This window comes from Rosa chinensis, chromosome 1 (assembly GCF_002994745.2).
Source record: "Rosa chinensis cultivar Old Blush chromosome 1, RchiOBHm-V2, whole genome shotgun sequence".
NCBI classification, from domain to species: Eukaryota; Viridiplantae; Streptophyta; class Magnoliopsida; order Rosales; family Rosaceae; genus Rosa; species Rosa chinensis.
This window is the reverse complement of record NC_037088.1, coordinates 63,960,644-64,067,268: the sequence shown is the minus strand read 5'-3', so window position 1 is coordinate 64,067,268 and position 106,625 is coordinate 63,960,644. Positions and strand designations below refer to the sequence as shown.

The 106,625-nt window shown below is 38.7% G+C and overlaps 11 protein-coding genes, 1 long non-coding RNA gene and 1 other non-coding gene across 18 annotated transcripts; 5 read left to right on the top strand and 8 right to left on the bottom strand.

The window, feature by feature from the left end:
- Nucleotides 1-24,719: 24,719 nt before the first annotated feature.
- On the top strand, nucleotides 24,720-26,835 carry LOC121051412. The gene is made up of 3 exons (XR_005805653.1): nucleotides 24,720-24,778; nucleotides 25,753-25,818; nucleotides 26,679-26,835. It is a non-coding gene; the product is annotated as an uncharacterized LOC121051412 (long non-coding RNA).
- Nucleotides 26,836-27,278: 443 nt separating this feature from the next.
- LOC112186636 (homeobox-leucine zipper protein HDG1) lies at nucleotides 27,279-32,799 on the bottom strand. 4 transcript variants are annotated; one of them, XM_024325123.2, is made up of 11 exons: nucleotides 32,612-32,799; nucleotides 32,401-32,494; nucleotides 31,409-31,566; nucleotides 31,095-31,324; nucleotides 30,868-30,985; nucleotides 30,097-30,786; nucleotides 29,896-29,997; nucleotides 29,620-29,820; nucleotides 28,563-28,737; nucleotides 28,117-28,484; nucleotides 27,279-28,031 (listed from the first exon to the last, which is right to left on the bottom strand). In XM_024325123.2, the coding sequence occupies exons 3-11, from the start codon at nucleotides 31,559-31,561 to the stop codon at nucleotides 27,642-27,644; spliced, it is 2,427 nt and encodes an 808-aa protein (XP_024180891.1). In that variant the 5' UTR covers nucleotides 31,562-31,566; nucleotides 32,401-32,494; nucleotides 32,612-32,799; the 3' UTR covers nucleotides 27,279-27,641. The 4 variants fall into 4 exon arrangements, with proteins under 4 accessions (XP_024180891.1, XP_024180903.1, XP_024180881.1 ...); XM_024325143.2 differs by having other exon boundaries at nucleotides 27,280-28,031; nucleotides 28,117-28,481; XM_024325135.2 differs by lacking the exons at nucleotides 32,401-32,494; nucleotides 32,612-32,799 and adding an exon at nucleotides 31,770-32,302.
- A 3,382-nt stretch (nucleotides 32,800-36,181) lies between these two features.
- LOC112187673 (60S ribosomal protein L24) lies at nucleotides 36,182-38,156 on the top strand. The gene is made up of 5 exons (XM_024326565.2): nucleotides 36,182-36,292; nucleotides 37,111-37,186; nucleotides 37,315-37,416; nucleotides 37,548-37,696; nucleotides 37,780-38,156. The coding sequence occupies exons 1-5, from the start codon at nucleotides 36,282-36,284 to the stop codon at nucleotides 37,940-37,942; spliced, it is 501 nt and encodes a 166-aa protein (XP_024182333.1). The 5' UTR covers nucleotides 36,182-36,281; the 3' UTR covers nucleotides 37,943-38,156.
- Nucleotides 38,157-38,890: 734 nt separating this feature from the next.
- LOC112181771 (RHOMBOID-like protein 2) lies at nucleotides 38,891-41,012 on the top strand. The gene is made up of 5 exons (XM_024320175.2): nucleotides 38,891-39,710; nucleotides 39,820-39,983; nucleotides 40,067-40,230; nucleotides 40,321-40,577; nucleotides 40,651-41,012. The coding sequence occupies exons 1-5, from the start codon at nucleotides 39,415-39,417 to the stop codon at nucleotides 40,763-40,765; spliced, it is 996 nt and encodes a 331-aa protein (XP_024175943.1). The 5' UTR covers nucleotides 38,891-39,414; the 3' UTR covers nucleotides 40,766-41,012.
- Nucleotides 40,959-41,032, bottom strand: TRNAV-AAC. Its single transcript has one exon. It is a non-coding gene; the product is annotated as a tRNA-Val (tRNA).
- Nucleotides 41,033-41,243: 211 nt separating this feature from the next.
- LOC112172012 (putative non-specific lipid-transfer protein 14) lies at nucleotides 41,244-42,063 on the top strand. The gene is made up of 2 exons (XM_024309171.2): nucleotides 41,244-41,588; nucleotides 41,699-42,063. The coding sequence occupies exons 1-2, from the start codon at nucleotides 41,254-41,256 to the stop codon at nucleotides 41,706-41,708; spliced, it is 345 nt and encodes a 114-aa protein (XP_024164939.2). The 5' UTR covers nucleotides 41,244-41,253; the 3' UTR covers nucleotides 41,709-42,063.
- A 456-nt stretch (nucleotides 42,064-42,519) lies between these two features.
- On the bottom strand, nucleotides 42,520-45,649 carry LOC112175285 (protein IQ-DOMAIN 14). The gene is made up of 4 exons (XM_024312990.2): nucleotides 45,318-45,649; nucleotides 43,946-44,146; nucleotides 43,695-43,772; nucleotides 42,520-43,481 (listed from the first exon to the last, which is right to left on the bottom strand). The coding sequence occupies exons 1-4, from the start codon at nucleotides 45,615-45,617 to the stop codon at nucleotides 42,735-42,737; spliced, it is 1,326 nt and encodes a 441-aa protein (XP_024168758.1). The 5' UTR covers nucleotides 45,618-45,649; the 3' UTR covers nucleotides 42,520-42,734.
- Nucleotides 45,650-45,976: 327 nt separating this feature from the next.
- LOC112175202 (protein FAR1-RELATED SEQUENCE 12) lies at nucleotides 45,977-50,030 on the bottom strand. The gene is made up of 6 exons (XM_024312888.2): nucleotides 49,801-50,030; nucleotides 49,571-49,716; nucleotides 46,917-49,264; nucleotides 46,699-46,827; nucleotides 46,552-46,602; nucleotides 45,977-46,113 (listed from the first exon to the last, which is right to left on the bottom strand). Exons 3-6 carry the CDS (start codon nucleotides 49,257-49,259, stop codon nucleotides 46,063-46,065), a joined length of 2,574 nt encoding a protein of 857 aa, XP_024168656.1. The 5' UTR covers nucleotides 49,260-49,264; nucleotides 49,571-49,716; nucleotides 49,801-50,030; the 3' UTR covers nucleotides 45,977-46,062.
- Nucleotides 50,031-51,041: 1,011 nt separating this feature from the next.
- On the bottom strand, nucleotides 51,042-51,681 carry LOC112172007 (protein 108). The gene is made up of 2 exons (XM_024309167.2): nucleotides 51,335-51,681; nucleotides 51,042-51,243 (listed from the first exon to the last, which is right to left on the bottom strand). Exons 1-2 carry the CDS (start codon nucleotides 51,624-51,626, stop codon nucleotides 51,233-51,235), a joined length of 303 nt encoding a protein of 100 aa, XP_024164935.2. The 5' UTR covers nucleotides 51,627-51,681; the 3' UTR covers nucleotides 51,042-51,232.
- Nucleotides 51,682-52,264: 583 nt separating this feature from the next.
- Nucleotides 52,265-56,014, bottom strand: LOC112174239 (probable methyltransferase PMT15). Its single transcript, XM_024311982.2, has 6 exons — nucleotides 55,182-56,014; nucleotides 54,300-54,510; nucleotides 53,505-53,802; nucleotides 53,027-53,419; nucleotides 52,856-52,933; nucleotides 52,265-52,735 (listed from the first exon to the last, which is right to left on the bottom strand). The coding sequence occupies exons 1-6, from the start codon at nucleotides 55,914-55,916 to the stop codon at nucleotides 52,513-52,515; spliced, it is 1,938 nt and encodes a 645-aa protein (XP_024167750.1). The 5' UTR covers nucleotides 55,917-56,014; the 3' UTR covers nucleotides 52,265-52,512.
- Nucleotides 56,015-68,164: 12,150 nt separating this feature from the next.
- LOC112174970 (F-box protein PP2-A13) lies at nucleotides 68,165-70,520 on the top strand. The gene is made up of 4 exons (XM_040512375.1): nucleotides 68,165-68,336; nucleotides 68,451-68,814; nucleotides 68,956-69,083; nucleotides 70,018-70,520. Exons 2-4 carry the CDS (start codon nucleotides 68,470-68,472, stop codon nucleotides 70,424-70,426), a joined length of 882 nt encoding a protein of 293 aa, XP_040368309.1. The 5' UTR covers nucleotides 68,165-68,336; nucleotides 68,451-68,469; the 3' UTR covers nucleotides 70,427-70,520.
- A 273-nt stretch (nucleotides 70,521-70,793) lies between these two features.
- LOC112174737 (probable transcriptional regulator SLK2) lies at nucleotides 70,794-77,181 on the bottom strand. Of its 3 annotated transcripts, none has more exons than XM_024312637.2 (10): nucleotides 77,004-77,181; nucleotides 75,142-76,158; nucleotides 74,848-74,979; nucleotides 74,552-74,600; nucleotides 73,746-73,960; nucleotides 73,597-73,665; nucleotides 72,976-73,076; nucleotides 72,789-72,882; nucleotides 72,597-72,666; nucleotides 70,794-72,028 (listed from the first exon to the last, which is right to left on the bottom strand). In XM_024312637.2, the coding sequence occupies exons 2-10, from the start codon at nucleotides 76,099-76,101 to the stop codon at nucleotides 71,118-71,120; spliced, it is 2,601 nt and encodes an 866-aa protein (XP_024168405.1). In that variant the 5' UTR covers nucleotides 76,102-76,158; nucleotides 77,004-77,181; the 3' UTR covers nucleotides 70,794-71,117. The 3 variants fall into 3 exon arrangements, with proteins under 3 accessions (XP_024168405.1, XP_040368308.1, XP_024168334.1); XM_040512374.1 differs by having other exon boundaries at nucleotides 75,142-76,154; nucleotides 77,004-77,118; XM_024312566.2 differs by having other exon boundaries at nucleotides 75,142-76,354; nucleotides 77,004-77,105.
- Nucleotides 77,182-100,352: 23,171 nt separating this feature from the next.
- Nucleotides 100,353-101,130, bottom strand: LOC121051203. The gene is made up of 2 exons (XM_040513312.1): nucleotides 101,031-101,130; nucleotides 100,353-100,888 (listed from the first exon to the last, which is right to left on the bottom strand). The coding sequence occupies exons 1-2, from the start codon at nucleotides 101,115-101,117 to the stop codon at nucleotides 100,667-100,669; spliced, it is 309 nt and encodes a 102-aa protein (XP_040369246.1). The 5' UTR covers nucleotides 101,118-101,130; the 3' UTR covers nucleotides 100,353-100,666.
- Between the last annotated feature and the right edge of the window lie 5,495 nt (nucleotides 101,131-106,625).

Genomic DNA, 106,625 nt, shown 5'->3' with positions numbered 1-106,625 from the left:
TTCCAGGAGGAGCTAATGAAGAAACAATGCCTTCTTGTTTGAGATAATCAATAAACTCATTGCTTAAGTATTCGCCTCCTCGATCAGATCTTAGAGCCTTAATACTTCTGTCGGTTTGTTTCTCAACTTCATTCTTAAATTCTTTGAACTTTTCAAAGGCTTCAGATTTGTTCTTCATAAGGTATAAATAACCAAACCGAGAATAATCATCGGTAAAGGTTATGAAGTATGAGAATCCACCTCTACTAATAGTGGACATGGGACCACATACATCGGTATGTATTAGGCCTAGGAGTTCTTTAACTCTTGTTCTTTGTCCACCATAATGTGACTTGGTCATTTTTCCTTTTAGACAAGACTCACAAGTAGGCATAGGATCAGATCCTAATGACTCTAAGTATCCATTTTTGGATAATTTGTGAATTCTATCTTGGCTAATATGACCAAGTTTAAGGTGCCACATCTTAATGGGGTTAACCGTTTCTCGAGATCTCTTAGATCCCAAAGCATTTTCCTTCATACAGTTAATACTACCATCTAAAGCTAGATAAAAGAGACCATCAATAATATTAGCATGACATATCATGCGTTCATTAATAGATACAAAACCACTTAGTTTATCAAAAACTACTCTATAACCATCCTTCAAAAGCATGGAGATGGAGATAAGGTTCTTTATACATATAGGAAGATAAAGACAATTATTTAACTCCAATGTATCTCCTGATGGTAACTTCAAAATATAAGTCCCCACGGCTTTGGCATCAACTCTTGTGCCATTTCCTACACGTAGGGAAATTTCTCCAGCTTTAAGCTTCCTTGCTCCCACTAGGTCCTGCAACGAAGTGCAAACATGGTGGGATGCACCTGAATCAATTATCCAAGTGGAAGTATTATTAACTGTAAATATTGATTCAATCACATTGATCATACCTTCCGTTGAAGACTTGTTCTTCAAGGATGCAAGATAAGCTTTGCAATTCCTCTTCCAGTGCCCATCTTTGTTGCAAAAGAAACAAATACCTTTTGGTTCCTTTTGTTCCTTCTTCTTCTTCTTTTGGACTGCTCCCTTAGGCTTTATCACTTGTTTCTTCTTCCCTTTGCCTTTGGACTTACTGGATGAAGAAGAAGCGATAATGGCCGCACTCCCACTCTCTTTCTTGATTTGTTTCTCAGCTGTTACCAGCATATTGAGAAGATCAGAAAGAGTATGATCCATTTGTTGCATATTATAGTTCATTATGAACTGAGAAAATGAATCATCTAGGGAGGAAAGAAGAAGATCTTGAGCTAGCTCCGCATCAAGTGCAAATCCAAGGTCTTGAATTTGCTCAATAAGGCCTATCATTTTTAGACCATGTTGATGAACAGGTGCACCCCTCACATGCTTTGTCTTAACAAGCTCATTGACTACTGTGAAGCGCACATTTCTATTTCTCTCACCAAACAATTCAGTGAGATGAAGTAACATAGAATTGGCGCTATCCATATTCTCATGTTGCTTCTGAAGTTGTGAGTTCATGGATGCAAGCATAACACATTTAGCTTGAGTGTCATCATCCTTATGCTTTTGATAAGCAACACGTTGCTCATCGGTTGCATCTTGAGCCAAAAGAGTGTGAGGGGGTGCATTTTGTAAGACATAAGCGATCTTATCGAATGTCAATACAATTTTCAAATTGCGGAGCCAGTCATTGAAGTTTGGGCCCTCAAGACGATTTTCATTGAGAATTTTGGTGATAGGGTGTCCTGACATATTGCAATCTACATAACATAAAATAAAATAAATCAGATTTATTTTTAAAACCAAGTGACTCGGGTCTTAAGAATCAAATGGCACCCTCTCACTATTTTATCAAATTCCAAATCCCTCAAAGGAATTCGAGAGTATAAATTAAAACTCTTAGTGAGTATGGAAGACTCATTTTCATTAAGCCAACCGCATCATAATAGAACTATAAGTCAACTTAATTTCCATGAGAGGATACTCTTATCCAATCACATCAAATGTGAATATCCATAACTTTGGCCTCTAAAGTAATTACGTCTCACCATAATAGGATATTGATAAATTACTCTAGTTAAGCTATACCCAACATCTCATGTAAGTATAGAGATCAAAAATTAAATCTCATCATAATAGAATATTGACCAAGATTTGTCCCTACCTTACAACATCAAATGTTGAATAACCTCTCTTTAATGCTCCTAGCAAGAAATACCTCCGTTCGGAATGATATTCACATGCAAGAACATCTACTAGGAGATTACAATGTTGGAAGGCCACAAAGAAGCATTCATAATGACTTCTTCGTTTTTCAACTTAATATCACTTTGAGGGAATTTTAAGGTCTCATCTTTAATAATCTTATTAATAACAATCACATTGCATTTGCTTTGATCCTATTGCAATCACACATTCATTATACTTGATCTATAATAAAATACTCCCACTAATTGTTTTCAGAAAAACAATTTGATTTCATCAAAAACATTTTTCAAATGGAATCATGGGAAATATAAAATTACTTGATCAAGTGCAATGGACATGCAATTATAATAGGTCACATAGGATGATTATGGACTTGTTGTTTGATCCAACATGAGCCAATATGTTGGATCAAGGTCATGTTTGGGTGGTTGATTTTAATTACGCGTAACGATTACGAAAATTAAATAACTAAGCTAAGCTATTACACTTTGCACTTGAACTTCTTTCAAGGCTAGATGACTTCAAACTTCTTCTTTGGATCATCCTCATGTGCATCCATCTTCGATTACAAGAGTGGATTAGGGGCATACAAGCTCCCATTTAAATTTAATCAAACTTGAATAAATTAAATAAGCTACTTAGTTACACAACCAAATGAATTAACTACTTTAATTACATAACCCAAATGAATTAACTACTTTAATTACATAACCACATTCATTCAAAATGAATAGTCGGCCAATCACATGCTCAATTATATTTGGCCATAGTCCATAATCATCCTTTAATTAACCAAGATTAATAAGGTTAATTAAACAAGCATAATTAACTCAATCAAAATAAGTTAACCACTAAATTACTTTAATTTAATGCAAGTAAATTAGTTGAGTGATTTAGGGGATGATGATGTCTTACATCATGCATCACTAACTTTTGGTGAGTAATTTAGGGGATGATGTCTCACATCACTTTTGATGAGTGATTTAGGGGATGATGTTTTACATCATGCATCACCAACTTTTGGTGAGTGATTTAGGGGATGATGTTTTACATCATGCATCACCAACTTTTGGTGAGTGATTTAGGGGATGATGTTTTACATCATGATTCACCAACCTTTGGTGAGTAATTTAGGGAGACATGTCTCTTATCTTATTCCAACTTTTGGTGGGTAATTTAGAGAAACTAATAGTAAAGATGACTAACTCTACCAACCTTTTGGTGAGGGAATCATGGAAATGATTTTATGTCATCACTAACTATTGGATAAATTTCAATTCATGAATTTATGGATCAAAAGTGAGAGCAAACACCATGAAAAATTAGCTAGTTCATAACTAGTTTAGACATGTTCCAAAGCTGGAAATAAAATTCCAGTTTTGTGTTCTTCCATTGAACATTTGTTTACTTCATCTTTGAAGCCAAAAATCATGCATACCCTAAGGCATATATAATCTAATATGTTTCTAAGATTAACACCTTAATTAAGAAACATATAGAATCCCTTAATACATATCTCATATGCATCAAAGTTTCATAAAACTTAAACCACTTCTTACATGTAATTTCCAGAAAACTTTTTCTAGCTATCATAAAATCTACCTTACATCACATGCTTCATAACTTTTATGATAAAGCAAATTTTATGATCTAAATTACATATTACTCTAAGCTTAAGAAAATCACATCAACCAAAATACTTAGCCATGTTTATAACATACCAAAATTAAGCCAATGGCTCTGATACCAATTGAAGGAATGGATGGATTTTAAAACTTTTTAATTAGTGCGGAATTAGTTTAACCATTAAACTACTAACTAAACATAAAATCCATTCCTTTAACCCATGATCTTGGCTTATTGTGATATGTATATAAACATAGCATGCATAGTAAGGAAGAACAAAGAGGGAGTTTATGTTCTACTCACCCTTGGAGCGTGATCTCAATCCGATCCAAGTGAACCACCAAAGTTCCTCTCCTTGATCTCTCCTTGTGTGTGTTTCCTCCACCTTGAAGCACCTTGAATTAAGAACTCCTTCTTGTACTCCTTCTTGTGCTTGTGATCTTCTCCTTGATGTAATAAGTAAAGCCACAAAAAGATATGGCCTCTAAGGATCTTCACCAAGTGAATCAAGAGATGAAGAAAGATGAAAGAAAAGAAGAAATTATGCAAGTGTTCTTCTTTCCTTTAATTTGGTAATGGACCAAGAGAGAACTCTTTCTCTCTCTCTCTCTCAAATCTGAAAATAATAGTGTGGAGACACACTTATTCTCTTTGTCCATGCTTTCACTTTTATATAATAGGAAATAACTCCAATTACTAAAAGAAAATATTGACTTTCATAAAGCCAATATTTTGGCTGGTCCATACATGTTATTGGGCACTAAAAATGTGTCTTGGGCTTTCATTTAAATCTCATTTAGTGAAGCCCAAGTCCACATCAAAAACCCGACAATCGTTTAGGCCCAATAGGTTCGGTTTTACCCGAAAATCCTAATTATGTCCAAATAATAAATCTAATTAATTATTTGGTCATAACCAACTCTTGTTTAATCTTCTTCATATACAATCTCAATGATCCACTTATATGGTGTGCGATCTCTTAGGTTCTAATTAACAAGGCAGTGAAGTTTATAGAAACCATTCTATTTTGTTTACGAATCAAAAACTCCATTTTTGATTCTCCCTTGTTATTAGGATTATAAATGTTTATTAATCCTCGGGGACTTCACAAGTCATGAGTGACGTCTTGCAACATATCATGACTACCCTAGTTAATGTAGAATGACAAAGAACCTATTCAATTGGAATTACAATACAATACGGTCCTTCTCTAACACTATGTTCTAAATCACATCATCGGGGTATGGAATTGATATGTCAATCCCCTAATGTGATTTTCATTCTTATGTGATTCTTAGAATGTGATTAGAAACTCCTTTTTAATCTCATTCAATGCTTTGGCCAAAGACTTATTGAATCACATCTTTGAACATACACCTTATTTACTTAAGGATAGAGATTCCTTATTGTACACTCACATGTCTCCATGACCGAATTGATTATACCAATGAATGCATCTATTATATCCATTAAGGGACACAATATTATTGCATCATCAAGAAATAATCAATTCACTCATAAGACAACTATGGTGTCTCAGGTCAAAGGACTAATTTGTATTATTGCAATTTAGAGTTCAAGTTTGACATGTAAGTAAGACTCCATACAAGAACTCTAATGATCGCGTTCAGTGTACTCTTTAAATTAAGAGCACCCACATACTTGTATTAGTGTCTCCACACAAATGACAAGAGACATATCATCCTCCATTTTGAGCATACATAGTATGTGCTAGTCTTTCCGGATTATCAATGTCCAAGTGATAATCCTATGACTAGGAACCTTTTAGGATAAGAGTGTGAAAGAGTAAAGGTCTCACACATCTAACTCTTTAGATTACTTTCTCTTTAACTCATATTCCTTGGACCTTGTTCAATCAAATATCAAATATAAGCAATGAACAATAAACTTGCCCTTTTGATTAATAATAATTACAATAATAATTACATCAAAATGATTGTTTTAGGACACAATTCCTTCACTAGGGAGCACAACAGTCTTTTGGTGAGCAAACCTATCTGCCAAACCTGTCCATAGCTCAAGTGGGTATTTGACAGTTAAGTACTCGTCCTTCAATCCCTGATGGAGATGGTGGCGCAGAAAAATCATAGCCTTAGCTTTATTCTGCGGGAACGTTGAGTTTCCTTCGTTGATTGTAGGCCCAAGGTTTTGGGCTTCGAGATGAATCTCTGCATCAAGGGCCCAAGACAGGTAGTTCTTGCCAGAGATGTCAAGGGCGACAAAATCCAATTTTTCCAAATTCGTCATCTTCCTGCCACAATGAAGATGAGGTATGTTAGGATCCATGTATAGTGTTAGAACTATAGGTTCTTAACAAATAAGTAATCAATATCGAAACTTCAGGTTCGAAAAAAAAAAATGAACATTGGATCGCAATTATATACACAAAGCTTCAGGTTCGTGGTCTTATGATTAGAACTTCAGGTTCTAAAATTCCGTATTTTTGAACTTCGGGTTCAAACGGATATGTACTCGAAACTTCTGGCTCGAGTAGCAGTAGTGAAACTTCAGGTTCACGTGTATTATGAATATTAAGTATGTTTAATTGATAAAACATATAAGATAAATTTAATTAAATAAATATCATATATGCGATAAGGAATGAAACAGCAAAGATATATCCATTATGTTAACAACATATACCTCATATATATATATATATATGTATATGTATACAGGAACGTGCGATTAGATAATCATATGAAACCATATATATATATATATATATATATATATATTAAACTATATATATATGTATATATTAAAGTGCGATTAGAGAATAGAGATCATAGTAAACTATATATATGCTTGCCAATAGTTAGCAACCAACTAAAGTGCGATTATGGTCCACAGTAAACTATATAAAGGAACGTGTTTGTGAAGCAAATAGACTATATTAAACAAAACAACCATATATTAAACTATAGACGATACTTGTACCCAGGATATATTAAACTATATATATATATATATATATATATATATATAGGATTGCAGAAGCACAAAAAAATAAAACATTCCATAAACCCTAATATGACACTGAAGCAACTGCAATAAGGCGCCGTATATCAAAAAATAAGTCAAAAAATAAAAAAAACATTGATATGATGCCATATAAACCCTAATATGCATAATTGATATAGATTATAAATAAACTCATAGATCATGAGTTATAGTTAAGAGCAACAACGTTGCACTATAAACTCGTAGATCATCACAGAGTTTTAAGAAAAATAGCAGAGCGTGCTGATAACGTGTTAAAAAGTATTGACTTACTTTGTAGAGAATAAGAAACGTATAAAGAGAGGAGAAGTATGTTATTCAGTCTTAGAGGCCGCTCTTATATAGAGGTAGGGTTTACATGATAAGTGTTTAAACTATTGATATATTACATGTAGGTCCCTAACTAATAATGTGGACAGCCACATAAGAAATAATATTTACAACATTTAGCAAATTAGTACTAGATTTTTTTTTTTAAAATCCATCATTAACTTTGAAACTCTAACTCTAAATTAGTACTAGATTCTAGATCTATGTGTTAATTAATTTATAGATCAAGTTTGAAAGCTATTTCCCTTGCCCTCTCTAGATCTATGTGTTAATTTGAATCTAACTTGATTCTAGATTCTAGATCTCTAACTCTAACTTTGAAAAATAGATGTTGGCTTTTATAGTTCATGCGTGTTGATGAGTTTATAACATAGCATGGTTTTTTATTTTTAACTTTTATTATGATTTATCTTGTAGGATGGGAAAGATTTATGCATGTGGTGATTGTGGAGATGAGTTTGACAAGAAATCGGTGTTCAAAAAGCATGAGCTTAAGCATGAGGATGACAAAAAGAGAAAGGAGTTGGAGCAAACCCTAGCAGCCCATCTCAACTTGAACAAGAATGGTGAGTTGAAGGAATTTGAGCGCTCCACATGCAAGTCAAGCTTTGTGCTTGAGAATGGTCTGAAAAACCATCTCAAGAGCACAAAGCATGCTGCATAGTGTCATGTCATGCAGATTCAGTTATGCCTAGCTTATATTTTGCTCGAGTCTTAGACTCTTAGTACTCTTGGCATCAAGGCCAATTATGCGCAACTTTTATCAAACCTTATATGATATTTGCTACTAATTAAGCAAGTACGATCCTACTTAAGGAAATGTTTAGTTAAACACTTAATCATAACAATACGAGCTTGTTGCCGTTATCAGGATTACCTCACAAGAGCTACAATTTCAGCGGATCCAATTTTATATTCAGATGATTGCATTGTTGTGATCGCATTTGAGGAGCGTTGCGAATTAGCTTCTATTAGACTCAGTAAAGATACAAGGTGGACTTACATTACTAGTGAAAGGTCTCTTAGAGTCTATCAACACTACTACACAGAACACTTTTAATGACATTTGAAAAAAGTCATGAAAAGGTTTTCATGACGTTTCTCAAACGTCATGCAGAACGTCGTCTCTACTGGTGCCGTCTTATGTGGCATGAATCGATGACAATCCGAAAACGTCATAGAAAAGTATGTCCATGACAGTTAGAAAACGTCATAGAAAGTTTTCCATGACGATTAGAAAACGTCATAGAAAGCTTTCCATGACGGTTAGAAAACGTCAGAGAAAGTATTTCAATGACGGTTAGAAAACGTCATAGAAAGTTTTGCATGACGGTTAGAAAACGTCATAGAAAGTTTTCCATGACTGTTAGAAAACGTCATAGAAAGTATTTCAATGACGGTTAGAAAACGTTAGAGAAAGTATTTGCATGACAGTTTGAAAACATCATAAAACATATTTCCATGACGGTTAGAAAATGTCATAGAAAGTATTTCCATGACGTTTTTTAGTTGCCATTGAAAAATGTTTTAATGACGTTTTATGAATGTCATGCACATATGTTCAATGACATTTACAAAGTGTCATAAGATAAATAAAATTTTGAAAAAAAAAAATTATTCAATTTATTTAATATTTAATTAAAAACAAATATTTAGCACCATATATAGCTTTACCTCATCACAATTCTTTGGCGATACTTCGATCGAAGAAAGGAAATAAAAATGTGTCTTCCCGATTCAAAAGAAAGTCGTTACATGTACTTTGATCTTTGGAAAGTTAACGTTGCACATACGACATAGTACTAGCTTGTATGTACGTATATATAATACCAAGAGAAACGATGAAATATTTAATAGTATATAGTACGTAAAAGAGATTGACCAAAGACCATCCGCCACTTGATCAAGAACTCCGATCCCCAGTCACAAGTGGAATGGTTTCCGATTGCAATGGGGAAAGTCTCAGTACTTTTAGTCCCAAGAGGAATGGTTTCAATTCCCAATTTATATTGGAGACAAGCCTTCTAATCTTTTTGAATCCCAGCTAGCCTTTAATGGAGTAGGATGAGTAGACTATCTCTATAAATAGAGGGATGGATTACTATTTGACAGCCAAAACTCCAAATCTTTCTAAAGTCCATCAGCCACTCCATACTAGAGACCCAGTTAAGGGGACGCTATGTTTCAGCTGTAAAAACCATATACATGTTCACAACATATGCATACAAGATTTGACAACAATCACAAAAGAACTAAAGCTTACCTTCAGCAATCATAGGCATGGATTCCATCTCTGCAGCTGCAAACACGATCACTGAATATGGTCTTCTGTTACTTACCAACTTGCTTCTCAATGGACATAACTTAGCAAATAACGTCGGTGGTAACATGGACCAATTCATCCATATATATATAGGTGACTTAACCCTCAAGGAGCTTCGCATTAAAGCATTCCTTATCGGATTAGGTTTCCTGGTTAGATTCTTAATGTATCACATCTTGTAGCCTTTCTAGTAGACTAAGCAATGGATTACTATCCTTAATGAATTGATACACTGCTTCATTAAGCTACTAGTATTGATTTATAGTTTGTGTCCATGTTGAACTAGTTTTGACATTAAGCTAATTATCAATTTACTATATGTTAATGTGTGACAAGTCCATGTTGATTCTAACATCAAATCGATTGCTAAAGTTTGCCAAAACATATACTATACACAGTTTAGAGATACCATTAGATTATTTGCGATTTAGTGTTGTTGTAAGTTGTCACATTGTGTAGCTGATAGGAGAATAAAATGTGACGTTTATAATGTTTAAACCCTATATTTTGCTAAGTTATTTCCTTTATCTTGATCAATTTAACTTAGTTAGTGTTTTTACAGGTAAAATGGAGATCTACTCATACTAGGAGACCTGTGGAAGACATGTGGAAGCATCTAAGAAGTCTGATGAAGATAATTACCGAATTGAACACAAATTGTGCTCTAAAAATCAAATCTATTACAGATTCGGAAAACTGCCACTGCAGATCAGTCAACTTCAACGGAGTGTCAAAAATCGGTCAAAGCTCAGAAAATTATGATCTTTATATGGTTGGAAATCTACGGATGTCTAGTTTCCAGAAATTTTTACAGCTCATCGATATCTATTTTCTAGAAGAAGTTATGACCGTTTTAGTGGACTGAGGTCAAGTCTGCCGGAAATCTGTTTTGTGTCAAAGGAGTTCAAACTCAATTTTGTTTCTTCATCATCTATCTAAGTTTGTTTTCAAACTTGAGTACCATTTGGACAGAACATTTAGACTGTTATAGTATAAATATATTATAGTATAAATATCTATATCTTGTAATAGGTACTTGAGTGTATAGATAAGTACTTGAGTGTGTAAATATAGGTATGAAGACTTGTGTGGCATAAAGGAGATGGGGAAGCAACAAGCATGGCAGCTCTCATAATTTCAGCAACCATGTGGAGCTGCAGCTATGATCATTGAAGCCACTATAATGGACTTCGTACCATTACATTCACACTACAATGTATTCCTATAAATACCCTCTTTTGTGAGAATAAAAAGGGACTTTCCTTCATCAATTTTCCATCTTCTTCCTCTCTCAATTTTCTTATCATAGCAGTTTTCATATCTTCAAGGAGCTTAGCTGTGCTATCCACCCTCCTAATTGTGATCACCACCTTGTACCGCCACCTTGGAGCTGCTTTGGATCTTTGGGACGTAATCAAGGGTTGTTCATTCCACCATTATCATCATATCTTCACGGTTTTGTGTAATTGTAGATAGAGAATTCTGTTTTTATTTTCTTTGTAAACTGAAATTATGAGTTCATAATCTTATTTTTGGAACAATTTTGATGCTCTTTTCAAAGTAATATTAGTTTATGTGTTCTTGATTTTTGTGTGTTTCATCTATATGAAAAGATAATCTGATTTTGTTTTAAAGAAAACGTTTACATGTTTTTGGTTCTTTGGTTCGAAACATAGAGTGATTGCATGTAATTGGAGCTAGCAATTAGGTTTATGCTTTGTAATCCTAATTCAAATGAGTAGTAAAGGCTTAGGACATAAGTCGAAATCAGATTGTTTATGCATTGAATTGACATGCTTTGTGTACATGGATTTGCATAATTATTAACCAAACTTTCACATGAGCTTAATGATTTGAAACTTGAGTTTGCATGATTGCTTTGATTGTGTGAAACCTGTTTTCAAAATATATTGGTTAGGTGCTTTGCTTGATCAATTGTGTAAAGGGAAGTAAAATAAGAGACATTGTTTGCTTTTAACTTTGTTTCTTGGTTGATAACTTTTCATGGTATTAGTAAAGGATTAAGGATGCATGTAACAAATTGATCTTGAATTGTAGTGGATGAATTGTTACCAAAAGTTTCTGTTCATGTTTCCATTCATCTTCAACTTTTTGTTTTATTTTTGTTTTCCAAAATTTTCATTCCAAAACTCCCCAAAACCTTTATTTGATTTCGTGATATGTGTTCTTGTATATAAATTTGTGTTTTTAGCTTTTCGTACTTGTAAATATTTCAAATATAATCTGAAAATACCTTAAAAGAACTCGTGAACTTTGTTTAAGTTTTTAGGATGTTAGTTTCAGTTCATGTGTGTTTTTCTAGTTAGTTTTGTGCATGTTAGAATTAGTTTTTATTTAGATTTTGTGTTTGTGCTATATTTATTTGTATTTACTTATATTCCTGTTCTTTGTTTTATTTTTGTAAATAATATTTCTTATTGTTTAATTTCTTTATTTGTTTACACAATTACAGGTGTACCCTCAATCCCCGGATAGAACGATCCCTATTTACCATATACTAACGATGACTTTTTAAAGGGTTAAATTGCGTGCTGCTTTGAGCGCGTCAATTTTTGGCGCCGTTGCCGGGGATTTGAAAAATCACTTGTTTTTGTTTATAATTGTTGTATATAAATTGTTTGAAACTTAGTTTGAATATTATTTATATTATTGAACACGAATTTTTATTGTAGGTTGTAAATTGAGAGGAATAGGTGAAGTCTCTTTTGTTAATATTGGTCTAAACCCCTTATTGGTACCTAGTTCAGGTCCCTTAAGGTTGAGGGTGGCCTTTATTAACACTTGTTGAACTGTCTTCACACTTATGAACTTTTTCATCTTAGTAAGTATAGCCTATGTGGAATGGTGTCTAGGAAGGGGACAACGTTCATGACGGGTTTTTGAATCCAGAAGTGCTTGCAAATGGGCCTAAACCACTATGTGGGAGTAGCTCATGCCAAAATGGATTTTCCTCTCGTGTTCGTCCTCCCCCACCTGGCCATTTCAGTAAGGTTGCCCAAACGATTTGAAAGGGAGTTTGTGTCTAGGCGACTATACTTGGGCCGCACGTCCACTTGATTTACCGCTTGGAATTTAATTCGATATCAATAATGTTTATAATAAAAGAAATACTTGTGAATACTCTATACGTGTAAATTATTTTGTTGTTTCACATTTTAAACTTGTAAAAATACTTTCACGTTTTTTTTTTTACTCACTTGAGTACTTAACTTGTGTCTTATGTACAATATACTTGTTAATACTTGTAGTTTGTAATTAATAGTTATACTTGTTTTTATTTTGTATTTCTTTGTTAATTATAGTTACTAACTTTATTTAATGTAGGTACCGTCTGGCTGCAAGACGTAAAATACAAGCGCTACTTGGGAGGCAACCCATGCAAATCAGATTTGCTTTCTCTTTCCCTATTTCTTTTTATTTTTCAATTTTTCTCTTTAGTTTTTATTTTAGGATTTGTTTTCGTAAATGTCTTCTATCTATGCTTACTTATTACATTGCATGCTTTTAATTGATTACATTGAGGATAATGCAATATTTAAGTGTGGGGGAAGAGATTTATATTTTTGTCTTTCATTTTGAGTCCTATATATATATTTGTCTTTTATTTTTGAGTCCTTTATATAAAAAAAAATATATAAAAAAAAAAATTTAAAAAAAAATATATATATATAATAATAATAATAATAATAATAATAATACTAAGCCATGTCTGCATCTCTGTAGGAGTTGAGACTGAGCTCAAGGGAAATGTGAGAGCCACCGCCATAACCGCCACCTCCCTCGGAAGTAGTCTTCATGTTGCCCAAGATGTCCTCACCATGCATGGGGAATAGTGGAAGGGTTTCAATCTCCTGGTGATATTCTCCTCGTTGTTCCATGATCGATCCATCAGCACCATAGCCGACACGTGACCCAAAGTTTAGATCAATGGATCTGTCAGTGGATCTGTCATTACTAATAGAACCAGTGGAACCAAAATTGAGATCGAGAGATCCACCAACCGGAACGTTCCGAAATTCCTTCAACTTCTGCCTCTCACGAGCCTTGAGGTTCTGGAACCAAAAGAAGACGTTTTTGTCCTCGATCTGCCCATACTGTTTCAGATGAAGGCAGATCTCTTGAATCTGCTCTGGAGTTGGGTACTTAAAACCCTTATCATAGTAAAGGCCCTTGAGGATTCTTAGTTGAGGCGGTGTGGGAGCCCACCGGTTACTACTCCCGGCTGCTTGGATGCTTCCTCCCTCCTCGGTTGGTTGCTGGGCTTGTAATTCCATTTGTTGCTGGGTTTGTAACTCCATTAGTTGCAGAGTTCGTGGTTCCATGTTGATGAAGAAAGGATTTGAGTTTCGAAAGAAAGGCTGAATGGTTGAGAGAGAAAGGTTGGAACTCGGAAGAATTTTCTTTTGGAGTGAACAGTCGCTCAGAATGCACCTATTTATAGAACGAGTGAGCAGATCTCCACCGTTGGATCGACGATCTCTGAGATTAAATCTACGCGTTGGATTAAAGTCACCAGAAAACACGGAAAAGCTGTTGGCTCGTGAAGGACACGTGGGGGAACCAAACTGATCTCAAGGAGCTGTGACAGACAAGCTACAGCCGAAAGCAGGTTTAATTGCCGTGAATCAAGGAAAAGAAAGGACGCGTGGGGGAATCAAACGAATCTCGAGGATCCGTGACAGACAAGCTATAGCCGAAAGCATGCCATAAATCCAGGAAAAGAAAGGAATATTTACACGTGGGGGAGTTTCTTGGGCCGTGAACTGTCATAACTCTTCTCCTTCCCGGAGAACTTTGTTAAAATCGTGTGCCTGTTGAGATTTCTACCCTATTTTGTGCTTTACATATACATCCTTTTTTGTCTCCTCCAGATTTTACTAAGGTTTGTCTAAGCGTGCAGTTTCAAATTCCATCTACTTCCTCATGGCTCGAACCAAGGTTACCCCTCGCAGGGGCGTCAATCAACGCCGTGTTCTCTCTTTGGAAGAAGAAGGTCGTCAAGCGGCCACTAGAGCTGGGCTTACTCGTCCATGGGACCATCGTCCTATCCGTGAGCGTACCCGCAGTCCCCCTCCTCTGCCTCGTCGCTCTCCCAGACTGCATCCCGGAGAGTCTTCTTCCTCACCAGCTACTCGTGCTCCTCGGCCTATGGCCACCCTGGAAAGCTTGTCGGATTCGATTGATGATTTGCGTTCCTCTCTCCGCGATGGTATTATGGTGACAGATTGGAGAGTCAATTGCATGATCGATTACATCTCTGAGATGAACTGCTCTTTGATCCGCTGTCACACTGCAATAAACAAGCTTGCTCAGGAAGTCAATAACTTGCAGGAATATCCTCCTGGGTTTCTTCGCAAGGACGCTACTGCATCACACCATGAGGACCCTCCTCCGGAGGCTGAAACCAGCAAGAGGGCTGCTACCCTCCCGCATACCGCTCCTCCAAAGGAGTAAATGGAGGTACAAGTCTAGGCTGAAAGACTTTAAACATTAAGCGCTGCATGGGAGGCAACCCATTTCAACTGTAGCTATGGAGGAGCCATCAAACGCAGATTTGCTTTCTTGAACTCTTCCTTCTATTTTATGAATTTTAAGTTATTTTAGGTTTCGTTGCTTTACCTTTCTCTTCTATGCTTGATTTATGCTTTGCATGCTTTATATTTGTTTATACATTGAGGACAATGCATGAATTAAGTATGGGGGAATGATTATTGCTTTATTGTGTTTTTAGTAGTTTTTGTAGTTAGAAAAAAAAATGTTTATAACAAAAGAAAATGTTGTGATACACTAAGGTATATTGGATTAAACATAGTCTTGAAAAGGGTAGCTGTTTCAGTCCCATTGCACATCGAGACTCCCTGTTCCCGTACCTAAGTGTTGAAATTAAATTAAATTGTAAAAAAAAAAAAAAATTGAAAAAAAAAAATGAAAAAAAAATTTTTTATTTTGTTTTTCTTTGAGTCTTAGGATGCCCTTTTAACTGTTTAGGATGAGCTTATATCTCTGAAATTAAGGCTAAAAGAGGATCACAAGATTGGGATAATATTTGATGATATTCTTTGGTTAATTATGATTTATGAAAAACATATGACTGTGTAGTAGATATGGTGCATGCGTAACTTTGGTACAGAATATGAACATGTGGATGATAAGTTATGATTCATAACAACCCTTGTGAGAATTTGAGCCATGTGCCCTTTCTTTGTTGAGTGATTAATGAAAAAAATGAATTATACTCTTATTTTCTTGGCGATGATTTTGTTGATCTCATTATTCTTTGATCTTGATTGATTACATGCCATAGATTAAGTTTGATGGACTAGAGAATGCTAGAATTCACTTTTATGCTTGTTGAAACTTTTATCAATACATGTCCCTGATTTCGGAAAGGATTAAAGGCACTTAGGATTTTTACCACCATAGCCAAATATAGTCTGTGTCCCTATTTGTGCCCGTCATGGGACTCCTCTAGTTTAACCATTTTGAGCCTACTTTGAGCCTTTTTATTTCATCACCCTCAAAAATCCCTTAACCCTTAACCTTAGTATAGTTATATCTTTACCCTTTGTTCTAAAGATTTAGTAGAGCATATTTTTGAGACTTTGCTTGGAGTTTTGGTGTCAAGGAAAACTTTTGAAGACATGAAGAAGTTCAAGTGTGGGGGTAGACTTGTCCATATGTAATGTTTGTATGTATTTGCCGAAAAGAAAAGAAAAATCGAAAGAAAGAAAAAAGAAAAGAATATTACGGCAAAATAAAAAAAAAAGTTGTGTTATTGTTTATGTTTATGGATTTTAGTCCCCTATACTTAGTGGATCTGGAGTTTGTTTTAAAGTGAAGGCCCATTGTTGAGAAATTTGGTCTTTGTCCAATTCACACTTGTTCAAGAGAATGTTAGAATGAAGCATAGGCCCAACATGATGTCACTTGGCCATTTTATAAAGCATTGGAGGATACATGACGTCATGTTTGCATGGTGGATTCGAAATTTAGTCTCTCTACATTAATAAGTGCTCTACTAGGTTTTTAGGATACTTTGTGATTTTCCTATCCCTTTATTTCTTTAAACCTTAAGCCTTGACCCCATTACAACCCTTCATAAAAACCTTTTTGATCCTTAAAATGGGACAGCCTTTGATATGTGGAGATGAGTTATAAGAGTTGAACCTATGGCTTGGGTTCATTCGTGCATGTAGTTGATATCTTTCATGAGATCTTGAAAAATTATTTTCACAAAGTGCTTTTCATTTCTTATATATGTGAGCTATTTGATTGCCTCAAAATATTTTCTCTCACATATAATTGAGTGATTATAAACTTATAAGCATGAGCCTTGAATCTGAGAGAAGAAAGAGTGATATATCCATGTGAGGTTTGAATCATGACTTGTTTGAAATATGTTAAGCTCCACCCACCACCATTGTTTACTCCCAAGTCTTACATGCTTATATGTGGATTATATTTTGTAATTAGCTCTTGAATATCTTGATGATGTGATTCTTGGTTAAGTGCTAATCTTGGTGACTTGAAAGTATGAGATTTCTGAGACAAATGTTAAAGGGCAATAGAGGTCTTTGTGATGTCAACATCTTGTTCTTTGTCTTTGAATTTAGTCTTTTATGTGTGATGTTTTTCTTCTTTCTGTTTTGTTTTGTGTTTTACGTTTTTGGTTTCTTTGATTCTTTGTGTTTTTTTTTTCGTTGGTTTCTTTGTTTTGTGTCTCAGTCTTTTTGGTTTGTTAGTTTTTGATTTTGCAAAGGGACTAGCAAAAGTTAAGTGTGGGGGAATTTGATAGGAGAATAAAATGTGACGTTTATAATGTTTAAACCCTATATTTTGCTAAGTTATTTCCTTTATCTTGATCAATTTAACTTAGTTAGTGTTTTTACAGGTAAAATGGAGATCTACTCATACTAGGAGACCTGTGGAAGACATGTGGAAGCATCTAAGAAGTCTGATGAAGATAATTACCGAATTGAACACAAATTGTGCTCTAAAAATCAAATCTATTACAGATTCGGAAAACTGCCACTGCAGATCAGTCAACTTCAACGGAGTGTCAAAAATCGGTCAAAGCTCAGAAAATTATGATCTTTATATGGTTGGAAATCTACGGATGTCTAGTTTCCAGAAATTTTTACAGCTCATCGATATCTATTTTCTAGAAGAAGTTATGACCGTTTTAGTGGACTGAGGTCAAGTCTGCCGGAAATCTGTTTTGTGTCAAAGGAGTTCAAACTCAATTTTGTTTCTTCATCATCTATCTAAGTTTGTTTTCAAACTTGAGTACCATTTGGACAGAACATTTAGACTGTTATAGTATAAATATATTATAGTATAAATATCTATATCTTGTAATAGGTACTTGAGTGTATAGATAAGTACTTGAGTGTGTAAATATAGGTATGAAGACTTGTGTGGCATAAAGGAGATGGGGAAGCAACAAGCATGGCAGCTCTCATAATTTCAGCAACCATGTGGAGCTGCAGCTATGATCATTGAAGCCACTATAATGGACTTCGTACCATTACATTCACACTACAATGTATTCCTATAAATACCCTCTTTTGTGAGAATAAAAAGGGACTTTCCTTCATCAATTTTCCATCTTCTTCCTCTCTCAATTTTCTTATCATAGCAGTTTTCATATCTTCAAGGAGCTTAGCTGTGCTATCCACCCTCCTAATTGTGATCACCACCTTGTACCGCCACCTTGGAGCTGCTTTGGATCTTTGGGACGTAATCAAGGGTTGTTCATTCCACCATTATCATCATATCTTCACGGTTTTGTGTAATTGTAGATAGAGAATTCTGTTTTTATTTTCTTTGTAAACTGAAATTATGAGTTCATAATCTTATTTTTGGAACAATTTTGATGCTCTTTTCAAAGTAATATTAGTTTATGTGTTCTTGATTTTTGTGTGTTTCATCTATATGAAAAGATAATCTGATTTTGTTTTAAAGAAAACGTTTACATGTTTTTGGTTCTTTGGTTCGAAACATAGAGTGATTGCATGTAATTGGAGCTAGCAATTAGGTTTATGCTTTGTAATCCTAATTCAAATGAGTAGTAAAGGCTTAGGACATAAGTCGAAATCAGATTGTTTATGCATTGAATTGACATGCTTTGTGTACATGGATTTGCATAATTATTAACCAAACTTTCACATGAGCTTAATGATTTGAAACTTGAGTTTGCATGATTGCTTTGATTGTGTGAAACCTGTTTTCAAAATATATTGGTTAGGTGCTTTGCTTGATCAATTGTGTAAAGGGAAGTAAAATAAGAGACATTGTTTGCTTTTAACTTTGTTTCTTGGTTGATAACTTTTCATGGTATTAGTAAAGGATTAAGGATGCATGTAACAAATTGATCTTGAATTGTAGTGGATGAATTGTTACCAAAAGTTTCTGTTCATGTTTCCATTCATCTTCAACTTTTTGTTTTATTTTTGTTTTCCAAAATTTTCATTCCAAAACTCCCCAAAACCTTTATTTGATTTCGTGATATGTGTTCTTGTATATAAATTTGTGTTTTTAGCTTTTCGTACTTGTAAATATTTCAAATATAATCTGAAAATACCTTAAAAGAACTCGTGAACTTTGTTTAAGTTTTTAGGATGTTAGTTTCAGTTCATGTGTGTTTTTCTAGTTAGTTTTGTGCATGTTAGAATTAGTTTTTATTTAGATTTTGTGTTTGTGCTATATTTATTTGTATTTACTTATATTCCTGTTCTTTGTTTTATTTTTGTAAATAATATTTCTTATTGTTTAATTTCTTTATTTGTTTACACAATTACAGGTGTACCCTCAATCCCCGGATAGAACCCTATTTACCATATACTAACGATGACTTTTTAAAGGGTTAAATTGCGTGCTGCTTTGAGCGCGTCAGTAGCCAACCATAATCAAAGCCAATGGGCTAAGATGATGTCAAGTTGTCATATGCCTCCAATGCTCTTGATTCCGACGATAGAGGAAGAGGATACATGGAACTTATATGACATAATGAAAAGGGCAAATTTCATTTTACCTCCCTGATCTTTACACCCTAAATCAATTTTGCCCATGCACTTTTAATTTCATCACGTGTGCCTCTGTACTTACCAATTTCAATCAATCTTGTATAACCCTTGGCTTTTTTACCAACTATTGTGTGATGTATTTTGAAATTATAGTCACATACGATATAATTTTGTATACTACATTTGTGAATCATCATCATACAAGTGAGTCTATTACAACCACATTTTCAATTTACAAAATCCTTGAGAAAAAAATGAATTATTGGACATGATTGATTAAATTGGAGAGAACATGGGTACATATGATGAAATTAAATGTGCAAGACCACAACTGATTTAACATGTAAATATTAGGGAGGTAAAATGAAATTAGCTCTAATGAAAAACAAAGTTCCTATTCCCGTTATGAAAATTGAAAAGTAAAAAATTCAAAAGTATTGTTCTGTCTCGTAGATTACGATGAACAATACCCAGATGAACAGTTTCAGGCAAAACCCTTATATGAATATCTCCATGATTGCAAAGAAAATAATTGATGTGGTTGTATTGGCATCTAAGGAGCCTATTCTCTTTTATGATGAGGTGGTTTGTATATATGAAGATGAATTGGCGGATAATGGTGCGTCACTTCTAACTGTAGAAGTGAGAGTCAGATACCCGTATGCACTGTGCTTTTGGAAATAATGTAAATCCCATTATTCTTTGAGAGAGATGCTGGAGCGAAGCTACATTTCAAATTTTCAAGCTTTGGCTGCAAAGGGATACCCCTTCTGAAGGTGCTACCTACAATGATCCAAGTATCATCAGCCAAAAGCTTCATGTGGTCATGAATAAGACCCAAAAGCTAAAGGTACCTAGCTATAGTAACGTGTAACACTAATGTAATCTATCTTAATGAAAGAGGATATATTTTAATATTTTCTCAGTTCCTATCTCATTTTTGGGTATTCCCCTAGGATCCACTCCTTTTACATACTTGGGGTCCCTATATTTCGTGGTAAGTCTCGCGCCTATCATTTTGAGTCTATTGTTGATAAGATCCGCCTTCGATTTTCTAGTTGAATGGGTTCTCTTCTTTCAATGGCGGGAAGGCTTCAGTTGATCATCTTAGTTATCTACAGCATGTTGGTATATAGTTTCCAAGTATATGAATGGCCTATTGCTTTACTCAAGAGGTTGGAGGTTTGGTGTAGGAATTTTTTATGGTCTGGCTCAATTGATAGTTGTGGAGTTCCATTGATAGCTTGGAGGAATTGTTGCTCCCCAATGGATGAGGGTGGTCTGGGACATGAGCAGTTGGTGGTTTTGAATCGCTCTCTGCTTCTTAAGAAGGCATGGGAAATTTTTTCTTCGACTATTGGGAGTTGTTCTTTTCTTCGGGCTCGCTTTTGGAGGAAGGCAATCCTACGTTGTTCTTTTGCTGTCTCTTCTATTTGGCCTGGAGTTAAGAACTATTGGCCTCAAATCATGGAACATGGCATGTGGTTAATTGGCAATAGCACAAAAATTTCATTTTGGAAGGATAATTTTATTGGCCGTCCATTGATTGATTTTTTTTGGGGTGAGTGGGGATTATTTGGAGGGTGACATTGCCGATTTCATTCTTGATGGGACATGGAATTTTCCTCAGCTACTTCTTCTTCACTTTCCTAGTCTCTGTGCTTTTATTCAAGAGCATGTTCCTCTGCCTATTAATTCATACGAGGAAGATAAGCTAATCTGGACACATTCTCTGTCTGGGCAGCTAACGGCTCGTGATGCATATAGTTTCTTGCGTCACAAATTTCCTACATTAAGTTGGGGAAAATTAATATGGTCTAAATTTATTCCTCCCCGCATGTCCCTCTTGGCTTGGAAAGTTTTAAAAGGACGTGTTCTTTCAACAGGATTTTCTTCAAAGATGTGGGGCTTCTCTTGCATCAAGATGTGTTCTTTGTCAACATCACGGTGAGTCCGTTGATCATTTTTTTTTGTCTTGTTCCTTCGCGATAACAATTTGGCCGCGTATGGCAGAGTTGTTTGATTTGGGTGGGCTTCATGGTTCTCTTGTGGACATATTGCATCATGGGTTGGCCGGTCGTAATCCTCAAATACGTGAACTTTGGCTTGCATCATTTGTGCTGGTGCTATGGTGTATCTGGCACTTCAGAAACAAGGTAAAATATGATGGAATTATTGTTGAGCTAGCCAAGGCATATCAATTGATTAATGGAAAAATCTTAGCTTCCAGTTAGCTTGGTTCAGGTACTATGTTTAATAATGTACAAGAGCAAATTGTTTTGAAAAGGTTTGGGGCTACATGTAGGCCATGTTGAGCTCCTTCTATCATTGAGGTTAATCGGATCCCTTCTATAATGGAAAGGTGAAAATTAATACAAATGGCTCTTGGAGGAGTGCCTCAGGTCAGGCTGGTTATGGTGGTGTGTTTCAGGATTTCAAAGGTACATTTCTTGGTGGCTTTTGTTCTAATCTTAACATTCCAAGTTCAGTGGCAGCTACGATAATGGCGGTTGTTAAAGCAATTGAGCTAGCTTGGATTCAAGATTGGAAACATGTGTGGTTGGAGGTTGACTCAACTCTAGTTCTTTATTTTCTTAAATCATCCAATTTGGTGCCTTGGCAAATTCGAATGGAATGGGGTAATTGCTCACACCGCATCTCTCAAATGCAATTCCAATGCTCTCATATATTTTGGGAAGGGAATCAAGTTGTAGATGCTCTTGCAAACTTTAGTCTCACTTCAGATACTATGGTTTGGTGGGACTAGCCCCCGGATTTTGTTGCTTCTTTTTGCAATAGGGATTTTATGGGGCTTCCTAATTTTCCCGTTAGGCAGTTTTTTGCTTATTTGTTTGGTCAGATGTCTTTCAACTTTTTTACTGGAGGGGTTAGGTTCATGTCCCCCCCCCCCAAATATATATATATATATATATAGTTAGTCTTTTTTTCTTTCTTCTCTTATTAAAAAATTTGAAGGGAATTTTCCTCTCTCATTCAAAAAAAAAAAAGTTTCTTTGAGCCTTTGTTTATATCCTTACTCTATTTTTCTTGCTTACAAAAAAAAAGTATTAACTTTTTATAACAACTTTTTTTCTTTTTTTAAAAGATAACTAATTTTTATTAAGAAACAGAAATCTGTAATGTGTTAGCAGAAGCACCGAATTTTTATCCCAATTTTGGGGGTGCAATGTGTTAAGGTATGAGCCCGCAGAAATTGCAAAAGGACTGAAGGAAGAAATTGCAAAAGGACCGAAGGAAAACGAAAGCAAAATAGATAGGGGCCAAGGGTTACAAAGAAGTTTATACTCAAACAGTCAAACAGATAATGACACGTGTCATCGTCCATGTAGAGGATATGATTAATAAAACCTTAATGGCTGGTAAGAGCATCTCCAACAGAACTAAAGATGTGAAATATAGCTATGGATTTAACAATGTTGCTCCAGCTGTAATAGCTATTTGTAAATAGGACTAAATATTGTTTAGTCCTTGAGCTTTTAACCATAAAACACTTCAGTCCCTGACCTTCTAATTTCACAGGTTTAGTCCCTGTACTTCAAAATTTCAGACCAATAGGTTCTTGCCGTCTAAAAGTCGCGGCAAAATATCTATTATGCCCTTAGTTTTTTTTTAATTAATTAATTTATTTTATTTTTTTAGAAAATGAAAATTTTTTTCCCTTTCTTTCTTTCTGTTTGAAAAAAAAAGGAATAAATAAAATAAAGAATAAAGAATAAAAACAAAAGAGAAAGGAATAAATTTATTATAAAAAAAAAGAAATAAAGACATAATAGACATTTCGCTTCGACTTTTAAACGGTTAGGACCTATTGGTCTGAAATTTTGAAATACAAAAACTAAACGTGTGAAATTAGAAGATCAAGGACTGAAGTGTTTTATGGTTAAAAGCTCAAGGACTAAACGATATTTAGTCATTTTTTTAATTACAACATTAGCATACAAATCAATTTTCTGAGCATTCTTGACTTTCCTCCTCCACTCTTGGACTAGAGCTCACCTGGAGTTAGCTTAGTTAACAGACAGTTTCTCCAATCAAACGAAAGGTTTAGTTCAACACTGCTAGCATTATGATAAGCTTCTGGCACCCCACCAAGATAATTAGCAACATATCTCTACTATTAGAAATGAAAGCGTGATTTTTGGTGTCAAAAGCTTCACCAAAAATTGCAATGCCAAAACTGCCCATGTCAGAAACAAAAGTTAATCAAATAAAATTTATCTAGAAGGGTTAGCATTGTAAAATACAAAAAAGAAAACAAAAAAAATATAAATAGAAAAAATAGGAACTTGGGACTCCAAACTAATACGCCGTAGAATACAATTTGGGTAGAAGCACACGATCTCTACAGGAACGAAAAACTGCTATAGCGCACGACCTAAAAGGGAATGATATTATGACGACGTGGGAGGTATCCGTTAGTGCAACAGGGAAGCGCAAGCCAGAGGCAAGAAGAACGAAATCAAACGACAAAAGATACAAAAGAAAAATATCGATTAGAATCAGTAGTTTGCTGATTTTCCCTAATAGGTGAACCTAGCAGGTAAATTTACATTGAGTTTCTTTTGTTTTTGTAAATATCTTTTAGGTGATTGGATTCTGTTGATATTATTTATTTAGGAGTCTATTGAGAAGTTTATGATCGTCGGATAGTTTTGGTTTCATAAATAAGGAACAAGAAGAAGAATAGAACCACAGAAGCAGGTATGTATGAGGCATTATTGTTATTCTCCTCGCTACTAATAATGAAGCAGGTATGTAATTTTTTGTAACCACTTCGGCTCATATAGGTAATCTGGGTTATCCCTTTATGCAGTCTCATGTGTTTCAATCGACCTCTCTCCCCATGCATTCAAAAATTTCAAATTTAACCAAAACGAGGCTGTAATTTCAGGTACTCAACCTCTCCTTCAAATCTATGACTAAAATGGCCATTACTGGCACGTTGTTTAGAAGTGAGATTATTGACTGTGCTATATTTTCTTTTTGTTTCTCTTACCACTAATTTTGTTGAATGCATTGATGGATTTTGACCCATTATCAATGAATTAGTAAAAGTCTGGAATAAGAGCTTTTTTTATTTTTTTTGTTTGTGAAAATTTTGCCAAATTTGATTGCAGTATATGGTGGCAGGATGGTTTTTCATTTCGTATTGTCCCGCTTCCATGAGTGGAGTTAAGGAAATACTGACAACTTGAGGTATTTTTGTTCACAAGATGATTTCTATATTTTTACCATTTTTACTTTCGATTAGGGATGGCAATGGGGAGGGTAGGGTAAGGGGATTAAATTACCATCCCCATACTCGACTTCATTTTCCATCCCCGTACCCTCCCCAATCCCCGTAATAAGATATTGGGGATTCCCCGTCCCCATCCCCATTGGGGATTAGGTCCCCGTACCCGCCCAAATCCCCGTTAACAATATTACTAATTTATTATATAAAAATTTATATAAATAATTATGGATTATAAAATATGAAGTTAAAATTAAACATCAAAATAAAATACATTTCTTATTTCAATTAAGGAAAATTAACATGTTGATAAAGATCTCTTATTAAAAGAATCTTCCTTTTTTTGAACATATTTATTAATAGAATTTAAATATTGACAAAAAGATAAAGTTAACATAAATATTTATTTATAAATAATATCAAAAATATATAATATATATATGTATTTCAAATAATTTTTATTGGGTGGGTATGGGGATGGGGATCAAAATACCATCCCCACCCCGTACCCGATTTCAGAATTCGAATATTGGGGATCCCCATCCCCGTTACCCGATTTCCCCCGAATTTCTCCCCGTTAGGGTCGAATACCCGATGAGGATTTTTGTCATCCCTACTTTCGATCAGGTTTCCTATTGTAACTGTTTCCTTTGAAAAACCATCCTGCCACTCATGTAACTGTTTCCCTTGAATGATAGTGATTTTATGAATGAGCGAAGGTGATTGTTTCGTCAGATACCAAAACCAATTGCACTAATTTTGCTCTAAACTCATCTGTAAATACCTGAATCCTAATATGGGAATTTCATGGTCTATTTTTGTATTAGTTTAAGAATTCTGACTTTATTTCCCCATAAATCTTTCTCTCTTAATGAATATTATGTATTTTGTATGGTTCTTTAATATGATCTGTGACTTCGGATGTGTTGTTTTGTAGATAGGGACACAATTCTTTAAACCAAATATCTCCTCATGCAATTTTGGAGACTGAATCCTTCATGAAGTAAGTTTATTCTCTTTGTTACTCCCATTAGGTGTGGCAAAGTCAAAGACCTAATTTCACCTTCAAATGAATATCGGCACCTAGGGGGATTATCATCTAGACCTTAGATAGGAAAACTAACATATGTTACTCGGTTCGTATCACCTTCAAATGAATTTTGTTTTGTATCTCCTCCAGTTTGATTCATTTGCTGTGATCAAACAACAATAATTTTACTTACTTGGATCACCTGGAATTTCTGAATGTGGGATTTTTGGGTTTAAATAGTTTGGAGTATCTCCACTTCTCCTGTAATTGTTTGTTCTCCAGGTTTAAATCGCATCGGTATCAAATTTGAATCTCTTTGAATCTGTGCTTTTAGTTTTCACTTCACCTATAAAATTTCAAATCTGTTTTGTTTTCTCTTAAATCTGCAATAATCCATTTCCTATTTTTTATATAGAAAATCTAAAAATTTCCAAGTCAGTGACCTCTGGTACTCAAGATGTTAAGTATTTGTTCCAATAATTTTGTATGCATATGCAGATGCTTCTGTTCTTTGTAATCCTATATGGTCACACTTGAAGGGATTCTCTTCAGATGCTTTTACTTCTATTTTTTCTCATTTGTCAGACAATTTGTGACTTTTTTTTTTTTTGTTTTTTTTTGTTTTTTGTCTTCCTTCTTTTCTTGCATGTGAGCTGTTGAACTCAGCAATCTTTGTGACCTAAATATAACTTGGCATTTCCTGTTTTTGGCTTCTTTTGCAATTAATCTACAATGAAGATATAGTTCGAGGTTTCATGTTTCATGGGTATACTCCCAAGTTTACTCTCTTTGGGTCTTTACTTTTCTTCATCCCTATTTTGTTTTGTATGCAGAAGTGCAGCCTGATTTGAACTTGACATTTGTTCTGAGAAAGAAATGGCAAATGTAGAGGATGAACTTTGTAGAGTTGGACTTTATAAATAATTGCTGGTCAGCACCTTCAATCACACATCAGAACATACGGTTCAATGCAATCTGCATAAGTTTTCTGTACATCTTTCATATGCAACTTTTTTTATTTCAACCATGAACATGCATGAATGTGTCATATAAATGCTCAAATTCTCAAATTTAAGGGTCTGTATCAAGATTTTGTTACTCGGGTAGTCTGGTGAGGAATCTACTTTGTGGTCTCTGAGTATAATTCTATGATTTAAATACCGCAATGTGTGCCCATTAATTATAAACAAATTAAATCTTAAAAGTAATCAATACACGGGTATTATCACAAAGGAATAGATGGTTATACTTGGTCTTAGCCACATGTCCGATTTGGTTTCTGCACACATGCAGAAGGTAATTTTAATATCGCAACAAACACCATTTTCTACACGTATGAGTGCGTCCTTCCTGCACGCGCAAGCACGCGCCTTGCGCGTGCAGGAAGGCTAGTCAAACTAATCCAAAGGCTTGACCAATGCACAAACCAAACTAGAGGCAGACGAAACCAAACAAAATTAGACAATAATTAACATTTCGCAAACAAAAGGTTGGTCGCTGCTTGATTTCCACAGTTCTGTATGGTATAACCAACAAACATAATAAACATATTGCAGGTCCACTGAGTCAATACCCGAACCATTGTTTTTTAGAAGCTTGAAGTCAGACCATTTATCCCTAATAAGCAATAGCACCAGTATCAGCTGAAAATGCGGTTCGTTCTTGACTCGAAACCCTTGAATGCAAAGGTTTTACATCCATCTCATTTTCTAATCTCCTGTATTTTCTTTCCCAAAACCCAAGGACAAAGACAAGGTAAACTAAACTAAACTAACCAGTCACGAACATCATGTATTTCAAGGGCCATCATTTATTTGAAGGGCACTTTTGATCTTCTGAATGGTGGAGGAGATAAGATCAATAACAGTCTTAACCGAGTGCATAGTGAGCTTGGATGTTGGTTGGCCACCATCACACACAATTTGGAATCCAACTGTCAGCAGACATCCCCCATCATCAGAGCCATTTCCTTCTCCTTTGACATGGTCAGAAGTAACACAAGGAAGGATTGCAAATCCTGATGGTAAGAGTTCTACATAAGTAGAATCTCCACCCTCGTACACAACATCCCTCATGATATCTGAACTTGTTGAAGTGATCGGTGCATACACAACTATTGACCCTGAAGCATCCGTCCTAGTCTCTTGGAACATCAGCATGTTATTATTGTTATTGGCATCAAGACCCTGAAATTTCAAGATGACAGACTCATGAACAAACAAATTTGAATGAAAATAGAACAAGATTAAAAGACACTAGTCTTATGTTCACCTTGGCATTAAAGAGAGAAACACTGTTGCCACCTCCGTGATCCTTGTCAACCTGAACCATGGCTTGCAGTGGACGACAGCTGACCAAAATGTCCCACTGCCCCCTTAATTGCCAGTCTCGCAAGAAATCAAACAGTCTTGACCTTGATACTGGCATCCAAACAGATGTTGCAGCACTCAACACGAAGCCAGATGGCTCACCGACCTCCAAACTCTGACGCACCATTACCCTCACGTTGTCACTAACATTATCAATACAGAGTTTGTCCCACTGGCGCACTGATGAGCCACAAACCCCAGAACAAAAGCTTTGCATCATCCGCTGTGCCAACCTTAGCATGCTTTTCTTTGAATTCATACTTAACCCTGCTGGAGAACATAGGTATATATTAATTATGAAATATGAGATATTACAAAGAAGCTAGCTATAGACAGTAGTGGAGTTACCTCTAGGAACTTCATTAGGATTGGTAGAGGACATGAGGAAAGTCAGGGACTCACATTCCCTCTGGAGAGTGGCAAGCCACCTCTGTGCACCAAAGCCAATACCAGAACGTAGTAATGGCTGTAACAATTGGTGAACACCACTCTCATTATATTCTAAATGTTCTATCCAAGTCACCTGCAATTTACAATCCATCAATATTCCTAGCCTTTAAAAATATATTCCAAACTCGTGTCCACTTCAAAAGGAAAAAAAGGAAGAATGGATAAATATCTAACTTTTTGGTGAACATTTACCACAGTGACCATTTCAGCTTTTCTTTTTTCAAAACCAAAAAATAATAAAAATCAACATTTTGTGAGAGAAGAGAGAGGAAGCATCAGAGAAAGACAATTAGAGTGGAGATAATAACACCTAGAGATGAGTTGACATCAGGATTAAAGGCTATTTTAAACTGAAAGTACACCAAACAAACCTGTGGAAAAGATAAAAGAGCGCAGGTCAAAATTCAGGACTATAGAGAAACAAAACACTGACTTAAATTCAAGTGTGCAGAAAATCACATTACATGGAATTCAATATACAACAGTATAAGACTGGATCCAGGTCACTTAGTCTCGTAGACAGTAAAGAACACATTAAGACAGACAGGAACGATAGGAATAGAAGCATCAAATACATAATTTATGTGTCAAAGATTGAAATTTCCAAGGTTTAATTTTACTTTCACCCGCATGTAAACATTATGTGTGTATTCTATTCAAGCCTAATATTAAACTATGAGTATCCTTGATTTCATCATCTCAAAAATGAGGAAGCATCTTCTTCAGTAAATAACAATAAAGAATACAGGTTTCTAGGCACACAATACATTACAATAGGACCAACACCACCAAAAAAAGTAAATTCTTGGCTGCACAAGTCAAGCTAGGCTAGATTTAGGAGATTTAACTGCCCATAATTTCATCTTGCAAACAAACTCATTATGCAGTTCAACAACCTCATTAAAAACATAGTATTGAAATTTACCAAGAACCTGGTTAGCCAATCAATGTGTACCTTGGAGTAACCATTGGGCATATCTTGCACAATGAAGCCAGAAGGAAGCCTCCGGCAGTTCACACTGGAAGCATCTTGCTGGATGTCAATGGAAACATCGACAACAGCCCACACACCCTCTGCATGCTGCTTGGAAAAACGGAGGAACTTGAGTGGACGGACTGGAACCAATGGCGAAAGCATTTGAAGCTCGGCATGCATCTACAAAATAAGATCCTCTTGAGTTTCGATTTAACAACTAAATACAGAAAAAGAGACACAAGAAAAGAGACGCACCATTTGAATAGTACCATTTCTGGTTCCGTTTGGGCCGCTGGAAATCATGCCAATGGTGGAGGCTCTAGCAACCAAAGTAGGGAACATATCTGTCCATCGATTCTACTCATACAAAAGAAAACAAACAACCAGAATCAAGCATTACTCTATTTTGGACACAAAAGCATGTTCAAATAGAAATAAAGAGCAGAGAAGCATTACCGCATCCATCATAGTCTCTACAAGAGCCAAGCTGTTTATGATCACCATACAAGAATCCCTTGAAGCATCAGTTACCAAGCCACTTTGCCTGGTACTGATACAAGAAAATGTCCTGTACAGCTCCACGTTCAATGTTTCGCTTCCACCATCTGAACTTTTCATCCACAAAGGGGTATCTGCTTGAACCATCCTAACCAATTCATCCATAGCTTCGCCTGCAAGCTCCAGGTAAACATGTCTATCAGTCATATGCTGCAAATCATTTGGCATTCCCATAACCGGTTTCATTAGAGGCATCACAGGTGAAGAGCTTCCAACACCATCTCCCAACTCGAACCCCATCGATAACTGATTGCTGGCTCCAGCATTCAAACAACCCATCCCATTTATTCCCATCGCCAGGTCTAGACCGGCAGTCGAGCTTGGAAGAGAGCGGGGAGCAGCCAAGTTTGAAATGGGCCTGCCCAAGAACTTTTGTGCCAAAGTACAAATTCGACTCAGTTCATCATTCAGTCGAGCATTCTCAATCCTCAGTTGGTGTTCATCAAATGAAATTTGGCCAGGAATGGCAGGGCCACCACAGTTGTGGCATATTGGATTTGACATAGCTTCCTTCATCACACCATTCTCAGCTCGGAGCTTGTCATTCTCTTGCCTAAGAATTATATTCTCATGGCGCTCCAGTTGAGTCTGATTCATTCAAAACCCCATTTACATATCAATTATTTAAAAATTTACCAAAACCAAATCTAACAAAAGAAAGAAATCAACCTTCATTTGAGTTCTTCTATTCTGGAACCAAAACTTGACTTGCTTAGTCTCCAAGCCAAGCCTCCTGCTGAGGTCCAACCTTTGCTTTTCATCAGGATGTGGGCATTCCTTAAAGAAACTACACCACAAGAACATCAAGAACAACACAACAGACCAAAAAAAAAAAAATCCAACACAAACACAAACACCAAAACAGCTCAAATACAATAGAGAGAAATCAATCATACGATTCCAGTTCTTGGATTTGGCTGGGGGTATGACGATGATACTTCTTCTTCCTCCGTGGCCGATCATCCTCGTCGACAGGGTCTTGATCATCACCGGATGCCCCATCAAAGTGGTCACTGCCTGACCGGCTCTGGTCAAACTCCTCTTCCCTCAACCTCCCAATAATCCCGGGGTCAAAACTCTCAGCAATCAGGTCAAGTTCATTGTGCCCATCCATGTTTTTCTGCACCTACAAAACACAAAACAACAGTCAAGCACAAGTACAACATGGAACACGAACACAAATTAATTAAGAGAATTAGATAAAGCATACTATTGAAAGGGAGAGGGCAGAGGAAGTCTGCATTGAATTGGGAATAAAGTGCGGTTGAGCAATGGCACCACCACTGCTGTGTGGATCAATCTCAGCCACAACTCTTGAACCCCCAACACCTCCACTATTACTGATCAAACCTCCAAAATTCATCAAAACTGGGGACAAACAGAAAACCAATAAACAAATAAAATATTAAATCTCTCTCTCTCTCTCTCTCTTTTGCTCTATCTGAATTGGCCTGGCTCTATTTGGCCCTTCTGTCTCCGCAGGTTCTGTTAGCAACAGTCACCGTCACTATCAAAAAGGTATATATAACCAGATTTTCTCTTAAAAGAAAAATATATATTCAGTCATTGACCTTGTACAGATTTTTTGCCAGATTGAGCTAAAGCGTTAAAAAGGTCGGATATTTCGATTCCGAAGTAGAAACAGAATAAAAAAGCTGCCTCCTTTGTCAACTCCCATGCATGACTGTATAGAATTTGTTTTCAGATGGAAGAGAGAAAAAGAGGAAGAAGACAAGAAAAGGCCTTTTCTTTTTTGTGATTCCCAGTTCAAAACTTCAAACACAACCAACCAAACCCCTTTCTTTGTAAAAACACAATCACATCATGGGTTTATCTATACTACGGCTGTAGGAAAAACCCTAAATTTCCTTCCTTTTCTGCTCCCCTTGACTAAAAGTTTGGCAGGAATGAAAAGGACCCAGAGGAAAAATTATAAAAAAAAAAACTTTAAAACCCAAAAGGGTCTCAAAAGGAAAACAGAAAAGGAAAAGGCCATGAGAGCTTTATCTCACTTTCACACTATTTCACAATGACTTTTCCAATACCAAATCCAAGTAGAGAAAAAGACCCAACTGGACCTCTTCCATTCTCTCTCCTTCTCCTTCTCCTTCTCCTTCTCCTCTCCCTCCTCTCTCCTCTATTATGTTACAGATAGATAGATGGATGGGCATGCAAGTAAAGCAAAACCAACCCCAGTTTTACCTTTAAATTTTGACAGTGAGAAATACTAAAGCCTCTGTCTTTGTCCAACAACAAAGAAGTTAATGGATTTTTCAGATCCTTCTCTGTCTGGGATCTGTGGAAGAGAAAGAGACAGATTAATAAAATATTTATATAAACTAATATATCAATGAAAAACATTAATAATAATAAAAACAAGGACTTGGGGAAAGGTTTTTTGGAGCTGACTTACATGGACCTCTGAAGAAGATGAAGAAGAAGAAGAAGAAGAGTCAATGAAGCTCTTCTTCTTAATACTATTTTTCTTTTTGGATTGAAAAGAATCAAATTTCAGAAACTCTGAAACCAAATTTTGCAAAATAGGTTCTTTGGTTTCTTAATCGTGCACACCAAATCTCACTAACCAAAGCCTTGAGAGAGACAGAGAGGTTCTAGAGCAATATGTTAATGCATAAATAGTGGGGAGGGGGGTATATAAAGGGCGGGGGGTAAGAGAGAGAGAGAGTGGGGCCCACAGAAATCGTGAAATCCGCCCGTCGCGTGTCGCGGCGCGTGTGAGAGATTTTTGGAGACTCTCAGAACCTTTTGTCTTGGCGGTGGAATGATCCGGTGCAGCGGAGCACATGGTTTTTGGGTGGAATTGGATTTACGTGCGGCCAATCAGGCTGTGAGTTTGGAGGACAGAATGGTAATTTTACCGGAATTTGAGGGAGTTGGTGGTGTTGATTCCTTAAATTATGCCCCCCACCTAGGCTGCAGGGTTTGGTACGTACATTACATCACTCCCCTTCCTCCTTATCTCATAAAATCAGCCGCAAAATTTTGCCAAATTGTAATACCCATTTTATCTTCAAATTTTATTTCTTACGATTTGACACAGATTTTGAACTGACAAAAAACCTGAATTTTTTTGTTTTAGACATTATAGTGTTTGTAGTAGTCAACCATGTCCGAATCGTAACAATCATAAACACTATTTTCTTGCACGTGAATCGCATGTAAAGACTAATTAAGAGTTGTCACGACATTAGACCGTTAGCTAAATATAAAATACAATTGCAGTTATTGTCTTTAATTTGTTTCTATTAGTGCGACCTCACACGCTTTTCTTACGAGTAGATAACATATTTCACCCTTATTCTTATCTGTCTTTGTGGTGTAATTTTATGGAATATATTACTTGAATGGAAAGTCACATTCGATGGAATGTAAATTTGTAACTGTGCATGCATAACTTTTATATGGTATGTAATATGTTGAATACCGACCAAAATTGAATTCACATTTTCCTTTTATGTTTATATTTGCACATACCCAAAACGAATAATGTTACCAGTTGACATTACTAAATTTTTCTCCATAAGACTAAAGGCAAAATTTTAAGTACACAGTACACTAGAGGCCTTTTTTTGTTTTTACATTTGGTTAGCATCATTAAATCCCTGTAAAAGGCTGTAATGGAGTTTGACATAACTTGCATGTTATTAAGCTCATGAACCATCCCTAATTCAAGAATACTCGTGAGAATATGATAATAGCCTTTAGACCTTCACTAAAATATATGCATATAAGGGAATTAAGGAATTAATATCCAACACATTTAAGCTTTAATCTATGTACCATGTAGTGTGGTTTTCAATTGATCAATTGAAAATTTGCAATCGTCTCAATCCCCTCATGCATTTGCATTCACTTAATTATATTATTTAAACTTGTTACATAACAAGTTTTGTACTCATTTTTTACCTGATATTGATTGCAACTTCACATACAATACACATTATGTTGTTGATTTTAATGTTATGAAATGGAACACAATGCATGCATAGTATGGTACTAACAACTTCATATTTATAAATTTTGTATTTTTACAATTACCCTGGTATAATCTTAAAATGCAGAATGGTCTGAATATATGACGTCATCATCGGTGATTATTTGGTAAGTTCTTCATATTTGGAAGTAAATCAAACAGAAAATCTCCATATAATATAGAGATTGCCATAATAGGACACTCAATTAATTAATTTGATTCTCCATTAGGATTCTTCTTTTCTTATTGACAACTGCTTATCCAGTGATATGCGTCTACAAATACATTTTGCTTATCCAGTGATATGCGTCTACAAAATACCTTCTTATCCTTAATCTTTGGTAAGCGGATTCGTTTCCTAACTTGACCAAAAAAAAAAGAAGGATTTTTTTCCTAGTATGATATACTACATTCAATATATAGGGATATTTGGTTTCGAAATTTTTCCTTTTCAAAATATGGTTTCAATGGGACAGATTTGTTGGTCGACAGAGGCCGTTTGAGCTTTATTTAAATTGAATTCAATATAACATTGATCGATGACTTATTTGTCGTTTGAGTTTCAAATAACTAAACAACAATGTTGCCAATGACCTATATGTCCGTAAAGCTCTTTTAAACTTTTATTTGAATTGAATTAGAAAAAAAAATAAAAAAACTTTTGCCAACAACCTATTTGTCGGTAAAGCTCATTTTCTATTTAACTATTTTATTTAAATTAAATTGAGAAACAACTTATTCCGACGATTACGTCGACAAAAAGCATTTCAACTTTTATTGAAACTAGCAACATAGCCCGCGCGATGCTGCGGGTATATCATCGACATTATTCAATTCGACAGTATTGGATTTACAAACATTAGGCACATTATATAAATGTGTTATACGTATACATTAGACATGGTTTATTAAAAAAAATACATTAGACATGGTTTTACATGATCCAAAATATGAAACTTTAGCCATAGTTCAAAATTGTATATACAACTACACATTATTTTACATGTTCTAAAGTCAGATTTCAAAATATGCTAACCAAGCAGGTGCATATATACATATTACATATGACAGTAAATTGACCCGCGCCATGCTGCGGGGTTTTTTTTTTTTTTTTTTTCAAGTTTCATATGTAATAGATGAATATCGCAATCTAAAAAACATCGGTGTCACTTAGAATATGTTTTGTTTTGTTGTTAATAATATATTAGCAACAAATGGGATACAACAAAAATTAAACTTTCCATGATTTTTAGAAATTTACAAATAAAAAACATAATTGTTCTCCCTTAAAAAAAAACATATAAAATTAAAAAGATATAGAGCCAACGAGGTTTGGCTCAGTTGGCATGGGCGGCCTCATGCTGGAACCCCCACCCGAGTTCGATCCCCGCTGCCAGTAGGCCTCGTTGGTTCGCGATCTGTAAGTCCCCTGCAGAAATCCATACCTGTGGGCTGTGAGACAGGTATGTGTCACACGTAAGCCCTTCAGGGTTGAGGTTGTAGGCTTGCCCTGGTGATGGTGGTATAGCGTAACCAAGCTCTCACCTAAACTTTTTGTAACCCAAAAAAAAAAAAAAGATATAGCAAAATTGTAATTTCAGTCAAAAAAATATATGGCAGAGTTGTGGCAGGATTCTAATTTCAGTTAAAATGGAGGCAAAACCGTCTTTTTATACTAAGCAGTGAAATGGCAAAACCGTAAATCATGAACAACAGAGAGCAAATCAGGAAAGCATTGTAGTACTGTTCATTGAACAGTGAAAATCTCATTTTACTTTAGAATATGTATAAAATCAAATTGCAAAACAAAATTTGCCCTATTCGTATTTTGTTCAATTCTCATATTCCAACGATATTCTTTTTACCTAGTCAATCCCTAGGCTTCAAACAATTAGATGGGCCTGTCTATTCGGATCTTGCCCACATTCAGTTGATAACTATTTGTGGTCAAAGTCCAACCCCCCTCCGCGATCATATGAAACGAAAATTTAAATAGCTCTGGACGTACCATCTTCTTCGTCACCAGAAGCTTTCAATTCTCACCATTTCTATAAAACCCTTTCTCTGAAGCAGAGACCAAGCTACCGCCATGGTTCTCAAGTACGCTCTCATTTTGTTCCTTTTTCCATTTTACCCTCATACCATTCTTTATTTTCTTTTGCATTTATATTCTTGATTGATTTCTAGGGTTTTATGATGAACGCGTATTTAGCTGATCGATCATAACGTGTGGATCATCATCATCTGAATTCATAATCATGATGGTGGATAGATGACAATGTTTGATGTTTATTGAGGAGTGCCCCTCCCTCTATAACTCGGTTTGGTTGCTGAGAGAGAAAATGAAATCTTTGAGCACCTTGAGTGTCATAGTTAATGGCTGTGTCTAATATTTTCTGGGTTGGTTGTGGATGGTCCTTCGGGTCACTTTTAATGGAAGAAATTAATTTGTACTATCTGTGGTTTCAGTGGGAGTAGGTCATCTGATCAAAATTTCCTTTACTTCTCGAGCTGGAGAATTCGGTTGAATGTGGGTTTTGATCGAATATGTGGACTTGTGGTTGATTTGGTTAGCTAGGTGTTACTTTGAAGTTTGAAAATAGTAATTTATTTGATCCACATACTGATCTGCTTCATCATCTCTGATCACGTTTCTCTGATTATAAAGAAATGAACATGAATTAGTATCAAAATTGATTAATGAGCATTTAGCACTGCTTGAGTACTCTTAAATTAACTTGTTTAGGTGTATGTCCGCATCAAGACACAGATCGACTTATAGTGCACTGAAATTTTCAACTTTCTTATGTTACCATTACTGTGGTAGCTGGGAAGCTAGCCAGCATTTGTGTCATTCGTGAATCACAATTGTGGTAAGGCCGGTATGTAATAATTTATTGTTCTAATTGGGATGTCAGGACTGAACTATGCCGCTTCAGTGGAGCTAAGATCTACCCAGGTAGAGGCATCCGATTTGTTCGTGCTGATTCTCAGGTAAAAGGGGCACAACTTAATAAGATATGCAGCATTACCATAGTTCTGTCTTTGACTGCTCTAGTATCAATTCATTTGCTGCCTCCCCATGTTTTCTGAAACTTCATTATCTTTTTGGATCAATTAAGGTGTTCCTGTTTGCAAACTCTAAGAACAAGAGGTACTTCCACAACAGACTGAAGCCAGCTAAACTTGCTTGGACAGCCATGTACAGAAAGCAACACAAGAAGGTAATACCTATATATATAAGCAGAAAGAAGAAAAACATTAATTGATTGAGAAGTGATAACTTGCGATCCAATCAATCTGTTTACAGTTAGTGTTACTTTGCTTGCTAGCTAATTTTGTGTATTACAATCAGGACATTTCTCAAGAAACTGTTAAGAAGAGGCGTCGCACCACAAAAAAACCTTACTCTCGATCCATAGTGGGTGCTACTTTGGAGGTCATACAGAAGAGAAGAAGTGAAAAACCTGAAGTTAGAGATGCTGCAAGAGAGGCTGCTCTTCGGTATATATATATTGTTATGCCTCCCATTTGCTTGTTGAATTTCACTTTTAAGAATCTTAAGCATACAAATGGTGTTTGTGCAGTGAAATTAAGGAGAGGATCAAGAAAACCAAGGATGAAAAGAGGGCGAAGAAGGCCGAAGTAATGGCCAGGTCAACAAAGAATCAAAGCAAGGGTAACTTGCCAAAGGGTGGTGCTGCAAATAAGGGCCCCAAGGGCGCTGGAGGAGCTAAGGGCAAGCGATAAACAAACTTACTCGAAGATCTCAGAGATTAGATCATGTTTTCTCAAATTAAGTACGTAGTACCAGGTTTTGCAATTCTTAATTTATTGGTAATTAATTCCATGAAATGTCGATCATTTGTGGTCTAGTATTGTGACTATTGTCTGCATAAATAATGGAGGGACATATTTTCTTGTCTGGATATCTAGTACTGATCTTCTTTCACCTTTACTTTTATTGGCTGCTTCACCTTCTATTCCTTTGATACCTCCTTTCGTTTCCACAAAGCTTGTCATCTACCTTCTATTCCTTTGATACCTCCTTTCGTTTCCACATAGCTTGTCTTCTATCTTCTTTCTTTTACAGTTTTACTATATTTGTATGTAAAGGAAGATGACTAAGGCCCCGTTTGGGATTGTTTCGCTTAAAAAAAAAAATCAGTTTTTGTTCAAAATTTTAGATTTTATAATGTTTGGTAAATAAATAAAAAACAGTTTTAATTGAAAGTTATAGGTTACGGACAACAGATTTTAGAAGCAGCCTAAAGATTGCTTTTAGAAGCTGTTGTGGATCAAAACACACTGTGCAGTTATTTTATGTATTGACATCACTTTTAACAATATTATTTACTAAACACGAAACTGTTTTAATTCACAGCTGATTATTCTCACAACACCGCAGAAACAGTTTTTTTTTTAAAGTCACAGCAATCCCAAACTAACCTTAAAGTTCAATCAGCTAATGGTGCAAGCAGAGGATATATTACAAAAGTGTAAGAAGATAGAAATATCAAATATCAAACGACACGTACGACTCGTAAGAATCACATTCGATTAGATCATAATCAGCATATAATATTGCATTAGTGCATTAGGTGAAAGGAAATGAAAACAAAGGTGATGGTGCTCTTTGTATAATGATCTAAATATTATCAACACAGTGGGTCAAACCCTCTAAATAATCTTGTTTTGTTATACATATATTTTCATTACAATAAAACTACAAATTTCGTTTCAAAAAAAAAAAAAACTACAATTCTACAATTGTCACCATTGTGGAGGGTCTGAAACTAAAACTTCTTAGCCATTTTTTCTTTATTTCACTTGAAAAAGAGTCTTTAATATTGAATTTTAGTCGTGAGTGTAGAGGGATACGAGTACTCTTTCAATATATATAAGTCCTAAGAGGTTACCATTGTGATTAGTTTCTTCATCCTTGGTGTTCTACCTTCTTCTTTGATGATTAGGCTTTAGGGTCCACCCCGGTTTGATTAATCTGATCTGGGTCCATTCCGGTTTAAACCGCGTTGAAGCAACTAAGACGTCCTTTTTTCAATAACAGCCAAAACGGTACTTCCTCAGTGAAAAGCTTAAAGCTTTGAGTCCCAGTTCCTTTCTTTGTGCCTTACATTAAACCCTTCCACCAACTCCATCTAAAAAATTCATACAAAAACCTCATCAACTCAGAAAGACAGCAAGCACCCACAAACACAAAAATGCCTGGTGAAGCTGAAGACTTGGAAAACAACAGAGGAGGAGTGAAGCACAGAGCAAACGGAGAGAGCTACTCATCGTCTACGTATGTTGCAGATGACGTAGAGACCCAATGGACTTCTTGGTTGGTGCCCATGTTAGTTGTGATTAACCTTTTTGTATTCCTTGTGGCCATGTTTATGAATGACTGCCCCAACCACAGTTCTGGGATCATAGGCAAGTGTGTGGCTGGGGTTCTTGGCAGGTTCTCGTTTCAACCGTTGAAGGAGAACCCCCTCTTAGGCCCTTCTTCTTCCACGTAATAATAATCTTTTCTTTCCTCAATTTGTGGTTTTTCGCTTTTTGAGGTTAAAGTTTTGCTATATATGGGAAATTGATTAATTTGGGGTTATTGTACGTGTTTGAAGATTGGAAAAGTTGGGAGCTTTGGAGTGGAGCAAAGTGGTGCACAAGCATCAGGGATGGAGACTTGTTACTTGTATTTGGTTACATGCTGGAGTAGTACATCTGGTTGTTAACATGCTCAGCTTGGTCTTCATCGGAATTCGTATAGAGCAGCAATTTGGGCTTGGTATATATCTCTCCATGATCTTGTTAGTTTATCTTGGTTTGCTATATCTTATTGTATCCTATTGACTATGGACATTTTGTCAGTGCGAGTTGGGATTATATACTTGTTGTCTGGATTTGGGGGTAGCATCATGTCGTCTCTTTTTATTCGAAAGAACATTTCTGTTGGTGCATCGGGTGCTCTTTTTGGTCTTCTTGGATCAATGCTTTCGGAACTAATTACGAATTGGACTATTTATACCAACAAGGTCAAGAAAATTGTGATGTTTGGTTTATATTCTTTGAGTACATTTTCATGTATGCTGATTTACTCTTTCTTTGCTCACATTATCACATAGGTTGCAGCTCTTGCTACTCTTCTGGTCATCATTCTCATTAACCTTGGCATTGGAATTTTGCCACGCGTTGATAATTTTGCCCACATTGGTGGATTTATCACCGGATTCCTCATTGGATTTGTGTTGATGCCCCGTCCTCAATACGGATGGCTGGAGCAGCTGAATCTTCCTGCTGGTGCTAATGCCAATGTCAAGTCCAAATTCAAGGCCTACCAATATGTGTTATGGCTTCTTTCGGTTACTCTGTTGATTGTTGGGTAAGTTACTTTCTTTTCACTTTGTCATCATGAGCTGATACAGTTAAACTAAAACTAAGATGCAATGAAACAGGTTTACAATTGCACTGGTGATGCTGTTTCGGGGAGAGAATGGAAATGAGCATTGCCATTGGTGTCACTACCTCAGTTGTGTTCCCACATCTAGATGGCAGTGTGAAGAAAATTAACACTCATACTAGAGAGAAGAGACTTCTATTAGCTAGATTTGGTTGATTCCTCTGTAAATGCCTAGTTAGTGTTACAAACTGGTTTGCCTGTGGACTAGATATTCAAATTTTTGCCCTATGGTATCTATTTCTATCTGAAATATTGGTCAGAGAAATCTAAAGTGAAGTTGAAAGGGGCAAAAAATAAAATGGATGGCTTCGCCCGGGTTCGAACCGGAGACCTTCAGTGTGTTAGACTGACGTGATAACCAACTACACCACGAAACCCTGATGGCAGTAGAGCACAAGACTGTAAATATATATAATGTACCTTTCTTTGAGGCGGAACCTACTATTGTGGGTCAGCCCACACTTAGTGGCTCATTCAACCTTCATGAACACCATGCATTCTTTACTTCACACCAAACCAAAGATAGCAACATTATAAATGAAGCTGTTAATGTACGAATACCATAGTGAAAGTTTACAAAATGGGGAGCCAAATATTGATGATAGGAGTATTGGTAATGTTGCTATTGAGTGTGACATTGGTGTCTAGCCTTACAGATATAGAGTGCTCCAGCGTGACGGCCCTTGTATCCGCTTGCTACACCTACATAACGTATGGCTCACCGGACCCTTCTCCGGGGTCTCCATGCTGTCATTCCATGGTAGGTCTCAAAATGGTTTCCGATCCCACTGTTGAAAATCGGAGATTTACTTGTAGATGCTTGATGAGCCTCATTTCCACTTACAACCCTAATGGCTATGCGCTTGCTACTTTGCCCGACCTTTGTGAAGTCTCTTTGGGTTTTAACATTGATCCTAACACTGATTGCAACTTGTAAGTTCTAACTCTAATGCTTTATTACTTTTAATGAGACGGTTTAGCAATCGAAAATCTTGTTAATGTTCTCTTTTAGTTATGCTTCTAAAGTTTAAATCACAATGCAGGATACCATGAGTTGGGAATTATGGGGGGAGGATTCAGTGCACCGATGTGCACTTGCACTGACATAAATGGATGGTTAAATTATATTAAATACACTCTTAGGTAGGTTATTAATAAAAATATTAATTATAAATATCAATAATTGAGATCATCTTATAAGTGTTTGGTCATTTGCACCGTGGGTACATAGAATAATTTCCAGAGATTCTAAAAGACTAAAGCCATGTTTAAGTTGGGAGATGGGAGTCCAGTTGTGTGAATGGCAATATAGGTAAGACAATCATTGTATCTGTAATATTTCTTTTTGTAAGGGTAATAATCTACCTTTTGTCGACAAAATTTAGTTTGTTAACCGTCACCTTTAAGAAAAAGTGGTTATGATTCAATGATTCATCTCAAATGAGTGCAAACTAACACAATCATGTAATAACTTTTGTTAAAACAAATCACATGTCAAGTTACCCAAAAAAGATATGAGAAAATACTTTTCCTTCACTTCCACAACGAAGTTCAATAATTAAGACATGCTTTATGCGACGTATAGTCGTTGGTAAAGCCTTTCGCTACAAATAAGATATTGGAGAAGATCTTCCACCTTTGTTAGTCCACCCAAATTGCGCGTGTGCTATCACACTCGTGGTTGGGATCCAATGAAAGCATTTGATCTGATTTGGTTGTATGAACCAGTGCATTCTCATCATTTTCTTGTAAAGCCGAAGGGAAAAAGGTAGTGATTCATAAAGTTTTAAGAGCTTATCTCCGTGAATCTACAGTCTAAATTGGAATGTGAAACGCCAGTTGGAAACTCAAGGATCCAAAGGTATAAAGGAAAGGAAATCTATATACGTTGTATACAAGCACAATCAATATTACATTAAACCGAGGTTTAATCCATGAAGGTTTAGTCACAGTTTTGGAAACTATGTCCACTCTGACACCCATGGCGCGAAAGCTTTAGTTGTACATCAAGATCAGCTAGCTAAGACTCAAACATTTGCCGCCATACACACAAATAGAAAAACATGCAAATATCAGCCATCACCGTAGTCTATTCGAGTGGGTAGAGCTCAAAAACGCTTTATTCCTGAAATCAGTATCTTGAGCTAAACCTGTTTCTGAACATGTGCCTGCTTCGCAAAAATCCTGGACGGATTTTTTTGTCAAACTATATTTATCAAATTCGAGCCTTTGTCTTGGGGCACTCTGTGACCGGACCTTAGCCCGGGATGATTCCGTGTTAGCCATGTAGCTAGGGTAACCGGCATAGCTGCTAAAGAAACCCCATGAGTACTCGCTCCTTGTCGGCGTGAAGTGGCCTCTTCTAGCACTACTACTTCCAGGTCTCGATGAGGCAGAAAATGCTTGTGGGCTGTTCTGTGCAGTTCTTAAAGCCGGTACTTCATCTTTTCCTATAGGATATTTCATTGAGCTCGATGAGAAGTAATCCATGGAAGATTGACTTGGAATCAAGTTTGGTTCTTTTGTTGTGCGTTTGGACGGGGAATCGAATGTCATAAACATTGGACTGTAATTATCCGAAGCCATAACACGCTGTGCGGTTTGAAAGGCTCTGGTATTTCGTTGGGAGCCCAAGTGAGGTTTCCAAGTATCTACTTCAAGGATTTTGTCAACCTTCTCATTATCTGCTTGCACATATCTCAGTGATGAAGCATCACGGCGGTTGTTCCACACACTTTCTTCCATCCACCGATCTAACCATCCTGAGGCCAGACGTCTTCTATCCAGACTGGTGGCATCCCTTGCGTTTGAATTTGAACCACACCTCTGGATAATGAAACAGAATAATCTGATTAAACTCCAAGTACCATACAACGTCTATGAAATGACATTAAGATTATTTTAAGCAAAATAAGCTCAACAAAAAAGTGCCTTCCAGAGGAGTTGCATTTAGCAGGAAGGTACTCAACAATTATATGTTAAACAACCGACACAGTGGGAGATAACAATCAAATTCTACGCAGGCATTGAAGTCAGTACCTTCAGCAATGAGGGCCCATCAAATTTGCTACTATAAACACGGTGCTGGTATCCAAGTTTGTCAGGACTTTCTGGGAGCTGCAAGCAGAAATTATAGAAAATGAATTACTGCCTAATCGTTATGTATAAAGATTTGCCTTGCCCCTGGCAATCAACCAAGGTTGTGAACTTGTCCAAAAGTGCATAAAGCATGCAGATAGAAAGCGAAAACCAACTAGCATGCATAATTTTAACAACAAAGGTCTGCTTACAGGATTGTAAGACAGGGAGGATTTGCTGCTAGAATGTACTGATTCTGACATGAGTGAGCGAGTTGCCCGTGCACGGGCCTGGAGTCGAACCAGTGTCTGCATGCGCCTGAGCATGTCCGCTGTTTGTTTCCTCACTATGTGGCCTCTCACCAATGCTTGAAGCTTCACCAGTGCTTTAAGTGCCCTTAAGGCCCTCCTTGCCTTTCACATTTTCCAAAAGTTTGTGAGAATCAGATCATCACTATCTCCCCCATACCAACCAATAAAATTCAGTACCCATAGAATAAAGAAACATGTAACTAATTTTTATCTTTAACTTAAACAATGCTTTCCAGTTACACCAGAAGCTAAATCATATGGAACAGACTGGCATACAACTTTTAGAAAGGGATCTACAGATGCTTGTGGATATAATCATGATCACCTCAAACATGCATAATTGCTAGAAAAAAAAAATCAAACTAATAAATTCTTAAGTCACAAAACATATTTTTTCTGAAACTTAACTTAGCAGCTACCCAATCCCCATTTCATCCAGTTGATTAATGTTACCATCTCTATTCAATTAATGGGCACAACAAACCCCATCTACAACCCTGTGTTTACCCCTATTGCTAAGCTAGACTACATTAAATACAAACCCAATCTGAGGCATTACAAGCTAGACAACAAAGTGGTAAAACAACTAGTCATTGCCCACAGTTTAAAATCGAGAAGTAGGGAACTAATAGTAGTAGTTTCTGCAATTAGAGGCCATCATATCACCCAAAAATAACTGGAGGTCCAACAAGCCAAGCTGGAAGCCTGGAGTAAATGGAGGTTGTGGTCAGAGGCAAAAGGTCAAACTTCAATGCAAATTGACATCTTTGTCCTTCCCTCTGCAATGTGGCATTGGAAGGTTGGAAATCCACGTCCAGAAAGTACCAAAGTAACCTTCTTGTTAGGAACACAGATTCAAGCAGAGAATTTCTTCTCCCAGACTCTGACACTGACACATCAAACAGTGTCGGCAGGGTTCCAAGTTTAATACTTTGTTTATTTATTTTTGTGAAAATCTATGTTCAACTGTTCAAGAAGCTTCAAACAAACAGTTTCTTTTTAACCCCATGTTTGATTCCCCAGAAAAAAAAAAAAAAAAAAACCTTTCGAATTTGTCTTGGGTTATATACTAATACTAATATTACCAAGACTGAAGCCATTTTCAACATTAAAATCCTGAATTTTCAGAGCTTCAATAGAAACCAAGTAAAAAAGCAAAGAGAGTCATGCAAAAAGTTACAAACTTTGTACTTCTAGGAGCACTCGCAACGTAAATTCGACTACGTTTCAGGGGCAATAGTGGAAAAATCAGGAAGAGAAAAAAAATACCAACCAGGTATCTCCGGAAAGCTGACTGTATCTTAACGGCGGCCAGGTGGCGGTGACGGCTGACTCTAACTGGCAAGCTAACGTTCCCCGAAGTCTCAACGCCGTTAGTGAGCCTGACGACCTCCGCCGCAGCATGAGCCGCCGCGAGAGCTGCCTCGGCCACGGCGGCAGTAGCTGCCGCCACCGCTATTGCGTGCTTGTTGGAGTCCAAGCCCCATTCTTGAGAAGCTGAAGTGGAGGCTTCGGCTTTGTTAGTCTTCTTTTTGGGCTTTTTGGGGCCGAAGAGTCGCCGGAAAAAGCCCATTTCTCATTGCTCGCCGGGACCGGACCGCTAAGCTAGGAAGAACATGACAAAAAGCTGAAGACTTTGGCGGTCGGATGAGGAGCAAGTGTGTAAGGAGTGATAGAGAAGATACTAAGATCATGTTTCACACTCTCTGTCCTTAAGTAGCGTTTGGTTTGGGGAATTTGGAATAGTGGGAAAAACTAACACCACGCGCGCTTGGTTGGGGTGTTGCAACACGCGCCTCCACCTTTTTGTCTAGTGGTCGTTAGCAGGTGGGGGCCCACACATTTAAACTGGTGAAATAGAGATATCTGTTTTGTTCTGTTGACTTGACCACATGGTACAGATTGAAGTAACTAGCTTGTTTTTATAGTTAGAGCTCGGGAGTTGAGAGTCATTACATTAGTTCATTTGACGGTTTTGACCCTTGTATTTCGATGACTTAGGTCAAAGAATGCGAGGGTCATAGCAAAAATGAAGGTGAATGTGGAGGGTGGAGATCGAGATCCATTGCCTACAGTGTAACCATGAAGTAAAATTATTAGTATGGATACTGGTTACTTTGAAGGGAGAATTTCACAAATAGTCACTTAACTATGACTCATTCGACACTTTGGTCACTCAACTATTACTCTGTCAATCACTTTAGTCACCCAAGAGGCATTTTATCTCACTTTAATCACTTCTGCCCATCATTTTAATACAGATTTATCAATTTTTCACAATTGGTTGAGTGAAAATATTATTAATATTATGGCAAATAATTATTTTTTAATGAAAAAAATTAACGAAGTGACTAAAGTGAATAATAGAGTTAAAATTGAGTGACCAAAGTGATATATTTAAAAAGTGAGCGACCAAAGTGTCGAATAGGTAAAAATTGAGTGATCATTTGTGATATTCTCCCTACTTTGAATAAGAACTTTACTATTTCACCTTTGCTTGTAATTACCTGCCTCAGTTCAGATATGGGTTCTTGGTATGTGCCATTGATAAGAGGTTCCTGTATGAGAATTAGTATACAAACAACTCAGATACTGTGGCCATAAAAGCTCAAATCAGGTGAATATGTAATTTTTTTCTGAAAAAAAAAAACTACCTGAAGCAATTGCAACTGGGAAGGTGAATCGTGTTGGTTAGGAAAGATGTTTGGAGGTCGAAATAAGATGGCATTATCTTGCGCGTACGTGCAATTGACTACAGGGTTCTCTTCAAAAGTGTACAAACCCTGTGCAGTAAAACATGAAAGGATCAAAACTTGCACACTTTCAGCAAACTAAACATTGACAATTGCCAAAAGTGCAATTCAAGACTCACCTGTGTAATGGGATTTCCGGTTAAGGGTTCCGAAGAAATGTAGGAATGATTACTTTGCGGGGATGCATCTGAAATCTGAATTCTGTTTGTGCTAGAGAAGTTTCCATTTACATTCATTAATTCACCTCTGTCGAGGACAGCACTCCCTTGTTCGTTTGCTCCTTCTACTCCATTCTCACCCTGATTCTCAAAAGCATTCTCATCAAGAAAAGTTTCTGCATGCTCATTATCAGAAGTAGTTGTACCTGTGCTGCTTGACGTGACAGCTTGAGCATCCTCAGGTTTTAATGTCAAAATTTTCTCAACCCCGTCCATCACTTGGTCGAGTTGTCTAACAGCGTATTGAAATGCTTCCCCAGATTCAGAAGCCCTGGTAGACAACATCAGAATTCTGTGGCTAAGATCTTTGTAACGGCTAGCCACAATAAGCTTAGGGTTATCATTGACGGTGGAGACATCACTCGGTCTTGCAATCCCTAACCTTGCATCTTTTGTCCATCTCTTCAAGACATAATTGGCGGGGAGTACCTTTATATTCCTGTGATCCAGCACTTTAAGGGCATGGCTACATAGAAACCCAACACTCTCAAATTTCTTACAACTGCATATAACTGTACCATCAGAGGAACAGAATATGACGCTGTGTTCTTGAGTTTTCCCAAATGTTTTAGCTCTGTACTCAAACAATGACCCATTCTCACTACATTGGTTGACAACAACATTTAAACACTTCTCATATCCTTGCTGAAATACTTCAAATGCCCTTGAGGTGTATACAGTACTTGCATGCTTTAACATAACCACATTCCCCATTAGCCTTGGCAAACAGCTATTCATTTCATCGCTAGCTTCTATTTCTTTGGACCGTTGCTCATCCACGACCCTTTCAAAATGCTTAAAGAATTGAACCACAGTAGTGTCAGAGTATAGGTAACTTCTCAGATCATTAAATAAACTTTCGACCAAATGTGTGCCTTTGTCAACAAAAATAGTATTCCTACCATTCACCACAGCCCATTTCTCTCGTGCTCTAAACATCCATTTTAACCAGTCATTCTGCTGAAGACCATATTTATCTAGCATATCCCCCCAAGCAGAAACAAAATCATCTTCATCTTTGTGGTCGTATATACATCTCTTGAAATCATTGGCAAAAGACCCGGTATCGTTTACCATGGGGCTAATGTGTTTGAGAGCATTTTCGTACATTTGCCATGTGCATATACAATGGTCTGTTTCTGGTAAGACTGAATCGATTGCCTCAACAATTGTTGCATCTTGATCAGTTAGAATGGTCCTTGGTTTCTTCCCTGACATTGCTTCCAAGAAGGTTTGAAATAGCCACTTATAAGATTCCATGGTGTCATCATACAAAAGTGCGGCAGCAAAGATCAGCACCTGTTTGTGATGGTTTACTCCTATAAACTGTACAAATGGGAGACAATTCTTGTCTGCTCTGCAAATTGTGTCGAGACAAACCAAATCCCCAAAATAATCATAATCTGATACCATCTTATCATCGGCCCAAAAGATGTTACAAACTTTATCATCAGTATCAACCTGTAATGCATAAAAAAAGGATGGGTTTTCAACATGTTGCCTTTGAAAGTAATGCAGCAAACGTCCAACTTCTCCCTTCTTCATATCTCTGGTCCTTTCAGATTGAAGATGATTGTTATAACCTATAGAAACATTATTGAGAGATTCCCTTACTCTAAACCGTCTATTCATCGATTCAGATGCCAATTTTGACAGTGTTCTGAAATCTTTGGTACCTTCTACCAGTTCAGCATCAGCAGCTTGGGAAATACTGGATTCCCTGTGCAGTGGTAACACTTGAGCCGTACTTGCGTTTACATTGTCATGATTGTGTTGTTCTTCAATATGTGAAACCCGATATTTACCATCAGGTTGACGAGTAATGACCATATGCGCCAGGCAACCAGTTCTAGTTTCCTTTCGATGTTTCTTTACAGTAACATCCCTTTTATCCCTCCGCCGATAACCCTCTTTAGAACAAGTGAACTTCCTAGACACGACCTGACCATGTACCTTACTCCTATTCACCCAATCTTTCCGAACATTGAAACCCACCAACTTAGCATACTTATTATAACACCTGTAAGCATGCTCATCAGACTCAAACTCTGTACCAACTTTCACAACTGCATCGACACTGTGGTCATTTGTAGATGATACATTGGACACAGTGCCATTGCCATGAACAATTTTCGGGTTGTGACAATCCTGCTCTACATTCAAGTCCAAACTGTTGTTTGTTTCAACTCCAAAATCTATGCTTTCCTCAACAATACTAATAAAATCGCCTTCCCCCCTTTCCATCGACCCTTCATAATAACACGAATAAAGCATCAACCATTGAAAGAAACAGAGAAAATCAGTCGCTAATTCTATGTCCAACAACAGCAAAGTCCAAAATCTTTCCTATACTGCACTACTGAATTTTGACACTGAAAAATTGAATTGCAACAGCTGCATTGTATAAAATTGGTTTAATTCATTTCCAACTTTATTGATTCTATTTCAAAAATTAGCCAATTTGGGTTTGCTCCAAGTCTTAAAATTCACTAGAAACAGGGGAAGCCATGAAAAGTAAAACTACATTTCTGCATTTGTGAGAATTGAACTCATACCTTACAAACCTCTATATACACAGACCCTTGTGCTGAAGTGACCACACCCAATTGGGCAAATTGCATTCAGCTCATTCCACAAACAGCAAGCTCAGGTTCTGGCATTGACCCTTTCAATGCCGAATCCAGGTGGCCAAATTTCACATCTGCAACAAATTAGGGTTTCAGAATTTCAAATTCCAAATTGCATGTAGTGTTTTAGCTGATTGAATAGGACCAAATTCAGTTACCTGAGTAAAGACCCCTCCTTTAAGAGTGAGGCAACTGCAAAGCCATTGCCTTTAACAGTCGAATTTGGATTCCGGTTTCCGATGCCTGTGACAATGCATTAGGGTGGACTACAGCTCAATTTGTAGTGGTGAAGCTACTGGTTGAGACTTGAGAGAAAGGAGCTTTGATTTTGCGTAAAGGTTTGAGCTTTTTTGGAGAAATAGAAAAGTGTAAAATCTGTAAAGATTGAGGGGTTCAAATATGGTTACTTGAACCACGTGGCGGTGATATATTCATCATATTGATCGAGATTACAAAAACGTGATATTTTTAAATTTTATAATAATTATTTTCACATTTCTAATAAATAATTAAATATTGATAGACACGTGATAGAGTTAAAGTAAACAATTAACGACTTTTGTTTATGGGGGGGGGCTCGTAGAAATTTGATTTTATTTGTAGAGTCAAATCACTTTTTACTTTTGTTGAGAAAAACAATAAAGGAATGATGGTTGAGCATGTTTTCCTCAATATATGAAAATTTTAGGCTCTACCCAAAGAGATGCTAAAAAACACTTTAATAGAGGTAAAAATGAGCTTGAAGTCTTTATGAAAAGTTTGATAGACTTTTTATATTTTTTTTTAACATTTGATGTTGATCATTACGTCAAAAGTTGAGTAACATATCACTTACTGCATATTCGATCGATAAAAAACAGTGTTTAAACAAAAATAATAATTTGATTTTAGATGATGATTAAGTATCCATAGTCATGTTAGACTATTTAGAGTCACTTGCAATTATAACTATCTAAATTCTAAGTTATACTGTTATATAATTGTTTACTTTGATCGAGACTTTATGTTTTACCTGAATAGGCCATGCCTCACTAATTTATCAATTTTATCTACTATATTTTTGTACTTCAAAGAGAAGTTTGAACTCATACAACTTGTTCACGTAACTCTTGAAAACAAAGAGAATAATGTAGTTAGAGTAAGAAACGAAAATGATGATGTTACATTTGATGATTTAATTAACTTGTAAACTTCTAATGATTGGCTTTCATTTTCTTATAGTTCTTTTTGTTACAAATAGCAAATGATATTAACACGGTTTGATTGTAATTGAATCGATATTGTTTTGATTCTAACGTAGAGCAATAAGCTAGCTCCACCAAAATTCATGTGCCACATGCATGCTCAGAGGCTCGATCTCATTGTCCGATGGCAATTTCAAAACCTCTTATTCTTAGGATGAAAAAACATTCATCTGTTTTATTTAATAATATTAAGTTTCGTATTTGATCGCCGTAACATGCAATCAGATGAAACATACATTTAAGGAAGCAAAAGGGAAAAAAGAAAAGAAGTAAACGAAAAAAAAAACAGTGAAACTTCAACATTATTCATTGGCATGCAGCGCGTGCGAGATCTTAATTTGTATGATCAGTTTGTACCTATAAGAGGAAATTAGAGGCTGTTAAGCTGGAGAGAAAAAAAAGATTAACAGTAAATATGAGGGAAATTATTAACCAGAAAAGTAATCACCACAAGAGAGGGGAGGGAGATTGCACTGAGAGGGAAGTTGAGCAGCCATCCTGAGAGTGTTGCAAATACAGCTCGTTTCCACAGCTTGGACCGCATTGCAGCAGTCGGAGCTTGGTTTGTCGTTACTCCCCGGAACCACAAAGGGTGCACACACATTCAGATTGGTCAGGACGGCCGCACACGAGCTTCCCTGAGCCTCGGCCATCTGGATATGCACCAGCGCGAGGCCCATCATAGCCACAAGCAGTAGTGCTGCAGCTTGGGAGCTGATCATAGACCTGAAGGCTGCCATGAGTAGTGTCTAAGCTGTGGAATTAGCTAAGAACTTATGTTGATCTGTGATTCTCTATGATAATGTCATAAGATATTAGGTCAATTTATAGCTGGTCATTGTAAACATGAGGTGATCACTCTTTGCATGAAGCACCTACTATAGTTTTGGGCTAGCTCATTACGTTAGAGGAGGAAATTTACGTGGGGAATCGAATATCACATAGATTTCATGGTCTACGAATTATTTGTTTTTTCCTTTCTTTTATCTAGATTTTATTGTTTGGTTTAGAGATAGTAACTTTCTTGAATGTAAATCACTCACTAACTCTTCTTGCAATCACTCACTAACTCTTCTTGCAACTCTTCCAGGCTTTGGTTCCTTACTTCCTTATATTACAAGGTGCATCGGGGTCATTACCGTTTGGCTCAATATGCAGTATACATTTATTTGAAACTTTGTATCAAACGGTTTGATGTTTTCATAACAAAATTTTAACAAGGCTACTATAAAAAAGTTGATTTTAGATGATAATCCTGACAGGCTCTAATATGTTCTAGTAAAAGAAATGACCTCGACTATAATCTCATAGACCTTTGAGTGCCAAGAGTAATTGATCAGATTAACTCTGTTGAATTGTAGTCATTACGTACATTTCAAAGAGGTTTAGATTGGGCTTCCACAACCAGGTTATCAGTTATCACTCAGCCCAATCTTTAAGCGTCGTCAATAAATTCTGATTAGGAGAAGATCCCTTCCTTAACATGAGAAGAACAGTTGCATTTAGCTGGAAGAGAGCGGAAGAGAGCATAACAGAGAAGAAACTATCACAAAAAAATCATGAATGTTATACAGACTTTCAACAAATAGCGAAACAAAATGCTAAATGCTAAGAATTGCATCCTTCTTATTCTGCCGGAGCGGGAGCAGTCCAGTACTTTTTAACCGCGAATAGTAGCTTTTCCCTCTCATGAGGTCCGTCTTCGTGATCAATAATTTGACTATCCCAATCCATGTGGTCGATAATGCTCTTGATCTTCACCAACAAATCTACGTCGTCTCGGATGATCACGCTTCCCTCTGGCCTTAGAATTCTATCCATCTCTAGCAAAATGTCTTCTACTTCGCACCTGCAGCTCAAATCGAACACAAATTAACGTTATTGATCATGTAAAACTATTGCTTCTAGCACTTTCATAAGCAGTGCCGGCCCAAATGGCTAGCCTCATATGTATAGGTAACGATCTTACCTGTCCTTGTAGAGACTAAACACTGTATCAGCATGAATGAGGTCATAAGTTCTTGGATATGTAGACATTGCTTCACACCTGAAAACAAAAAGTTCAAATCATTTATGTGAGTAACAGACTTATATATTAGCAGCAGTCACAGCCGACCTATTTAGTTTTGTTGGAACTTACCAGTTTTGATATGATCCGATCAATCCACGTTCATAGATAACTCCGAGTGTGTTAACCTTCACGTGGACGGGAACCATATTCATGACCCAAACAGGCAGATCAACTAGGGCAGCAGCAAATCCACCCAAGTAAGCATTCATATCCAGAAGGTTTCTATACCTTCCGGGCTGCGCAAGTTGATTATTCACTGTTTTATAATGAGTTACCCTTTTTCGCCATAGCTCCGAATCCTGTTGAAAATCTTCAGCTGTGACACCCTTCACAGTTCCCCAACTAATTCTCGGCGGCACTGATGTTAGTCTCTCCGGCCACTTTGCCAACTTCCCACCAGCAACATCATCTTCGCTAGAAACTTCCGGTAAAGGAGTCAAACAAGTCTCCAACTTTGTGTACCTAAAAAACACAAAAAGGATCAACTTAAGCAAACAGCTGAAACTACATTAGTGTATAGTATATGTAAGTTGATTAGAGCACAAACCAAGCTTGATCAGGATCCTGAGCAGGGCAGAAGTTACGATTCTTGGCAAGCTTTCGGTTCATTTTGCAGTTTAAGTGATTAGTTGGTTTTTGCCAAATTGCAATGTCGTTCTTCTCCACCAACTTCTTCCAGCAAAGGCTAGTGGCTACATCCTCTATGCCAGTTTGTTCTTCGTTCAGGTCTTCCTGTGTTCTTTCCCAACCCTTCCAGTATTTCTTCCAGCGGATTGGTGGGCCGGATAGAATCCAGTACCCACCAGGCCTCAGAACTCTATCAACCTCCGTCAAGTAAACTCCATCTGTATGCGTACCACCCAAAAAGAAACAAGATTAGAGTATTTAAGAGACTAATCATGTGTAAAACATTAAGGCATATATAGTATCAGTTCACTCTTGTAGCTATATATCAGGTATGTATCAATTACCTACTTAACCTTGAGAATTTTTTTTAGCTCAAAATGGTTAATGTGGAGCCTATCACCTTATCATCCATAATTCTAAACACTCATCCATATTTTCATTAAAAAACACACATGGCGTCACACACAATTTTCTTTGAAAGATACGTGATTTGTAGATTCGAATCAAAGACAATAAAATCCGATTTGAAAATGGTGAGGTCTACCTCGCCACCTCTCCAACCTTGATCAATTAGATCTTATGTGCATCTCATCTAGGATTCATTACTGCCGCAGCCGTACACCCATTTTTTATTTTTTGTTTAGCAAAGAAGACTTATACAGTCAACTGTCCTAAAATTCGTTTCCGAAAAATAAATATTTGAAGGTGAAAGTACCGTATTGGCCCCAAGGAATGAGGCAACGAGAGCAATGAGCCATGTCAAAGGCTCTAGAAGGGTAAGGAAGTCTTTTCGACGCAATGACGCCGATGAGAGCGGGTACTCCTCGCTCGAGAGCGAATTGGACTTGGGCTTCATGTGTGTCTCTTGGCGCGAAAGACATTGGTAGAATATCCCGGGACAATAGATAAGCTCCCCAACTAGCAACCTGTATGATGAGCAATGAGGATCCACGTCAAATGACTGCCACTTGTCGAAGTCAACTATTAAATTTACCATGTGATTATCTGAGATATTTTGAAAATTTTAAACTATTTTCATTGCTTAAATAATGGTTTTTATTTTGATCATATTCTAATATTTTTCCTCATCTTGACCAAATTACTTGCATTAGCTTGCATAATCTTATCAAATAAATATCATGGGTTGACCAAGAAGCTCTATTTTAAACTAGTATTTTCTCAAAATTAAATACACAAAAGTTAGTATTGATTATTGAATCTGTTTATCTTAATCTTTTTTTGATTCGATTTTTTTCATCCCATCATTTACATTTTTTTTTGCCCAATTGAGAGATTTACGGCCCAAATTACAAAATGCACTTATTATCAGAACTCTATTAGCTCTTTAAAGAAAATCACCTCATAATAATCTAAAATCACCTTATAAAGTTACAAGAAAATCTCCACTAATGTTTACCTAGCTAAATATAGAAGAGAATCGAACTACATTAATCACCAAATCCCCAAACGAAACCGTTTGATTTACACATTAACTCAATGAGTGAATGATAGGGTCAACCAAAATTAAGAATTAATTATTTCCATAAACAAATCACGATTAAAAAGGAAAATATTAAACTGAGGATATCATACTTACCCCACAGCCTGTATCAATGGCGGTCCGAATAGACCCGTCCTTGAGATTGATCAACTTCCCAATATCATCAATGTAGGCATCGGCGCCATTCGGAAACATGGTTCCACCGCCGGGGAACTTAAACCGGTCGCCTTGGTATATAATCCAATTCTGCACCGCCTTCTCCACTGTCAACTCCTTGTGCGGAACATTGGCGTACCACGCCAGATCTCTACTTTTGGGCCAAGTAAAGGTGTTCCGGTAGCCGTGAGGTGCCGGAACACGGCACTTGAGAAGCTCATCCTGAGCTGGACAGTGCCTCTCCCTGTATATCAGTCTGTCCCTCTCGAATTTCAAGGATCGCTTCGCGTCCTCGCATGGGGTGTACTCACTGTACTTGACGTCGCAGGGAGGGTAGGTTTTGGGAGTGTTGTGTTTGGAAATGTTGATGGCGAAGTTAGGATTGTGGTGGGTGGCGAAATCTAGGGTTTTTTTAGGGTTTTTGGTTAGAGTTGTATCGGGGGAGTTACACGGAAGTTGGTTGAGGGCGGAGGTGGTGGTGGTGGTGGTGGAGGGGGCGGTGCTGCTGTGTTGCCAGAGGCCGAAGTAGTAAGAGAAGATGCACAGGAAGAGGATGAGTGGCAAGATGTAGGCGTTGTTGGCTTTTATTTTCCATGTGGAAAAGTTGGTAAGGGAAAAAGGCTTGGAGGGTTTCGATGTGGGGCGGTAGGGATGGTGGTCTTCGGAGGAAGCCATGGTGATTTGATTTGATCGATGTTTTGAGGTTCGAATATAAGGGTTTAGATTTGAGGGAGGTGAGGTTGGCGGGGGAGGTGGGATGAGAGGTGGGGAGGTTGAGGGGTTAAACAAATACGTTTCTAAATCAAGTAGGTCATGTGGAAGACGATTTTTTTCTAATTTATAAACAGATATGATTAAATGAATTGACCAGCCAGCTACTTATTGGCAATTAATTTGGATTATTATTCATTATTTTCTGACAAACATAGAATAATAAATTTTATAACTTTTGGGTAAAAGTTTTGTAATTAATTAAAAAGTCAGTGACATATGTGTACGCTTATAATTTCATAAAGGGAAAAATTCACCAACGTTGTCTGGACACTTAGGGGACTTTCAGAATGATACCTGAACTTACAAAGTTATCAATGTGATACCTGAACTCATTTTTTCGTATCAACATCGTACCTATGACCAATTTCGGTAACGGCTCCGTGACGGAAATTGGCCGTAGGTATCACATTGATAAGAAAAAATGAGTCCAGGTATCATATTGATAACTTTGTAAGTTTAGGTATCATTCTGAAAGTCCCTAAGTGTCCAGACACCGTTGGTGAATTTTTCCCAATTTTGCACGTGAGTCACTTAATGAAGACAAAATGACCGATTTACCCTCAAATTCTTTCTTTCTTTTCTTTTCTTTTTTTCTTTATTCTTCTTTCTTTCTTTCTTTCTTCTTCTTCTTTTCTGGTTTCTTCTTCCCCTGATTTGAATCATCAAGATTCAAATCATCTTGCTCGTCTGATTCCCACCGCCGCTGCATCTCAATCCACCTTCATGCACCACAGATGTTTCTGGTTCCCCCAACTTCAAATCCTATAGCAAATTGAAATTGTGGATTGAGGCTTCACCATTCACTCCGAGTCCAGACACCGTTGGTGAATTTTTCCCATTTCATAAATTATAACTATTGTGTATCAACTATCAAGTATAATATGATGAATATATGTCTCATAACTAAACATTTTAGTTGCGATTGAGTATTTTCATTTATTTGGATAATCAAAGGGGTATTTGTTAAAAAAAAAAAAATTAGTGAATCAGAAATGGGTAATCATTGAATGTTTTTGAAAATATTGATTCTAGTACGGTAATTCGCAGAAATTTGATTATCATAAAGAACTTTCTATTTGATTGTTATGATTAAATGGATGCATTCAATTTGGTCAATTCTTTAGTTTTTCAGATATAATACTTAGTATAAACTAAAACAATATTGAAAATAATAGATGAAAAATAATATTGAAAACATAATTATAAAAGAATTGTTTCAAGCAGATTCTCGGCACTCCTCATATTGGGTCAGCACGATCAGACATACCACTACAAACTAGGTTGTTTTCTATAATTAGAATTGGATGATCACCATGCATTTTGATCATGACTGACGAGTTCCCTACTTATATTGAAAATGTCTTGTTAGGCGATGAGATCCTAACATCAAACTAATTTTCTATCAATTAATGTAGGTAAGTACATATATACTAGAGATTCAGAGAAGAAAAAGAGAAGAGAATAGATACATGCTAGTGTAAGAATGGAGTGAGATTCGTGACAGGGATTTGGGAACGTAAACAAAAGGTAAGATTCTGTAATTACTTAACTGATTAGGTAAACAAAACCATGAGGATGTTTTTGTTTAATAATCTAGCTAGTTATTTTACATTGGAATCAGAAGTGGTCCTAACTCCTGTCTAGTAGATTACTCCCTAGATGAGCAATACTTTTGCCTTAAACCTTTCCCAGAACAAACAATTTTTTAATTTTCATAATGGGAATAAGCTCGTATATATTGTCATGGTTAAGTGCTTAATTAAACCTTTCTCTTAATTAGGATCGTACTGGCTTAACCAATCTGAATTAAATATTCTTCTTAACCCAACAGAACTGTCGGTAGATCGAGGTGACATACTGCATTTATTGATATTATATATGTAATTATATATGGTTTAGTAGTTACTTCTTAATTAGTAGTTGTTTTAGCCAATTAAGCCACATGTACGACGACGACGTATGTTGCCTTTAACTAGTTCTTGCACCGTCATTTCTGATTGAAATAATGAAATATGAGATTGAATGTGCGTTATTCTCCGAAAAAGATTATTATAAATCTATCCTTACTCTCTCTTCTCGAATACAAATAGTATTAACTACAAATTCCTAGTTGCAAACTAAGGCTAGCTACTTGACAACCGCTAATTCCCACCATACATGAGACTATGAGAGCAGTCATCACAAACCAAGAGCCATTAATGGGCGATGTGTATGTGGGCAACTTGCAACCAGTATAGTACGTTCTTAGTATGGAATTAACGTGGTGAAGTTGGTTTGTCAACTTTTGAAAATTGAGCTGATATATAGAGAAGGTCAATGATAATTTCAATCAACTTCGATTGAAGATTGAGTTGTCAACCACGTGGTTGTCATGTGCAGTACACCATCGTACACATTAAGGAATAAGGACTACACAACTGAACAAAGTCTACTCAGTACAAAGTACAAACTTAGCTCTACTTAATTAGGTATCCATAACAACTGAGTGTACGTAAGCTAAGAGGTAATAGCTCTCCAAAATATGCATGAAACGCCTAGGAAACGTTTCAGTCTCCTTAATTTCGTGAACTTGGATGGCATATTATGTGGATTATATTAACTGATGAAGTTTCAAAACCAAATTCCCCTTCATCTTAACATGTTAGTTGCATGCACTAGCTTAGTTTTGTGTATATCGACGGTTGGTCGATCTCTCTTTCTAGTTTTAAACTACTTTCTCTTCAATCACTAGAAAGAGAATTTAAGAGGTAATTTCTTGCAACACATAACCGTAATTATAGAAATCATGCATGGTTGTTCTTATACATACATGTTGATATTTTATCTTGAGTTGGATGCTAATTTAGGAGGTTGTTTCTATTCTCTACGGTTTGCAGATTCAAGAATGTTAGTCGTTCCTAATTTCCTTCATTCTCAAAAAAAAAAAAATTAATAATAATAATAATAAAAACCAAGTCATTCCTAATTTCCTATTACGAGTCTTCTAAATTCAATCTTATCTACCGTCGGACTTATATTGTTCACTTTGAATCAATCTCATTACTCTGATCGATGATCACATCGCATGATCGCAACATCTTGTTGCTAGCTGAGGTTCTGCTGTATTCTAGTTTGCCTCTAGTTTAGGTTGCTTTGGGCCTTTGGTATATATTGGCATGGATTCACCAACAGACAAAGTATATAGATGGAAGGGCCGTGGATATTTAGTGTAACGAATGAGTCCGTTGTATATAATAGTACCATGTAAACACTAGCCCTACAGATTAAAATTTAATTGGGCATATGGTGTGGCCCATTTTCTACCACTGAAAAGCCCAAGTTGTCCAAAAGATGTTGAAGCCATGCCTACTGATGTAGAAGCTGCATTTTTCAATGCTGAAGTTTTTCCTATGCACTTTGTTTGCGTGAAATTGACATACATATATACATATCATGCTATAGCATTCTTATGACACTTCACAACCACAACCATATGGATGTTACCTTTCATGAACTGATCCTGTATATCATACAATGGCCATTACTCCATTAGTCATAGACCCTGTTGGGCAGAATATGTGTGCTTATATAGATCGAGTTAGGTATCTGCAGCAAAAACAGAACAAACATGATGCGCAATTACATTCTATGGTGATTAATAGTCAATAAGAAAACTTCTCATACCTTCGCATTCTCCTTATAGTCAAATGCTTCACTGGAGTTTCATCTTCAGGGCGGCAGAAGACTAGATTCTTAAACCGGGCAGATCGAATATTAGGTTATGTAATAACTCATGAAATAGCTGATCTCTTGAATTGGGATTCTAACCATTTCAGTTCTTGGAGCTGCTTACCAGAATGAGGCCTATAATGTTTTTGGGATTGCCGGAGTACTAGTACAGGTACTGAGGTACACAACCGTGACCCTTGCCCTTGATTAAACCCATTGTTTGCCTCAGAATATAAAGTAGCCATAAACGTACTTGGAAGATTCAAAGAAATAAAAGAGGGAGGAAATATTGGACATACATGTTGAGTTTGGAATTTACATCCAGAGAAAAGTTTTCAGAGATGGGTGTCGACATATATATAGAGCATCTTTGACATGCAGTTTTTTTGTGTCAAATCCAATGCACCAGCAATAATACTAGCTTCATGATTTGACAGCTCTCCTCCTTTCCCTGCCTAGAATGTATAAGTGCATCAAAGACTCAAAGTTTTGGACTTCAGCTACCACTACCAGATCTTCGACAAGTTTACTAATGGAAAGCCGACCTCATTTGTATGCAAAGACACAAATGTCTTTAGCTCCGGTCTTCTGAATAACACAGAATGCTCTTTCCGAAGGAAACAATCCAATAGCTGCAGTCATATGACTCATATCCATTACTAGCTAGTGCGTATAAATAAATCGCATCTATATTTTCAGGTAGATATTTGGAATTTGGTTCACTGAAGCAGAAAAAGGAGACTAACTGGAAATAGAGGTATAAGGTATTGGTTTTGGTTTACTTCCACTCTTTTGATCCCTCGATCATCAGAGGGTGTGTAACTTGAGACGTAGCAAGTGATGAGCATGTAATATTGTAATGTTAGTATACGATGGATAAATGGACATGCACTGATGCATGGATTCACCACTTTGATCAGTTAACTTGTTAGAACTGGTTGATCATATATATCCAAGTGTCCTCTTCTTCATTATTTTTTCCTGTCATGTTTATATGTTTAATGTAAAGCAATTATGTTCATGTTTGATGAGTTTCAACACAGTGAAGAATCAAAACGGTTTTGTTTAACACAGCGAGTAGGTTCTGGTAGGTTCACTTACTGGGATGCCGTCCAAGTTGCTTCGTAGACCTACAATTTGATTCAAAACACGTCCACCTCAGTGAATTTCTTGCTCTAAGAAATGTGCAGTAATTAATAAACCTTCGATGAAATGTGCGACTCTGTGGAAAGAAAAAGAATGCAACCACACTACATTTTCATTGATCAATAACAAAAGGTTGGCTACTTGGCTGCTTCAGCTCGTCATACAAAAAAATAGCAGTGTTACGAATTTTGGACCAACAGATATGAAGATAGCTCCAAGTCTAGTGTCCAAATCCAAGTTGACCGGGAAGAAGAAAAGTAGAAAACCTTTATAGATTCCCCGGGAAGAAGAAAACCAAACAAAAGTTTCGACTGAATAAGGGCCAGGAATATTCAAAGTTTAACTTGAACAAAACTCTGTGATTTGTGACTTTCAAGAGGCTTATGATGCATTGACATATATCCAAATTAAATACAAAAAAATTTATTACCAGCGAAAGTTAAGAACAATGGGGCCGACAACACTACGCCTTGATTCAGGCAAAGCTGTATCAGACAACCCCTGTCATGCATGGAGGATCATAAACCATACACGACTCTGGAACCTCAAAGCAAAACATTAATTCTTCAAGATCTTGCTATACTTGAGCCACACTTGATAGCAGGATTCATGTGAACAAGTGGATGCAAATTTCGAACGTAATTAGAAAGGGATTTATCCTTTCAAAAAAGAAAGAAAGGGATTTATATTAATAAACTATGTGCAATAAGCCAATAGCCTATTAATCATGCTTTGTGATTTGTTTATGCTCAGTCTAGCTAGCTTAGGACATAATTAGTGGACAGAGAGCATGAGAGACAAACCAACCGGTCCCCAGCTTTAGGTTTATAATTGTTCCATGTGTTTCGTACCTAGCTTAAACTAATTGGAAAATGATTCGCGGGCTCAATGAGGCCTAAGATTTATGGCCTCAATATTATGTGTCATGCCATGTCATCTACACACATCACTTATTTGTCAAATCATGTCATGTAATTCTTGAGAAAAATACCATTTTAGCCTTCTAAAATCTAATGACTTTAAGTTATTTTGATTTTTTTTCTAAAAGAAAAAATTATTTTGTCTTTTTTCTTTTCTTTTCATTACACTCATGCTTAGATTTAAATAACAATGTCAAGAATAGAAAAAATTTCATGTAATTCAATCAATAGATTTACATAACACATGTATATGAGTTCAACCTTTGTTGCGTTTATGTAAATTTTGAAAATATAATATGAAAAATACATAGTTATATCATTATATATGTTCTTATGTTCATTTTTTTCTCTTTATGTAGCTAGGGTTTAAACGTTATATTTTAGTTTATTATTTTCTGGTTGTTTATTTTCCTTATATTTAGATTGTAGATGATAATTAATGAATGCTACTAACATGAAATTTTTTTTCTTACCTCTTAATTTAGACATATGTATTTTCCAAATTCAATTTATTAATGCTATTTTTTTGGATGAAATTAATCAATAAAGTTATTGCCTATTTCTTGACACCTAATACAATATATTTATGCTATTTGGAAAGAAAAATTATAGGAAATAATTTAAATAAATGAAGAAAAATATTGATTAAAGAATTTGTAGACATATCTCTTAAATTAATACATAATTAATAACAGTTTTTTTCGTCACCTAATTAAATTTATTAATGTAATTGATTCACCTCTAACATCTAAAAGGAAATATAAAATGGTAAAGTTGGTGTTGCAATAGTATGATGTGGCAAGATATATTATGTGAAATTGAAAATAAAATTAGTATTTGCTTACATGGCATGACACCTAGGATTTGAGGCCATAAATCTTAGGCCTCATTGAGGCTCTATATTATTGCCCAAACTAATTAATCATGTGGTCAAATACACGTTTGTTTCCTACCCGATCAAGGATTTAAAGAATTGAGGGGACCCTGCCATGATCCTATGACTTTGGATCTCCTTCTTACATAAACATTAACATTATGATTGATCGATATTTCCTGTTTCAAAATATGGTAAGGTTTGTTTCTCAATTCAAAAAGGCATTGACAGTGACATATAAAGATTTTAGAGAAATGAATTCTTCAAACTTCTTAATCTCTCATGGGTTTACTTTCACTATAAATTCACTCAGTAAACACCCCAACTTTTCCCTAATTTACTTCCCCCATCATTCAAAATCCTAGTTATATCGCTTTCGTTATCTACCACAACTTACTTTTTTCTTTTTCTTTTTTTCCTTATAATTGGGTGGTGAGAACCTTATGAGTATTCGTTTGGTACGATTTATGAATAAATCTTGGTACATACAGATTTTTAAAAACACAAAACATAGAATGATATTTTGTTAAATCAGAGGAACATGTACATTCATGGGGACACCATGTCCTACTAAGAGGAATGAATATAAGCAGTATCGTCTACTGTTCTTCTCGACCGTTTCATATTGTAACTACGTACTAGCTGGCATTATTGGAATCAATCTGTTCAGAACATTCTTCAAGAACATCCATACTAATAAATAAGATATAAATTGAGAATTATACACTTGGAGATCCATTTATAGAAGGGAAGGAACGCATCCACTCATATACATTGCCATTCTGATAGAGTATAAGGGCTAATTTGGGATTGCTGTGACTTTAAAAAAAAAAAATTGCTGCTGCTGTGTTGTGAGAATAATCAGCTGTAAATTAAAACAGTTTCGTGTTTGGTAAATAATATTTTTAAAAGTGCTGTCAGTACATAAAACAACTGCATAGTGTGTTTTGAACTTTTGATCCACAACAGCTTCTAAAAGCAACCTCTAGGCTGCTTCTAAAATCTGCTGCCAGTGACCTATAATTTTTAATTAAAGCTATTTTTTATTTATTTACCAAACACAATAAAATCTAAAATTTTGAATAAAAACTGATTTTTTTAAAAGCGAAGCAATCTCAAACAGTGCCTTAAAAGAGCATAACACACAAAAGTCAAGATCTAACCACACGACACTAAACAAATTTATTGTTGAAACACAGACTAATTAATTTCGTGCACAATCAAGGTCGAAATCGAAAGCATAACAATCTTTACCCCATGTGGGAATGTTACTTTGAAGCCAGCCATGATCTTAATTATCATATCAACATGCATTTTAGCCATGCCTAATTAGTATAAGAGATCATTTTCACACCTATAAAAAAAATATGAGAGTGAAATTTACACTCTTCATTTTACAATTGACACTTCATGTTTTTTTTTTTGAATAAAACACTTTAAGTTTTCTTTTTTAATATCTTAACATTACAATTTTACAATTCACACTATAAAAAGACAAAATTTATGATACTAAAAAATTATATATATATAGTGTGATTATAAAATGAAAAGTGTGAATTCCATTCCTAAAAAAGAAGCAGATGAATTAATTTATGACATGAATAAGAAGAAAAAAAAATCAAATAAGCACTTTGTTAATTGGCCACACGAGGAAAAAGTAGGAAAGATAAAAACACGAGATTTACTTTAAACTAATTTCGCGGCCATGTGCAACTAATCCTGAATTATTAAAAGCTGTTTCAGCTTTTGCTGCAGGTTTATAACAACTAAATCTAATTAATTAGTCAGTGGTCGTGGTTTTTAATAATACCACCCTAGTCACTACGTAGCCATTGAAGAATCCTAAATATTCCACTTTATCCAGATTGTCCCACTAATTTTGAGCTCACAAATTACACGTTTATTAAGCTAATAAGAGATGCATGTGTTATAATTATGTACATAAAATTGATTGATCATATTAGTTAATCACTTCAAGTTAGTTTCATTAACAGATCTGACCTTTGTTTGTAACCTAGCTATTGAGTGTATATAAACAACATTATTCAAACTGCAAAGTGCAAACTATAACAATAACAATCGCTAGGTACGTACTAACTTTTTATGACAATTAATTTTTATTAAGAACAAAAATATGTATTGTACTAGTGTGCTAGTGTTAGAAGCACCGAATTTTATCCCAATTTTTGGGTGCAAGTCTCATCAATATATATGGAACTGATGCTACACTCAAGTGTAATAGAGCGTGTGTGTGTGAATATATATGGAACTGATGCTACACTTTAGTGTAATAGTTTGTGTGTGTACACTTAAGTGTAATAGTTGTGTGTGTGTGTGTGGGCGCGCAAGCATGTGATTGGTAAAGCGTCGGGAGATAAACCTAGGTCAGCCGATCTCTCTCTCTCACTAAAAATCTCTAGGGTTAGGGTTTGTCGCCCGTAGCAATATTTGTCACCAACAATTGCAATTGATGTAATGGTTGCTCGTCTTGCCGCCTCCCTTTGCATTGCGGAAAGTAAGCGACCAGTTGAGTTGCATCCATCTAAGGGTTTACGACAACATGAAGTTTTCATGATCGGGAAGCTGCTATGGCAAGGGATTACACACGTAGATCCTTTTTGAGAATGTTTCTATCTGCTTGGAGGGTGAATGGCACCCTAAGGGTTGAAGAAATTGGTGAAGATGATTGTGTTGTCTTCTCATTTTCAGATCCGGTCAATAAGGCTAGGGTTTGCAAAGGGGGACATGGGGCTTTAACAGAGCTCCGATCGCACTTGCAGACTAAGATGGAGTTTAACAGATCATGGCAGTGCAACTAAAAACGTCATCCTACTAGATGGCGTTGCTAGGTGTTCCCCCTGCTTTTCGCTCTGAAAGAATTATGCGACTTATTGGCAGTAGGTTGGGTGATTCAAAGAGTATGACAAACCTGCTTTTAGAACAAGGTTGTTGTGCATCCGACTAGAAATCGATTATGCCAAACCACTAATATTTAAACGGCATTTCTGGGTGGAGAATAGTGTTCAGTTTTTGGTGCAATTCAAATACAACAAGTTGTTTGGGAGGTGTGGGCCTTGTGGTTTCGTTACCCACATCAGACTTCCATATTCAAGTCCGGAATTGGAGGAAGACAGTAACCCTCTGCGTTGGTCATATTACGTGATGAACTGGAGGCCAGTTCCAGTGCGGTTAGGGTTTTGGCAAATGACCAAACCTTAGTTTTCAAGGCACATATTTTCCCTTAGCATTCTGGATTTCTCCCTTCCTCAGGTGGTGGCAGCGGCGAGTCAGGCATGCTGACCAGTACAGATTATATAGCTTGTGGATCTGCGTCAAAGTGTTGCACCTGGCTATCAAGAGACAACATCGGGTTAGGGATGGTGATGAGGTAACTATTTCTCTGAAAAAATTGCGTTTGAGTTTAGCTGTTGGGAAAAAGAACTTGGATGCTGTGACTATGAGATTATAGGAGGGACTTTTTGGAAATGTTGAGCAGCCAAAGAGGAAGAGAGGTCGCCCTGTGGGAAGTTTGAATAAGCTTCCTTATGGTATGCGGGGAAGGGTAAGAATGCCAAAAGTGATATTGACTCGTTCAAAAAGACTACAAACAAGAGCAGAAAGACAAACCTGATGCCGAAGTTGTTGGCTGGTGAAGAGGCTAAGGATAGTGTTGGTTCCAACCCTAAAGGGAATGAACTAGTACTTTCTTAAGTCTATGTTATTAGACATCTAGTTACAAGTCTTTTAAAGTAGGAGTAATCTCTATGAGTTTTTTTTATAAATTTTTCTAGTTGTTATTTGTACCACAAGTGCGTGCTGGCAGATTTAGACTATATGATGAATGATTTTTCTTTAGGAAGCGAGGTTGTTCTTGCTTGGTTAGACTTGCTTTCTAGCGAGTGTCCCTTTAAAATTTAATTAGTTTAGTATTGACTTAAATAGGTTTCTGTTTATTATCAGATCTCTTATGCATGTAAGTGTATGTTAGACTCTAACCTATTTCATGACTTTCATTATTAATAGGGAAAATGATCATTTACCCAATTTTAACAACAAAATTGCCCACTTGCTCCACTAACAGTTTTTTAACCCCATTTACCCAAAACACTCTGAGGGATTATTTTCCCTACTACCCAATTAATTCTTTTTTTATTTTTTTAATTTATTTTTGGGACTTTTTTGCCCTCGCATTCTTTCTCACTTAGAGAGAAAAGTCATCCTCCACCATGCTGTGCTCTGGTGACTAGTGGCCGGCAGAGGACTCCGGCGACCTGAATCTGGCAACCGGTGATTGAAATCAGGCGATCGATTACCGAAATCCCGTGACTGGTTACCGGAATCCGGCGATTGGTGACCGGAATCCCGAATCCGGCTACAGGACCGGTGACCGGATTCCTGCGTCTGATTTTATTACCCCCCAATAATACCTAGTAATCATATTATTGCCTCCCAAAAATCATATTATTGCCTCCAATAATTATATTATTGCCGTCCAGTGAATTGTATGAACTCCCAAAACCAAAATGAACACACTACAGGCACAATTGATCAATTTATTATCATATTATTGTCCCCCAATAATCATATTATTGCCACCCAATAATCATATTATTACCTCATAATAATCATATTATTGCCCCAATAATCATATTAGTACCCTCCAATAATCATATTATTGCCCTCAAATGAACCAAAATGAATACATTACAGATACAAAAAAAAAAAAAAAACAAAAATCTCATTATACCAAAAAAAAAATCCTCTGGGCACCCACCGGACTGTGAGGCAGATGTAGGAATCGTCGGGGCGTGTTTTAGGGTGACGGCGACGTTGGAGCGGAGTCGTTTCGGGCTGGGTTCGGAGTTGATCGCAGTTGGGGGCTAAGTTGTGGTTGTGGGCCCTTGGATCGATGGATCTGTGGTTTGGTTGTTGGTGACACCGGAGGTGGATTGATCGAGGTGTTGGCCCGAAGCCGAAAGTGGGGTGCCGGATAAGCCATGGCAGTAAGAGAGAGAGAGAGTCTGGTTTGGCTGACGGCAGCGCTCGGGGGTTGAGTTTCGAATCCAGATGCAGTGCTCCGATCTTAGGGCTGGCTTGGGGGACCCATGACGGTTGAGATCGTCTCTGATGGAGGTGGTGGCCCGAAGCCGGAGGTGGGGCGCCGGAGCAGCCATGGTACAGAGAGATAGAGAGAGACCGAAGCCGGAGGTGGTGCGCGGCACAGAGAGAGAGTCTGAGAGGAAAGAGTTATTATAGGGGGCAAAACTGTCACTAGAGCTTAAATTGGGTAAATCCGTAAATGGGGTTAAAAAACTCTTGCTGGAGTAAGTGGGTAATTTTTAATCTAAAATTGGATAAATGGTCACGGCCCCTTATTAATATTATCAATTCTTATTAAAAAAAAGTATATATGATTGGTATATAACACAAAAATTCCCAAATTTGGCCGAGAAAGATGTATTATTCCAATTTCCATGCACCTTTTGTCATATGCACGTTCCTTTTAATTAATTAGTTAATCAAAAAGACAAAAACCCAGAAAGAGACTTTCACTCTCTCTCTCTCTCTCTCTCTCTCTCTCTCTCTCTCCTCTCAGAGACTCTCTCTCTAAAACCCACAGGGCTGCCTAATGCCAACCGCAATGACCTTCTCTCCTTATACATGAAGAAAATGGTGATTCCTCCTCCTCCTCCTCTTCTTCATCTGCTCCATCACCTCCTTCTCTACCTTTTACAGCACTCCGCCATATATCATATTCTCTTAACTTGAATCTATTCTTCTTCTCAGCTTTAGCTCAATAACGTTCATGGGGGCTGGTTCCTCTATGTCTTCAAAGGATACCAGTAGATCAGGTTCTCCCGATCATCCTCCGGATCAAACTAAGCCGGGTCTCAGAGACCTACCTGAAAGTTGTATCTCTTACATTCTTTTGTATTTGGATCCGCCGGAGATCTGTAAACTTGCGCAGGTGAATAGGGTTTTCCGGGCTGCTTCATCTACTGATTTTGTCTGGCAATCAAAGCTCCCATCAAACTATAAGTTTCTAGTCGAAAAATCATTAATCCTCGGCGCACATAATAGTAACCGTATTCCGAAGAAAGATATATACGCAAGATTGTGTCTGCCAAATCGTTTTGACAATGGCACCAAGGTACAGTAATTATATATCTCTTAGTTAACCGTATATGCTTTTTTCTTTATTGAAGTGCTGCTTGGAGCCCTTAACGGTTAGATCTAGCTTGCGGATATGTTAATCACTTAATTGTGATTTTGTTTTTGGCAACACTAACAGGAAGTTTGGTTGGACAAAAGTTGTGGATCACATCCACAGGTTTGTTTGTCCATCTCATCAAAGGCATTGCGGATAACAGGAATAGATGATCGAAGATATTGGAGTAATATTCCAACTGAGGAATCGAGGTACTTACTTGCAGAGCCAAGATTTCAATTATTATGATCATGACACTTTGAGAAGTTCGATCAATTGGGTTTTCTTTGCAAATCTTCCATTATCAGATTATCAGACCTCTACATTTATGAAGTGGATAGTTCATGCACCAAGCCTCAATAATTGCAACCTTTATTCTAATTCTAACTTATTTCCGGTTTTCTCTCACCAGTGAGACTAACCCAAAAACTTTTATAATATTTCCGTTTAGACTTATGGGATAACCCTAAACTATTAGAATTCCCATTAGCCTTGCAGAAAATTCCTCCAAAATGGGTTTGATTCTCTTTGTTAATTCTTATTCTTGACATTGATCACTTCCACGAGTCTGGATTGTCCCTTTTGTTTCCACACCATATAAAACCCTGTAGTATGAGAAAGAGTGTGAGAATTAGCATAGCACCTAAGAATAATGGATAGCAAGCTATTCCAAGGTGGGCTCCTTTTTGAAGATTTCATTGCATTCCATAGTCTAAGCTAAGAAGATTTGATTCCATTTGTTATATGACAACTTGCCTTGTGCTAGAGAGAAATTTTTGAGTTCTTTACATAAAATTCCATGGTTGGCATCATCCCATGTAATCATTCGTTGCGTTTTGAGCCTTCCTAAATATCGCAAAGCATAATCGACACGAATTTTGAAGAGATAGTTTTGGTTTAACGAAAGCTGCCGTCCAATAGCTTTGAGTCTCCTAACTACCTAGTTACGTGTTTACGAAAATCCGACGTATTGGTAACATGATAAGAAAATGAAACTTTTGTCAACTTCCCTTGTTCATATTAACAAACTTAAAATATTCAAGGGTTCATTGTTTTACAGAAACTTCGCATATATATGATCTATCATAAGATTATTGGAGGATTAATTAATATGGGCTTTTGTTTCTGATCATATGCAATGTATAGGTTTAACAGAGTTGCATATCTTAAACAAATCTGGTGGCTTGAAGCACAAGGGGAACTAGAGTTCGAGTTTCCACCGGGAAACTATAGCCTATATTTTCGGCTTCAGCTTGGCAGGACTTGTCCAGGAAGATTCGGCCGACGAGTATGCAACACTGATCAAGTGCATGGCTGGGACATTAAGCCCGTCCGATTCCACTTATCAACGTCGGACGGCCAGCACGCTTTATCCGAGTGTTATTTGCATGAACGATGCAGCTGGGTTCACTACCATGTTGGTGATTTCGTCAGCAACAGTCCTAAGCCGATGAAGATCAAATTTTCAGTGACCCAAATTGATTGTACACACACCAAAGGTGGCCTCTGCTTAGACTCCGTGTTAATATGCCCAACCAAGTTTAGGAAAAGTTAATGAAATGTAGTCTATAACATTATATAAGCAGCTAACCTCTAACCAAAACCACGCAATATGTCATATTTAGTATCTATATATGTAATTCAAATGTCGATGCCATTAATTTCCATATGCTTTTGTATCATATTAATTTGAGCTTGTTCAGGTCCCTGTTCTTGATGCAGTCTTCCCTAAAACACGAAGGGAAATAGTATAAATCGTGTCCCCCGACCCCCAAGTCATTTAGAAAAGAATAGAAGAAACCAGAACATGAGCCTCTAAACTATTATTTCCACATTCTACCTCGTTCAATATTTTGCATCTTAAAATAGTATTCTGAAGACAATAATCCAATCTTGAGCAGAATATAACTATGAAGAACACATAATTGAAAACATGTAAATATCATATTACTCAGAAACTAGAGAAGTTCTCGGAGTTCTGTATCCAATAGATTACACTTGCAAGACATGGAGATAGAAAACCCTCCGAACAAAGAAACGAAAAAACGATTGCTAAAGTCCTACTCAACTGAACTACTCAAGTACAAGTGTGCGATGTCACGACAAATTCCATACTAAGCCAAAGAGAAGGAAACCAAGAAAAGAAGGGGAGGATAGGAAAAACAGTTATTTTAAAAATGTGCTGTACAAAAATATATGCTGCCACTTACCAAATTGGAGCCAATAATCAGGCCAAATTATGTTAGTCATGCCTTCCAGCCGTAACCCATATTATCATCAAGATCATTGTTAAAAAAGCCATTTTCTGTGAATTCACGGGCAATGTCTTGAACTATATCCTCTTGCAAATGAAGGTTTGAGGGTAATTCTTGTGCTCTCTGATTGAATGCATTGTTACCACCACCTGCTGAAGAGTCGCTGTTTGCAGCAGCTTTGAAACTGTTACTCCTGCTTGGAGCAGGGCCGTGACTTCCAGACACAGTTGGAGTAGCATTAGCGGCCGCTGAATTATTACCTCCAAAACTCAACCCATTCCTTGTCAAACTCCCATTAGAATTTGGTCCGGGAAGAGATTGTTGCCCCCCACTGTTATTATTAGACATCTCCTGCAGCAGTTGCTGGAGCATCTGTTGCTGCAAGGCCTGGTTGCCTTGGGAGTTCTGCGGATTGGTTTGTTGAAGCAAGCTGTTAGAACTGAGTGACCGCTGCTGCAGCTGCGGTGTCTGATGTGGCTGTCGTGAGGATAGATGGGGACTTGAATAGCCACTGCCGGGTAAATTCTGCATTGGTCCCGGTATTAAAGAAGCAGCACCTTGAAAAGGTGACGATGGACTTTGGTTGGAGTTATTGAAAGACGAAGATGCCTCCTGTTGAAGAGAATTTGCATTTGAATTCATTGAGTTCTGCCTCATGAGCAGATTCTGGTAATTGGTCAGCGCTAAAGCTGCTTGTGCTGAGCCACTCAAAGCTCCTCGACTGGCCATGTGCTGGTTGTTATTCATTTGATTGTTTAGTCCGGGATGCAACGCCATTAGCTTATTCAGAGTGTTCCTGTCAGTTGGCATGCCCTGAACATTTGCTAACTGCTCCATCTCCTGCATCTTTTGCATCTGGAGCTTGGTTGCATTCGCATGTCGAGGATAAACCTTCAAGCCCTCTGCAATTTTCAGCATAAGACCAATCAAAGAAATCAATATAAAGAAATGAAACCAACAACTGAAACAAGCAACAAGCAAACATACAGGACCTCACAAAAAGTTTAGCACGGGGAAGGAAATGAGAAAGAATCAATGAGAACAAGAAATAAGTAGCCAAAATACCAACTTCACCGCATTATATATCAAATACAAGAAACAAGAGCAATATTACTTCCTACAGGAAAGATATGAAGACGACAACAAGGTGATTCCAGTCAACTCCAGATCCACCATGTCCAAAACCTCCATTAACTTAATTAAACAAAATACTCAATAAGCATGCTACTAGCTCCAAATTGAACAGTATACCTACTTCAGAAGAAGATAGTTAACTCATGGAATGAGTAAATTAAAGCTACAAGCAATACCAAGCGGATATCAGTGGCAAAAACCATATAATGGTTTGTTCAAGAATCTGTCTAAGATGGTATTAATCAAATTACTACGAATATGCTCAACTACGATGCAAAGCAGCAGCAGAGAATTACAAAATGGAAAGAGGAATAGAAAAAAAAAACAGGACAATACCAATTGGGCCAACTTTGTTTTCCCGGCAGAAATCGATCAAATCTTTCATGCTGTTCACAACCTCTGATATCTGTTAAAAGTTAGAAAGTCATTAACTAAAATAAAATTTAAGTATATAGTCATACATAACATTGAAACAGAAGATTATATTCTAACTCAACAAATCATGTCCATGAATGCAATAAAATATACCTGCAAACACCTCACATATCTTTTAGAAAAGCCCAAGTCATTCAGTGACTGCAACTCCAAACTCTTTGCAAGCTGCCGCCCAGCTGTCAGAACCCTGAAGGAAACAAGCAACATCAGTGAAGCCCTACTTCTTTATGAGGAGAAATTAAAATTGAATACCAAACTGGTTGATCGCCTAAAAACTCACAAATTGCTATTTGCTTGTAGATCCTGCTGAGAAACCCCATCAGATCCACTTTCAGCAATCGTACTCTGGCACTTCTGTGCAACCTGAACCAACTGATTGACCTGGAAAATATCATGCCTTGTAAGTTCACCACATCAGTCTATACTTAACCTTATCTACTTGTTTCTTAGGTCACAGTTCTATCTACTTAATTAATCGGTTTTCATCACTGAATTACACAGTACATTTGAAATTCTGGCAAAAAGGGGCACATTTGTTTCTTTCAAAAACACAAAGAAATTATCAAAGTAAAATTTCAGAACAACAACAAAACATAAGTTAAGATGGCTCATTGGAAAAAGCAAAGAACGAGACACTACCTTACCAAATTATTGCAATCTCAAACGACAGCTTTTACAAAGATCAGGGTTAAGTCCATTTCAAGTGTTATGACAATTTCTTTTTAGGTTCTACAATTGCATAGTTCTTATAATCAATGAATTAAACATCGCCTATTCTTTAAACGCAAGATTGAAAAGCCCCAATTAAAATTAATTATTATAACAGAAATATTTCTACCATCTTCTATACACATTCTGCACAATAAAAGCCAAAACTTAACAAGGCACAGAAAAACAGTACCTGTGGAGCAACAAGCCTACGAGGAAGAAGCTCTTCATGGCGTCGTGCACAAAATTCCCAAGACAATATCTGAAAAAGTGTAGTGTAACATATTAGCAGAAGAAATTTTATGAGAATCAGAACCCAGTAACAAACAACAGGTATCTAACCTTTAAATCTTGTGTAAACACGATACGAAGCTGACCCTCGCGAACAACACGAAGTTGCTCGTATACACTCTCTTGAACTGCTTTTCCATATTCCAGCATCATTACACCAGAAGGAAATCTACATTCTCTTGGCAAGTCTAGAAACAAAAGCTCATCGATGACTCCACTGCCAAATTTGATCTCATTCAGTCTAGGGAGTACTTCAAAGGTTGCCTCTGTAGACATGCCGCCATGAAACTAATTAGGACTTCAATCTAATAAATTATAAAATACATAAAATGTTAAAAAAAGATGATGCTACATGAGATTCCTAAGCAAAAGAGTTGCATCCACAGACACTCCTCACGACTATTTGTATCCTCTGGTGTTAAGAACCCTTGATAAGGTATATATTTTAATTACAAATCTAAATTTTAAGTCTTTTATTCAGAGTTTCAGTTCCAGAAAGCAACACATTCACAGTTCCATGTTAAACCATGTCCCAGTTTGCAATTCTCCCAGACTTCAACTGTTTTACAGTTATCTCCTCCCACATGAATTCCTACAGTTTTGTAACAGTATCACAATCTTCACTTGACTTGCATTTGTGATTTGAATTGTTCCTTGCTACCAAGATGTATCCCCACACGGGTGAAAGAAACTAAATCAAGTTTAAGATGACAGGCTATACTGAGTCAAACAAAAAATTCCCATGACACATAAGACCATTTCTATGCAATTTTTACCAGAGTGAGCTAAACCACGATAAAATTTCCCAAACCATGATATGCAAAGCAGAATTCACATAAAACTGCACATTTGCTTACCGAAACCTCTTCCAGATTTAGAACCACAAATGTCACACTGCCATGCATCCTGGCCAAAAAGAAAAACAAGAAAGATACACATGTGAGTCGACCATGTTGGCAGGTAACATAAACAAAAATAATTTCTAAGTGGATGAAGTACTCATAAAATAGAAGAATCCTTTGTACAAGTAAGTATGAGAATCATGTCATGCAACTGACAGAAGATTCTGATGGGAATATGCTACCATATAAGTCAAATTTTGCGGGATAACAATTCTAATATACTAGAAGCACTAACAAGAGCATAAACTGACCATAGAAGCCTGGGGGAAAACACCAAGCGCATGATGCCCAACATTGTCATATAAAGACAAGCACCATCTTTTCTTAGCACGAGGGGAGTAATACTCTGTCACAAACTTCCTCCAATACGCAATACTATTGTCCTGTCAATAATTTAAATCGACACATCATTAGATAAATTTGACTGACAATTTCAATCTGTAATATTCAGATACATCACGAAAAGTAATGTAACCCATGTGAAGAGGAACTGGAAGGAAAAAAAAAACAGTTTTTCCAAATGAAGTAAATGACAGGGTACTCACAGCTGGTCGTTGCCGCTGATGATACAGATATTGCATCAGCCTACGAGCACAAACACCACCATCATATGGACGCTTATTAATGGAAGATGCTGGCTGCAAAGCTTGTTGTTGAAGTTGCTGTCTCAACTGCAACTGCTGCTGCTGCTGCTGCTGTTGCTGAATATGTGCTCTCTGCAATTGAGGCATGGACTGAAAAATTTGTTGCTGTTGCTGGTGCTGTTGCCGTAGTCTCTGCTGTTGAATCAAGGCATGTAACTGTGGATTCCGTCCTTGGAACTGCATGGAATCTTGTCTTTGCAGTAGTTGCTGTAACACCTGCTGCTGCATAATTTCTTCCTGCTTGATATCCAACCGTGGTTTCTTCTGGACGTGGGCTAAATTATTTGGATCTTGAATAAAAGTTCCAGGAACACGTGCTCCCATGGGAAGGGAAACTTGGCCAGTTTGGGACGTGGGCAAGGATGTAGCACTAGAAGTCCCCTGCTGCCGCAGGTGCTGGTGCTGCTGACCCTGCTGAATTTGTTGGGAATTCTGGTCATGCTGAGAATTCTGTTGCACTACAGAAGAGCCATCCATAATTGATGATCCGGACATGCTAATATTGTTTGACGAGAATGACATAGGGGAAGCTGGTAAGCGTAAGTAGGACTCGTTATTGATGCTTGCACTTCTCTGCAAATGGGGACCACCTGAAAGTACAGAGTTTGCATCTGTGACCAAAGAACTTGCCCCAACACTTGGACCTGAATTTGCCACACTGCTTAAAACTGCATTGTTCATGTCCCCAGAAACCGGACCCAAATTTGAACGCCCAGTTCCAGGAATTGAATTAGAAGAGTTCCCGAAAGATGAGCTCAAGTGAGAGTTAACTACAGACTGAGACTGCCCATCCCCTTGGAAGAAAATTCCAGAACTCGATGAAGATTGCGTTAATCCTCCAGCCACCCGTGAAGGCACCATAGGAGGCCCCGCCCTTTGGTGGCCAGAGTCTAAGTAGCTCTCCAGAGCCAGGCCTGACTAATATTTTTACAATAATTAATACCCTCAAACCCCCCACTCAATTCAACAAAAAGAACTCACACCAATGCAAAAAAAAGCCTCAAAATTTCTCACAAACAGAACACCCCTACCTAATATCCCCACACGATACTAGAACTAACAATTTCAGAACCCCCACTTCAGCCCATCAATAATATCACCACTCATTGGGGATCTAACATAAACAACAAGAAACAACAGCATCAGCACTATGACATTAAAATCTGAAAACACAAACTACACTATATTCCTCAAGAAAAATCACCCGCAAAACCAAAATTAAACACCAACAAACACAGAATCAGCGACTCACACAAATCCCAAACGCAACAAAATCTTGAATTTCTAATTAACCCCCAAAAAACCCTAAATTTTGACAGCTGAGCTACTCCAGAAACACTAACACAACCCTATCAGTCTCGGACCCAACATTGCTAGAGATCGAAAAGCAAAGCAGCTAAGCTCAATTAGCAATTAAACTGAAATAAAATCAACCCAATTAGGTCTTAGCTGAGTTTTCACCACTCATAGACTGAGAATCAAGGACTGAAATCAAACCCAAAATTTTTTCCAACAAATGACCACAATAATTTAACTCGCAGTAAAATTAACACTCGGGAAAGTCTTAATTGAGCAAGAACACAAGAAGATCGAGAGGCACGAACAAATTTCAAACCATAATTAAGCAAAAAAAAAAAAATTTAAAAAAAAAAAAAAATCAGTTCGATCGGAGCAGATAAATATTTTTTAGTTAGTGAAAAAAAAATTGAAGAAATGAAAAAATAAAATTGGGGCAATGAGAAAAATGTAAGGCGGCGACTGACCTCAGAACTCGGGAGAGCTAAAACGAAGCTTTTTAGTTTTTGGAAGCGAAAATTTGCAGAGAGAAACGGAGGAAGAAAGAACAGGACGACGCCGTTTATATACCTAGCGGGAATTGCAGACGGGGGTGACCGGCTGCGTAGGTGGGGCTTTTGCCCTATATTACCGGCTAGGCACTTTGGATCAGGGGACACGTGTCGGTGTTTTGGGTGAGGAATGTAGTCGGTGATAAATCGCCGCGATGTCGACGCGAAGACCCAGGAGACGTGGCGCGGCGTGATTGGAGGATCTCTAGGTTACTTATGATGGGCAGTGAGGATAGTAGTGCCTGGATGAGCCTACGGGGAAAGTGATCTGCTGCGGTCACTTATAGTGTAGTGGGTTTAGAGTCGTACCGTTCAAACTTCTACAATGACCAAAATGGGGAGTAGTGCCAGGTGTTGGTGTGGGATTGGGTAGATCAGGAAGCTGTGGGCGATCGAGCTTTACCATATAAGGGATAGAGACAGACCGTCAGACCGGCACGTGTGACTGACACGTATAAGAACAAGGCCTTCAGACCAACTACGGAGTTCTTAATTACATTAAATTAGCGATTAAGATGGCTTAAAGATGACGTGCTTATAAACTCAAAAGCATACAAATATCACCTCTATGATTACCCTATAACAGTAATACAGTAAGGGCTAAACTGTGTGCTACGCTATTAGCTCTGCGATTTACATGAGAAATTCTAAAATTTGAATAATGGGCCAGAAGTAATCCGACCTCTTCCAATAAGAAACCTAACATGGAATCATCCTCCCGTGTCGCATCAGTAGCATTAAAATTGACATGTTTCGATCAAAAGTATATGTGAAAATCATGTCGAAGAAAATTAAAATTATTGTTATTGTTTATACTATTATGTCAAACTCTATCTTTCATATTCAAGTACATAATCTCTTGTAGATATTTTTTGTCTTATGATAAATTTAAGTAAAGTTAAACTTTCCAGCTTAATTGAATACAAAACTCTCTTTTTTATTTTGAAAGAAAATGTCAATATCATTAGATGACCAGCGAACAAGTCAGAATATAACATACACTTAAAGACAAAAAAAAAATAGCGGGATAACAACCAATCCCCTATCTAAGCAATATAAACTCATTACAAGTCAATTTGAGCCCGCTTTGTAAAGCAAACTCATAAACAAAGAACAACTCAGTGTCTTCTAAAGCAAAATCATTGACTAGCATCCCCATTAGCCAGACGCGCAATTGTGGTACCAACATAGAGCAATTTCCCAGCAAACAAATATGAGTCAATTCCTCATCCATAAGCCGCTTCCTCCAGTCCTAACTCAAGATAGTTACTAATTCTGAATAACTATGATCTGAATTATGACTGACACATTAAAAACCTTAAGCCCATAATGTGAGCCTAGGTTTATAGCCCAGCAACCCAAGTTTGAGCCCAAGCCCAAACTAGAGCAACTAGGATAGCAGCCTTAGCTCCCAGTAACCAAGCTGCCGCTGCCGCCGTCCATCCCTCCTGTGGCAGACCGCGACTGAGCCTGACCATGGCAACCTCAAGCCACAAACGAAGCAACGTCTCCCAGCACACTATACCCCGGGATCGATCACCTTCACTGAAACAACCCAGCACCAAACCGAGATCGAAGGTAATCAAACCTGGCCGCCTCACATAACGCAGTCAAGTAGGAACCAACCCGACGCAACGACACACCTAGTCGCTCTCCTCCCAGAAACCCCGCTGATCTTCCTCGAACAAAATGGTCCCAAGATCCTACTCGATTTGTCACGCCACACACACTCGCGACCTACAACAAGGATTGGCCGGTGAAGACTACCACGCCGCCACAACGCTTTTCTCAGAAACCCTAGAGGCTTTGGTTTGTCTCAGAGTAGCGCTCTGCTTTCTATGTGATTCTTTTCTTTATTTGAAGAATGTGATTTTATAAAACTCTCATTTGACTATGAATAATATAGATAAATTTAAGCAGATTTTCTGATAGATTATTTGTTTATTAATTATCTTTTTCATGTGAGTTAAATAGAGAGATAACTATGAAAAAAGGATAAGCTTCATTTTGTTTTAGAGGGTGATCATTAAAAGGTAGCCTAATGGCCCACATAGTTTGAGAATCATTTACTGAAATACGGCCATACACAGGTCAGGCCGTTTGCAAACTTTGAAGGGATCGAACTTGGACTAAAAATTTTGGGTTGGGCCCAAAAGTCTTGTTTTGGAGACTGGGACATAATCATACATGACTCGTTTTTTTTTTTTTTTTTTTTTTTTCGGGTCAGATTTTTGGACAGAATCAAGCGCGAACCGCTTATCAAATAATATCCTGCTAAAATATTGTTGATGTCATAATTTGGTTAGACAAATACATTTGACTTTTCAACCCATTCCACATAGGACACGTTGAAAGTTCAAAGAGTCCACGTAGGAACTTTCAACGAACTTAAACATTTCGTCGCGAAAGAAAAGATAATCCTGAGATAGAAATAACCATGACTAGTGAAATGCCTGACTTTGGTACTCCAAGTCTTCAACGTTGGATATCCGCCTCTTAAGTCTTGGACGGTCACTACGTGATCGACTCACCACTTTGGATGGCAAGGCAAAAACATATCATGACCTCACTACTAGAAAAGAATAATCCAAAGGAATCAAGAGTCTCAACCCCCAAGACCAAGAGTTTGACCCCCAAGCTTAGAAGCCTCAATCTCTAAGGACTATGACCACGAGCTCCAAAGCAAAAACCTCGACCTCTAGGATCACGCACATGTCGTTGTCATAAAGAGACATGTAGCACCAATTAAGGCAAAATATCACCAACCATGTCAAGTGTCAAGTTCTGACACGAAGCATGGCTCTTAGGCCATGCCTAAGAGTAATTCCAGGAAAAAGGAAACTTGGATAGGCGACACTTGTCTCTTGACCCTTCACCGACCATATCAGATCACATGGTGGTGACACCCACTCCCTAGTCCCCCACTCCCTAGCCAAGGCGGACCTCCTGATGGTCGGCAAATTATTTGTTGAGGGGAAGCTGCGCGGAGCAGAGGGTGTTGGGTAGCGAGCCCAATCTTAGTACCCGGGTGACGGGGGTCAACATACCTGATCAGGGTCGTCGTAGACTGTTTGACAAGTCCCCGTGTCCTATAGGGACGATCTGACAGTAACCGCCGCATGGCGGTCGTTGTAAGAGTGAGGCGTAGCCTTGGGATTCGCCGCTGGCGGATACCCCCCGCTGGATGTAGCAGGAAACAGCGTCGTGTAGAAGTGTTTGGTGGTAGTTAGTGAGCGGAGTTGCGCTCAGTAACGCACAGGGTTTGTAAGATGGAGGGGGTTCTGCCGGCAGTGCCACGTATAGCCGAGGCTGCCTCTTGCAAATTGACAAGTGGAAGTTTCCTAGCGGGGATCCGCCCATAGGAGATTTCGACAGGTGTCAAGTGAGAAGTTCCACTGGCGGGGTTTCGCTCAGCGGACTTCGACACTTGGAAGATGACAAGTGAGAAGTTCCGCTAGCGAGGTTTCGCTCAACGGACTTCTATACTTGGAAGATGACAAGTGAGAAGTTCCGCTAGCGGGGTTTCGCTCAACGGACTTCGATACATGGAAGATGACGAGTGAGAAGTTTCGATACATGGAAGATGACGAGTGAGAAGTTCCGCTAGCGGGGTTTCGCTCAACGGATTTCGACACCTGGAAGATGACAAGTGAGAAGTTCCGGTAGCGGGGTTTCGCTCAACGGACTTCGACACTTGGAAGATGACAGGTGAGAAGTTCCGGTAGCGGGGTTTCTTCCTCCCAAAAGTTGTGGCTTCTTCCAGACGCCTCGTTTGATGGTGGTTGACACGTGGCAAACCCCTAAAGGGTTAGCGTGCGGATGCGTGCCTCCTCTGCCTAGCCGTCTCCTCGCCATTAATGTTAGTAATGATGGATTTCATAACCGAGGCGACGCCTCAGTTAATCAGGAGAGTAACTGTAGCTGTGGGACACGTGTAGGGCTGACATTGACGTCGTTTTTCAATGGACGGCGTAGGACTGTTTGACGTTGACATAAAAGGGGGGGAAGTTGGCATGTTTGATACTGCTCTAAACTTTGAACTGTGCTTCATCTTCTTCAAGCTTTCTGCGTCTGAGATAGGAGAAGAGAGTTGAGGCGATATTGCCGAGTTTTCGTACGTGGAAGAAACGACGACCTCTGGCTCCGAAGACTAGTTCTCACACTGCTGTCAGAGACTCCATCGTTGAGGTAGGTACTCTGACTTATATCCCTGTTTCATTGGGTGTCTGCCATGGCGAATTTTTGGGTTTTGGGTGTTCCTGGGATATGTCCTTTGTTGACGTGCTGTGAGGGTGTGAGTGGGTTTGGGGATGATGTATTTGACAGAATTGGGGTTTTTAGGGATTTTATAGGTGGTCGAATCTGGGTTTGAGTGCGTTTGTTCTTGTTTTGGTATTTTCTGGGTTGAGTATTGTTGATGTTCTTGGGCACTGACTGATATAGGGATAAGTTAGATCTTGTGTGAGCTAACCGATTTGGGTTTTAGGGTTTTGGGATGGCCGACGTCATAGAGATTTCGAGCAGTGTGGATTCAGGATCTGAAGTGTCGTTCAGCATGGCGGATAGAAATTTTATTGACTCGTTACGTCCGTCTGCCCGTGCAGGAACCTCACTGCCAGAACCGCTAGAGGTCGAGCCGCTACAGACCATTCCGTGGGACACAGTTATGGGTCGTGCATTGCGTCAGGGGAGTTCTAGGGTGGGGGAGGCCGCCGCTGCCCACACTTTGCACGAAGAGCGCCTAGAGAGCAATAGTGCCTCCAGCGGTTCCGCTGGCGGGGGAGGATACAGAGTCGGCGTGGGTGTTGGAGGACGGCACCCCCGTTGACGAGGCGGGAGGTAGGATGACCGCTGTTGCCGTCAACCGGCTGAAGAGGGTGATCCGGTTGCCCGGCGCTGTGGAGCTGCGTCCGCCGACGGTAGAGGAGAAGGCTTCAATCCTGCCAGTGGGCCACGCCGCGGTGCACGAGGCTATATTCCGCGAGGGAGTGACCTTCCCGCTGGTGCCCAACCTACAGATCCTGGTGTGCGAGTTTGGCATCGCCTTTGGGCAAGTGTGCCCTAACATGTGGCGGTTGCTGCTGGCGCTGAACTCGTTGTGGCGGTTGTTTGGTTGCGAGGGACCGACCGTGGCGGAGGTATTACATTTCTACGAACTGGTGTACGTGAAGCGCCAGGGTTGTAGAGGGCAAGTAAATCTCAGTCGTCCCCAATGAGCGTCGAAGCTGATCGAGAACCTGAGGGACTCGATGTCGTACTGGCAGGGTTCCTTCTGTATTGCCACGGCGGGGTAGGAGTACCAAGTGGGGTCCAACGAGGGGGAGCCGATGTTTAGAATTAAGTCGGAGTTTCAGCCCATCCGAGGTTGTTTGCCGCTTCCGCTGAACACGATTGGCGGGGTTCCTGTTTTTTTTTTTTAGCCTTGTACTCGGTACTAATAGTGACCTTTTTTGTGCAGTGAGGTTGCGGTATAACCTGACTCGTGAGGAAGAGTGCAGCGTGGCACGCATCAGAGGTTGCTGGTGGAATCGCAATTTGCTGGACTTTCGTCTCCTTACAGGCTGGGAGTTGCTGGTGGATCAGCGACTGACTCGTGCCGTTGGTAAGTACCCTTCTCGCTAGATCACAGCCTTGGTGATATTGTCGTGCTGAGTGGTTTGTTACTTCTTCTTCTTTTTTTTTTTTAGAAACTCCGCCGGGGAACAAAGCGAGCCGTGACGCCTTCTGGAATCCATGTACGCGTCTGGGCTGGCGGCTCAGAAGACTCTGGTGAACCCGAAAACGCTGGCGCTGAGCTCGTCTGAGGTCCCGGTGGTGCTGCCAATGCCGCACCACTCCCACCTTGGTGGTGACGGGTTGCCCGCTGTTCAGGCGGGGACAGGCGTGGCAAGCTAGGAAGCGCTGCGGAAAGAGAGAGCGCCGGTGATACGGCGCGGGGTGCCGAAGAAAGAGGTGCGCCAAACGGAGGGTGTCACCATAGCGGGGTTGGAGTCGCCGATGGGGGGTGCGAGGCTTGCCGCTGCTGGAGATACGCGGACCCTTCAGCGAAAACGCCGTCAGCTCGACTCGGGCGGGGAAGAGGAAGAGGTGGAGGTAACCGGGGCCTACGAGCAACCGAAGAAGTCAAGGCAGGCTCTTCCCGAAGCTCCCACTGATGTGGCGACAACAGTGGGTACGAGCGGCTTGGACTCATTTGCCGCTTACGCCGAGTTCCTCAACGACGGTGAACGAGAGTTCCTGTATCACCTCTGCGAGGGGCTGGGGTTCGGCGGCTTTGAGGGGGTTGTTCGGTCGACCGCCGTCAGCGAATCGCCCGTTAGCATAGCCTTTGGGCACGTTGCCGTTGGGCTACATGAGATGTTCCAGGCGGCGTCAAAACAGCCCCTGGTTGAGCGGGAGCTCAGGGAAGAAGTGGCGGTCCTCCAGAGGGAGCTGGGGAAGGCCCAGGAAAAGTTGGCTGATGTCGAGCGACGCTTGACAAAGGCCGACTGCGATGTGGCAGACGCCCGTGGCAAGCTGAACGTGCCATTGAGCGGCACTTGGAGCGGAACGAACAGTTCGCCAAGCTGGAGCAAGACATGTCCCTGCTGCGGGATCGGGTGGCCGCCAAGGAGAAAAAAGTTAAGATCCTTCGGCGGGAGTCCGCCTCCAAACAGGCTGAGATCAAGCGACTAGAGGGTGAAGTCGCTCGCTTGGAAGCTGAGGGGGGCCGTGCTGCGGCCGCCGCTGTTGAGTCATACAAGCAGTCGGAGGAGTACAAGGAGGCACTAACCGAAGCAGCGAAGGCCGGTGCCCTAGCTAATGTGGAGATGCTGCAGCAAAGGGGCGCCATTGACTGGGCGAAAGCGTCGATGCCGTTCGTGCAGCCATCTGAGGAAGCTCCGCCGACAACAAGTACCGCCCCCACTGCTGCCCCTGGTCATGTTGAAGAAGCCCGCTCGAGTAACGGCGAGAGTGGCGGACTTCCAGAGGGCGACTCTCAGCGGACACCTACTCAGTCCGAGGTGTCTCGCGCTGGGTTCCTGGCGGCCCACAGTCGGGCGGATGGCACAATAGAGACCCCCAGTCCCACAGCCCGAGGGTCTGACCAGACGAGCCGTTCATATCAGCCGCAGGCCGCCGGTGGAGATGCTGAAGGTAGCGGAGCCGACCTTGCCAACCCCGCCAACCCCTAAAAGTAGGAGTAGTAAAAATTTTGTAGCCGGTGAGGCATAAATATTTCATGTAATTGACTTTGGGGTGTAAATGAAATTTTGGAACCTAAGCTCCTATACTTTTGTGTTTTTTTTTTTCTTTTGTTTGTGATGATGAGTGTACCGCTAGGGGTCTTGACAAATTTTTTTTTTTTGCCATGAATGAAACATTAAAGGAATTAAAATTGGTCCAAGTGCACAATGTAGCTGGCGTTGCCAGTTGCCCCTAGTGCTGGACTTGGTAACAATGGTTTGAATAATTCCTCGTTTCATTGATAGCTGCCTGAACAGCGTTTACAAAAGCGGGGTCATACCCGTTGGGTAGCTTCCCTGAGCTAAATATTGAACAAAAATTAGCTAAGTCAAGATGCTCTTGGGTAGCGGTATGGCTATTTGTAGTAATACCGAAGGTGCTCGGTATTCCAGGGATGGGTCGTTGTGACGCCATCCTTGTCCATTAAGTAGAAGGTGCCTGAGCTCGCGACCTCTACAATTTTGTATGGACCTTCCCAAGTTGGGCGGAGTTTTGTTGGCGGTGGTATGACTTCTTTCATTACCCAGTCTCCCAGTTGGAGGTTGCGGGCTTTGACCCTGGCGTTGTAGAAACGCGATACCCATCGCTTGTTCTGGAGATTGCGCAAATGGGTTGCGTCTTGTTTTTCCTCTAGGAGATCCCTGTCGAGGTTAACGCCGTCGCTGTTGGTCTCGGGGCAGTAGCCTTCGACCCTAGCGGTTGGTTGGGTTACCTCGATAGGCAGGACGACCTCAGTTCCGAACATCATACAAAAGGGGGTTTCACCTGTGGCGGAAGTTGGGGTTGTCCTGATGGCCCATAGAACTTTCGGGAGCTTCTCCGCCCACAAACCCTTGGCCCTATCGAGCCTCTTCTGCAATAGTTTCTTGATTATCTTGTTTGCCCCCTCGACCTGGCCGTTGGTTTGGGGGTGAGCGACTGATGCAAAGCGCATCTTGGTGCCCAGGTTGGCGGTGAAAGAGATAAGTTCCTTATTGTTTAACTGTGTGCCATTGTCTGTGATGATTGCATGTGGGAAACCGTATCGGCAGTAAATGTTGAGGCGACAATGATGTATTTGAACTGACCTTTGGCGGTTTGGAATTTTTCCATCAAGTTCAGGCCCCATGTTTAGTGAATCCAGGGACCGACGATAACTGACAGGGGTTCCGCCAGGGCATGTGGAAGATCAGTATATTGTTGGCATTTGTGACAAGATTTTGATATCCGCCGGGCGTCATCACCAAGTGTAGGCCAAAAGTAGCCTTGTCGCATTGTGCGATTAGCCAAGGATCTGGCGCCTGAATGATTTCAGCATTCTCGACCATGCATTGTTGCTAGCACGACCTTTCCCTCCTCTGGGGTTAGACAGCGGAGGTTGGGGTGAGTGAATCCTTGGCGGTAAAGTTTGCCGCTCTACATGTTGTAAGGGTTGCTCTCCGCTGGAGCTGTCGCGCCTTGATCTTGTCCTCTGGCAATGTCTCGTTGCATTTGTACTGAATAATTTCGTCCATCCAGCTAGGATTGGCCTCAATGTTAAAGATCTCCGCTAGGGTTTTTGTGATACTTGGCCTGTCCAGAGACTCTACCCTTGTGTCCGCTGGACTCTGGTGTGACTGGGCGGTTGCCAGTCTTGCCAATGAATCAGCCTTGGCGTTCTTTTCCCTGGGGATTTGTGTGATGGTGTGGAACTTGAATTTTTAAGCAGCGTCTTGGCGTACCCTAAGTATGCCTCTAACTGCTGGTCCTTGGCTTGGAAGCTGTCGTTGACCTGGTTAACGACCAACTGAGAGTCCCTGAAGATGTTGACACTGTCGGCCCCTGAATCAATGGCGAGGAGTAGGCCGGCAATGAGTGCCTCATATTCCACCATGTTGTTGGAAGCTTTGAAGTTGAATTTCAGCGCGTACTCGACGCTAAGACCCCCTGGTCCTGTTAAGATGATTCTAGCACCGCTAGCCTTGGAGCAAGCTGAACCGTCCACGTGTAGGTTCCAGTCTGATTGTTGGGGGGCCGGCTCCTCGGCTGTCACCATTTCCATTCCGGGCGGTAGATCTATGTTGGATTCAGGCTGACGCTCAGTAAGCTCAGCAATGAAGTCTGCCACCGCCTGGCCCTTCATGGCGGTTTGTGGTTTGTAATCTATGTCAAACTCGCTAAGCTCGATGACCCACTTGCTGAGGCGTCCCGAATGTTCAGGGTTCTGCATTACTTGCCTCAGTGGTTGGTTGGTTAACACATGGATTGTATGGGCTTGGAAGTACTGGCGGAGACGTCTGGCGGCAACGATGAGTGTGAGAGCAAGCTGCTCCAAGGGAGGATACAGTGTTTCTGCTCCGTTCATGCCCCTACCGGCATAGAATACCGGGAGCTCGTCCTGGCCCTCCCGCCGGATTATGGCGCAGCTTACCACCGACTGAGATACCGCTAAGTAAATGTATAATGTTTCTCCTTGCACAGGAATGGAGAGGAGTGGAACTGCCGCCAGGTATTCCTTCAGGCCTTGAAACGCCGCCTGGCACTCTGGGTTCCAATCGATGACCTTTTTGTGGGTTGTCTTAAGGACTTTGAAAAATGGGGCACACCTGTCGGTCAGTCTGGAGTTGAATCGAGACAGGGCGGTTAGCTTGCCCTAGAGGCACTGGACGTGCACCTTCCACTCCGGGTCTTTTAAGTTGAGGATGGCTTGCACCTTATCAGGGTTGGCCTCGATACCCCGCTCACTGACAATATACCCCAGAAATTTGCTGGCGGTGACGCCAAAGAAACATTTTTCTGGGTTGAGGCGCATACCATAGGTCAGGAGGATGGTTACTATGATTTTTAAGTTTGCCACATGTCCGCTGGCTTTAGTACTCTTGACCAACATTTCGTCTACGTAGACCTCGATTATCTTGCCCAGATGTTCCGCAAACATGGCGTTCATCAGTCGCTGATAAGTTGCTCCTGCGTTCTTCAAACCGAAAGGCATCACATTGTAACAGTACAGGCCTTTGTCGGTGGTGAAGGTGGTGCACTCTTGGTCGTCGGGATGCATCCTGATCTGGTTATAGCTGGAGAACGCATCCATCATGCTGAGGAGCTCGTGTCCGGCGGTTGCATCGACGAGTTGATCGATGCGGGGTAGTGGGAAGCTGTCTTTCGGGCATGCCTTGTTAAGATTTTTGAAGTCGACGCACATCCTCCACCTGCCGCTGGCCTTTTTGACCATAACCAGGTTGGAAATCCACTGGGGATAGATGACCTGGCAGATGAACCCAATGCCCTAGAGCTTGGCAACCTCTTCTCTTATAGCACGGTACTTCTCTTCGTCGAAGGCTCTGCGTTTCTGTTTGATAGGGTAGAAGGATGGTTTGATGCTCAACTTGTGTGAGATGATTTCAGGGGAGATACCTGGCATGTCTGCATATGACCAAGCAAAGACTGTAGCATTGTCACGTAGGAACTGAGTGAGCTCCGCCGCCAGCTTTGGGTCTAATTGAGCGCCTATGCGGACTGTCCGCTCAGGGTGCTCATCAGAGATGCTGACAATCCTCAGTGATGTTTCTGGGTTGACTGGCTCTTTCCTTACGTACTTCTTTTCGTCTTCCCTAGGGTCCTCAAAAATGTTTGGTGGCGGTGCCTGACTGCCTACGTCTAGGATTTCATGGCGGCGGGTTGATTGTGCTATAGTAGTAGAATAACACTGGCGTGCCAACTATTGACTTCCCCTGACATAGCATGTGCCGTTGGGTGTGGGGAATTTCATAAGCAGCATGTACCCGGCGATGATGCATTTGAGTTTGTTGAGCGCTGGCCGACCAATGATGGCGTTATATGAGCTGAAACAATCGACAATTATGAACTCCGTATGTATTTCGGCCATACATGGACTAGTACCGATAACTAGCCGCATATAGTCAGAACCCAGAGGTTGCATGACGTCACCGAAGAAGCTGAGCAATGGTTCATGATCTTGGAGTAATTTTCAGTTCCGCTTAAGGTCGTTGTAACAACCACTGAATATAACTTTGACAGCGGACCCGCTATCAACCAGGATTCTTCCCACTAACATTTTACCGAGAATAGCGTCGATTAAGAAAGGATCGTCATGGGGCAGATGCACTCCGCGTTCCTCCTCCTCTGAGAAGGTAATAGGCTCACAACCAGCCCTTGAGAGTTTGGCGGTTCTTTCATAGCGGATGTTGCAGACTTTCTAGCTCTGTGAGACATGTTGGTGATTGGAGCACCTCCGTCGATGGTATTGATGCGGCCCATGGGCTCAATGTCGGCGATCACAGGTTGCGGTTGGCGTACCTTGAACTGCTCAAGCTTGCCGTCACGGTACAAGGTCTCAATGGCCGTTTTGAGGGCGTTGCAGCTGTTGGTATTGTGACCACTGTCTTCGTGGTATTTGCACCACCTGCCGGTGTTTCTTGGCTTTCCTGTCTTTGGGTACTTCCTCGGGGGTGGCGGCGGGATCTGATCCTTGCACTGATTGTATATTTCTTCATACGAGGCCGTGAGGACTGTGAACACCGCATACCGCTGGGAAGACTCCGTATGCTTGTTGCGGTTGTCCCCATGGGATGGGCGGTTCCCCTTGTAGTGTTGGTCCTTCTGTCGCTTGTTTTGGTACTGGCCCTGCTGCCATTCCCGCTTTTTGTCAGTTGGTGGAGTGTGGGGGGTTTTGTTAGCGGTCCCCTGCTGACTGGAGGAGGGTTGTACTGACTTTGCCAATGCTGCTGGTGGCGGTGGGGTCTCTCCATATGTGATGAATTCTGCTTGGGCATGAATGACCGCCTCACTCATGAGGTGGTCGTATACCGTATTTGGATGATTATAGTTGAGGTGATAGAGAAATGGCCCTTTGAGGAGTCCCTGCTTAAAAGCAGCCGAAGACATTGTTTTATCAAGATCACGGCATTGAGATGCCGCCGCTCACCACCTCGTGACGAACGCCTTCAGTGTTTCCTCCGTGTCCTGCTTAACGTTGAACAATTGGCTTGTGTTGTGATGCCCGGCGGACAGTAGGATAAACCGGGAAAGGAAAGCGTGCAATAATGCCTGGAACGAGTTAATGGATCCCGGCGGGCATTCGAAGAACCAATTCATTGCCTCATTGTCCAGTGTTTCACTGAACAAGTGGCACAGGGTGGTGTCATCGAATCCCTTGTTGTTGGTGACTTTCTTGAAGGTGTCCATATGGACGAAGGGATCAGTCTTACTGCTATAATGTGACATTTTTTGAGTCTTTGCATACGCCGGTCTGACGGCCAGCAAAATTGCAGCGGTAAATGGTCCTAGCCTGGACGCGAAAAGTGGATTTGAAGTTGGTGCTGGGGTTCCTGATTCTCCCCATATTAACCTTTGTTCCAATTGTTGCATCCTTTCCAGTATTTGAGCGGGTGCATCTCCGGCAGGGTCTAGCCTGGTACTCCGCTGAACTGATCCTCGCCTGGGAGCGGGTGGGTTTCCCTCTGTTCTTGCCCGAGGTCTCGATCGGTGAGTGTGCAGTGATGACTCTGCCTCCTGTTCCAACATTAGCTGGGGTAGAGGGGGTGGTCCCATTCCCGCTAACTCTGGTGGGTGCAGCGAGACCTGCATATGCACGACTGGTGTCGGTATTAATGCTCCAGTGTCGGGTCGGCTGTGCCTGGTGCTTCGTGACTGCTCACTTTGTGCCGGGTTGGCGGTTACCTTAGCTCATCAAAGCGGGACACAAGTGTGGCCACTTGCTTTTGGGCTTCGACCTTCTCTTTGCGTTCTTGTTCACGCTCTCTGTTCGCCTTGTGAAGATCCGCCAATGCCAGCTCATACAGAGAGGCGAGGTCTTGGCCTAGCGGGCAGCTGCTACCGGGGTTTGTCTCATCGCCGGGGTTGACCGGGGTGGTGAATAATGCGCGGTTAATGCTTACAGCTGGGATGGTGGGTTGGGGAATGGCAGACTGATCTGCCTGCTCGTCAGCGTCTTCCCCTCTACCGTTAGTCATGGTGATTGTGGCGGGATGTCCTTTTGTTCAAGGGTTCCCACAGACGGCGCCAATGTTGATGCTCAGGTCCGACGGTAGCCGATTCTTCGCTTAACGCGGGTCCGGTGGGCGGACCGCTACTCCGAGGATTAGATGATTTCCGTTTGCTGCAACATGAGAGACAGAGCGTCAGAGGGAGACCGCGCTGGGCGGTCTTCACTTCTCCGATGCCTAAGTCAGTCACTGTATACAAGCAGCACTACAATAAAATGAGTAGTAATTGCGTCATTAATGAGGAGAGAGGAAAGAACCTTTTATAGGTGAGGAAGAGGTTGATCTTCCTCTTGTTTCCGATGTGGGACTGATGTGCTTCAATGTCCAGCGCACGCGCCGCGTCAGCGGTGATCTGGGGGAGGTCCAGGGTTCGAGCGATAGCCCGGCTGGCCGTGCCTTCACAGGTTACCCTCCTGGTGGGAGTCGGTACCCCTGGCGGTACCACGAGCGTGACTTACTATAGCAAATTATGCTCGTTCTGGCACATGTAGGTACACAAGACATGTATGAGAAATTTTTTATCCGACAAAAGTTTTCAGTCTCTATTTAGAGACTTGCTGCATTAAATGATTTACTTGTGCTACTCTTGTGTCTACATGGGCCTTCCAAGAACAATGTGACAAGAGGGTGATAAGTTGCGTAGTGCCTCTCCAAGAAAGAAACTAAAGACAACACAACCGACCAGTAGTCGTGTACTACCTTTGCTACAAGGCAATGTTGTCCCACTATTGAATCACACCATCCAAAATCTCTTGCAAGATGGCAAGATCATCACTCAAAGCACCAATTAATGCTCTTGATCAATACAGTATCATCCTCCTTCTTGATTAAGGAATTCCACTTGCGAACAAGAAAAGCCCTTTGTTCACTCATGATTATCGTTATCAAGTTTGAAAACTTCAAATTTCGTGGTCTCAAATCGGCAGTCTTCAAATCTATAAAATTTTTGAACCATTAATAGTTCATTCCCACTTAACTCCACCAAATAATACTTGTTGAAGCCATCTTGTTTTAAACCTTCTGCAACCAATATAACATCTTCCAAGTCATCTTATCTATCTGCAACCAATATAACGTCTTCCGATCGACTGAAAAAAAAAAATATAACATCTTCCCATAAAGACAAACAATTGAGGATATATGTCAATTTTGCGAATTCATCGTCGATCATCCATTCTCATATTTGCTGAAATTGTAGCCTTGAAGATATAATAGTCGCATAGTTGGTTTAGTTGGATTTCAATATTTCTATATGCAATTATCATATGCAACTCTATCATGTCAAGTTCTTTGCCTATAAAGGGTACAATTAATCATTTTGATTACACGACATGTATGAGAAATTTCTTATCCAATAAAATTGTTCAGTCTCTATTTAGAGATTTGCTGCTTTAAACAATTTACTATTACATTCAACAGAGAAACCATTTACCTATTTCATTTTTTAATGGCCGACACTGAGCTTTATCTTCAATCCACATAACCTCTTGATGAAGTAACATCGTGAAACTAATTGCACGGAGTTAGTGTATGAAATTAAGTTAATTAGGAATTGATGCATATACTTGTCTAGCCGTTTAGTGTATGATTGATGTATATACTTGTCTAGCCGTTGATTTTAATTTCATGATGAATGTAATCATGCAAATCATCATTCTTCTAATTGAAGTGGGTTATTGTTGCCCCAAAACTAAGACAAAATATAAAATTTTGAGACTACTCGCTACTTAGGAGTTTAGAATCAAGCCTAAACGGGAAGCTCAGCCCCACGCCCGTTATTATTATTATTATTATTATTATTATTATTATTATTATTATTATAAAAATGATGATTGTACAGCGAGGGGGACATGTTACCTACACCTCGAGTACTAGTACAAGAATCCTTATTGTTGCCTTACACCAACAAGGCAACCCTAACTCTCTGTGCGTTCGCTAGAGAGAGAAATGACTTTTTTTTATATCTTTGGTCGTTCAGGATTGTGATTTTATTTTGTACCTTTCAGTTTTGGGTAGAGAATTAATCAAAATGGTTAATCCATTGTACTTATATATATTGTAACTATCTAAATTGCTTTATATATATACTAGCCTTTCAATTTGCTTTTATATTATTTTTATTTTTAATTTAGAAAAGTTACAGTAATTTCTCTTCTAATTTTGTGGAACCTTCTCCTTTTTTCATGGGATGTATTGCAGTCAATTGACTGTATTATCCTCATATAGAAATAATTTATTTTTAAACATCTATATTATGTAAGGGCATATATGGTACTTCAAATATTATTTTTATTTTTAATTTAGAAAAGTTACAGTAATTTCTCTTCTAATTTTGTGGAACCTTCTCCTTTTTTCATGGGATGTATTGCAGTCAATTGACTGTATTATCCTCATATAGAAATAATTTATTTTTAAACATCTATATTATGTAAGGGCATATATGGTACTTCAAAAATTTAACCATTCCCTCAAGAATTGGCTTAATTATATAAGATATATATATATGGTTAATCCATTTCAGTTTCGGGATTTTTTTTTTTTAAGGGTATTGATGACTACATTAGATTCAATAGTCATTAGTATGGGCTAGAGTCTACCATGTACTTGAATACGAACGGACAAGAATCCCGAACTCTATCAAGCAAATGCAAACTCATTATAAGTTTGTTTTGAGCTCGCTATAGTAGCGAACTTATAGTACAAAAAACAAACTCTGTGTTTTCTAGGGCAAAATCATCAACTAGCCTCCCATTAGCCAAGCACGCAATTGTGGTACCAACAGAATGTCACTTTGTAGCAAACAAATAAGAGCAACTCTTTGTCCATAAGCCGCTTGGGGTGCACCTACCATTCAAGATTTACCAACTCCAATAGAAGCCTTGATCCAAATAGATAGGCACTTGTAGGCCGTAAATCGACCAAAGCCCAAGAAGGTCCAATTCTTAGACCTGGCCATCCCAATCCGCTAAGTAATAAGTGAAGGTGGCAAGACACCCTCCTTGAAAGCTCATGGATTAGGCCCAAGTAGTCCATATGTGAGTCTAGGCCCAAAGGCCCAAACCCAAACCCATACACAAACAACCCTAGCAGGAACACAGGCCATCTCCTGCCATGGTGCTGCCACCAGCAGGATTTCCAAAGGGCGTCCCTTCCACAACATCATTCGCCTCCCGGTTTTGGATCTGTCTACAATCGAGACCGCCAAATCAAGCCCCGTCCAAGCCGACAGAACCACCAAAGACTCGATATGCTGCGTCGCGCTGCTCTCCAACGACCCAACGTTGCTAGCTTTTGCAACGCTGATCACTTACCGGTCAGAAGCAGAAAACTGGCTCCACCCAAATTTCGATCACCCAAAGCACCGAGAAAACAACTGGTACCAAATTACATCCACAGGTCCGAGCGCTAGAACACCGTGCCTAGGCTAGAAGACCACCGAACCCTAGACGGAAGTCCTCTCTGCGCTTGACAAAACCCCTAAGAGAGGAGAGCCTGATGCGCTTAAAGGAAGCGCATAATTTAACCCTGAAATATCGTTAGTAGTATAAGCAAATAGGGATCGTTCTATCCGGGGATTGAGGGTACACTTGTAATTGTGAAACAAATAAAGAAAAGTATTATTTACAAAAGTAAAATAAAGAATATAAATATATACAATTGTATAAACAAATAAAGAATTAAAATAATAAAGTATTATTTACAAAAATAAAATAAAGAATAAATATATACAAGTAAACACAAATAAGGGGGGGATTAGGATTCTTAAAATTAAAATTAAAATAAAGAAAACGTAAAAACATATATACAAGGGTGGAACGCAAGGAACAAAGATCAAAACCAATTCCATGTAATCAAATTCGATTCAAACCCTATAATTGTTCTTCCAAGTCATGAGAAAGGAGTTGATCATGTGAAACATTCGAAAGCAAATGATTTCCCATATTTTACTTTTCAATGCTAATTAACCTAAGCGAAAGCACCTAGATTAATCCTATCAAACATGCAATCAAGCCCTAGAAAGCTAGTCAATCATGACATGTTCAACGCATTAGACATAGAGAAAGGCTATCAACTCAAGTGTACAACTTAGTTATGGAAAAGTCCACCTAATTGCAATTCTCTTCAATTAAATTCGATTCTTGTCCAGAACCTTTACTACTTTTGATTCAAGTTACACAAAACGAAAAGTCGATTTCATGTTCTTAAACCTAGCACCAATTACATGCAAATCCTATAAGTGTCGACCCAAATAAGATAAACATATAAAAGTTTTCTGTAAAGCAAATTTAATCGAACAAACTCACATAAGCAACTTAGAATCACAATTATAAAATTCGAAAACTTTATTTAAACATAGAAATTGGGCTTAAACTTTGCCCTAAACATTATTGTTAACTAGAATTCATAGTTTTACAAAATCAAACAAAGAAAACAAGAGAAAGGATATAATACACCTTGAAAGATGAATGATAAAGCCTTGAGACGAAGAACTTGAAGATCCTTGAAAGCAAGCAATCTTCTAGGGACGACACAAGGGTGGATGGCGGTTGGGAAATTGATGTATTGCATGGCTTCTCTTTCTCTTGGCTTGAAAATGAAGAGCAAGAAAACTAGAGAATGGAAAAGAAATATGGAGAGGAAATGGAGAGACAAGGAGATGGAATGGATGAAGGAATGTATTTGAGAGTGAGAGGAGAATGTGTTTAAATAGGGAAGAAAAAGAAGAGTGAAATGATGAGATGAAGAAAAATAATGAAAGTGGAGTATGAAAGTGGTTTGTAAAATATGTAAAAGATGAGGTAATGATGAAAGCAAAGCATGAAGGTGAAGAAATGTGGAAGTGATGATGATGTTTTAGAGTAGAAAAATGTATCCAAGGAAAAAGAAATGCTTTCTTCATATGGGTGGGAAACATGAATATGTGGTGTTGAGCTGTTTTCAGATCAGTTTCTTCCCCTTTATTCCTTCAATTATTTCTCCATCAAAACTTCAGAATATGCCTTCGACTTCTTCATAAAAAATGTTCCACTATGAGTGTAGATCATCCTCACAAATTTTCAGAGCTTTATTCCATGTGGTTGGGCCGTAAATGCTGCTGGACCTCTTACAGGTCCAGTTTTCCGGTTTTGCTTCTGTAGAAAATTGGGCTGATTGTTTGAAGGCCTTCCACTCATATTTTTCTCTGGTACTCTTCATAAGAAATGATCCTTTGGGTGTCTAGAATGGATCTGGAGAGTTTCAGCTCATTTCGAGTTCATTTGGTCAGGTGGCCGCTCCTTCTTCCTTGCTTGGCTCTGATTTCTCCTAGCCGGAGTAGGAATATGTGTAAAATTGATCTTTTAATACATTTCCATTTTTCTCCATCATTTCCAGGTAATTATGGACCTAACGCTCATTTCACCTTCATTTACTCCAATGTACCTAAAAATAGAAATTGAATTAAAAATAGATTCAGTTAAGGAATTAACTAAGCAAAATGTGAGAAATTAACTATTAAAATACCGCATTAAAATGCTCCTATCAGAGCCCAGCTAGCTGTTCGATGTACTTTACACAGCTTGATTATTGCTCCTCCCCCTCTTCTTCTTCCTTTTTGTTTTATCAAACATTAATGTAATTCTTTGGCCCAACCCCAAATTTTCATATATTTTCTTAGCTCCCAAAAATAGAAAAAATAAAAATAAAAACAAAAACAAAACAACTTTTTTTTTTTGGATGTCATTTTTTATTTTGGATTAGCTGGATACAGATCTTGTTTTTTTCTTTCTTTTCTTTCTTAAAAGCTTTGTTGTCTCTTGGCTGAGAAATTTTATTAGCACAACCCCAATTCATTAATACAGACCTCTCAAATTTTTTTGTCCAATTTTTTTCATGGACTTCCTATTTCACCCCTGTCTCTTTTCCTCTATCTCTCTTTCTCCCTTCTTCTCTCTCCGTTTGAAACCTAAAGTTGATTTTCTCAACTCATCAATCTCTATCTTCTCTCCCTCGAAATTGATTTCTGCCACTCATATCTCTCTTTCCCTCCCTTTCTTTTTGTTCTGGACTCTTAGGCGAAAGTATATAGTTACATGATTTGCGTTTTTATCTTTATTAGTTATTGTCAAATATTATAGAATATCAATTGTACAAAATACAAACAAGCTTACTTAATGCATACATTTAATAAAACGATGGATTCCATGAGCATGACGAAGAATGATGAATTGATAAAGAGAAATATTGATGAGGAAAAGTCAAACTTTTCTATTTTGCATCGTTTCGGTTACTTGAAAGTTTTCAAGATGGTAATTAAAAAAATTTGAAAAATTGTGAATGTGTAATAAATAGAGGACTGTGTGTAAATAAAATTTCTCCTCTTGGCCCAATTCTAAATTTCCATATATTTTGTTAGCTCCCGAAACCAGAAAAAGAAAAAGAAAAACAAAAGATGGGCTACGAAGACGGAGTGGTGTCTTCGAATCCGTTAATTCAGTTGAAAGCCTCACCCAAATTTCGCGCCAAAAAGAGAACTGTCAATTTATCAGCTCGTCTTGACAATTCCAAGGCCAACCCAACAGACTCGCAACTCAATCTCTCTGTGCTCCGATTCACACTCGGTAACTCTGACTCTCTCTCTCTATGAGATTAACATGTGAAATTATTGGGTTTATTGGACATTCTCTCTATGCAGTTGAAATGCTATACTTGTCACATTTGAATGAAAAAAGGAGTTGTTTTGGTAGAGTAGAATCCAATAAACAAAAAATGTTCAAATATATTAGATGTTTCATCATTAGCTCATTCAAAATCAGTTGTTTGCTGATTTTACAGATAATATTAGATCAAGATGAACTGTGCGTACGTGGTTACTGGAGCATACAGATGATGTCTCAAAACCCAATGTACTTGATTGGTTTGAGAAACAGATACCTTCAACTTAACGCCTCAAAATTTATTTAAAGAAGTTAAAAGAGATACAAGGAGAGGGGGACTAAGCCAAAACCTCTCTAGTAAATATCAAACACACAAGAAACTAGCGAAAACGAAACTGTGGAAGACCTAAACAGTCACTATTATATGATGATAGTATGAATGGAGAAATCAAATCCCACCAAACAATAGATATTATTCGAAGATCTTGTTTCTTCCGTTTGACACGTATAGTTACTCTTAATCTGAACAATGTGGCAAATTCAATATGCCACTTCATTGGTCCAGCTTTGTCTGTTCTTTTGGTTTGCACGAAGAGCTTTAAAAGGAGTAGCCTGTCCAACTGAAACCTATTATAACATATTGCCTGCAAGGGTCTTTTTATTGTTTTTCCTTTCTTTCTTTTTTTTGGGAGGCGTGCGCGCGCTTCTATGATGCATGAATGTCTACTTGGCGTGGGTCTATGTAGATTTCTTACTTAATGCATGTGCTGATGGTGAAGAAGAAATAAGAGAGGCTAACTGTAATGCTGCTTGCTAGAGTGATACAATCCAGATCAAGTACATCTTAATTAACTGCTATGGTTCCGATACCACTTTGTTTACTTTACAATTTTGATCAATCAAGATTCTGGACTCTGGGAGATGCTGCCCAAGGGGCAAGGGGACTCGTTCGCTTATTGTACAACCATTGCTGGAAGTTTTGCACCAAAGTGACAGTGGAAATGAAAAAAATACAGGGATTTGTCTTGTTGGCTTCAAGCATGAGGTATGCATATAGTGATAAAGATAGAGCCTGGGCTGGAGCTATTGCAAACAAATTCAGAGGCAAGTGAAAATAGTGAGCCTGGGTTGGACCTTTCACCAAAAAAACTGGAAGTACAGATATATGTAGAGATTCGTAATGAATTTTGAACTTACTTTACATTTGAACTTAGACAGCAATCTTTGTTTAAAGGCTTTTTTTTTTTTACCTCATTATGTTTGTTTGCTCTGATGCATTTGGAATAGATAAGAGATTGGGTGGTCATGAATTTTAAATCCTCTGTATTATATATATAGGCTACAACTCTTAGAATGTAGACTACTCTCAACATAAAGCACAAGTGTGTCCTCTCATCTCTTTTTCAAGAAGTTCATATAACTGCATGTTTATTTAACTGAAGCTGGAAGTTCTTTTCCTACATAACACATGCCATACAATTTGATTAACTAGGTTTGGGTTTAAGTGACTTCTCTGGGATATCCATGTCTGTATTGTTCCATGATTCAGTAGCAATGAAAGCTAATCAAATTTATCTTAAAGGTTGCCGAAAGGGCTGATCTGTTCTGTTTGGTTTATGGTTTGGCGGCAACCATATGGTGCCGAACCATGTGAAGTTGCTGCCTGGAATGGACATATTAAGATATCTTTCAACATCCCTGGTGCAACCTGAAGATGACAACAGTTCCCTTAAAAGTTCACTGCTCACACTTGATTAAACAATTGAATACCTTGTATCAGTAGAAGGTTAGTGAACAAAATCTTATTTCTTTTCTCTCTGCCGCTTCTTTTAACAAACCCTCTCCAGTTAAGCTCACATTTAGGAACCAAGTATGGGGAGCATATATGAGGTTAAGGTACACATCAATGAGACTGAAGAAAGCTTGGATTGTTATAAAAGTTTCCCAAGCCATACACCACAGGCTCTGCAATAAAGGAAAACGGTTAAGAGACGAGAGTCAGCTAGTATTGATTGTAGCAGAATGCCTGAAAAGTTTTGGGAATGCACTGTTGCACATATTTCTATACCTTGATGCGAATAATCTTTCTGATAGCTAAGATAAGGAGGCCTGGCATGAGACTTTGCACATCTGTGATATCATGTTTCAGGATGTATACCTGTCAAAAGCAATGCTAGTTCATCAAATTATCATCTCACAAGAGCTATTTTCTTTTTTTGTCCGACTCACTTATAGGTACATTGTTCAAGTCAACACTTCTGAATTGAGAAGAGAAAAGTAAACTCAGTAGCACACATCACCTGGGCGAGAAAAGTAGACTGTTGTACGTACTGGAGGGAAGCCCCGGAAGGACTAGGCTATGCACTCAAACTCCATCTTCACCCAGAACTTGACCCCTCACCTTGTTGGCATAAAATGGCACTATCAAATGACAAAGTCTTGTATTTTAGCTACCTTAACATCTGTTGAAATGTCTTCTCGATCTGTTATAGATCTGGCCAAGGTTAGAGAGGTTGTTGGCAATTTGGGTTGCACCAGATGATGGAAGATCCTGCTTCCCGAAAGATGAATTTAGTAACATCATTTGCAAGAGAGTATATTTTCTGTATCTCGATCTTAAAAAGCCTGGGAACTGAACTACTGATGCTAATTAATAATAGTAAACTTACTCTTGACCTTATCGAGTCAAAATCATTGATTGACAAAATATTGCAAGTGTTATATATCTTCTTATCGTGCTCTCCCACTGAAGTGTCCTAACTCCTATAGGAATATACATTTCATGCTTTTTGTATGGAATTGAACTAAATTTGCTGCGACCTTCCTTGAGCATAGAGCACCAATATTATCTGATTTGCTATTAAAAGAGATAGAGTTTACCGTTGCCTGAGCTCTTGATTCTACAATTTCTACATTGTTATAGTGAAAAGAAGCTGAAACTGCAGCTTGTTGGAGGAGTATAGATCCAATGGACAGAGTCGGTGTGACAAGACAACCCTGACAACAGTAACAAGTTCATGATCAGGTAAGAGAAGTGTGGCTGAATTCCCAGAAACTGATCAATTGACTTGGAATCCAAAGAAGGGGACGTGAAACACAGAATCCTACGAAAACTTGATCCAGAGCATCTCACCCTGTGCTCACATACCATGCTGGCTTTCTCACACAGAATGTAGATAACGCTGATACTGTATCCAACTTAATTTTTGGCACATAAACCACACACTTGTCATTCTAAATGCTGTTGCCCAATAGGAAAGAAAATGATGAAACACAGTTACTATCGATTTGTTATTGCTTGGTTCTTATTACATCTCTGTCAATACTAAACCCATGGAGCTAAAAATTTCGTGATTGTGGCCTCTTCCTGCTTCATATTGTCAGAAACTTTGGAAGCTAGGGTCTGTGAAATCCACAACTACTGCTGTTGCTTTAGACTGCCAAATTGCCAATCGACATCAATGGCACCATAAACCAAAACCACACTCACATTACACACATAAAGCAAATTTAACACGTACGATAGAAAATTAGAAATATAACCAACACAATTACACAAATATAGATTCAAATCCAAATCCAAGTTACGGTAGAGAACTAATTAAGACATCCATCGAACTATGAGCATAGAACTATGTGTTTACGTGCACGATCGATTCCAATTCTAAACCAAAACCAAAACCAAAACCGAATAAAGTCCAAATCCAAATTACATGCATCGAACTATGACCTATCATTTGGCTTCCTTATGCTGGTAATCATTGAGGTGGTTGAACAGAGCATCTGCATCGATGAACAGAGCTGCCTCTGGAAGACAAATCGGACAGTGAAACAACTTCCCCTCATCACATCTCATTACCTTTCGGTCATGAAGGACCTTATGATGCCCCTCGATGTCCGGAAAGTCCTTTTTGCAATGAACACAATACCCTTGCTTCACCTCTTTTTCCAGTTCCTAAAGAGAAGAAACCTATTCAGAACCATATTATTGCCTTTTATTCAGATCTTTTTGCAAAGCATGCGAATTATTTGGATAATGGTCTAGTTGATCGTGTTATCCCATCTTTAATTACTGAGGATGAAAATTCAGCTCTTACTCTTATTCCTACACCGGAGGAAATCTTAGCTGCAGTGAAGTCTTTGGATCTTGATAGTGCTCCGGTCCGGATGGTTTTACAGGTCATTTTTTTGTTTCTTGCTGGGATATAGTTGGTGCTGATGTGGTTAGTGCAATACAGTATTTTTTTTCACTCATGGGCAGTTAATTAATTCATTCAATTCAGGGCTCATTATTTTGATTCCAAAGGTTGATCATGCTGACTCGATTAAACAATTTCGTCCCATTGCGCTTACAAACTTTGTGTTTAAGATTATTCTGAAGATTCTTGCTATTCGGCTTGGCTCTATTGCATCTCGGATAATTTCTCCTCAACAATATGCATTTATCCCAGGCCGAAACATCTCAGATTGTATTCTAACTACTTCGGAATGTTTTAATTTGTTAGACTCTAAGTGCTATGGCGGGAATGTCGCGATCAAGGCAGATATCACTAAGGCCTTTGATACCATCTCTTGGGATTTTCTTCTTCATGTTCTTGAGGCCTTTGGATTTCATCAAAAGTTTGTTCTTTGGATACGAGCTCTTCTTTCTTCTGCTAAGCTCTCTCTTCTAATTAATGGCAGACAAGTGGGTTATTTTTCTTGTGGTAGATGTGTGAGGCATGGTGATCCTCTGTCTCCCTTACTTTTCTGTATCGCTGAGGAAGTTCTTAGCCAGGGTTTATCTACATTAGTGGCTTCTGGTCAACTGCAGCTTATATCTTCGCCACGTGATACTCGAGCTCCTTCTCATGTTTTATTTGCTGACGACGTAATTATTTTTTGTCGGGGCACTTCACGCAATCTTACGTTGCTTATTAATTTCTTTTCTGAATATGGTAGTGCTTCTGGGCAAATTATCAACAAAGCAAAGTCTCATGTTTTTATTAGTAAGCACATTTATCATCGTCGTCACTCTATTGCCACCTCGTTGGGTATTCCTATTGGTTCAACACCCTTTACATACCTGGGAGTCCCTATTTTCATGGGTGTCCGAGGGCAGTTTATTTCCAACAAATTGTTGACAAAATTCGTCTGCGATTCTCAAGTTGGATGGGCTCATATTTGTCTATGGCTGGTCGTCTCCAATTAATTAAATCAGTGATTTATAGCATGCTTGTGTATAGCTTTCAAGTGTATGAATGGCCAATATCTTTACTTCGGCGTCTGGAGGTTTGGTGTAGGAACTTTCTTTGGTCTGGTTCTATTGAGAAAAGAGGTATTCCTTTGGTAGCATGGCGATCTTGTTGTGCTCCAATGAATGAAGGTGGGCTAGGCGTAAAAAAACTAGTGCTTCTTAATCGGTCTCTTCTTTTGAAGCGAGGTTGGGAGATTTTTTCTACAAGGACAAAGGGTTGTTCTTTTATTCGTGATCGCTTTTGGCGTAATGGTAATGTTCTTCGTTCTTATTCTCCTTCATCCATTTGGCTGGGTGTGAAGAAATTTTGGCCTGTTGTACAAGAAAATGCAAGATGGCTAATAGGATCTGGGGATATTTCTTTTTGACAAGATAATTTTCTAGGTCAGCCTCTTGTTGATTTTTTCAGATCTCATAGTGGTATGGCTGATAACCTCTCAGGTTCTGTAGCTAATTTTATTGTAGACAGATCATGGGTTTTTCCTCCATTGCTCCAGCTTCATTTCCCTGCTTTGTGTGAGCTGGTCAGCCAAGTTCCCATTGCTTTGGACCCATCCACGACAGTCACTTTGGTATGGTCCTCTTCCTCATCTAGCGAGCTTACTGCGAACGTTGCTTTTCACTTTTTGCGCCAGCCTTCTCTTTCAGTTGATTGGGGAAGGTGTATATGGTTGAAATTTATTTTGCCAAGAATGTCGTTGTTGATTTGGAAGGTTCTTCGTGGTCGAGTACTTTGTGACGATTTTATGCAAAAAAGAGGTATTGCCTTAGCTTCTAGATGTGTACTATGTCGGAAGGATTGTGAATCTTTGAGTCACATTTTTAGAAGTTGTCCTTTTGCTGAAACCATTTGGAGCTGCATGATAGCAAAGTTTGAGCTTGCTGCTCCCCCTGGTCTTTATATGACATGCTTCAGTTGGGATTGACTAATGGTCGCAGCCCTCAATTAAAGGAATTATGGGTAGCATGCTTCACTTCAATACTTTGGTTCCTTTGGCATGCTAGAAACAAGGCCAAATATGACAATAGATTTATTACTGTAGTAGGGGTGTGCAGGCTAGTCTTTGGACATATTCAATCTGCTAGCCGTATTGCTTCAGGCCACATGCACAATTCAATTCAAGATCTCCGAATTTTCAAGTGTTTTGGTGTGACATGTCGTCCGCGTCATGCTCCACGAATAATAGAGGTGAATTGGCATCCTCCTTTTTTGGGGTGGATCAAGATCAACTCAGATGGAGCTTGGAAGCATGATTTGGCGCGTGGCAGGTATGGTGCGGTTTTTCAGGATTACAGAGGTCATGTTCTTGGTGCTTTTGCTTCTAATTTTGACATCCCAAGCTCGGTTGCAGCAAAGGTTATGGCGGTAATCAAAGCGATTGAACTGGCTTGGGTGAGGGATTGGAAACATGTATGGTTGGAAGTTGATTCTTCTCTTATTCTTGACTTTCTTCGGTCTCCTTCTTTGGTGCCTTGGCAGCTTCGGGTTCAATAGAATAATTGTTTATTTCGCATTTCTCAAATGAATTTTCATTCATCTCATATATTTCACGAAGGGAATCATGTTGCTGATGCCTTAGCAAACTATGGTACGTCTTCTACTGACTTTGTGTGGTGGGATACAACTCCTAGTTTCATTGCTTCAAATTGTAATGAAGACCGTTTAGGTCTTCCGAAGTTTAGAGTTCATTAGATTGTTTTTCTTTGTGGTTTTCTGTTAGTATGGAGATTTTGGCTTAGTCCCCCTCCATTGTAACTTCTCTTTTTCTCTAATAAATTTTTTGGGGTGTTAGGGACTCCTCCCTCACCCTGCTTCAAAAAAAAAAAAAAAAACGAGTTAACATCAATCAATGATATGCTTATGGAATTCAGAAAGAGAAGATAGAGATAATAGATGAATCAAAATGAGTTGCATTAAATGAGTTTCACAGATCAAATTTTACCTGGCTGATCTTGTCTTTAAGCATGCTGATCTTGTCTTTGAGGTTGCAGCTTTTGACAATCTTCTTCTTGCTCGCCATTTTGATTTTGCACACTCTCTCTCTCTCTCTCTCCAAAACTCTTTTATGAGATTTGGTTTTGGAAGGGACTACTTTATAGAGTAGAGGAGCGAAGGGCAGAGTAGGTGGTAGTGGACGTTCCCGCCTTGGCATATAATGTTCGTGAATCGTGACCCATTTTCGAATTTTCTACTCTTTTGTTCCTAAAAACGCCTTGGTCTTTTCTATCTTGTTTACCAAACGTTCAATAGTTGGAATGGGTTTTTTGGTAATTCTAGTGTAGAAGGTTAAACAGTAAGTAAATATGCTTACATGGTATAACTTTTTTACCTTTTTCTTCCTTGCTCTGATCCTCTCTTAGTCTCTTCTACAAATCTACCCCTCTTCCTGATCGTGAGAGAAAATGGGGAGTGGTGTTGGGAAATGTGAGGAAAGAGATGAAAATTAAAGAGGAAAGAGAAGGAGAGAGGAGAAGGAGTTGTGAGGTCGGATGGTTGTGTACGGTGGTGAGAGTGGCCGACACTCTCTGAAAACGCGTACCGTACACCGCGTTTGTACATGGGGGCTTAAGTTTTAGGTTGTTCATGGTATGGGTTTCTGGAGATTTCCTGCAATTTGAAACCTTGTAAAGGTATGTTGCTTTTGAATAATTGTTCGGTCTCCTTCTTTGGTGCCTTGGCAGCTTCGGGTTCAATGGAATAATTGTTTATTTCGCATTTCTCAAATGAATTTTCATTCATCTCATATATTTCGCGAAGGGAATCTTGTTGCTGATGCCTTAGCAAACTATGGTACGTCTTCTACTGACTTTGTGTGGTGGGATACAACTCCTAGTTTCATTGCTTCAAATTGTAATGAAGACCGTTTGGGTCTTCCGAAGTTTAGAGTTCATTAGATTGTTTTTCTTTGTGGTTTTCTGTTGGTATGGAGGTTTTGTTTAGTCCCCCTCCATTGTAACTTCTCTCTTTTTCTCTAATAATTTTTTTGGGGTGTTAGGGACTCCTCCCTCACCCTACTACAAAAAAAAAAAAAAAAAAAAAAAAAAAAAAAGCGAGTTAACATCAATCAATGATATGCTTATGGAATTCAGAAAGAGAAGATAGAGATAATAGATGAATCAAAATGAGTTGCATTAAATGAGTTTCACAGATCAAATTTTACCTGGTTGATCTTGTCTTTAAGCCTGCTGATCTTGTCTTTGAGGTTGCAGCTTTTGACAATCTTCTTCTTGCTCGCCATTTTGATTTCTCTCTTTCTCTCTCTCTCTCTCTCTCTCTCTCTCTCTCTCTCTCTCTCTCTCTCTCTCTCTCTCTCTCTCTCTCTCTCTCTCTCTCTCTCTCTCTCTCTCTCCAAAACTCTTTTATGAGATTTGGTTTTGGAAGGGACTACTTTATAGAGTAGAGGAGCGAAGGGCAGAGTGGGTGGTGGTGGACGTTCCCGCCTTGGCATATAATGTTCGTGAATCGTGACCCATTTTCGAATTTTCTACTCTTTTGTTCCTAAAAACGCCTTGGTCTTTTCTATCTTGTTTACCAAACGTTCAATAGTTGGAATGGGTTTTTTGGTAATTCTAGTGTAGAAGGTTAAACAGTAAGTAAATATGCTTACATGGTATAACTTTTTTACCCTTTTCTTCCTTGCTCTGATCCTCTCTTAGTCTCTTCTACAAATCTACCCCTCTTCCTGATCGTGAGAGAAAATGGGGAGTGGTGTTGGGAAATGTGAGGAAAGAGATGAAAATTAAAGAGGAGAGAGAAGGAGAGAGGAGAAGGAGTTGTGAGGTCGGATGGTTGTGTACGGTGGTAAGAGTGGCCGACACTCTCTGAAAACGCGTACCGTACACCGCGTTCGTACATGGGGGCTTAAGTTTTAGGTCGTTCATGGTATGGGTTTCTGGAGATTTCCTGCAATTTGAAACCTTGTAAAGGTATGTTGCTTTTGAATAATTGTTCGGTCTCCTTCTTTGGTGCCTTGGCAGCTTCGGGTTCAATGGAATAATTGTTTATTTCGCATTTCTCAAATGAATTTTCATTCATCTCATATATTTCGCGAAGGGAATCTTGTTGCTAATGCCTTAGCAAACTATGGTACGTCTTCTATTGACTTTGTGTGGTGGGATACAACTCCTAGTTTCATTGCTTCAAATTGTAATGAAGACCGTTTGGGTCTTCCGAAGTTTAGAGTTCATTAGATTGTTTTTCTTTGTGGTTTTCTGTTGGTATGGAGGTTTTGTTTAGTCCCCCTCCATTGTAACTTCTCTCTTTTTCTCTAATAATTTTTTTGGGGTGTTAGGGACTCCTCCCTCACCCTGCTACAAAAAAAAAAAAAAAAAAAAAAAAAAACGAGTTAACATCAATCAATGATATGCTTATGGAATTCAGAAAGAGAAGATAGAGATAATAGATGAATCAAAATGAGTTGCATTAAATGAGTTTCACAAATCAAATTTTACCTGG

What these genes read in the sequence shown, in the direction of transcription:
- LOC121051203 (XM_040513312.1), bottom strand. Translation starts at nt 101,117, where the DNA reads ATGACCTGTAAAACCATCCGGACCGGAGCACTATCAAGATCCAAAGAC. An exon ending in CCTCCGGTGTAGGAATAAGA is followed by an intron (nt 100,889 to 101,030) that starts GTAAGAGCTGAA and finishes TCTTCTCTTTAG; the next exon opens with GAACTGGAAAAAGAGGTGAA.
- LOC112174737 (XM_024312637.2), bottom strand. Translation starts at nt 76,101, where the DNA reads ATGGTGCCTTCACGGGTGGCTGGAGGATTAACGCAATCTTCATCGAGT. An exon ending in TGTTTACACAAGATTTAAAG is followed by an intron (nt 73,666 to 73,745) that starts GTTAGATACCTG and finishes ACACTTTTTCAG; the next exon opens with ATATTGTCTTGGGAATTTTG. An exon ending in CTACAAGCAAATAGCAATTT is followed by an intron (nt 72,883 to 72,975) that starts GTGAGTTTTTAG and finishes TGTTTCCTTCAG; the next exon opens with GGTTCTGACAGCTGGGCGGC.
- LOC112175202 (XM_024312888.2), bottom strand. Translation starts at nt 49,259, where the DNA reads ATGGAAAGGGGGGAAGGCGATTTTATTAGTATTGTTGAGGAAAGCATA. An exon ending in CCCAGTTGCAATTGCTTCAG is followed by an intron (nt 46,603 to 46,698) that starts GTAGTTTTTTTT and finishes ATTCTCATACAG; the next exon opens with GAACCTCTTATCAATGGCAC. An exon ending in CCATATCTGAACTGAGGCAG is followed by an intron (nt 46,114 to 46,551) that starts GTAATTACAAGC and finishes GTTACACTGTAG; the next exon opens with GCAATGGATCTCGATCTCCA.
- LOC112174239 (XM_024311982.2), bottom strand. Translation starts at nt 55,916, where the DNA reads ATGGCTTCCTCCGAAGACCACCATCCCTACCGCCCCACATCGAAACCC. An exon ending in CCATTGATACAGGCTGTGGG is followed by an intron (nt 54,511 to 55,181) that starts GTAAGTATGATA and finishes CTCATCATACAG; the next exon opens with GTTGCTAGTTGGGGAGCTTA. An exon ending in CATTCCTTGGGGCCAATACG is followed by an intron (nt 53,803 to 54,299) that starts GTACTTTCACCT and finishes GTACGCATACAG; the next exon opens with ATGGAGTTTACTTGACGGAG.
- LOC112172007 (XM_024309167.2), bottom strand. Translation starts at nt 51,626, where the DNA reads ATGGCAGCCTTCAGGTCTATGATCAGCTCCCAAGCTGCAGCACTACTG.
- LOC112174970 (XM_040512375.1), top strand. Translation starts at nt 68,470, where the DNA reads ATGGGGGCTGGTTCCTCTATGTCTTCAAAGGATACCAGTAGATCAGGT. An exon ending in GTTTTGACAATGGCACCAAG is followed by an intron (nt 68,815 to 68,955) that starts GTACAGTAATTA and finishes CAACACTAACAG; the next exon opens with GAAGTTTGGTTGGACAAAAG. An exon ending in ATTCCAACTGAGGAATCGAG is followed by an intron (nt 69,084 to 70,017) that starts GTACTTACTTGC and finishes TGCAATGTATAG; the next exon opens with GTTTAACAGAGTTGCATATC.
- LOC112172012 (XM_024309171.2), top strand. Translation starts at nt 41,254, where the DNA reads ATGATAGGAGTATTGGTAATGTTGCTATTGAGTGTGACATTGGTGTCT.
- LOC112181771 (XM_024320175.2), top strand. Translation starts at nt 39,415, where the DNA reads ATGCCTGGTGAAGCTGAAGACTTGGAAAACAACAGAGGAGGAGTGAAG. An exon ending in AGAGCAGCAATTTGGGCTTG is followed by an intron (nt 39,984 to 40,066) that starts GTATATATCTCT and finishes ACATTTTGTCAG; the next exon opens with TGCGAGTTGGGATTATATAC. An exon ending in GTTACTCTGTTGATTGTTGG is followed by an intron (nt 40,578 to 40,650) that starts GTAAGTTACTTT and finishes GCAATGAAACAG; the next exon opens with GTTTACAATTGCACTGGTGA.
- LOC112186636 (XM_024325123.2), bottom strand. Translation starts at nt 31,561, where the DNA reads ATGAATTTTGGAGGTTTGATCAGTAATAGTGGAGGTGTTGGGGGTTCA. An exon ending in CTGCCCTCTCCCTTTCAATA is followed by an intron (nt 31,325 to 31,408) that starts GTATGCTTTATC and finishes TGTGTTTTGTAG; the next exon opens with GTGCAGAAAAACATGGATGG. An exon ending in CAAATCCAAGAACTGGAATC is followed by an intron (nt 30,986 to 31,094) that starts GTATGATTGATT and finishes CTTGTGGTGTAG; the next exon opens with TTTCTTTAAGGAATGCCCAC.
- LOC112187673 (XM_024326565.2), top strand. An exon ending in TTGTTCGTGCTGATTCTCAG is followed by an intron (nt 37,187 to 37,314) that starts GTAAAAGGGGCA and finishes GGATCAATTAAG; the next exon opens with GTGTTCCTGTTTGCAAACTC. An exon ending in GCAAGAGAGGCTGCTCTTCG is followed by an intron (nt 37,697 to 37,779) that starts GTATATATATAT and finishes GTGTTTGTGCAG; the next exon opens with TGAAATTAAGGAGAGGATCA.
- LOC112175285 (XM_024312990.2), bottom strand. Translation starts at nt 45,617, where the DNA reads ATGGGCTTTTTCCGGCGACTCTTCGGCCCCAAAAAGCCCAAAAAGAAG. An exon ending in CAGCTTTCCGGAGATACCTG is followed by an intron (nt 44,147 to 45,317) that starts GTTGGTATTTTT and finishes AAAATGTGAAAG; the next exon opens with GCAAGGAGGGCCTTAAGGGC. An exon ending in CCTCCCTGTCTTACAATCCT is followed by an intron (nt 43,773 to 43,945) that starts GTAAGCAGACCT and finishes TTCTGCTTGCAG; the next exon opens with CTCCCAGAAAGTCCTGACAA.